General features: G+C 39.8%; 10 protein-coding genes across 12 annotated transcripts; 4 read left to right on the top strand and 6 right to left on the bottom strand.

The window, feature by feature from the left end:
* The first annotated feature begins 8463 nt into the window (after positions 1-8463).
* unm_sa1261 (un-named sa1261) lies at positions 8464-16554 on the top strand. Its single transcript, XM_061090836.1, has 3 exons — positions 8464-8635; positions 13886-14088; positions 15736-16554. Exons 1-3 carry the CDS (start codon positions 8464-8466, stop codon positions 16552-16554), a joined length of 1194 nt encoding a protein of 397 aa, XP_060946819.1.
* Positions 16555-22991: 6437 nt separating this feature from the next.
* LOC133022907 (uncharacterized) lies at positions 22992-38552 on the bottom strand. Its single transcript, XM_061089812.1, has 17 exons — positions 38372-38552; positions 33994-34263; positions 33598-33888; positions 32692-32964; positions 32194-32469; positions 30917-31189; positions 30536-30808; positions 29654-30064; positions 28888-29139; positions 27983-28228; positions 26919-27164; positions 25855-26100; positions 25410-25517; positions 25284-25299; positions 25100-25191; positions 24412-24474; positions 22992-24174 (listed from the first exon to the last, which is right to left on the bottom strand). Exons 1-17 carry the CDS (start codon positions 38550-38552, stop codon positions 24164-24166), a joined length of 3528 nt encoding a protein of 1175 aa, XP_060945795.1. The 3' UTR covers positions 22992-24163.
* A 2063-nt stretch (positions 38553-40615) lies between these two features.
* si:ch211-165g14.1 (transcription factor 20) lies at positions 40616-48481 on the bottom strand. Its single transcript, XM_061090066.1, has 6 exons — positions 48185-48481; positions 45253-47246; positions 44795-44888; positions 43681-43730; positions 43086-43153; positions 40616-42700 (listed from the first exon to the last, which is right to left on the bottom strand). Exons 2-5 carry the CDS (start codon positions 47242-47244, stop codon positions 43112-43114), a joined length of 2178 nt encoding a protein of 725 aa, XP_060946049.1. The 5' UTR covers positions 47245-47246; positions 48185-48481; the 3' UTR covers positions 40616-42700; positions 43086-43111.
* A 1591-nt stretch (positions 48482-50072) lies between these two features.
* Positions 50073-70584, bottom strand: LOC133022551 (myosin phosphatase Rho-interacting protein-like). 2 transcript variants are annotated; one of them, XM_061089371.1, is made up of 22 exons: positions 70381-70584; positions 68819-68896; positions 68640-68705; positions 68083-68234; positions 67885-67969; positions 67068-67218; positions 65695-65854; positions 63745-63859; positions 59497-59595; positions 58368-58424; positions 58212-58280; positions 58029-58118; positions 57814-57923; positions 57157-57679; positions 56021-56119; positions 53673-55919; positions 53299-53446; positions 52805-52922; positions 52562-52721; positions 51664-51765; positions 51165-51251; positions 50073-50663 (listed from the first exon to the last, which is right to left on the bottom strand). In XM_061089371.1, exons 1-22 carry the CDS (start codon positions 70579-70581, stop codon positions 50523-50525), a joined length of 5058 nt encoding a protein of 1685 aa, XP_060945354.1. In that variant the 5' UTR covers positions 70582-70584; the 3' UTR covers positions 50073-50522. The 2 variants fall into 2 exon arrangements, with proteins under 2 accessions (XP_060945354.1, XP_060945355.1); XM_061089372.1 differs by having other exon boundaries at positions 63745-63856.
* A 3080-nt stretch (positions 70585-73664) lies between these two features.
* LOC133023432 (splicing factor U2AF 65 kDa subunit-like) lies at positions 73665-84493 on the bottom strand. Of its 2 annotated transcripts, none has more exons than XM_061090459.1 (11): positions 84439-84493; positions 82595-82769; positions 80773-80876; positions 79866-80017; positions 79649-79765; positions 78970-79108; positions 78780-78859; positions 75019-75141; positions 74849-74935; positions 74271-74513; positions 73665-73796 (listed from the first exon to the last, which is right to left on the bottom strand). In XM_061090459.1, the coding sequence occupies exons 1-11, from the start codon at positions 84491-84493 to the stop codon at positions 73665-73667; spliced, it is 1407 nt and encodes a 468-aa protein (XP_060946442.1). The 2 variants fall into 2 exon arrangements, with proteins under 2 accessions (XP_060946442.1, XP_060946443.1); XM_061090460.1 differs by having other exon boundaries at positions 84445-84493.
* Positions 84494-87640: 3147 nt separating this feature from the next.
* On the top strand, positions 87641-91254 carry dhrs7ca (dehydrogenase/reductase (SDR family) member 7Ca). Its single transcript, XM_061090727.1, has 7 exons — positions 87641-87694; positions 88305-88482; positions 88586-88698; positions 89161-89371; positions 89799-89891; positions 90310-90465; positions 91049-91254. Exons 1-7 carry the CDS (start codon positions 87641-87643, stop codon positions 91252-91254), a joined length of 1011 nt encoding a protein of 336 aa, XP_060946710.1.
* A 1252-nt stretch (positions 91255-92506) lies between these two features.
* LOC133023110 (protein NATD1-like) lies at positions 92507-95050 on the top strand. Its single transcript, XM_061090057.1, has 3 exons — positions 92507-92699; positions 93710-93828; positions 94428-95050. The coding sequence occupies exons 1-3, from the start codon at positions 92558-92560 to the stop codon at positions 94542-94544; spliced, it is 378 nt and encodes a 125-aa protein (XP_060946040.1). The 5' UTR covers positions 92507-92557; the 3' UTR covers positions 94545-95050.
* Positions 95051-97429: 2379 nt separating this feature from the next.
* Positions 97430-105283, bottom strand: LOC133022906 (germ cell-specific gene 1-like protein). The gene is made up of 5 exons (XM_061089811.1): positions 104980-105283; positions 103851-103898; positions 102061-102213; positions 98305-98416; positions 97430-97724 (listed from the first exon to the last, which is right to left on the bottom strand). The coding sequence occupies exons 1-5, from the start codon at positions 105281-105283 to the stop codon at positions 97430-97432; spliced, it is 912 nt and encodes a 303-aa protein (XP_060945794.1).
* A 6930-nt stretch (positions 105284-112213) lies between these two features.
* On the top strand, positions 112214-114297 carry rcvrna (recoverin a). The gene is made up of 3 exons (XM_061090431.1): positions 112214-112594; positions 113958-114069; positions 114179-114297. Exons 1-3 carry the CDS (start codon positions 112214-112216, stop codon positions 114295-114297), a joined length of 612 nt encoding a protein of 203 aa, XP_060946414.1.
* A 5606-nt stretch (positions 114298-119903) lies between these two features.
* gas7a (growth arrest-specific 7a) lies at positions 119904-141786 on the bottom strand. The gene is made up of 10 exons (XM_061090841.1): positions 141658-141786; positions 134861-134950; positions 132772-132887; positions 129797-129871; positions 128581-128659; positions 127269-127400; positions 125792-125915; positions 123844-123923; positions 123354-123452; positions 119904-120017 (listed from the first exon to the last, which is right to left on the bottom strand). Exons 1-10 carry the CDS (start codon positions 141784-141786, stop codon positions 119904-119906), a joined length of 1038 nt encoding a protein of 345 aa, XP_060946824.1.
* Between the last annotated feature and the right edge of the window lie 1319 nt (positions 141787-143105).

The following is a 143105-nucleotide window of genomic DNA, read 5'->3' as shown; positions in this document are numbered from 1 at the left end:
ACCAAAACCATTTACCATATACAGTATATTGAGTATTTTTCTGTCAGCTGACGAGTCATTTCAGCGCTATAAGCCTTCAATTTCCAGTCAAGCATAGAAAAGATCCACTGTGTCTACGAAGCCGTCTCTTCCTATTAAAGCAAAAAACAAATGTCTCAGGTGAAAGAAAATCAGGTGATTAAAACAAACCTGCCCGACTGGCAAAGCTCAAAATCCACTTCTGTCGAATCAGCGACTCTTACCTGCCCCTGATTTTATGCTGAAGCAACAATAACTAACAACCAGTTTATTGTTAAAGATCAAAGAATGTTGCTTTTCTGTTGGAAAACGAGCAGCTCAGCATCAGGATTACTCCTCAGATCACATTCAGCTCTGCAGCAGAGACTCTGACAGAGGAGACGACAGATCTTCATTTGATTCCGAGCTGCCTGCACCATCAGAGTGTATGAGTCAAGCAGCTCAGATTTCATTTCCTTTGTCCCATCGTTGTTTTGTGGACTCGGTGAAACAGATGTGATCCTTCCTCCTCTGGTGTTTTTTCCATTCTCATTTTCATGTGGTCGCACCTGATGATGCATGACTGGTTTCACAGGCATTAGTCTGTTCCATTAAAATAACCTCTTTGGGTCGTTGGCTTTTAATGTTTTATATAACATAGAACAAAGTGGAGGTGGAGGTGACGCTTTGGACACAAGAACCAGCTCTTAATATCATACGGTGGACATGATGCTCCTGACCACCAGACGGTCAGTGTAATTAATGACATGTACAAAATGTTGGTCAGTCAGGCTCTTACACTTTAAGGCATAGCATAGCCACAAGTCTGTTCAGCAAACTCGTCAGCACCTTTTATTTTCTCACTGCGCCTGCGTGAAATGTAAAAACGGTGAAAGTGAAACCAGGACATGACGACACAATGCGTCATATGGACAGAAAACATGGAGGCCAGGCACGTCGAGCTGTGGCCAGAGTTCATCTGCTCGTGTCGGCACACAAGAACAGCACAAATGGTCAAGGCAGAGTGTTTTCCACTTGTTAGCATCCTGAAAGGAAAAGGGTGACTTGTACCTCCAGTGTGACCAGTCGGGTCGTGGTTTGACGATTGAACTGTACAGTAGGAGCACATCAAATCCAAAGCGTTGGTTATCCAGTTGGTCTAGCAGTATTTTATAAAAACAAGTTCATAAACTTAATGACCTCTGTCAGAGAGTCTGGCAACTTCGATCACTTAGTCGATGTTGAGGAAATATTTTAAAGATTTTCGTCTTTTTCTTGTAAACGGCCGATCTTCATTCTGGAACAATTTCTTTTAGATAATTGTATGTTTACATATTAATCTCATTACGCTCTTTAATCTTGTTTCTACTTTATATGTTTATTTTGCTTTGTCTTTTTTTTTACTACTTGTGTTGTTGTGTTCCTGCTGTGCAGCTTTTCTTTAACTGTCATATAAGTTGCTGGATGCTCAAATTTTCCTGTTGGGATCTAGAAAGTATCTTAAGAAGAAAACGTGCCACATGCTTATCATGATTGTGTTAATCACTAAAGCCCATTTTCCACTGATAAAAATATAAACTGGCTTTTGTCAGCACTCTGACACATGCTTTTAACTCCTCTCCTGGTAATGGTAAAGGAACCATTTAGACATTTAAAAGACCTGCATGCACCTGCTAATTTTAAAAGAGGTGTAGGTAGGGATTTGATGCAGAGGCTGTCAGGTTTTCAGGTCTTTGTTCAGATTGTCTTTGTTTTATGACAACTACGATTTCCAAAGTTGTAAAATTCAACCTGAGGGTGGATTCCACATCAATCCATGTGGTGGTTATTGAGATATTCCAGTGGGGGTTCGACCAGCAGACTGTCCACAGAACCTCCTTGAATTTAATTTAACAAGTAATGATGAATAGATTTTTGTCCTCCTCTCTCTGGAACCCTTTGCAGCACTGAAATACTTTAATGGAGCCACATATTGTTTAAGACGGGAGCACTTCTTCATTGAGTGTTTTTCAGTTGGGCGACATATTGATTAAACATTACAAATGATTAATTGGGTGCTGATCTTTTTTACAAGTCGATGTTGGCTCGGGCACAAATGAGGTGGCAGAAGCAGTTTTTTTTGTACCTGCAGTGCTTAATGCACAATCAGAGGGAGACGGTTACGCAGCACTTTTATCAGGTTTGTCATGTTGATTGTCCGTCACATGTTGTTTTAATGGCAACTGAATCAACTGATGTTCTCCAAAACATGAAGAAAGCAGCTTCTTAGATTTCTGCTTGATTTTGGGTCTGAGATTTTGCTTGAGCGAGCAGCACAATGTCTGTGCATCTGAGTCACCAGGTTCATACTGTATCTTGGCAGCATATCAGCGATGGTCCGAGGCCATGAATAGATTTGTAAACACGTGCCACGATCTTAAAATCTATCCAACACTAACTGAAAAACTGCAGGGACTTTAGAACAGGAACAATCCGATCTATGCTTTTTGTTCCAGTCAAAACTCTGGCAGCATCATTCTCTACGAGCTGCCATTGATTTACTGACTTTTTGGGATACCTGAGTGCATTGCAGTGCAGGAGCTGAAGTCTGCACCAAATACAAACCTGCACAAGCTCCTTTGTGAGAAGAGGTAAAATAAATCTTCTGACCTCTATAGTTATTTCCATGTTCTGTGACTAGAAAATGTTCGTTCTTTATTTACAGGCTTTTAGGAGTGCCACAGCCATAGTCTGGTTGTAGACTCCAGGTCAGGAAAGTGATGCCAATGCAGATTTACCTGAAACTCTCTCAAATGACAAGTAGAGGATGACTTAACTGGTTATTTAAAGAAGTCAGTTCCTATAGAAGTTGATTTAAAGATGATTTATATTGCAGTTAATATTTTCCTCAGGAGTTATGCTGTCTCTAGTTTCAAGTGTCCTTCAATACAACATGATGTTCAGTTTTTAAATGATGGTGCTGTTTAGAGTCCAAGTGTTGATAAAACACGGTATGCATCGAGGTGTGGATACTGTTTGATTGGCAGTTAATAACATCCAATGGGTGCGGGTCACAGATGTAGGTGGGCGTGCAGCGTCCTAGAGCTCTCAGTCAGGATCCCCTCTTTCAAATATGGTTACTTTTAAAAAAACAAAATGGCGCTGGACAAAATGCCAAACTAGAGTCTTCAAAACGGCAGCTCACAAACGAATGACTTACACTGAGTTGATACTAATTTTATGAGTCATACTATATATGTTCTTGGAAAGTTTAAATTTGAAATATAATTTAAATTCACAATAGTTTGAATGTAATGGATTTCTGTAGATATGTGTCTTGTTTTGGTCTTAAATTGGACTTTTGGAAATATGTTTCCCACAATGCTTTGGGATAGAATATAATATAATAAGTGTGAATTCAGTAGCTAAAACTGTAACTTAAACATAGATTTGTTTACACAGTTGCAAATTAAATTCAAAATACACATAAACAAATACTGTTAAGTTTCTTTCGGCATTATCTTCATGGATGTACAGACAATGATCACTGGCTTCTCTGATTCTGAATGCAACAACATACCATGTGTTGATTATGTAGTTATGAAAAGCATAATTGATATGTTCTAGACATATTTATGGATGTATGCTCATGACAGTCATTTGTGATAATGATATACTTGGGAAGTGTAAATCATACTCAATCTAAAAATATATTTCTAGCTCTATCCTGGTGCGTCAGGAAGAAGTTCTTTTTTTATTGAAACATGAAGCTGCAATATGATAGAGAGGGCAGCTCTACCTGAGAGGCTTGCAAATAATCCAACCAGTCATAGCCTGATCAATACTGGATTTGTGAGGTAGATTTACGTACACAATACATATTATGAGTGTAATGTATACATAAAGAACTAGAATACTTAACTTAATTTTAGATTGATCCTTAAGGTTTTTAGCAACATACAAGGTACAATGTATGATTTCTCATTATTTTTTAAACAAATAAATAAAAGTCCAAATTCTAATTTATCTTTGTTAATTTTTATCTTTAATAAAATAACATTTTTACCATGTCTTTTATTTTCTTAATGAAGTTTCTATCAAATTTTATCATAAATTTCAACCAGATTCCCTGAAAATAGCCAAAAGAAAATGAAATTGAATGTGCATCTCCACTCCATATGCCGATCATATATGTTGAGGTTGAGGTTGACAAATTTAGAAATTGAGAGAAATTGTGCATATTTCAGACGTACATGTCAAATTAAAATGAGTTAGTGAAATCACATATACAGCTGACTGAAAATGAGAGCACCAAGAATTGAACCTTGTGGTACTCCAAATGAAAATATCTTCTTTAATAAAATATTTGTCCATGAACACAATTAATATAGAAACTTCTTACCTTTTCCTTGTATTTCCTTAAGATGTGTGACCAAAATACAAAGTAATTGGACTATTTTACAATTGGAAAATCAACAGTTGAAGTTCAACAAGTGTTAAGATTCTAACATTAATAGGAAGCGTAGTCTAGAAGGAACTGTTGCAAAGTTACAGATCATCCAGTAGTTATGGCAGGAATGACATTGTCATGTTGTTGATGTAAAAAGATATGATGAAGTTCTTTAACACTCCTAGCTCCTGGACCTCCATTTGCAGTCAAACTGAACCACCACCTCCCCTCCTGTATGGAGGTGCAGACGTGGAGACGGGCGGCAATGACGCAAGGCTGAGTTCCAGCTGTGCTTTGATTACTGATGAGCATTTCACTGAAAAGAGACAGCAGGCGGTTCTTGTCCCCTCTTGTCGGGAGGCAAACAGGGCTTGGCGTTCCTTGAGGGCCTCTAGGAAGCAGCCGTGGCACGGTTACGCCGAGCAGGAGCTCCTGGGAGCTGCAGCGCACCGAAGATGCTTCTAATTAGTGCTGCTCGTGGCTTCTTTCATCCCGAAGTCCTTTGATATGACGGTAGCGTGAGAGCACATATGGGCGTATACTTTAGCTCAGCATCTTATCGGCTGAGAGAGAGAAATACATTTGAGCCTGTACATAATACATGCATACATGTCAAGGCTGCCATGCTTAAATGAAGCCAAAAATAAAACAAGGCACTGGCAGCAGTAAACATGTTGTCCTGCTGAGATGTTGGAACTTTCAACAAAATTGGTTTTCTTTGCTTTAGTTGTAGCAGCTACATTTATGAGGAACTAAGTGATTCAAATGAAGTTTTCACAATATCCAAGATGCTTCACATGAGGCTTTCCTTGTTAGGTTGAATAATAATAAACAAACAAAGAAGATATATTGTTGATTTGGATCAACTAGGGCCTATTCTAGGTGCCTGGTTGTCATGTGTTAATGCTACAGAGCTACTTCTTGTCATTAGTGAGTCCTCCTCAAACAGTTCTACAATATACTGTTACTTTTTTATTGTTTGTATGCTGGACTTTGTGTGCAGAGCTTTTTATAAACGGACTACGGTGCTGAGTGAAGTTATAAAACTTTGTGTTCATCCTACCTGGTTTATCTGCAATGACGATTTCAGAATCAATGTATCTCATAAAATGAAACAGAATTTGCTTCATAAGTGTTCCTGTGTGTGGTTTAGGTAGGAGTTTGACTGATTTACATCCATTGCATTTCGGCCATTTCAGATGTCATATCATGTCTGTTAAGCATTTGACATGATGTTCAGACCCAAGTTCTTAACTTTTCAAATGGAAAGCTCTTTAATTCATCTCCATAAAAGCATTGCAACAACAAAATGAATGTTGTTCTTTGACTTTTTTGATAAATGGACAAGCACCTGCAAAACCTGTGAATGTTGCAAATGAAACCACTGCAGATGAAGAAGGTGCAGTGAGATGGAAATATGTGTTGCGTTCCACTGTACTTTGTTACATTTACCCATTTACATCAATACATGATCTCTTCCACCCCTGCCAAGTGTTTACTTTTATGTATCCTCCATTTTTCCTTGAATTTCCAGTGTTTCTGCCCAGTGACCTTGTCTCAACTGAATTTAAGAGGCACATAAAAACAGGTGTATGGATTCATACTTCTTATTATTAAAATGATTAACATCTGAAGAGCTTTAATTGCATAACCGGGCCTGGTTACATCGCACCGATAAAAACATTTGCAGAGTAACCATTCTGCTCCTTTTTGAAAAGAGTATGCTGTGGTTAATGGAATAGCTGGATCAAAGAGCTGTGTAAAGACAAACAGTCAAAGAAATGAGCCCCTCCTGGAGCTGCCAGCATCTCATTAGAAAATGCTGAATGCTGAGGTGAGATACACCGCTCTTCAAGCGCTTTTCAAATCCAATCAGAGCTGTATGAGCAGCAGCAAAACCCACTTGAATATATCGTGTTGATAATGTGGAGACTGTGATGCAAAGCTGTGAAGATAAACTGTGCAAAACAGTCACAGTTTATTACAGAGTTTGAATTTTAATTGGACCGTTCTAATCATGAAACCCGACTGTAAAATGAAGAGACATGTGTTTGCAGCTAGAAACCCTGTCTGCCGCATCCATTTGTGTTTTATTGACCTTGTCAGACAGATGCTGAGCGCACCAGCGACTGACTGCTTCTCCTGCATCAAGCTGACTCCTCATTTTTACCTGCTTGTTCTACTTTCACACTCAGCACATCCAGTTTGTGTTTACGGCAACACAACTCAGTTTCCGTTGTAAGTTAAAAGATTTTGTGAAGTAAACTCTATGTTCTCAAATTCCCACGGAGCGTTAGAGCGATATATTGACCTTTAAGTTGTAATCCCTGACATTTCATCCTGAGGGTGGTGTCCCTTGTGGTCTTCCTTGTGATACAACAGCAAGTTCAGTCTAATCCTAAAGCAGATACAAAAAATGAGATGCAGATACACTAGTTGTTCTGAAGAGCCACTTGTGTGTCTGCATCTCATTTTTAATTATCACAGTTGGCTATGACCTCAGTGACATTACAGGGCATTTTCTGTTTCATAACATGAGCCAAATATGCTTTTTATAAATGGATATTTAAAACATTACACATGTCTTACTATACTATGTCTTTCTTCATGTTTTTATGCCTACTATTTACTATGACTTTTTGGTTATGTTTTTGATGCCCAACTATACTACGACCTTTTATGAGGTTTTTGATAACTTACTATAGTATTACTTTTTGATACCTTACATTATTATGACTCAAGATACAGTGACATTTCTATTTATGTCCTGACACACTACAATGTTCTTATGTATTTCTCTACCCTGACATTTTTATGACTTACTTTGCTGAGACATAAAAAATGTCTCACTCTGCTCTGACATTTGCACGACTGTATTTAACTAGTACAAAGACAATGTTTTCATGAGGAGCCGCGGTTTTCTTAGTTTATGATCCGTTTAATTTGAAGGAAATGTGCCCGCAGTTTTTATCAGTGAAACGTACTGTATATATTTGTTTGGTTTCTTTGTTTTCACACATTCTACTTGGACATTGTCAGCACATCCCTGCGCATGGTCCCTCTGCAGACAAGGGCTGTCTTATAGAGGGCCCAGATGGGCCTGATGCACCGGACGTGGCTCGAGTCCCGTCTCATTTGACACATTGTCATCCCTGTTACTGAGAGATGGTGCAGTTCTGCTGCACCATCAGGGCTGCGAAAGTTTTGCCAGTTTTTCAGACATGTAGGTCACCACGGGTTAATGGACAGCAGAGGATAGAGCAGATTGGTGTGGTTTGGCTTCCTCTCTCAGTAGCAGTAGGAGAAAGGGGAGGAGGAAGAGGAGACGGATTTGCTGAGAATGGAGTGCAGCAGGCGACTGAGTGGAATCATATTTGGTCAGAAGGAGTAGGATCTTTAGAATGTATTTATTTTTTTACAAAAAATATTGTATTAGGAGTCAATAAGTTTCCATCAGTCAAACGTTATACCCACGTCTTTTTTTAAGGCGAACTAGATTCTACGCTTTTCAAAAATTTGAATTGTTGAGCTTTTATCTTGAGAAGGTTTGACCTGGGGTTTGAAGATAGTTTTGATTACTTAACAGCCCCCTAAAGACCCATCAAATACTCTTGTTTATTCAAATTTAGTACAGCCTAACAAACCTAGGCTTGTTGTAGTTTAATTATTCTTGTTTGTGGCAGAAAAGCCACAAAATCAAAGTGCAAACGAACACTATTGACACCTCATTTTTCATTTTTGTAAATTCTTTGTACTGGATCCCTGTGGTCTCAGGGAAAACAAATCTAACAAGTTATATAACAACTAATTTGGTGTGCACACAAAGCCTTTTCATTTCCCTGTGATGGTGATAACAATACGTGTGTGTGCGTGTGCGTGTGCGTGTGTGTGTGCGTGTGCGTGTGCGTGTGCGCGTGTGCGTGCGCGTGCGTGCGCGCGTGTGCCACGTTTTGAACCCTGCTTTCCTTCCTGCTCCTCCTGTTCTACAGGAACCTCTCCAGACCAGCCCTCAGCCCCCGGCCCATCCCACTGCAAGAATGAGCTCCTTGCCCCATGGCTCCCGCGCCTCCATCGACATCCTGGAGGAACTCCAGCTGATTGCAGCGCAGAACCTGGAAAAACTAGACATCAACAAATACTATGAAGTCGTCCATGAACTGGGCAAGGGCACGTACGGGAAAGTGGACCTGGTTGTCCACAAAATCAGAGGTAATGCGGTGCTGCAACTAATCATTTATTTATTTAATAAAAGATTTACATCATTTAATAGTTTTTTTCTTTGTTGAACCCCACAAAGTTTGCCATCACTGAAATCTAGAAAACTATCCCATAGGAATATTTGAGAAGCTCAAAAGTTGAATTTTTTGCAAAAAAAGAGTCAGTTTCTGGGAACCTGAGGAAGTAATGATGGGGAGTGTCAATAGTGCTGCCGGAAGGTTAATCAGTCCTCTATCTGAAAGCCATTGTTTAAAAAAAAAAAAAACAATTCTAAACTTCTACTTGGGTATTCAAACAATAATAATAATCTTTATTTATAAAGCACTATTTATGCAATAACATGCAACACAAAGTGCTTCACATAAAGCAACATTTATGAACAGTGTGTGCTTGCTACTTTTACTTAAAATAAATAACAATTAATGATTACCTGAAGACTTCCTGTGTTTGATGATCCAATATTTAGTCCATCTTTCTTTGGACGGAGCAAGAGACATGATTACATTTCTAAGCTCCAGCACATTCTCTCCTGTGGGTGGACAAAACCCACTGCCCTCCAGAAATGAATTCAGAATTTTCAGTTGGACAAAATAGGATATTTTTCAATTTTATGGATCTAAACTTTGAGATTCAGAGCAGGAGGATGGAGGCGTTTTACGTACAGAGCGTTCAGAGTGCAGCTTTAAAAGGCTCCATTTCACTTTGGTATCACAGCAACATTATCTACTGAGATAAAAGTGTTTTTCTGTTTCCTCTTAAACATGTGATCATTGCTCTTGTTCAGCATTTCCTTTTAGAAACAAACTCTGTAAGCCAACTCTGCAGGTGATGTACGATGCTTTTTGAGAAAGGGAGTTTATGAAAGATCAGAATCACGACCTCCTGAATTCGCTACTTTACCGACAGAAATCGAGTATAACCTTGACACAGTAAAAGCCAAAATGTTGACCATCTGCTCAGAACCTCATGATTTGATATGAGGCACACAAGGCCGACGCAACGCTGCCTGTTTAAAGTCTCCTTTAGTCGCAGAGATTTTCTAAAGGCCCTTAAACGTGTTGTTTTCTGGGTGCATGAAAAACCTTGTGAACCTGCGGTTTCATTAACGTTGAGTGTCATGGAAATCTTCTCCGAATCAGTCTGCTCTCAAACGCCTCATGAATAAATGTCTCAGTATAAATGTCCAGCCAACAGTGCAGACACAGTAAATAGACTGAAGGAAAAATCGGTTCTGACCCTTGATTCTTTGCAACCTGAGGCTAAATCTGAAGAATTTTAATGTATTATGCATTATGTGATTTATGCAATGGGAACTAGTGCATCATTAATGGGCCTAAAAGTCAACATATTTCAATGAACTATATTATAGCAGCACAGCACTGCTATAGGAAGATATATACAATTGTATTATTGTTAAGGTTCTTACATTGAATATAATTAGGTTCATAAATAAAGTTATTATTTTGTGTGCAGTAGCGTAGTGTTTTATTTTCTACCTTTTTTCTTTAAAGAAGTGACTGAAACCACTTATTGATTATGAAAATAGTTGCAGATTATTTTCATGAGCTACTGATCTATTAAGAGACTTATCTTATTTTCCAAGAACCATTATAAATATTCTCTGGTTCCTCAAATGAGAGAATTTAGTTCTGAATTGAAAGATGTTTGGTTTTGCTGTGTTGTGTGAGACCAAACACTGAGGCACACTATACAAAACATAACAGCACATGAGGAATGTGCTTAGTTACCATGGAGACATTTTGTAGTTTCATTTCCTGAATTCACATTAAAGTGAAAATCTGCCCATTCTAAAGTTTTGTTGATGTCATCCTGTGCTGCTATTTTTAATTTTTTTAAATAATCAATTTGTAAGAGAAAAAATCAGCAGATATATTGATAGTGAAAATAGGAGGAGGATGTGATTTTATTACTATGATCAATAGAGGTTTGTTTAGTTCATTGTTTCACTGTTTGTAAAGAGGGTGACTTTCTTATTCAAGGGCACTTTAACAGGACAATTGTTTTTAAACAGCTGCCTGATTGTTATGACCCGGCTCGCTAGGGAAGAGGAGGTCACATTAAACCAGATGATTTGGGTTATAAAAAGAAACTCGGTTTTAGGATTAAATCACAACACAGGCAGTGAACTAGTGAACAAGCCGGTCGGTGCTATTTTGAATCAAAGAAATAAATACAACAAAAAGAGGACTCTTAACAAGAGCTGCACAAACAACCTAATCCAAACCAAAACGATAATAAATCCTCACTAATAAGACAACTGGTTCAAATCAAAAGACAAACGAAAATAGCACCCTGCTCCTAATGTCTCTAGAAGACAGCTCTCAAACAATTCTGGGTAAATGAGGTAAATTGGCAAGCTGTTGACACACAAATACAAATACAAATATAGCCACCATGACCAGCTGAACAGAATTTAAACCGCCAGCCTTAAGTGATTCGTCATGATTGGAGACTTGGGGTTGATGCCGCTCCAATCCGGATCCTCGTCTCCACCACCAGCCAGGAAGGAGGAGGGGAATCTGTCAGGACTCCACAGGATACAGACACACATAGAGACACCACACACTAACATGGACAGGGGACGGTTACGGCTGTAACACTGATTAAAAGACAACAATTTACCGTACACACACATTCATACAGTGCATTTAAGTGCCAAAATTACTGTCAGGAGATGGGGGGAGGCTTGGATTGAACCAACGACCTGCCGGTTAATGGACGACCCTCTATATCTCCTGAACCGCTGCTGCCCCTTATTTAATGCAGGGAAATATACAAATCAAAATAGCATATAAATAATATATAGTGTTAATAGAATATGTACAGAGAGAGCAGAATATAAACAGTAAAACAGACGGCACAAGAGCCATTGATTTGAACACAGAAGTACACAGTTAATTCCCCTCATTAAAAATATGTTGGCTTCATTTTCAAAGTGCCGAATGCGGATGGTTGATTGACTAATTTGTGTTGGCTCAAAACAGTGTTGTTCAGTGTGGAGTTTCAGCTAATTATGAAACAATTGGATGGAAAAGAGATAAAAAACCTTTGACAGTAACATTGTGGGTCAGTAGAGTTTTAAATCTGGGTTAATTTAAAACTTCTGTTTCTGCCCAATAAACACTGGGAGCTGTGGCTTCACAGGCGGCAGCTAAGTTCCACTGAACAGATGGTGTTTATCTTTGCATATTAGCAACAGGCCCACTTAACAAAGACCCATTTTACATGAAAACACTAAACTACTGCAACACAAGCCGACACTTTCTCACTCCTGAAGGAATCACATGTGTTCACAGCGTCTTGGACAGGACTGTGGGTATTTACTCAACAGTGGTACTGCAGAGAAACAAACTGGGGTCATCACACTTTGTTTCATATGTTTTGGAAGTGAACACATAAATGTTGCTACATGTGCATATTCATTTTACGTGTTGCTAAGAAACCTGAAAGTAGCTTCATCTCACAGTAATGTTAACATGTTGGTCTTGAGGATTCAGCTGTATACAGAAGTGTATGCAAACATATACATCCTGGGAGAAACCGCAATGAGTTTAATGCCTGTAATTCTGCTTAGAAATCATAGAAAGAATATCAGTTTTAACTGAGGAGGTTGTTTACATGTGTTTGTTAGTTATTTAGCAAGATTACACACAACAAATACTTAACCGACTTCCATGAAATGTTGTTGAGGGGTGGTTGGCCACTCTTATATCTCAAAGAACAACTCATGGATCTTGATGAATCTGATAGCACTAAGTCTCCAAACTTAAAAATCTGGTATACACTCTACTAAGTGACATTTTAGTTGTAACTGAGGAGCTTGCCTGAGAATTGTTATGTTTTTAAGTTTCTTCTATGACAAATAAATACAGAGATATTTTTCTGCAAAAACGGAACTGATAATGGTACCAGTTTGACAAAAGATGTATATTTAGGCAAAAGCTGGTGGACTCATGGTGTAGCCCACAGCTAACTCACCGAATCCATAGCAACATTGTATAATATTATAATTAATACAGTATCAAAATGAAGTGCATGAGTGAAGTTCAACTATTTATTTCTAAATGTCCTGTCAACAGGGGGGGATTTAAGATGGAGAATTAGGGCCATATTGAAGAAAGAGATTTTGAGGATAATATCTTAATATTAAGAGAGTAAAGTCAGAATTGGGAATAAAGTCACAATTAAGAGAATAAAGACGAAAATGATTTCGTGAATAAGCAGCAGGGAGAACCTGCTCTTGTAGGACTTCCATTCTCCCTGGATCCAAAAAAAATCACAAAGCCCATTTGAATAGATGCATGCAACAACAACCTCCTCAACTAAAGAGGCCATTTCCCTCCAAGACTGTGTGGGTCTTTCTTCAGAAAAGACAATCTTTTCAAAGTCCTGATACTTAAATTAATGTGGTTCCGATGTGACAAAGTATTATTTTGTAATTGCATCGTAGGAATTACTTGTGTCACGGCTTAAAAAACGAACTGTAAGCTCCCCTCCTCCAATTGACCTTTCCTAAAATGGCTGTAAAACGCACACAGCACTTTGCAGAGCTGAGGCGGTGGTATTGGAGAAGTGTCCCCTCTCGTCTCCGCTGACACGGAGAGGCAGACGTGGCAGCTCTCCAGCTTTATTGTCTGGGTTTTTTCTGCCAGCCCTCGGATTAGTCCTGGTAATTTCTCTCTCCTCTTGTTCTGGGGCAGTGAGAGGCTGTTGAGGTGAGTCAAGCCTCTGAAGCACGTCCTCCTTCTGTCTGTGCTCCCTCCACATGTCTGTGGGTTTGTGCAGCCCTTACACTATTATAGAGAGTGAAATGATTCACTTCAGGCTAGGGTGAGGCTCTCTTCTTCTTTTCGGATTTCTAATCTTGTTACAGACTCTCTTTGAGGACATGTTTGCAGCAGTAAACATCGCTTTACCGCAAAATCCCCGACATGAAAGCAGATCAGCAACATCCTGGTCGCTGTGGGAACATCCAGCAGAGGATTTGAAATACTTACAGAATAAATCTGCTAGGCCCAAAAAAAAGCAGCTATCAGGGTTTAACTGTGACACTGGAGACGTTAATTATTCATGAAATTTGAAGTGATTCTAATTAAGTTCCTCGCATGCAGTTTGGGGGCTGTGAAATAAATCATCACACGCTTTTATCATGTTGAACAGATTAAGAAGTGAGAGATGTGATTGGAAGTTACACAACCGTTCGCTGTCCGTGTTTTTCAGGCACGAAAATGGCCCTGAAGTTTTTGAGGAAGAAGACCACCAAGCTGAAGAGCTTCCTGAGAGAGTACAGCATCTCCCTCTACCTGTCGCCCTGCCCCTTCATCATCAACATGTACGGCATTGCCTTCGAGACAGACGAGTACTACATCTTCGCTCAGGAGTACGCTCTGGCCGGAGATCTGTTCGACATTATCCCTCCACAGGTGAGACAGGCAAAGAGGTTGGGTTGTAGGGTGGACGTAAGCATATCGAAATTAGGTATCGGGTTATAGCAGAAGAGAAATGTTTGCATTATGACTTTTCCAAATATGTCGCAAATAAAAAGTGTTGTCACCTGATCCAAGTACCAAATTGATCAAGCTTTTTTAATGACGTCATCTTGCTTTACACTCTTCTTCTGCACTGGTTTAAATCAGTATGTGTCTCAATACAGAGGCTTTGTTCCTCGGAGGTTGCGGTCTACCTGTCCCACAAAGACCACCTCTTCCTGGGCACCGTAGACTGCCAAGGCCGAACCAAAATTACACGGTCGGGTCTACAGACTATTTTCATGATCGCTGTCACCAGCTATTTCCACCCTTATTGCTGTTACAGAGCAACAGAGCTGAAGTTGGACACGACAAGAACGTTTTGATGCCCATTTGTATTTATGCCTCCACTCCAGCAGCATCCAGTTGTCCATCCGTTTCCTTCTCGTGGACCGGATACCTCAAGAATTCCTTGAGTAAATTTCTTCAAATTAGTTACAAATATTCACTTGGACTTAAGGATGATCTGATTCGATTTTGGCGGTCAAAGGTCATACTGACCTCACACATATACCTAAAGACTTGTCGGGGGAACTTGGACTGAGAGACAAAGTCATTATATTTCAGTGCTCAAAGGTCACAGTGACTTCATATGAATCTGAATAGAAAAAATTGCAAATGCAGCCTCTGAAGGATGCAGCCCCTGAATTGAGAGTCAGCTGTTAGTCTTAAGATTAAGATTAAGATACATTTATTTGTCCCAAACACATGCACAGACATGCACAAGCACACTCATGCAAGGAGGGAAATTTAACCTCTGCTTTTAACCCATCTGGTGCAGGACACACAGAGCAGTGGGCAGCCATGTACGGCGCCCGGGTAGCAGATGTTGGGGGAGTAAGGTGCCTTGCTCAGGGGCACTAGACAGGGTAGGGAGAATCCTCTTGGATTTTTGGACAGATCCATCCAGGTTCGTCTTTTTGTTGTTTCTCCGTGGAGTCGAACCAGAGACGAACCAGAGACCTTTTCTGCCCATAGTCCAAGTATATAAAGATGGACGACATCACTGCTCCTCATTAGTGAAGCCAAAGCATCTGTGGAACTTCCTGGTGGCTGACTTCAATATATGACTTAAACCGCGCCTTCTCCATGTGAATGGATGAGACATTGCCGACACCAAATAATCAAAGAGGATTGTATTGTGTTGTGATTTTGAGAATGTTTAAATATACAGTTTATAAATGCAGTAAGGGGAACTCAAAGTACAGTCTTACCAGACATTATTGTGCGTTTTAGTTTTCGTGTAGTAAGCTTGCTATCAAGTTTGATAATGTTGCTAGCTTGATAGCCAGATATTGAAACAACAAAACTCTGATAGATACAGCTCTAAAGCGCTGCTAGTGGTCAAAAGCTGCACAGGGAACCTTTAAAGACTAATGACCCAGTCTAGAAATCTGGTTTGCTAATTATGTGTGGTGACTAACAGGGGAAACTACAGGACCACACAGCATCACCATTGGATGGAGAGAGTGACTGTAATTGTATAACCTGTACATGCGTTTGTGGCTATGGTTTCACTTAGAGTCTGCTCTCTGTGTTCAGGTGGGACTCCCTGAGACGGTGGCTAAGCGCTGTGTCCACCAGGTGGCGATCGCCCTGGATTACCTGCACTGTAAGAAGCTGGTCCACAGGGACATCAAGCCAGAGAACATCCTCATCTTTGACAAAGAGTGCAGAAAGGTTAAGCTGTCAGACTTTGGCATGACACGGCGTGCTGGCTCTCCGGTGAAGCGCGTGAGCGGTACGATCCCGTACACGGCGCCCGAGCTGTGTGATACCTCGCGACACGAGGGTTTCTGTGTGGACTACAGCACTGACGTTTGGGCGTTTGGCGTGCTGCTCTTCTGCATGCTGACAGGAAACTTCCCCTGGGAGAAGGCCATGCCGAACGACGGCTTCTATGAGGAGTTTGTGCGCTGGCAGCGTCGCCGGACGGGCACGGTGCCCTCACAGTGGCGCCGATTCACCGATCATGCTCTGCGAATGTTTCGTAGGCTCCTCTCCATCGAGCAGGAGCGCCGCTGCTCCGTCAAAGAAGTCTTCAGCTACTTCAACCAGTGCTGGATGTTGGACACGCAGAACGGAAACAGCAACAGCAACGGAGGTTTAGCGAGCAGCGCTCCTCCACTGGACATCAGCTCGTCCTCATCTGAAGAAGACGTGTTGGTGGACAGACTGAAGCAACAGAGCTTGTCACCTGCCTGCGTGGCAGCAAAGGGAAGCAACATGATGGACACCCATTACTCCTCTATGTCCACCAACAGCTCACCGTCCTCCACCGGCAGCTATGAACGGGCCAACAGGGAAAACAACGAAAGGGGACGCATCCTGGTGGCCACACCCTTCGAGATCTGCGTGTAGAGGCTGCTGATGCTGCTGTACAGGCAACATGCTCACGTGTGAGGCCGGTGTGAGCTGAAGTCGGCGATTTCTCCGAGTGTTAGGAGGAGAAAAAATGTTTGGCGTGACAGGTGCTTCGTGCAGAAGAAACTATCAAGAGTCTGATGTACACGTTGTTGTAGCTTGAATAATTTCTGATGACGACAGACTCTGAGGAAATGACCAGAGAGGCAATTACACCCTGTGGCCTCCTGTGCTCTTTACTTACGCTACTGAAATAAAACAAGATGTGAATCTCACTGGAATAAAAGAAAATTGAAGGGAAAAAATTTTTCCAGAAGCAATATGTTCAAACGTTTGGATTTAACTAGTCTGTGAAGAAAAAAGAGAAGAATATGATCAGCCAATACTGATGGTACTAATGTGTGTTTATTGTCGTGCACCATTGTCATGTTTGGTAGAAATGTTTCTGTGAAGTCTGTGTCTTTCTATTTTATTTAAGGCTAAATTATTTATTTATGTCCACTGCATATATTTATGATTTGATTCACTGAGTGGCTGCAGACATCTGAAGCTGCCTTTTTATTTCATCTCTGAGAAATCAAAAGGAAAGTTTTAATTTCTTACAAAACAACAAATCTCAGCTTGTACTTAAAAAATAGTCATCATCATATTGTTGTGGTCCCTCATGAACGTAGATGTATGTGTCATTTACCATTGTTTTCCTACAAAATGTACTTTTGGAGTTTACCTGTGATGCCTTAACCCACTGTACAGTAGCAATCAACAATACAAACACTTGTGGTCAATAGCAAAATGTGTTAATCAGGTTTCTTCTTCTTTTTTTTAACCAGTCCACAGATTAATTCCAATAACCATATACCTGAGAACCTGACAATTAGATAAAAACATACCTTTAATAATCTGAAATATTCCCACTTGCATGGTGAATGAAGTAGTCAATTAACCTTCACATAATTACTCAAGAGATATTTTTTTCCTGAAAAATAAAGAATAAGCCTAGAAATATTCTTAAAATGAAACATGCCAACAGAACTGTCTTTTGGCAGGAGTAGGATAACGTTTAAATTCAGTGTTTGGGGGAAACTACCTGATGTTTTACTGCTCTCTTAACCTTTTATTCTAGTCTGTTCACAGTATAATTCATTAGAAAGCTACAGCGGGTCGTGATGGACGAATGTAGAAAACATAAAAGTATTTTTGTTTTAGGAATTTAAATGTTTCAGAACTCTCTTTTTTCAAAAGTATTGCATGAACATTACTGTGTTTAATCTGTTGAAATAAACAACACAGTTGGAAAAGGACGCGTCTTTGTATTTTTTTTCTTTCAAAGAAAGAAATCATGAAAGAAGTTGGTTCTTTCTGACAAATAATAAATTGTGGTTTTCAAAAGGGTAACTATGGCAACTACTGGTCTTCAACTGCAAAATATCCCAGAGAGACACAAAACCACAAAGAAAAGAAATTACCACAAATACATCAAGTGTATCATGCAGGAGTGTTTTCTACGTGTCCAGTCTGGAAAGACAAAAACAGATGCAGAGCAAATGTAAAACGATACAAAACGATTACAAAGAGACAAAAACAACAACTGCAACAAAAAAAATGCAGACACATAACTATAAAGACATGCAACAACTGACAAATGACAGAAGCAATAACAAAGATGAAATACAACTAAATACAGATACACAGACACACACAAAATGACACTAATTCAAAATTATTAAAGAGACACAAAAGAAAGAAGACAAAAAGAGAAAAAGAGACCAAATGATGCAAATCCAACACAAAAATGCAAAGTGTCCACAAAAAGGGACAAACAACCACAGAGAGGAAAAATAACCACAAACTGGTGAAAAAAGATAACACACACTTATACAAAACAACTACAAAGGGATGAAAAATTGCCACAAAGAGGCAAACCCCAATGCAAAAAGACTCAGAATGGCAAGAGACACAGAACTACAAAGACGCACAACAACTGTCAAATGACAGAAACAATCACAAACAGACAGACACACAAAATGGCACAGATTTCATATGATTGAAGAGACAAAAAACTAGAAACAAAATGATGTAAATCCAAAACAAGGATGCAAGGAGCCCTGAAAAAGATATGAAACAAACACAAACCACAAACCTGCAGAGTTTGTGAGTGAAGACAGTACCAGTAGATTAAATCCTCAAATGCAGATCCAGTGTAAGTTTTTTGTTATATCATTATTGGCATGGTGGATTAATAATCAGGCTGGTTTAAAATCAGTTGATCGAATTCTATTGAAATAGCAAAACAATGGTAGAAATAAAGTAGTTATTGTGAAATAAGGAAGACGACATCTAGCTCTTCATAAGGAGGCAAACAAGATTTATTTTCCAAGATGTAAACAACGTCTGTCATTCTGGAAAATATGCAGATTGCTCTTGTTTCATTTAGTGTTGTGTGTGCTGTTGTCTAGAGACAGAAAACAGTGTTGCTTGTTTTTGTTCCACCGGGACATCAGGCCCCTCAAAGCTTTATCTCAGTTCGTTAAAAATTAAATCAGAAATTGGGATGAATTGACAGCGACTTATCAACTTGTAAGAATGAAGAACATTTTCATGCAAAACTCAAAAAAAATCCAGATTACAATCAAGCTTTGCTCTATATGGTCACACAATTATGCCCCAGTAAACTCACAATGCCCCTGGAAACTGTAAAACCACTGAGGCGTGTTTTTAACTCGACTGCAGTGAGCACAGCTGCCTCCACAACTTATCCGAAAGATAGGACTTAATCTTATTTAACATTAAATTAAAACGAGTAGATCAACCGAAACCTTCCTTTTTATGCAGCGTTTTTACAGACTGATAAGAAAGTGAAGGATGAAATTCATCTTCACAATGTCAGTCCAAGAAAACAAACCCAGCCTGCTTCAATGGGAAGAATCCAAAGAGAAAAGAAACACAGCCGAGTGCAGCCGAGCTGGAGAGCAAACCATCAAGTCACCCTGCATGTTCAGCATAGCAATTACAGCCGAGCCCTGCTCTCACTGATCTCAGTGTTTCTCCCACCAACATGTTTACATATTCATCACAAGCAAAGAAGCAGAGCAGAGAGTTTGGTTCTGTGCATGATAAATGGAGGATGGAGAGGGTAAGGTCACTCCATGTTACCACTGCTTTTCTTTTCATTTTTTCATAAAAAGCTCATTCAGGTGTGAGAATAAAGTCTGAAGTGAGAGCTGAAAGGAGTTTCATCTTGTTGATTGACTCAAGGACAAAGTTTTTCAGCAGCAGTATGAGCTCTGTTGGTCGAGGCTGAAAAATCTCCAGAATGATTTGATGGATTGCAATGAAAGTTTCTGCCGACGTGCATGTTTCACAGAGGACAAATCCTTTGGGGATCATTAGACATTTCCTCCAGCGCCACCATGAGGTTGACACTTCTGATTTAAAAAGATATATCAAAACTTCTGGATGGATTGCCATGAATATTGGTTTGTTTTACGTCATGTCCCCTTCAAGTTAACAATTAACTTTGACGATTTATTTATAATGTGCAACGACCAAGTCAAACCTTCTGCTGCTTGACCTAAAAAGGAGCCAGTTGAGGTGGCTTGGGCATCTTGTCAGGATGCCTTCAGATTAGCTTCATTGGACATCTACCAGGTTCACTATAGAATTCCATGGAAGGACTACATATCAGACCTGGACATGCCTGGGAATCCTCCAGGAAGAGCTGGAAAAATGTGCCTGGGATGGAGGATATCTTGAAAACCCTACTTGGCTGGCTAATTACGTGCCCCAAGCCTGGATAAGCGGAGAATGAATAAATTAATGGTTGGGTGGATGAAACATGTATTCATGCAATTCTTAATAACCTTATGCAGCAGCTCTGTTTCTCACAAGCAAGAATCCATCTTGAGACTCTGAGGTAAGTAGATGATATTTAGAACCCTAGACTATCAATAAAGACGAATGACACGTCTCCACTTCCTCTCATTGTACAAAAATTAAGCTTAAATAGCCAGAATACAGATCCAGCCACGTTGCCAATTTGAAATAATTTGGAGCCAGAGTCTGAATGGTCATGATCATGGGGCGGAGCCAGGTTATTGAACTAGAGAGCTCAACCAATTGCAGGTCAGTCTCAGCTTTCACGTTTCGTCTCGTTTTTATAGCATCAAAAATATTTAATTAAAACTAAACATATCATAAACATGAACAGTTAAAACAAACAGCGTGATAAGAACTACCTACAATACAGAAACCATCTTTAACATAAATGTATTTAACATGTACTTTGATCTTTTTTTGTTTGGCCCAGGTCCCATTTGCTAACATGGAGGAGGCGCTGCAGCCAGACAAAAGGGGGCGATCAAAACAATTTGGCTTAACTTTTAGGAAGCTGTACCAGCAGCACTTTAAGCTTCAACAACATTTTACGACCTGTGCAGCAGAAGGACTCCGAGACGTTTTGTAAGCTTACAAACATGGTTCACAGTTTTATCGACAGCGTGTACTTAATGTTCCCCGCTCGCTCATATTTCTGTATTCTAAGCTCTAAGACGATTTTGTTTTTTAAATATTATGTTACAGGACGGAGCTCAGAGAAAAACCTGCAGGTTCATTTGCATGTTTGTCTCGTGTCAGTTTCAGCAGCAGCGTTTTTGCACCGAACCTCCTGCAAAAGCAGCAGAGCTGTGCTGCAGAGATAGGGGAGGATTGTGATCGCAGGAGCGTGTCTGTCCCAGAAGCAGAGATAAGTCTGCAGCCTGAGCGAGGGATGACGAAGGCAAAGAACCGAATATAAGTGAGATAAGGAGAATGGCGAGTGTAGGCGAACAATAAAAGAAGGAAGAGGGCAATAAAAGAGGAGCAGGAGAGAGGCTCCAGGTGCAGCTGCAGGCATAAACACTGTAATGGGATGACGTTATGGGAGCGTGTTCCCTCTTTCACAGCAGAATAAACCCAGATAGTCATTTTGACGTCAGAACCGGGAATGAATCACAGCCCTGAGAGTGGCCTTGTATTAACAACACAGAGCATCCACAGCAGCAGCTCTGAGGCTACGCATCAGTGTGGTCCCCATCTTTTGGTCCACTCACAATCAGACATGGAAATGGGCCTTCTGTTGATTGCCCATTTCTTTTCTTTAGCCTTTTTAAAGCAATTATAAAAACTACACTATCCTCTCTCTCTTTCATTAGCCCATGTTGTATTTGCTCCTCGTGCAATGATCTTGTGTTCATGATAAGCTTTTCTTTATTCATCCGATGGGAAACATTTCAAACTCCAAATGTGGTTTTCATCCGATTTGGAAAGAGTGATATCAAGTCCTTCATCAGAGATGCTTTTATTGATACTGATGAGCTGCACAATGCTCAACCTCTGCACGTTTCCAAATCCACTCCGTCTCTTTGACTGGTCTTGCTCTTGCATCATTTTTTACTCTGAAATTTTTGTTCCAGTTTATTATTTCTAATGTAACAAAATCGAATTTCTAACTGTGGATCGAATTTGGCTCAAACCTTACAGCATCACTTTGCTTGTGTTTGTAAATTTGGACAAAGTTCATCCAGATCCCTTTAAGCGTCTGGGGTCAGAGGTCATCTCGGCTGTCTCCCACCTCTTCTTATGCAGTAAAGACATTTTGTAAATGGTTGAGAGGGAAGAAAGTGAAAAGTCACAGTAGGTCCTGAGGATGTCTGAAGAAAGTTATGTGAAGTGAATATTAAGTGAGGGGCGGCCGTGGCTGAGGGGTAGAGTGGTCCGGCCGACAAAATCTTGAATGTGTGCCTAGGTGCTTGCTGCTGGCTCGAGAGAGAGACATTTACAAGAGGTGCATGTTTATAGCATGATCCAGGTCGGAGAGAGAGAGACTGTGGAAATTTGAGAGAGAGAGAGAGAGACTGTGGCAATTTGAAAGAGAGCGAGAGAGAGAGACATTTATAAAAGGTGCATGTTTATAGCATGACCGAGGTCGGAGAGAGAGAGACTGGCAATTTAACAGAGAGCAGAACAGCAGAACATATTCATTCATGTTCTATATATTTGCCAGCATTTGTGTTTTATTGTCATTAATAGCCTTTTATGATAAAGTTTTTGGTTAAACGACCCAATTCGATTTCTTTTCATCTGGGTTTAATGAGATTATTGCAAAAGATAATTCATAGATTAAATCAAAAGCTGCAGCACCACCGTGTGGCTGATGATGTAGACCTGCAGGTGGGAGAAAAGTATTCCCACTGAGACAAAGGTTTAAATGTACAACAGAAGAGTTTCCTGCCACAATAAAACACAAACCTTCTTGTCTTCACTTGAAAGCCGGAGTCATCGGTCAGAACAGAGACGTCATGTGGAGGAAAAATCCATCAGCTGGACAGGAAGTCAAACAGACGACACATAAGGTGAGGGATTTCAAAATAAAACAGGACATATCGACAGGGTCCAGCTGCGATTTTACAGTTTAATAAAGATAAAAGAAAGAACACATTCAATTATGTATTTGAATTATAATCTGTTACAGTTCATCACATTTCAAAACAAAAAGCTAAACTGTCTGCAGTGTATTCATCAAACAGAGAATGACGAGCCATGGAAATAATCACACCTAACCACAGACTGTATATGGAACATAACACACAGCCAGACGATGTCTTTCTTGACATCGTCCTTCATTGAGTCATTGGTGAATAATAGCTGAGACATATATTTACGTATGAATGGAAAACATCACAGGTTGCATTCAAACTTTTGTTGCATGACTCTGGCAAAAATATACAGAATAAGCTTTTTTTAGGGGCTGTGATGGAAATCTGGAAATACAAGAGGCTGGAACACAATATTTGTCCTTGTGCATTTAGTAAGGGGCTTTCTGCAGAAAGGATCAACACAGAGAAACCACAAGGATCTCAGAGTGAAGATGCAGGACAGTCAAATACAATGATCTTATATAGGAGGACTAGGGCTGTCTCTCTGAACCAATCCAAACTGGTTCTGTAAGCTCAGGATGGGAGAGGGATCTGAACAATGACAAATGATTCACTTATGCACAGTTTTCAGGTCATACACAGTTCAGACCATAAAACAGTCCAGGCCATAAAGTATTTAGACAGGTCTGCAAAAATTTACTTGCCAACTACAACATAGGTTTCACACATAGTTAGTTAATTTTTCCATTACAGGGCCAATGCCGATACCGTTATCAAGGAGTAAAAAAACATCACTTGTGTATAAAATTGGCAATAAAGTTTAAGTATAACAATTTTTTTCAAAGAAATAAAGATAAATTGAAAGAAAACACAAATATGAGAATATATAGAACTTGAATTAAGACAAAAAAATGTTCAATGTAAAATATAATCATAATGCACATTGTTTATCCTGTAAAATGAAGCTTTTCATATTAGTATATATCCTAAAAGGCCCATATCAGCCAATTGAAATATTGAACATAAACACAAAAGCAAATATCACAGCATTTATTTTTTAATTTATACTGAAATTCCAACCAGATCATGTCGTTCTTTTCAATGAGCTGTTACAAAACTGGTGAGTCTAATATGTGAAGGTGTTTAGGATGAATGTTGATTTTCATGTTCTGTTTTTCTGGAGGATGCACCATTCATCTTGATCCTGAAACAAAGCGACAATAACGGCAAATTTCTAAAGTACACACTTGATGCTTCAACCCTACAACATGATCAAGGCCGTTCATAGTTTTACAGAAAGGATTTGAAATTTGAGACACCAATTGAACTGCATACTTATCGTACAATAACTATTTAATAATGATATGATGGAGTTTCAGTTGAGGTTTATTTCAAATGGAGATTAGCCAGTAGATTAACAGCCAGTTGTTAATATTTGTACCTGAAGCTGAATGTGGATTTTCATTAACGTAGTCAGACGTCTCCTCTGGATCACCTCGGGTTCCTGTAAAGACCAAACAGAAAACAACTTGAGAAGGTTGAGAACCACTGTTTTATTCATTTAGTTGATTTCGTTGCCACTCTAATATCTCTATCACAACCAGCATCACCAGCTTCAGGTACTCCACACGTGTTCCAATGCAAATGAACGTCCTTGTTGTTCAAATATTATATGGGCGGAGCAAAACCGATCCCTGGTTCAGTTTGATCTGGGTCTGACTACATTCTGGTGCATTGGTCTGGAGCCGAGTCTGAGGCACCTTTCCACCTGTAACTCTGCTTCAGACTCAACTGAAAAGTCCAAATGTCTGTCTCTGGACCATGTGACTAAAATGAGATATTGGAAAACCACGCGTGTGTATTGATGTCATGACATCGCGTTGGACATTTCTGTACTCATCTGCCCGTCCACCTGAAATCAGAAAGTTTTAGATTTAGAACTTCTCTGCGGGAGGCACATTTTATACCGTGTCTCCTCTGATTGATTCATAGATGCACTCGTCACCTACGAGTCAATAAAAAATCAAATCAACATGAAATGTAATTGGAAACTTTGTCACTAGGTTCTTCTGAAAAGCAACAACATCGAAATAGCTTTGAAGGCATTCGGTAGGAGAAGGAAGGCTGACCGTGGAGAAGAGACGAGTACACTTGCAGCTGGATTTCATCGTGGTGAACAGTTGGGTCTGAGCTCTGATTGGTTCTCTGAGACTGGCTGTGCCTGAAACAATCAAATAATAGGAAGTGAATGAAAAACAAAAAGTAAAGTATTGCTGTTTTGTTAAAGATGAAACAAGAGAGAGTGGAACCAACCTGTCACAATACAGATCTGTGAAAAAGACAATAATGATCACGTTACAAGACCTCTGCTCCATGAATATCTGGACAATAGTATGGAATAAGTTTGATTTAAATGAAATGAACAAGAGCAGCTCTCACTCTTTGAATTCCTGCACCAACACAACAGCAGCAGCGAGAGGAAGAGAATCAGTGTGATGCCACCAACCAGCCCAACAACCAGCGGCACAGGAGACGGACAGGGAGGTGCTGCAGGAATAAGTGGATCAGACGAGGCGCAGTGAGGAGCAAAGGCAGATCCATTAGGTGGAAAAATATAGAACCAACACTTCAGCAGACATATTGACGTGAAAAACAACAGCTTTGTGGATAAGTTTTGTGCTTGAAGAAATATTTGTGCAAAAAAGGTTTGTAGTTGTAGAAATACTTTGTATATGTGGAAAAATATGTGGAAAAGTTTTTTAAGTGTATTGACCAAGTGGATCTGGTGTTCAGAAGCCGTCTCAGTGAAAATACTGAGTAGAAAAGTTTTAATCTACTTCTCAACCTGGAGACTCCTTTTCTTCCTCATATTGATCACACTCACATTTTACTGACATCCAACTCTCCGGTGAGAAGACTCCTGAATGTTCACACTTGTAGAAACCTTCATCTGATATTGACACAGCTGAGATTTCCAGTTTCCCTCTGACATCACTTTGGAGGAGTTCACCATTTTTGTAGAACGAGAAGCTGGAATTGAGGTTTCTTCCGAACCATGAGCAGCCGAGAGTAACGGACTGTCCCTCAGTCACAGGATGGACAGGGCTCTCCAGGATAACAATATCTGAATCTGTAAACAGTTCAAAAACCATCAACAATGTGAACAACCTGATAATTCAGCTCGTATATAAACAGCATAGGTCTAAATATAAGATGTTAAAGTGGAGCCAAAGTCATTCAGTAAACTTTTTGTCAAATTCTGCTCCTCACGTCCATGAGCTGTATGTTGTGTGCGCTGGAAAAACATCTGGTTTCAATACACAGCCCTGGTTTCAAGAGCAGGGCATCTGAGCTCAAGCAGGGTAGAGTTGAGTGTGAGTGCAGGGTTTTGAGTGAGAGTATCACAAAATCTGAATGTGACATCAATAAGTCCTGCTCTCAAACCAAAAAAGTTTGGAATAAGTTTGATTTAAATGAAATGAACAAGAGCAGCTCTCACTCTTTGAATTCCTGCACCAACACAACAACAGCAGCGAGAGGAAGAGAATCAGTGTGATGCCACCAACCAGCCCATAGCCAGTGGCACAGGAGACACAGAGGGAGGTGCTGCAGGATTAACAATCAGATGAGGAGCAGTGAGGAGCAAAGGCAGATCCATGACGTGGAAAAATATAGAACCATCACTTCCGCAGACATTTTGACGTGAAAAAAAAACAACTTTGTGAATAAGTCATGTACTTGAAGAAATATTTTAATATGTGCAAAAAAGGTTTGTAGTTGTAGAAATACTTTGTACATGTGGAAAATATGTGGAAAAGTTATATAGGTGAATTGACCAAGTGGACCTGGTGTTTAGAAGCCGTCTTGGTGAAAGTACTGAGTAGAAAAGTTTTGAATCTACTTCTCAACCTGGAGACTCCTTTTCTACCTCATATTGATAACACTCACATTTTACTGACATCCAACTCTCCGGTGAGAGGACTCCTGAATGTTCACACTTGTAGAAACCTTCATCTGACTTTGACACAGCGGAGATTTCCAGTTTCGAACTGACATCTCTTTGGAGGAGTTCACCATTTTTGTAGAAAGAGAAGCTGAAATCGAGGCTTCTTCTAAACCATGTGCAGCCAAGAGTAACGGACTGTCCCCCAGTCACAGGATGGACAGGGCTCTCCAGGATAACAATATCTGAATCTGTAAACAGTTCAAAAACCATCAACAATGTGAACAACCTGATAATTCAGCTCGTATATAAACAGCATAGGTCTAAATATAAGATGTTAAAGTGGAGCCAAAGTCATTCAGTAAACTTTTTGTCAAATTCTGCTCCTCACGTCCATGAGCTGTATGTTGTGTGCGCTGGAAAAACATCTGGTTTCAATACACAGCCCTGGTTTCAAGAGCAGGGCATCTGAGCTCAAGCAGGGTAGAGTTGAGTGTGAGTGCAGGGTTTTGAGTGAGAGTATCACAAAATCTGAATGTGACATCAATAAGTCCTGCTCTCAAACCAAAAAAGTTTGGAATAAGTTTGATTTAAATGAAATGAACAAGAGCAGCTCTCACTCTTTGAATTCCTGCACCAACACAACAACAGCAGCGAGAGGAAGAGAATCAGTGTGATGCCACCAACCAGCCCATAGCCAGTGGCACAGGAGACACAGAGGGAGGTGCTGCAGGATTAACAATCAGATGAGGAGCAGTGAGGAGCAAAGGCAGATCCATGACGTGGAAAAATATAGAACCATCACTTCCGCAGACATTTTGACGTGAAAAAAAAACAACTTTGTGAATAAGTCATGTACTTGAAGAAATATTTTAATATGTGCAAAAAAGGTTTGTAGTTGTAGAAATACTTTGTACATGTGGAAAATATGTGGAAAAGTTATATAGGTGAATTGACCAAGTGGACCTGGTGTTTAGAAGCCGTCTTGGTGAAAGTACTGAGTAGAAAAGTTTTGAATCTACTTCTCAACCTGGAGACTCCTTTTCTACCTCATATTGATAACACTCACATTTTACTGACATCCAACTCTCCGGTGAGAGGACTCCTGAATGTTCACACTTGTAGAAACCTTCATCTGACTTTGACACAGCGGAGATTTCCAGTTTCGAACTGACATCTCTTTGGAGGAGTTCACCATTTTTGTAGAAAGAGAAGCTGAAATCGAGGCTTCTTCTAAACCATGTGCAGCCAAGAGTAACGGACTGTCCCCCAGTCACAGGATGGACAGGGCTCTCCAGGATAACAATATCTGAATCTGTAAACAGTTAAAAAACCATCAACAATGTGAACAACCTGATAATTCAGCTCGTATATAAACAGCATAAGTCTAAATATTAGATGTTAAAGTGGAGCCAAAGTCATTCAATGGACTTTTTGTAAAATTCTGCTCCTCACGTCCATGAGCTGTACGTTGTGTGTGCGCTGGAAAAACATCTGGTTTCAATACACAGCCCTGGCTTCAAGAGCAGGACATCTGAGCTCAAGCAGGGTAGAGTTGAGTGTCAGTGCAGGGTTTGAGTGAGAGCATCACAATCTGAATGTGACATCAATAAGTCCTGCTCTCAAACCAAAAGACCTCCCTCTTGAGTAAAGAGAGGGAAACAGCCTCTGGGTGGCGCTGTGGGCTGTGGCGTCAACACATTTATGTGATGTCTGCTTGTTTAACGGCAGACGGACACACTCTCGCAGCTGATTCTGGTCGTTGAATGTGTGGTTTGTGTAAATAAAGAGGGTGAATTTCATCCAGAGATCATGTTTGATGTGATGCACCTCGGTAATGTGGGGGGTGTGCAGTTCCTGAAGGAGAAGTGAAGGGAGGCAGTGCTCCCAAATTTCAGTGACTCTACCTTAAAATCACATTATGGGATGTTGGTAACATGCACAGTGTGAATAGATTCAATGAAAATCTACAACCTGTAGTGATGTTGACTGCGTTGCTGAGCTCTGATCCAGATCCACACCAGACAACTCCAGAAGAAAGATCTCCCAAGGACCATGTGGAGCTTGGGATTGTGTCCTGAGATTTGCACTCTAACAATCTGTCTACAGTAAACAGCCACAATATCCACTTATCAGAGTTTCCCTCGCAGGTCAGATGGATCTTGTCATGTCTGAAGTGCTGCACTGTGTCCGGCCTCACTGTGAGAGACACTGACGAATTGGAATCTGAAAAACGTGACATGAAGTGTGAAACAGCAACTAATGGTTTAAATTTGTCAAGTTTTAAAAACGTGAAGCCATCAGCAGACACTCCATCTCAGTCACATCTTGTTTTGGGGAATAAGGTCATAATATTACGAGAATACATCTGAATGTTTCCAGACTAAAGGTGTCATTTTAGGCTTTACAGGGGAAACGTCAGAAGGAAGACATCGTTTGTTGACATCACAGTGACATCATGATGATGTCAGTCCGAGCATATGATCATGAATAATATCAACTTCAGGTCAGACCTATGGGATGCACACAAAAAATAATTTCATGTGACATTAGATTTTGGGGAATAATTCTATGATCAATATAAGCTTTAGATTGTCCCTCTAACCCTGTATTTGTCTTGACCTTTGACCCATCACCTCTAAAAGTGAATCACCTGGAAGTACCAGCCAAAGTAATGTTCCCCAAGTAACTGACCGAATGAAGCGATAACATCTGCTTCAAGAGAAAGAAACAAACTCACCTCCATGCCAGACCCACTTTGTATCACTGTACTCAGTGTAAAACACGGGGTCTCCTCTTCCAGCTCGACATGCATAACCTGCTGACTCCGTCAGGCCTTGGATGACGGAGTAGTTTTGTTCAGTCCCTCCGTTGCTTCCTGGGAGCAGCTCATAACTGTACTGAGGAATGTCCCTTAATATCGTACTGCGTGGAGGATAAACCCTATCTATTGTAACCGGTCTATCCTGAATTTGAAATTTATGTTGAGGTCTGCAGACTGGATACGAACAAGTTGGGTCAGCTCTGTATCTGTACCAGTAAAACCTCCATCCTGCAGTCGGATGTGGAACCCCCCCACAGGTGAGAGTAACTGAGGCTCCAGGAGTCAGCCATGACGGAGACACAGTGACGACAGGTCGTGGTGCAGCCGCTGAAACGGAACAAAAACATGTCTTCATGTTTGTCTAGAGATTTTGGAACCAATGCAATTCCTGGATGCTTCACATTCTGCCATCGACATGATTGCCCCCAAAAGCGAAGCCAAATTATAACAATCGCCCCCTGGTGGCTGCCTGCAGTACATGTCAAGCATGGTTTCTTTCATTTCAGTTTGTTCACGTGTTCATGTTTCTGATCAGTTTGGTTTTAATTAGTTATTTGATGCAGCTAACTCTGACTCGCGATTGGTCGAGCACACGTATCGGCAGGACCTCAATGCCCCAGCTCCACACCTCTTTCATGATTTCACAGACTCTGGCTCTAAATGACCTGAAAAGTCCCAGATGGCTGGTATCCGGCATATCTTGGCTTCTCATTTGTACATGAGCATTGAACACATATAAACATTGTAATATATAAACTTAAACACCTTTATTTTAAGTCTAAAAATGACTTGACTCACCGTTAGACAGGTCCAACGTGAGGGGAACACTCCATCCTGTTGAGTTCTGCCATGCACCTTTCAGTCGGCCCTGACACCAGTAGCTGTAGCTCAGATGTGACCCCAGACTGATCCTGAATTCCTTTGTGTTGGGAGGTGCATGTGAGCTGGTTGCTGTCCATTCATACTCCCACTCAGAGTCTCCTCCCTGAATCTCACACCTCAGTGTGACGGTTTCTCCTATGTATCTGTTCGGCCAGTTGGGTTGAAGAGTCACAGCAGCTCTGTTGTGGACTATTCACATTCACCAGTAAAGATAGAATAACAGCTTGTATCAGCATCCACCTTCACGTAATCTCAACAAACAGAAATGGACACAGAATGGATTTTCTCCACACTCACCAATTGCATGAATCCTGACTGAGTTACTGTACTGGGTGTAGTAAACTGGATCTCCTCTTCCTCCTCTGCACCAGTACAGTCCTTCACGTGAGGCACTAGCACTTTGTCCATTTGACTTGAAATCCTCATCCTTCAGGGGCTCCAAGGTTTTCTCACCTCTGTACCAATAATAATTCCAGCCAGGTGATGCTGGGCCCACGGAGCAGGTCAGGAGCACACTGCCCCCTACTGGAAAGGCTGTGTGGTCGGCGCTCAGGTTAGCTGCTGGTCTTTCTGTTAATGTTAAAAACACTTTGGCAGTTAGTCCATTTCATGTGAGTTGAATGAAATGACTAGAACATGTATCTCCTTTGGTCTTCTGCAGTCGTACAAACCAAAACAGCAGTAAAAGCAAAAATGCAGAGAAAAGCAAAATGTTTTGTCCCAGATTATACCACCTGTTTCCCATATCAGAGCCACAAGTTAGCCACAGCCGTACCGTACATTAACCAAAGGTGCCCAACGTGGCCAAGATTCGTTTTGATCTATATGGGCCACATTCACCACATGGACCACTTTAGGTTCACATCCAGATCACACTTTGCAGAGAGCACCGCATGTTTACCATAAAGACCGAGGTTTGTTTTGGGATAGTTGGGCCACATTAGCTCTTTAACAAGTGGACAAGTTTAGGCTCGGATACATTCTGTCCACAGGAAAGCTAGAGGAGCCGCATCACTGCCTGAAGGGGCCCATATACATCTGGTCTAAAGGTGCTGAGAATAGACGTATATAAAGATGGACGACATCACAGCTCCACAACAGTGAATTCGCCCCCTGGTGGCTGGCTGCAGTATAGGTCAAGTTATCTCAGGAAGAAAGGAAGTTCTTGTACCTCTGATGTACTGTATGTTCAAGTTTTGGGTTGAACTGAATTACTTTTGACGTTATAAAAACAGTGTGAAACATCTTGAGTGACAGCTGACTCACGATTGGTCGTGTATCAGCAGGACCTTGGTCCCAGACCGTTTGCATCCAGGATATTTTGGCTTCTGGATTCTGAACAGCAATTGTTTTGCTTGTTTCCTACCAGATAAGAATAACATCTAAACATCGGTGAACGTTATCTTACTCGCCAGAAGGCTGATCGCAACAACGAGATAAATATCGCTAAGATGTTCAGCTTTTGAATCGATGCATCCCTCGTTACTTTTTTGTTGTATACATTTCTTATCAGCGCATATGAACATAAATTGAAGGAGACATTTGCCAGTTTCTCAAAACTCAGTCTTTCTCACCAGAAACTGTTAGTGTGATGTCATCGCTCCACTCGGTTGTGGAATTCAAGTTCTTCTTGTCTTTAGCCAAACACCTGTAGCTTCCACTGTCGGACGAGAACGCATTGACAATCCTGTATTCATTGTGTGTTGGAACCGTATTGGAGTTGGGTATGGTCCATTCATACTCCCACTCAGTCAGTACATCTGCAGGGACCTCACACCGGACAGTGATCGTCTCACCTCTGAAGACCAGAGACCAGTCAGGTTGCAGGGCCACAGACACCTTGTGGGAAACTGATCACAAATAGAAACAGAGAACAGAAGAAAGTAGAAAGCACTCAGTAAGCTCATACAGCCACCAAACTTTACAGATACCAGTCCTCTCATCTTTTCATCAGGGAAAAGAATCAAGAAAGAATCACACAATCTAACAAATAAAGTAAGAAACGTACAGGGAAAAAATATAACCTCCACAGCGGAGGTAACTAGTCTTTGGATTTCTAAACCGACTCTTACCTCTGTTCTCTACTGTGACTAGGTTGCTGTCCTCTGTGAGGTAAGTATTGTCTCCTCTCCGTCCTCTGCAGTTGTAGATGCCTTCCTCTGAGATGCTGATTTCATCATCTGTTTCATTATATCTTAGGATCTGAGCTGCAGAGGAGGCTGAGGTTCTTTTGAACCAGTCGTATCTCCACTCAGCCGCGTTATCCACAGAGCAGGTCAGTGCTACGCTTCCCTTTCCTGTGATGGTTGTGTTATGGGCAGTCAGCCTGGGCCTGGGTTTATTGGCTTTCAAAGTGCGTGAGAGAAAAGGAAAGACAAATTAAATGGAGAAAAAAGTTTAAGCGTATGAAGCAGAATTTCACTCAGTAGAGGACAAAGTTCTGATTGTAAAATATATTAGACAAAAAAGGTCCAATGATGACTCAACATGTAAAAGGTTCAATAACCCCTAATAGCTAAATGCTTTTGGCCTGGATGTGGCCCACACTGTCCCACTGGCATCAAGCCCACACACCTCATGGAGTGATGGCACTTAGGCAGTCCACTGCTGTTTGCCAGAGCCGGGCCACAGATAAGCCGTATCAATACCATTTGTCAACCAAAAGGGCCAAAAGTCCGATGTGTTATGTGCTGTTTGAGCCATGTTCACCATTCATGGACCACTTGAGGTCCACATCCAGATCACACTTTGCCTACAGCACCTGATGTGTGCCAAAAAGACCCAGATTTGTTTTAAGGTATTTGGGCCACATTAGCTGTTTTACATGTGGACCAGTTTAGGTCAACACCCAGATGCTATCTGGGGATTGGGCGGAAATCGGTTAAGTAGTTTTTAAGTAATTCTGCCAAGAAAAACAAATAGAAAGAGGTGAAGACGTAACGTCCTAGGTGGAGGTTATGAAAGAGGATTGGACGTACGTGTTACTCTAAGCTGGAAGGCATCACTCCACTCTGTTGAGGAATACAAGTTCGCTCTGGCCTTACACCAGTACTTTCCACTGTGGAAAACAGAGGCAGTGCCCAGCCTGTATTCACTGTGTGTGGGAGCTGTGTTTGGACTAGTGACTGGTTGGTGGGAGCTTGTTGTCCTCCATTCATATTCCCACTGGGTGTCTCCTCCTCCCTGGATCTCACACCCGACAGAGATCGTCTCACCACTGAATATCTGAGTCCAGTTGTGTTGCAGCACGACAAAGCTTCTGTTAGACACTGAACATTCAAACACAAATATAAAACCAACAGAGAGAACTGGTTAATATTGCTACTGATTGGTTCTGTTTTCATCATAGCCATTCATGAAATCATGCTACTCACAGGTTTTGTCGATGTGATGCACGTGACTCTTCTCTGAGAAGAAATCTGAGTGAGTCCTTCTTCCCCTGCACCAGTAGCTGCCTCCCTGTGAGATGTTGAGAGAGTTATGCTCACGATGTGTTGCGATGGCGGTTTCATCACCGTCTGGGGAACGTGTGAACCAGTCGTAGCTCCAACCCGCAGACTCCTCAACAGAACAGGTCAGAGTCAGAGTGCCAGCCACTGGTATCGACCTCCTGGATGCTCTCACTGTAGCTCTGGGTCTGTGTGCTGCTTGGGAAAGAATATTTACATCATGAATTAGGAATCCTTCCTTAATACTTTGTGACACTCAGTATATGTAGAAGACTCTATTAAATTAGCAAAAAATGATATCTTCATCATTAATTAAGAGACAATTCATTATTAATATTTACATCTGTAGTGCTATACATTTATTAAAGAAAATTTAAAATATATATATTTTCAATGTTGATTAGGAATCAATTCATCATTATTTTATAATTCTCTATATGTAGTATAAATGCATTAATATAGCAAAAATCGATATTTTCATAGTAAATTAGAGATCAATTAATTATTTTATTTTTTATGTTCAGTAAGTTGTATACATCCATTAAAATAACAACTAATAATATCTATATATTTAATTAGAAATCATTCATGATTATTTTATAAGTTAGTACATGTAGTATAAAATTTACATTTTCATCAAATATTATTGAGTAAACACAGTCTGCATCAGTTGTTCTCTGCTCCTCCAATGTTTTTATAAGTGAATAAATGATTGACTTTCTGTCCGTGCACAAGATCGACACCTGACACAGAAAGAGTGGCCTTGTTGCTCCGTTTGTTCTCTTCAGAGCTGTTATGGTGAGCAATGCACTGATAATCCCCGTTCCTGTCGGGCGTTAGCTCTGAAATCCTGAGGACTTTAGTGGAAGTGATGGGGACCAGTGGTTTGTCGTTCCACTTGAATTCATAATACCATTCACTGACATTTGTTTCTCTCATGTGACACGCGAAATTAACGTGCTCCCCAGAATATAGAGTGTTTGAGTTGGGTTCAAAGTTCAGCTCAGCATCTACCCCCCCGCACAAACAGAACATAGTTAGAGGAAATACCAACCAGAGTTTTGTTCTATAAGTTTGCAGTCCATTCATATACTCACTAATCTTAGTAACAACATACACTAAGAAAAAAGGAATGAAGTATACATATTAATAAAGATAGAGAGCAATAAAGAAAAGAGTTGACTCACATTCAGTGCGTCCACAGGAGAGGAGTGTATTCAGCACTGTAAGAAACATTGGTATCTCATCAGAAATTATTAAACCTGGTAAATAATCAAACACAGTACAGACTCTAGTAATAAGTCTGTTAGTAAGTACTGTTATATTGTAGAAGCGAGTATGAGCAGTAGTATTAAAACTACCCATTGAAAAATTGTACAAAAGTATGAAATGGCTTGAGAATCAATAACTCAATGAATAATAGAAGTTAAAATATCAGTATTCTACTGTGTTTGATCCATTTATTTGAATTCATGTGGATCAGATTATTGTTTCTCTGATAATCATCGGGACAATATTCCCAGCCTGTAGCTTTAAAGTCTATAATTCCCATTAGAACATCACAATGTTTGATACTTAAATCAAATTATCTTTGGCGAATAAATCAATGAATCAGGTATAAAATGTGTCTTTTTTCATGTGTGTCGGGCATCAAGTAATACATTTTAAGAAAATATAAATTCCACTTTCTAACGGTTCTCCAACAATCACAATTTAGTCTGAAATAAAAGTTATTTAAGTGCATGTAAAAGAATACATGCGTCTGGTTACCTCTGCAAATAGATAAAAACATTTCAGTTTCAGCGGCTGTTGCTGCGGGCGGACAAACATCTACTAAACACTTTGCATTCGTAGAATAAAAATTACTGATGTACTCACAGAATAATGACAGCACACCGAGCAAAGAGTTCCCCATGGTCACATCCAGCAACGCCACTCAAACACACTTCAAGACAGGTAGAGAATCAGTGGAACACATCTCTTATCAATATGAGAGAGGGAGGTGTTCGTGCACTTTCTGGGTCAGTTTCCTTCTTCACAGGAACCTCACACCCCAACTCTGAGGTTGCTTGTACTTTAATACGTTTATGTTGCTAGATAGAAATCAACACACGTCCCTGCATGAGACAGAACTGTTGTCCTTATAGTTACTGGACATTTAGAATTATAATATAATATCTGAAATAACTGGAATAGCAATGATGAGGAAAATTTAATTCAGTAAAAAGGAAAAGTAGTATTGCCTCAAATATGTCTTCAATCAATCAATCAATCAGTTGAATTTTATTTGTATAGCCCATATTCACAAATCACAATTTGTCTCACAGGGCTTTGACATGGTGTGACATCCTCTGTCCTTACCCCTCAACAAGAGTAAGGAAAAACTACTAAAAAACATTTTAACAGGGTAAAAATACGTAGAAACCTCAGAGAGAGCCACATGTGAGGGATCTCTCTCCAAGGACGGACAGAAGTGCAATAGATGTCAAGTGTAGAGGAGAACATCATCAGGATAAAGGTTTTAGCAGCATTGATAAGTTTAAACATTTTTGAAGGATAACTGAAGTTAATGAATTGATGGATTATTGTCAGCAATGGTTAAGTATCCGAGGAGAAATACTACGTATCAAGCACTCAGCCGCGTTATCCACAGAGCAGATCAGTGCAACGCTTCCCTTTTCTGTGATGGTTGTGTTATCGGCAGTCAGCCTTGGCCTGGGTTTATTGGCTTTCAAAGTGCGTCAGAGAAAATGAAAGACAAATTAAATGGGAGAAAAAGATCAAAGCATTTGAAGAAGAATTTTACTAAGTAGAGCACAAACTTCTGATTGAAAAATATATATAAGACAAAAAAGGTCTAATGATGAATCTCAACATGTAAAAGGTTCATTGAAAGTATATTGTGGCAAATAAATCAATGAATCAGGTATAAAATTGGTATTTTTCAGGTGTCAGGCAAAAATAATAAATTTAAAGAAAATATAATTTCCACTTTCTAACGGTTCTCTAACAATCACAATTTAGTCTCAAATAAAAGTTATTTAAGTGCATGTAACAGAATACATGTGGCTGGTTACCTCTGCAAATAGATGAAGACATTTCAGTTTCAACGGCACTTGCTGTGGTTGGACAAACATCAAATAAACACTTTGCAGTCACAGAATAAGTAGCCTTGAAATACCTGGAAAATTAACCGTATGATGAAATGCTGACTCATTCTTAATCACAGCAGAATCTAGTTTTAAGAAGTTGAGGTGACTCTGAGTCTCAATAAGATAATGAAATTCAGCTCCACTTCCCCCTCAATGCACAAACACCTGATCGTATCTTTCTACAGCAACAAACTACATCCAGGAGAGCTTCGTATATGCCATTCAAATGTGCAGCTATAAGTAAAAATTCACATCAGTAGATGTCGTGGAAATAAAGACAGTATTTCTGGTGGTGTCTGTTTCGTAAAAAGTAAAAGGTCTGTCAGAAAACATATCAACACCATTTGAACAAGCTTCACACGGAAAGGCTTCAACGTGTTTTATAGATAGATATGTCAAAGTTAAACCTGTCATTTGTATTTTATTATATTCAAGTAAATGTTTTTCAATGAAATACAATTTAATTTAGGAAGAACAAAATTGGCTTAATGAATGGCCTAAATGTTTATGGCAGTGGCGGCTCCTGCCAAATTCCTTTATTGTACTTTTATTATTCATTCATATATCAATGTGTAGAGTTGAGCTCTGACTGTGTCATCCCACTGAACTGAAACACAACAGATGTGGAACACCGCTTAGTTCAGACGCCACATGTCGTTAGAAATCTGACAGAGGGACACGATTCAGAATCCGGACTGTTCAGGTCGGATCAGATCCAACTGTAGCCTGAAGGAATCCACAGGTTCTGAATCAGGCCTGAGAGGATCGGAAAGATTCAGACTTGCATTACTGTGGTCGGATCAGGGTCAAGTCTGAATGGACCAGGTTCTGGCTGAATCAAGTGTGTCGGTATCAAGCCCCATTAAATGTGACTGGGTGGTTCTCGTGTTAATGTGCTGGAATGGACTGGTCTGCATTGGGCTCAGGCCTGAAGGTTCAGACTTTGCCAAAGACAGATCAGACTGAATATCCCTCAGACCAGCGGTAAAGTAGCCGGGGCCGTAGTCAAGCTGGATTGGATCGGGTCCTGAATCAACTGGAACTAGGAACAACGTTCAGGCCGTTCTCTACAACATGTTAGCACAGGGAGGTTTAAGGTTCTCTATAGAACCAGGGCAAAGCCTTTCTAACTGTAGAAACATTGGTTTGACTGGACATGCACACAAACAGCTCCACTGTGGTGCTGTCTCGAGGGCCGTTCTTCCAAAGCCTCTTGCACTGGGATCTCCCAGCATCAGACAGCTTCAGGTTGGAGATCCTTAAGCAGAGGTTTCCACTTTTCAGTTCTTTCCAGATGAAGCTCGTCCTGCTGTCAAAGTCCGATGTTTTCATCTCGTGAGTCAACAGAACCACGACAGAGACCACACGTTTAAGAGACGTGTGTGGAGCAATAACCAGAAGAGATCAACACTGTAACTGTGTTTATTTCACCACAATATTTCTAACAATCAGATTTCAAGTTTTCAATCAACATTTGAATGTAATTAAAATACATGAAACAAAAGACAACACACAGATGTTGCATGATCTAAGAACTGAGCAGGAAAAACACAGAGCTTTCTTCTAAAAGGAAGGACAAACCACTTCAACATCATCCAGTGATAATAAATATGCATCACATGCACTCACATGCAAACAGTCACTGAAGCGCAGTGAGCTGCCTCACACATCAACAGAGAGGAACCAGTCTGAGAGGAACACAACAGAGCGCCCTCCAGTGGCCGAAAATACAAATGTGCAGGGAAGATAAAACCATCAGTGTGAAAACTAACAGCTGGATGCAAAAGGAACTTTCACACTAGATATATATGTCTATATATTTATATCTATATCTATATAGATATATGTATATATGAAAAGTCCTGGTCTGAACTCATTGCAACAGTCTACACAGTTCAGTAAAGATCTCTTTAAAGCAACACTATGTACCTGTTACTGAAGAACAACGCCCCCTGCAGCCACATGTAATGATTAGCTCTTTTTGACATGTTTACACTCAAACATCAGACTCACTTTAATCAAGCTGCTGCTTTAAGTTAAAGAAAATTGCATAATGCTGCTTTAACAACAGATGAGAAACAACTCTCCCTGGTCTCAAGCCATGGCAACAGCATCACCATGCTCACACCATCTCTGGCTGCCAGGTTATTTCCGTATGTGAGAACAGCGAGTCTATTTTGACGAGGTGAGAGGTGAGAAACATCTTCCTCGTGCTGCTAAAGGTTCACAAGCTGAGTGAGAATGACAGAGAGAAACTGTAAAGTGTCTCCAGAGATAGACATTATTACTACGATGTATTTCCAATAATGTGGTGTTGTGACTCAAAAGAAGCTCTCGGTGTGAAAGTCTGAAAATATCCAGGCACTAACTGATGCAGCGCACAGCTGCAAACGGCAAACAGCTTTAGGGAGCATTACGTCACCTTTAGGTGATTGTAAAAACATGGGGAAAATCTATTTTTTAAGCCAATGGCTGCTTTAATTGATTCGTTTTTTATAATTTAATGACGTTTCAAGGATTCAAAATTCATGATACATTCCTAGTGTTTATCTGAACTGACCCCAAGTTAAAACCTTCTCAAATAATTTTACCCCCCCCCCCTGTTTAACATAAACAGAGCAAAAAGGGAGGGACTGCTTAACTTACAATCATATGGTGGAAACAAACTTTACTCCAAATGAATGATAGTTACTTTGTAACCACACTATTGAATGTGCAATTGAACACATTAAAATTGAATATTTGTCAATGTTGTGTTTACAGGATTATGCTGCCCCCAGGTGGCCAAAATGTTAAATTGAAGCGTGCACAGAGAAAAACTCAATAGATGGTTGTCCTTTTTACTCTTCAGGGTTTGTGCAGATTCAAAATGGAGCCATATCATGTTAATGAGGTTAAGATGTGGTGGTGGATAATACAGATTAAGAGTCTAATATTTCCCTCAAGTGGACATAAAAACAGGCAGAGTAGAGATCTAGATGTAGAAATCCACTAAAAGGATTCAGCTCACAGTCTGTTTGATCTGTAGGTCGGAAAATCCTCAGCTCGAAACCTGCTCCTCAAGAGACTGTATCTTTGAGGAGCCATTTCAATCAGTACTGCTTACTTAAGCATTACACATTGTCATATTTTGTCACAAGTTTAAAGATGGAAACTATATGGATATTATTACCAAACATGGCAGGTATTTCCCCTTGTTTAGTGACAGACATGTCTCGAGTTTGAAAACAAATCCCTTCAAATGTTTCATGATTTGCCAAAACCCACACAAACTCTCATCCTAGCAGTGAAAAAAACATGGTGTACCAGAATAATTTCTGCACAAACAAGATAAATGAAGCTTTGAAAAGCAAACACTGTTAGCATTTCAAATTGTAGTTCAAGACAAAGACAGCTCAATTTCAATGACTTTTATTAAATAATAACTCCTCAAACAATATAAAGTGCAGGCATGAAAAAAACAATTTACTTAACATCTTTCTTTTTTGAAACGGTTAGTGTCTGTTTATCATCTGTCATGTCTGTCTAGTCATGATTCATGAAAACTGAGATACAACAGATCATACAGAGGATGGACAGTTGAAGCTACATTCTGTGACTTCCGATCCACATGGCAACAAAAGGTTAGAAATATATTAAAGAGCCAATTCACGCATTTCACAAATCCATATTTTTCAACTTACTCCAGTTTTACATGACCAGGTTGTGTAATTCATCATCATAGACTCTAAATAAAGATGGACAATGCATCTCCACTTCATCCCACTAAACAGAAATTAAGCCAATATATCCCAGATATGGTGGCTGCCATCATTTGGAGACAGAGCCTGCAGAGTAGCTATCAGGGAATGAAGATGTGGTCATGGTACCTTGGAGTCACATGCACTGGACCAATCACAAGTCAGTCCCAACGGTCAATCATAACGTTATCACCCTCGCTCTATCATTATTTTTGGGCGGCATCACGTCGTCCATCTTTAAATACAGTTCATGTTAGCCATAGTTTTATTTGCTGAGGATCATCCAGTGTAGCATATTCAACCTAAAGAAAATCACATGTTTGTTTTAGCCTGAATAGCACTTGCCACAGTAAATTTTATAAGCATCCACGAAGCTGCATAGGAATCATAGAAAATAATATTTCAAGCAGATTTATTTTTGGTCACGTTTCTTCGCTATCCAATAAATTCTATGACAGTTTTCTGTACGTCTACTGGTACTTAAGTATAACCGTAAAGTAGCTAAATGACAAATTGTTATCAAATACAGGATAAAGACCACAGCTATATTACACTTTCTGTGTATTACGGGAACCTGAAAGCTAAAGTTGTAATTTGTGACTGGTGATGATAAGATATCTGCAATGAAACCAACATGGCTTAAACATTACAGGTGAATAACGTCGGTTTTCATTTTCTCAATTTAGTCTAAAACAATTTAAATATTAAATTTACAATAATTGCTAATCAGAGAAAATGAGCTTGACTTTAGTTTTGTCAATAAAAGGAAACATAATCTGAATCAGATTACTTATGTAGGTGTTTTTGGGGATTTGGTTGAAATTAACTTTACATCATGAAACTTAAAACTCTCAAACATTACATGAGAGAAAACTTCAGCAGCTCTGCCACAAAACAGGCAGTTTGTTGGTTTTAAGTTTCCACGTCTTGTTCGCTGAGGAGAACCTGAAACCTTACACCAAAAATAAATCAGCTTGGAAATGTTGAATTAACAGTTTGTGGTCTCAGTTAGTGATTGGACTGTTTTCTTTTGCAGCCCTACTTTGTGGTTTAGACAGAAATCTAAAATTATTATATATAAATCTTGCTTAGTTCAGCTTTCTGTTTAATTTAAATAATTATAGTAGAAAAGGAAGAGCAAAGTCAACAAATAAAAAGTAAAAAAAAGTAAAATCATACTTTAAAGTGCTTGTAGCAAACATCAACTGTGCATGCATCTCCATGACTATCAATGATGTTATGTTTATGTGATGACTGGCGCACTAACAGCGATAGAAAAGTTGTACAAAAACTGTAGAAAGCAAAGAAGTGGCCTTATATAAAGATATTATACTCTATACGACAAATTAATAAAGTTAATTTAAACTCTAATATCATTATTATGGTCAAATAATACACATCATTTGTGACATGTTAGTCCAAGAGTGGATCATCGAGAATAAATACACACACACCCACACACACATTAACTCCCACACACGCACACACACACACGATCTAGGCTCAGTCCAGTTGGTTAAACTGCCTGATTTAAAGACCTATGAACGAACAGAACAAGACAAAGACACTTCTCATGAAAACACTCAGGTGGCCCCTGGTTTGATCCGTCTGTCATGATGAGTTGACTCTTACCAGAAGGTTTTTCCTTCTGCTCGGACTCAACACTTAAATTAGTGTTAAAAAAACAGCAGAGGGGACAGTCAGGCAGCTCACGTCGCACCCTGGGGAGATCTGTGGATCCTTCAGGAAGGAAACAACACAAAACTACATGAAAAAATAGTTTGATTCTTATGCTTTATACATCTATGACCTACGAAGATGTAGAGCTGAAACTGAAAATATATATATTGTTTTCTTATACAATCATAATTTATTCAAACCAAAACGGTAACGTTAGCGCCACAAAGTTCAGATTCCCAGTGACAGGTACACAGATTTAAGAGTGAGAGACAAGTACTGCATTGCATTGCACAATTGCCACGATGAGGTCTCATTGTCTGCGTGGCTGGTAAAAATGTTATGCTTTCGTGTTTACTTGTGTATTTACACCTGATCGATTCAACGACAGAAGCTCTGAAAACGACTTTCTACAACCCCACTTGTTTAAGTGAGAGCTATCACATACCTCCAGTGCCCCGAGCGTTCCTGGCGTCATCTCCTGTGATGTCTGGTTACACTCGTGAACGTTTTGTTCTGTTGGACACAAACACATCATCTGGAGATGAATAAAATAACAAATATAATTTTCATGCTCTGATGTTAATCAGATGAATGCAGCATCAGGTCTTCTTCATGAAATCAAACTAAAACTAGACTTTGGTCACTTAACAAACCTGAAACAATTTCCCCTTTAACTAAATCCGTTTAGTTTTGAACAAATAAAGAATTTACCGTTTTCCCTTTTAAGATGAGATGATTATCAAGACCCTGAAAAATAACCTCAGATCATATGTGTTTATTTCCTCCTTTTGTTATCTATTCTGTAAAAACTTGTCATTGTTCTTTTTCTTTCTTTGTTAATTTTAATTTTAATTCTAGCTGCTAGCAGCTAATACATCTTACTGTTGTCTTTTACACACAACTTAATGTGCGTGGATGATGGCAAAGCAACAAAAATCATCAGCCTAAAAGCCCCCCCCCCCCAGAGGCCTTGAAGCTCCTCACACAAACAGACTTATAAAAAGCCTGTTTCTGACTAACAAGGTTAAAGATCCAGTTACCTTGTGCTCTGTACATCTCAAAGAAAAGTTCTCTTCATTGAGGACGCAGCCTAAAACACAAAGGAGGACACTTTAATAATTCAATTTGTTCATGCCGGCCTTCATTTCGCCTGAAAACACACAAACACAAATTAAAGTAATGTGAAATGTTTGGCTTTTGGAGCTGGACCTTCCTACGCCCATAAAAAAGTGACTCAAGCTTTCAGCACTTTAAATATTTTAACAGCCTCAGTTGATGCAGGTGGGCAAAGAAACTTAACAACATAAAAAGCAATAGAAAAATATACGTGTGAAATTCTCAATGTTGAGTTAAGACAGACCAAAATATAAGCTGGTAACCGTGTTTGACCACAAAGAGAATGAAAAGAGACCTGGGAGGGGGATGGAGTTTTTGGCAAGGCAGATTTTATGCAGAGAATTGCATCGACTGTTTTTTTCAGCCAGGAAGACAATGACATGAAATTCTATTTGTGAATAGTCTCCTAGGGCTTAACAAGGTGCGACACACACTCCTGCAGACAGAAGATAAGTTCCACCAGCAGATTATGACGCAACGCTGTGTTTTAACCTCATTGCTGCAGAAGAAGCAACGCCCCATTTATCCAGGAACATAAATATGAATGCATCAGGTTTTTACAAAGATCAGTTATGTGTGAGTGTTAACACAAGACTATTAACCTTTAGTCTTTCTCACAGACAAGCAGAGTAAACCGAGATCTATTAAGAAAACAGTTTCACGTTGGTCTCTTCCTGTCAATATCTGTATGCATCTGTATAAATGTTTTAAACAATTTGTAATATTTAAGTATACACAGGACTTTTAACGGCTTCAGTTTCAGATTATTGAATTTCAGACATTTTAAGACCTCACAGAAACCCTGACATTATTATGAGCAGCAGCAGTTCAGCGAGGAAGCCATCATGTCGGATAACCAGTTAAGTGTGTTGAATTTAAGAACAGAGCAGAACTGAAGTTTGACATTTTGGATTTTTCGGTTCCCAAAAATAATTCTGACACAAACTTTGTCATCAGACTTTCCCTGAAAAGATCACTTGCTCTTAATGGCCTATCCTTGTATGAATAAAAGTTTGTTTGAAGGAATGAATGCTGTACCTGACTGAATGGCACATCTGTAGTGATAGTTTCTGGGACAGCCTTTCTGGAAACAGCCCATTATTGCACCGGTTTGTTGGCAGGTTGAACAAACCTGAGATAGAGAAAAGACCAAGTGAGAAATAAAACAAACACAGCAGTCTGTTCTATACGATTTATTTTTCCAGTGTTGGGTCAGTGAAACTATTTTGAATCCTTATAAAGACTCTAGATTCAAACTTTAAATTATTATAATATTTTTCATTTGTACTTAAGCACTGTAAATAATGTAACTATGATTATTTCATTTAAAAAAGGTGATGGCAGTAACATTTACTTACTTAAAACAAATATTTGGGCAGAAATTGCCAATATTACTGATTCCAGAAACTTAAATGCCAATATTTTATGATGTTCCCCATTTTCTTGCAGACTAAATTGACCATGAAAACAAACAAAAGTTTGCTTGTGTAACTCACTGCTTCCTGTGCGAGCCGGGCCGCCTCCTCTAACCCGTAGAGCTTTCCTCTGACGAGGAAGACGCTGGCGGACCAGATGCCGCAGTCCTCGTGGATCCAGCACTCGTCCATATGAGGAGGCAACTTTGGGAGCGAGTCATGGTCCCTGTCGAGCGAACATTTAACGGCAGGAGAGCGGTTGTGACCATCACAACCACCGTCTGAGGAATTTACTGAATGGCTATTAGCGAGTCCATGCGAGTCGTCTTCCTCTCTCTGCTCAGTCCTGCAGCTCTGGCCATTCAGAGACGAAGTGGCGGAATGGTACGGGCCGTGAAGGTCCCCGAGCCCCATGGCGTTGGCCGTCTGACCACACAGGCTGCATAACAGCGTGGCCTGACACCTGCTCTCGGAGCCGACCCGACCCAGCTGGAAACAGGAAGTGCTGGGAACAAATCCAGACAAAGACATGGCGGCTGTCCGCTGCTGTCCCCCTCGGCTGCTCAGCACAGTCGCCTCCTCTTCTTGATAGTTGACCACCGTGCACGTCCTGTGCGCCATGTGAACGAAGGGACAAAACCTGTCCGATTTCTTGTCCTTTTTCTCCCCTTTGACTTTTGCATATTTAAGCATGATTTCTGGCTCTCTGGGAGAAAACAGAGCAGAGGGTCCAGTCTGAGTTTGTCTTTTTCTCTTTCGTCTGGTGACAGGTTTTTTGTTTCCTGACACGCTCCTGCAGGATGAGCTCTTTTGGTCCTGCTGTGGAGAGATTCTGAGTTTTTGTTTCGGTTTTGTTCTACTTAAAGTTTTTGTTTTGGAAATGGGGGATGGCTTCTTTTGCTTAATGCATTTTTTTGACGAAGCTTTAAGGCGAGGCTGCGGCGCCCTAGGAGGTGATTTCCTCTCTGTCCGAGCTTCAACATCAGACTCGTCTGAATTACTGCTCAGTCTTTGGGAAACATTTGGCTGTGACACCGACTCGTCTGCCTCTGGGCTTGACGACCTCACCGCGAACTCCATCATATCATCTGAATAACAATTTTCATTGTAAATACCCACTGCGTCGTTTTTGGCCTGTCTCCTTAAACTGTGCCGAGACACACCATAAGTGAACTGTGGCGAGTCAGACATAGACTTTCTGATCCTGTTGCTACGTCGTACTTCTTTAGGAGTCTTTTCCTCCTCACTCTGAGGTGGAGTTGGTCTCATCGCGCTTTTCTTACAAGAGAGGTTTTTCGTGTAAGGAAAGTTGCGGCTTCTTTTCTCGTCATTAGTGACTGTAACTTCGATAACATCGCTGTCCTCACTAGTAATATCAACAGGCGATTCCGCAGGGTTGCCGTAGACGGCACTGAGGTCTGACAGGAGGACGACGGGCCTGGTGTGATGAACAGGAATGTCGACTGAGCTGTCTGAGGAGTCTTCTGAGTACGAGCTGTCAGGACTGGGCGAACTCAAAGGCTGAGGTAGGTGATAGCAACCTCTCTCTTCATCCAATGAGGACACAGCCGGCGACAGAGGCTCCACGATGTGCCTCACACCATCTTGGATGAAGGGACTGCATAAGAGTGGCTCTTTCGCAGAGGAGATAAGGAAAATAACATCAGAGCCGCTGTCGCTCTCCTCCCCGCCACTGCTTTCAGGAACTGGGCCGCCGCTCTGGCTGGGCTCGTAAAAACCCGGATGCCACAGGTTGCCGTGAACTCTGTCGTGGTACAGATCGAGTCCTGGAGCGAGGGTGGAATTCATGTAGTTACCTAAAGCCTCAGCTCCCTGCTCCATGTCTATGCAGTGGACGGGTGCTCCTGGCTGCGTGGAGAGAGGATTGAAGGAGGACGCAGCTCTGGATCTGTATGAGGAGGTGATGTCTGCGCTGCAGCTCGGCGGCCGGCGGTGGTACCACTCCGGCTTCTTCGCCAGGTCCATGGCTTCAGTGCGGCTGCGGGTCAGGGGCTTGTAGCTCTTTGACAGGTCCATTGCCATGAGAGATGGATCCTGTGAGGACACTTCCATCACTGCAAAACACAAATATGAACATTATTGTGATGTACCATTTCATGATGCTTTCTTATAGATGGGTTATGAGAGATTAGGTCCCTGGAGATTATTTGTCCACTAAATGATAGATTCTATAAATCACGGATCATTTTACCTTTTAAAGATGTCACCCCGACAGCAACATCTTTCCTAGAGCTGCAAGGATTTGTAGATGGACAAAATCTACTTTGGTTTTGTTGAGTCAGTTAAATTTGCTGCTTTACTTTTTGATGATAGGAGTACAAATAATTGAGTTTCAGACTCTTGATTGGACAATAATGTATTTGAATGAATGGCCTTGAATAACTTGCCTTATGCAATTTGAATGAGTTGTTTTATTCATTATTGCAACATTAATATTTAAATTTTTAGAATTTACACATCCCTATGAATGTTTACCTTACGATAGTGCTAACATAACTATAAAATCTATATCTTGAGTCCGAATAAATTAATTGATAAATAATTTGACAGAAAAACGACACATTAATATATTGATAAGTGTCTTTCATTTTTTTGCAAGAATTTTTGACAGTTTCTGATTAATTGTCCCTCAAATTTATTTTGTTATTATTGTAAAAACAGTGCAAAACATACAATTTATATAAAACATTACAATACACCAAAATATTAAAAAATAATATAAATATAGAAAAATATTTAAACTTGTTAAAAATAACAATTCAAATCTGATAACACACAATAATAAAGAGAATAAAAAGTAATACCGTCAGTTGGGCTTTGATCTAAACACTTTGTCATCAATCAACAAATCGATTAGGTGCACATCAAACAGGTAGGCCCGCCTATCTTTCCCTCCATGAGTGATGTCAACGGTTATAAAATACCATGAATGCCAAAACCCGGAGCAGCTCATGTAACCTGGAACAAAAAGTGGTTCAAAGTGGAGCCTTACCCCTCTGGTGACTGCGGTTCGGATGGTCGACCCCCGCGCTGCAGGATGTCCCCGTGCCTCTGGAACAGCTCTGGTGGACGGGCTAGCTAACACACCTCTCCGGGCCCATCGTCACCAGCACTGGATGTAAACAAAGGCAGCGGCGGCCCGGGTTCATGCTAGCAGGCTAGTTAGTCGCAGTCCGGCTGAAGCTCATTCGGGTCGGGGACGAAACGCGACCCGACACCGAGCGAGGAGCTTTTTAAAATCCGCCCCGCATGTAAACAGGCTCCAGGTTAGTGTTGGTATTTTAAAGTTGTCATCATGGACACCGTCTTCCTGCACTGTCAAGTCACAACGAAAAACATAGAAGGCACCGGAAGAGAACCACGTGCCTTCAAAGTAAAAGCTCGACGTCTTCTTGTCTTACAACAACAACTACCTAACTACTTCTTCCACTACCACTAATACCACCTCTAGTACTACTGCTACTACTGCTAATATATTCTGTTTACAATGTGCATAATATTATTGTTTGAATTGTATCTTTACTTATGTATCACTTTTATCGCTGACTGTGTGATGTATTTTTTACGTTGTCACTTTACGTTTTGTAAAAATTATGATTTCTTCTTCTACTTCTTCTTCTTCATAATAATAATAATAATAATAAATGCTGTTGCATGTGCTACTGTGTACTATACCCTACTGTTTTTAGAGAGAAACATGATTAAACCTGAAAAAAAATTGCACATTTTGCCAATAGAGGTGATTCTGATTCCTTCTCCATTGCAGAATGTTCCAAAAAACAAAGTAGATTTTTATCCGTCGAAGCTGTGAGATCTTTTCTTTCATGTTCTCTTTGACAATAAAGAACAACATGTGCCAACTCCTCTCTTCTTCTCTTCTTTATGTTTTCCAAATGTGACTAATGTGCTGCTGAGTCCTGTTTGATCAGATCTGACTCTGGTTGTATTTACTGTTGAGTCTTTGCCAAGTTCACTGTCACATCAGAATGCTTCTTTTTTGTGGTTTGCTTTGCTCCTGATCTTCTGCTAATTAATTTCTTTTGATTCAGACATGTGCTGGTGTCTGGAATCACTCTCCATCTCTTTTGTCACAGTCTAGTTGGTCTGGTCTGAGAGTGACTATGCTTTTAAAAGGCTAATGATGAACCTGAACTTAATCAGAACTAACGACTAAGAGCATTTTCTTCTTTTTCTTCTCACAATATAGAACCACTGTTACATTACTCTACCAGTGGGTGCAACCACCAAATACTCTTTACATCTTCTACTAATGTACGTTTCCACTATGCTTTAAGGATCTTATGCTGCTACCAATATAATAATGATTACTATGTGTGTATTTTCTGCCAATTTAAATCATAAAACATTATTTTGGACGATAATTACAAGGTTTTGACAATTTTAAAGTAAAACTTGAGCTCGTTGAGTCTGTCTTTAAAACAGCACTTGTATCATTATATATTAGATCAACTTTGATTAAATAACATTCATATAAAATACCACTGGGTCAAAATAAACTTTGAAACTCAGTGCTTTTAAGTTTTAAGTTACTCAACATATGTAGGTCGTGAATAATGTATGTTTAACTTTAACTTTACCTACAATATGTGCCTTATACGGCCTATGGCATTTTTTACACATTTCTTTAAATTAATTTCTTAATTTGTTTTCATTCTAAATATTTTATTCCATTCAGTATTTTTGTACATTGCAATGGAACATGTTACCTGACACTGATAACCCTAATTAACCTGAGGAGTAGCATGATGACAAACAACAACACAAAGAAACTTATTGGTTTAATCTGCCAAATTCAATTAATAAACATTTCAAATTAATTACGTTGAAGTGTAGAAATATAAATTACAGTTTGTGTTTGATGGATGAAGTTACCTGCAGGAAACAGGTTTAATTTAAATTATTTAATTATTGAAAAAGAAATATACAGCAGTGACGAGAGGCTGGAAAACAACTTCTAAACATGCAACTGTGCAAATTATTTTTAAATATAAAAAACCTGGTTGTACGGATATAATACTATACATACAGCAAATGGTGATATTTGGTCAAAGACAAAACAAAAAAGAGATTTAAATATATACGTTTGACAATATAATTAAAGGAAGAACTTAGCTAAATCACAAACAGTGTTAAATACATGGTCATGAAGTGACTGATAATCTTTCATCTAAAAAAACAGTGTGGGTTTGAGGATAAGACTTCCGGGTTTTATAAAATACATATATTTTTTGTTTTGTTTTGAGAATAATACTGAGGGTAAAGTATTTTTAATGTCGCAGTGAAGATAAATGTTGTGAAAATGGATAAATTCAAGGTGAAGTCTGGTCCAGAGCGTGATGAGCCAGCTTCAGGTTCTCTCTCAGCTCGTCCACCTCTCTGTCGGATTTGGCTCTGACGATGCTCAGCTCTGTGAACATGTCCTTGTACTTCTTTGTGGCGTTCCTCTTGTCCTGAAAAGTCACATAAATATGGGAAATATATAATATAAAATATATATAAATAATGCAAAAAACCTTAAACCGATATACACCTCAGACAGAGCCTGGGAAAAGCTCATTCTATTATGGTGTGGATGCAGATTTTTTTTTAACTTTCTTTAACTTTGTGTCCTCATCAAAGGACTTGCTCGCTATTCCACAAACTAGTCTGAGAAACAAGGGTAACCAGGCCTTTTCTGTTAAAATAGAACAAACTCCCTGCAGAGATCAGACTGGCCAACTCCTTATTCTCTTTTAAATGGCTATTAAAACAATTTTTTTATAAATGTCTTTATACGTGGCTGTGGTATGAACTCAATTTCATTTCAAATAAGTCACTATATAACACATGTATACAATGGCTTACAATCTAAATTTCTGATTAGCTAATTAGTATCTGAGCATATAGGCGATCAATATACAGTATATATTATCAATATGTCTAACAGTTCCTTGGTGTTTATTGATTCTCACCCTTTGTGCTGACTGCAGTTCATCCTTCAGAGATGTGATCTCCTGCTTCAGACACTGAACCTCAGACTCCTTCACTCGCAGGGTTATCTGAAATAACAAAAAACTACCTTCAGCTAATCATCTTTATATATATATAGTTATATTCTGTATATATGGCAGGCTATGTAGTGTATAAGTTTCATATCGTCAGATAAAGCTGAAGTACAGAACCAAACATTCTTCACACTCAAATGGCATTTTAATTTTTTGAGACGTAATCTTGTTTAGGCAGTTAAAAAAAAATCACATAATCTTAAACTAGCCGCAGACTCAGCTTAATTTAAACCATCTACATTGAGTTTAAATCAAACCAACTACAAAACCAGTTTTAATTAACCAGCTGCAGATCATGGTTGAGGTTTAATATGTGTTGCTCTGCTCACTTTACCAGGTGTGCGGCCAGCCCTCTGTAATTCAAAGTTTAACCGGTTTCGTCCTCTCTGGCTCAGATGAGACTTACCTCCATCTCGTAGATGTCCATTCCCTGACTGAACGGCAGCTCGTCCTGCTTGGCGAGCGAACACAGTCTGGTTATCTCTGCTGCGAGGTGACTGCTCAACTCCTGCACGAGACAGAACACTCAGACCTCTCACTTAACAACACTGAACAGCTCTTAAAAACAGAATCATCAGGTTAATATGTCTTCTTAAGTATCAGATGAATCCAGTGATGTAACAACAATATTCCTAATATACACTGTATATAAAGATGGATGACGTGTCTCCACTTCCTCTCACAATCCAGAAATAAGGGCAAAATATCCGGGATACAAACACTGCCATCTTGCACATTTGAAGCCAGAGTCTGTGCAGTCGTGATCTGGGGACGGATCCTCAGTATTGATGTTCCACTGATGCATGCTATCGAGCAATCTTGACTCAGTCTCAGCTGTCAATCATGACATCTCAGTCTGTTTTGATTGCATCAAATAACTAATAACAAAAAAACTTCTTCAAAATCACAAAGCTGACCACTTGAAAAACATCAGTGTGTTAAGAACAACCTAAAATGACCCAAAACCTCTGAGGTGTTTTGGATTATTTTCGGGGAACTGTCGTGACGTCCATCAATATATACAGTCTACAATTTCTAACAATAGAATACAGTATACGTGAATGGAATGTATTCATATCCACTGGGATTTGCCAGTTTAACTATAAAAATAAATTTTTACAAGAATGTGACATATACTGAGATCGATCACACATATATACAAGGCTTTGTTAAGGAGATTCCAAAGTCTTGCCACATGGAGCAGAATATTAATGAAACGAAATTACAGAAGATTTATGGTTTGCTTTTACACAATGGATCTCTTGTATGAAATGTGATCAGATGGGTTTAAGAGTCTGTGTCACCTGGTTTCTGGTCCTCAGGTCCTGGTTTTCCTGCTGGCACTGGCACAAGGCCCTCCGCTCTGCATCCAGAGCCTGCACCAGGTGTCCGTTCTCTAGACACTTCAGACAAAACTGCTGGGACAAAACCTCGAGCTCCCGCTGGTAGGAAGCCAGTTCCTCGCTTTAACAGACACATTGATAAACACAGATATTAAACACACATACTTCCCAGGAGAATGAATGGGAAACCATTACTCTATGTACCTGTGTTGTCTCTGCATGATCTCCAGGATGTTGTTTTCATTGCTGTTTTCTGACTGACATCTTCTCTGCACCTCGCGCTCCAGCTCCAGACGGTGAGCGTTCTTAATCGCTTCGATTGCTTCAGAAAAAAGACAAAAACAAAAAAAAATATCGAAATATAACTATATGAAACACTGTGTTTGAGTAAGATAGCAGAAACTGACAGTTAAAAAAAAGTGGTAGTGTTGTAGAATATATCAGAATAAATCGCGACAGAGGTGACTTTAGAAAATGTACAAATGTTGTAACTATTCTACTTTATCACTAATCTGTATCAACAGCAAAGTGAAAACATTGATATGAAAAAATTTGTATTTTTGTGCTGGTACAGAGGCTCTAATAAAAACAGAACATCGGATCATATTGTTTCCTCTGCATCAATAAAAAATGGAGAAAGGTGAGCTCTAAGTTTCCAAAATAAAAAACAGGTTGGAGTAAAATCAGACTCCTCTCACCAGTCGCAGTTGCAGAGCTCTCTTCCTCCAGCAGCTGGTCTCTCTCGACCAGGAGGCGCTCCACCTCCTGCTGGTGTCGGCGCTGCAGCTCCTCCAGGACCTTCAGATGGGACTGCTCCATGGAGAGGAACCCTCTCTGACATGTGGCCTGGGGGTGGGAACACATGAAAACCTCTTTGTATCAGTAAAAACCCCTATTACCTATTTTTATGTGAGCAGTTATGTGAACGACAAAAACATTTGCACACAAATTCTAATGTTTCTGTTTAATTGTATCTAGCGTCAGGATTATCTCCAAATGAGTGTGTGGTATGTACAGCTTTATTCATATAACACTGGCTTTAAGAAGAAATCTAACATTTATCACTTCCTACCTTGAGCTTCTCCGTCTCCTTCTCATGTTGCATCTGAACACAAATCATTTTGCCCTCAAACTCTTGGCTCATCTCATCCACAGTGACAGACAGCAGCTCCTCCAGCTCCTTCACTCTTCTTCTCAGCACTAAAACTTGCTCAATCTCCGTGTTTGGATCTGATTCCTGCTGAGATTCAACACTGTCCTCTGAGTTTTCTTTCGACACCTCCTGTGTTCCCAGAAGTGGGACGTCCGTACAGTTCAGTGACGACTCGACCATTTCCTCTTCCCCAATTTGATCAACAATACCTGCCTGTGTTATCTGCAGCTCCATGCCTGTGTCCTGTGGGGAAATCTCATCTGTCTGACAGCACATGTTCCTCGTATCTCCACATGTGGACGCCTGCTGCTCTTCTAGATTTGACAGTCTTGCTTTTAGCTCCCTGTTCTCCCCGATCAGTTTGACACAGCTGCTGCAGTTGAGAAGTTTCCATTTAGATTCTTCAAGCTGTTTCTCACATTTTGACTGCAGCCGCTTTAGATGGAAGCAGTAGAGTGCCTCGGTGGCTGCGGAGTGAATTAAACCAAACCAGTGATGCTCTGAAACATGAAAATCACGACAACTTTCTGCAATCAGCTGCAGCTTATCAGGGGCGGAGGCGACGCAGTTTAGCAAAGACATTTTCATTTGCGTTGTTGCTTTGAAATGTTCAATGTGGCACAGCTGGTTAATAGAATCAAACACCCTGGTTTCAGCTGTCTTTTGGGTTTCTGTCGCTGTCACACTTGCGGTATTCCAAATAACATCCAGATCTTTCACACCTTCCCTTCCCTCATCTGTGCATGAATCGATCCCAGAAAGTAAATAATGACCTAGAAGCAGCATCTGCCTCTCTACAACCATGTGCTCTGCCACCTCTCTGAGAAGCGCTTCTACACATTTCTCCTCATTCGATTGGGAAGTGCCGGCACGGAATTCGTTGAAAAGCAAACTCCAGAAGTCTTCCTCCCACTTCAGCTGACTCAGCATTGCAGGCATCGTCTCCTCATCCTCTCTTTCTTTCCCATAATCCAACTTGCCAATTGCCTCCAAAAGTTTCTCCAAAGCGTCCAACCTCACGACCATCCCCTCTATCACTTGTAGGATCCTTTCTTCACCAGAAACACTTTTCTTCTCATGCCTGAACCTCTCCACCTCTAACTCCTGATTCAGCCTCCTGATGTCGGCCTCCGCCTCCGCAGCTCTCTGGTGGTAAAATCTCTCAGCCTCTTTCAGCTCAGCGTTTTGCACCTGCAGCTCCTCACAGTTGGTTTCTGATCGGTTGAGATGCCTCTCCAGCTCTGTTATCTTAGCTTCAGTAGCCTCAAAACACCGCAGCAGATAACCCTCTGATTTCGGGTCATTTTTCTCCCCTCCTGCTTCTTCCTCCTCGACGTTCAGCTGGAGCATTGCCTCTGTCCCCCTCAAAATGTCTGTCAGAGACGTGATGAGCGTCTGGGCCTCCAGGAGCTCCTGGTTCCTCAGGCTCAGCTCCCTCTCCAGATCTTCTGCTCTCATGTTCCCCTGTTGCTCCACCTCTGGAAGGTGATGGGGTTCGGTGTACCTGCTGCTCAGCTCTGCTTTCAGCCTCTCTATCTCCCGGTCTGCCTCGGTCAGCTGGTTAAGCATCTCCTGGTTGCGTTGGTTGAGAGCCTCGTTCTGGCTGGTGAGCAGCTCCACCTCTTGGGAAAGCCTCCTCACCATCGCCTGGTCCGGAGGGATGTGCTGCTCTATGAGGCAGTTGACTGGGCTGTCGTCTCCCTCTGACGGCTTCCCTAAAATGCTTGGAATTGAGTTGTATTCACTGTTATTTATTTGTGTTGCTGTGGTGGGAAACGGCATACTGTCTTCTCTGTCCAGCTGACTCTGGTGGTCGGCTGTTGTGTCTTCAGAGTTTAGTTCGAACAGTCGTCCATCACTGTGAGACAGAATGTCTGATGTAGGTGAAAATAAAGGAGTGGCTACACCCTCAGGAACGAATTCTCCCAGCTCTTGGAAGTTTCCTTCTGTATCATGCAGCCAGATGCTCGGCGTCTGCTGAGGTGTGGACGAAAGTGATTTGAGGCTGAGCTGCTCCGTCACGTCCTGTGCGATAATGATCTGCTGCTGTGACACCTCTCTGGTGTCTTCCAATGCTTCTTTCAGGCTCAGTATTTGGCAGTTTGACAAATCTTCATTTGTGTCCAATGGACAAAAATCTTCTTCAGGACCCAGAGGAGGCTCCATCTTAGGAAAAAAAAGAGGAGGATTAGAAACCACATGTTTGAGCACAGATACGAAATGTAAGCAAACAGACTTGAGGCTGAAAATAGGATTTATTTCTTTACCAGTGTGACCTGCTGATGATCCCCCACTGGACTCAGCTGAGCCTCCAGCTCCAGCCTGTGGCGCTCCGACTCTGCCAGCTGAAGCTTCAGATCCTCAACCTTCAACAACGCAGAGGCAACAACTCAGATCCAGCAACATTCATTACACAAAGCTGCATTAAAAGCTGCAGCACATAGAGTCTGGAGGACAGTATGTAATCAGCTCTGTGGTAAAGGGCAACTCTCCTGAAACACCTCATCTGTAGCCTGCATCATTGTGACTTTACAATTCCTCACATATGCATAATGCATGCCTATAGCGGCTTGTCGGGCACGCCCCCGAACAATGAAATTGCATGGTAATGTAAGAGCAGAGACATTTCCTACACACAAGTCTGACATAAGCAAAGATACTGACATGTCTGTGTGAAGCTAATCTATAATTCCAGATATGTCTGTGTGTCTGTCTGTGAATCGTTCAACTTATTGGCACTTATTGAGTCAAATTTGGTGAGATAAGGTCATGCGATGCCTTCAATATTTATAAAAGTTGTCTGTGTAATGACAACAATACTCATCACTTAGTCATCAAAGTAAAGCACAACATATGTTTTTTTGCTGAAATGGTTTGAACCAAGCTAATTTCCAGGGCATTTATTTTGAAAAGTTGTGAACTTGGGTCGGAAGATTCTGTAGATTGTTACCAAACCTCTGAAATAGCCGAAATGCAATGAATTAAAAAAAATGACACCAGTTGAATTGATCATTCCTACTAACATATACACCACACACAAGTGAATAGCAACAAAGCAAATTCAGTTTCACTTCTTGAATGCACTGACTATAAATTCTTCATTGCAGATAATCCAGGTAGGATGAACAGAAACTTCCCTCTGCACAATAGACTGATCACAAAAAGCTCTGCACACAACGTCCAGCACATACACGAAAAAGTGACAGTATGTTGTAGAACTGTTTGAGGAGGACTCACTAATGACAAGGAATAATTCTGAAGTAGCTCCAGGGCTTTAGAACAGGACAAGAGACCAGCCCATTTTAAACAGTCAGGTTTAGAACAGGCACTGCATTTGTGTAGTTAATGGGTAAGGCTCAAGTTTATCTCTACTCAGAGATGAAGTCAGATATATCGCACTCACCCCGTTCCTGTAGCCGTTCAGCATGTTCTCCATCTCCACAGTATCTTCGGCTTCAGTAAACAGTGGGACAGTCCTATCCAGTCTGAACACAGTCTTCTCCACCTGCATCCAGCACTCCTCTATCTCTTCCTCCACTCTCTGCTGGGATTCTGGACTCAATGCTCTGACGCCACCATTGTCCGTCTTACCGCCAGCCTTGTCCCAACTCAGAGAGGAGCCCAGCATGTTCTCGTACCTCTTCCTCCTCTCTTCCCGCCTCCTCTTTCTGTCCAGTTCGACCAGCTCCATAGAGCAGGGAGATTTATCTCTCTGATGATCAGACTCCAGTGTCGACTTGCTCTGAGGTCTGAACTCAGCCCAGTCGTAGGTTTTGTAGCGTCCTTCCCGCCGCCTTTCCACCACACTCCTGGGTTTGTGGTGAGGGTCTCTCTCTGTGGGGACGTCAGTGGAGCGAGAATCCTGAGTCACATCTGGTTTGGGGAGGGCTTCAGGTGCACTGCGGGGAGCGTGGTGGCCAGGTAAACTGTGTATGAAAAATTCAGAAATCATTTCAATAATCTCTTTCTTTGTTTACCTTTGGGTTTTCTAGGAAATAGTGATTTCCCTATTTAATTAAGCTACAAAAACGTAGTAGTATTTTGACTTATACTAATATACCTTGTTACATCAGGAGTGTTAGCTGGATTAACATTTTTCATCAGAGACTGGATCCAGTTCCTGCGTATTCCTGCAGTCATGGCTGACAATGTGTAGACGGCCATCAGGGTCTGTTACACATTAAAACAAAGGATTAAAGAAATATGAGTTGTTGGCCACGCAGGAGGTAGAATTTCAGCTCTTCAGTTTTGGAACTGTTGAGGTAAACATCTTACATGGATTTGAAAGCCGTAGTTCCTCTGCACATGATACTCAGACACATTATAACATCGAGCCAGGTCGATTTCTCCTTCCAGATCCGACGCCTGAGAAAAAGAAACAAAAAATATGTCTTTGTTGAAGGAAAAACAATATATAAAAAAAGTTTTTACTAAGTAAGACATCAAATAGTACGGTACCTCCTCAGTCATCGAGTCCCTGTAGAACCTCAGACTGTCAATCGACAGCACAAACCAGTATTTCTTCCACTAGAGGGGAGCAAAGGATGAATAAAAGCAGCAGAAATAAAATCTTAAGTACGACAAACATTTGGTTTAGGAATCTAAAAAGCTCACCTGGTCATTTTCATCCAACTTCACCATCCAGCCTTTTTTAAAGTTTAATAGATCCGGCTGTAAAGACAATACGATGTAAAAATATTTGATGTTGTTAAAAGAAAAAACAAAAAGTTAAAAGTAAAGAACAGAAGAAATTGATTGTCAGTAATCAAACCTGTGAAAAAAGAGTTTCAAGGGTTTTGTTATACCAGTGCCAATCAGAAATTGCATTGACTTGCTTTTTCTTTTACAGATTTGTAAAGAATTCGGTGAAAGTTTTGTGAGTCAATGAGAGAAGCTCAACTTTGCAAATGCATCAAGGTTAGATTTTTTTCAACACAAACAGTCCAGGAGCTTTAAAATACATTTTTATCAGAATTAAAAAAAACATGATTGAAGTGAATGAAGTGTGAACCTAACTGAAGGGATGTACACTGGAAATAAACACACCCAGATAAACACACCTGGTTTGTTTGACCTCACAGCGATCAGGACAACACAAGGTGTGCTATATGACCAAGTGGTAACCCACAGTGACATAATCCTGTTGTTTTCAGCCTCAAGTTTGACATTTTGAGCAGCACCATCTGAGATGTTTGAAACCAAGGTCAGCATATTTGGAGGATCAGGGGACAGGACTCGCTTTCAGTCATTATACGGCGCTTTATGGTCTATTTGACTCTAAAAGGGGAAATAATTTACTAAATGATTATGCTGTGCTGAAGAAGACTTGAAACTAGAGATTGAGAAAAACAAACTCCTTAGGAAAAAGTTTACTGATGGTATAAATCAAAAGAGAATGACTTCTATAGAAACAACTACTGGAGTAGCCCACTGCTGGTCATTCAAGAAAATACAGGTTTCAGGCACTACCATATTGGCTTCAAAATCTGGATTCTATGTCCATTGTCATATACAGTCTATGGATTTAAATCAAGAAGTCTCAACTGCCACCTACTCAGTTTGGTCAGCACCTTTAGTCTATGGTCAGCACTCATGGTCACATGCATGGGGATCAAGAGCAGTTTCACCTCTAGGGGGCGGTATTGGGACTTCCATACATTTAATCTACACTGTGGGTCAAAAGGTCAGGGGTTCGGTTTACATTTTATTTTTATTTGTTGAAAAAGTTCTACAGATTACTCACCGTCATGACAGTGTCTGACGTCCTGCGGTCCAGAGACTTGGCTCGTCTCTGAGGAGGGGGTGCGCTCAGCTGGGTTAAGTCTCCGCATGAGTGTAGCTTCTGTGGAAGACAAAAAATAAATAAAAAAATCAAGGAACAGATGAAATCACAAAACTCAGAACCATACACAGGTTTTCAGTGATGCGGGGATGTGCAGTGTTTCCTCAATGAGGTCGGCAGCAGATTTGCAGTCTGCATTCCTTCAACTGGAGTAACCGATCCTTGGCAGGGCCGTCAGATGTGAGGATTAGGCCTGCTGTAGAGCACCGCAGGGAGCCCAGCAGGCTTTTCTCCACCGTCTGTTAAACTCTTATTCGCATCACCAGTGCACTGCACATGGATGACTGCGTTTCGGCCGTGGAATGCTTGAAAAGGTTTTAGAGGCAGCACAATCGCGATGATGCAGAGACTCCTGCAGGCCAACAGAGCTGCTTTGACGGCTCCCATCAGAGTCTGTATTACACAGCGTAAAATGAAACAAGGTTTTTTGTTTACTTGATCCACTGCTTTTCAAAAGATTCATTCTTCCCTCTTACATAACCACTTTAATGGGGGGGGAAATTTACCACTTTAATCGTTACAGAACATTCTTTGTATTTTTTCAGTTTTTTTCTCGTTTACATTGAAAACTATCAAAGGACACAACATATGCATCAACACGGTGCTCCGGCTGCAAAGGGAAGTTCTTTTTATTCGCCCTTAAACAATCGCTGAAGACAGAGCCTGTCCCGTGTCTTGGCAATCTCAGCTCCCTGTCCAGAGTTCATTCAGGCCTCCTCATTCAGGCTTCCTGAATGAACTCTGGACAGGCTGGTCCGGCCTCCTCCTGGCTGGTTAAACAAACCTACAAATCACCAAATCATCTCATGGGATAAAAAAGTGCTGGCGGTGTATTTAAGAGGCAAATCCTCTGGAATGAGCCTGTGTGTTTAATCAAAGATTGACACTGATGCCCATCTGGGTTGCACCAGTGTGATCACACCTTTACAACGTTTCCAACAACAGCTCTATAGTGGACAATTTATTCTGAAAATGTGCTTGTGTGGAACACGCAGCTGATGTGCGTGAAGTCTGGTTTATTCTATGAGTCTGAAGCACTGATCAATTCACTGTGAAGAGAAAATGAACATGTCAGGACAAAGCCGATATTTTTGCAGCCAGCAGCACCTTCCTCAACAACTTATGACAAGATCATCTACCTCAGTCTTTTTTTCTACCAGAAACTTTTCTAATTTTTATAAGATCACATCGAGATATCAAGACATAACAATTTTCTGCTACTGTCTGTTATCTTATCACAGCGCTGTCACAGCAGTTACTGACCGTCACTGACTGCAAATACACAAGTAGCCTAACTAGAATGTCAATATTAGTTTTTTTTCCAATCCAGATCCATGCTGTATTCTCTGAGAAATCCATGAAAATGTTGAAAAATGCCCTGTGAAAATAAATTCCTCAATCAACCTCCTAATTCAGATCCACAACAGATCCTGCATTCCTCAGGTTCCCCTTGAGGTCATGTCCCTAACGGTCAACAAAATATCATGGTTGGGTAGTTTTTGAGCAATCCAGCTAACCAACTAACAATCAAAGATGAAAGCATAACCTCTGGGCCTGGATTCTCTTCTGGTTTTCCATACTGTAGTATAATATGATGTGCCAACTGTTCAGCAGCTGGACGACACCTTGAGATCACACCGCCTTCACAGAGCCGACGACCTTCTGAAGGAAGCAACTCACTGGGACCACAGGGCCGAGTGAGGGTATGTATGTGCAACAACATCTGCAAATGTCTGTTAATATCGTGCAATGATATTTCTTAATTTTGGTTTAATGTACTATAGCTCTTTTCTTCTTCATTATTCATAACAACAGCAACAACAACAGCAGCAGCAACAACAACAACAATACTAATATGGAAGAGAGAACATTTTGTAGTATGATAATAAATAACAAAATAACCCCAAAATATAACCTATCATCAATCCAAATACTAATCATGTTGTATTCTTTGAAGGTCACGGAAAACATCAGAGGTCAAACCTCCGCCAAAGCCTAATAATCTCAAGAAATTCAATGAAGTTGCAACAAATTACATACACTCAGATATCTCACAGATATCTATTTACTGGGAATCCGGTGAAAATGCAAAATAAAAAAATAACGGCGGATATCTGTTCAGTAGTTTATGCAGAATCCAGCTGACAAACAAACAAACAAACTAACTAACTAACTAACTAACTAACTAACTAACTAACTAACTAACTAACTAACTGAAGGGGGGGGTGCAAAACCTAATTTTTGGAAATACTAAACCTGACTCACAGCTGAAAACCTGGTTTAACTTTAACAGTTTTATTTGACAGTGTGTTGACAGGTTATCTCCATGTTTTTTGCATTTTGTTGACACTGTCACACACAGACACGCGCTCAGCTCTGTAATCACCAGTCCGACAACACATAGTATCGCTCCCTCACTGATGTGCACACCGAGGAGCTCCTCACTTCCTCACAGTCCATCGAGCTCAGCAAACACAGGCGTGGTCACGTGGTTCTGCAGAAATTCTCGTAAAGAGTCTAAAGGCTCCCAATGATAAGACTTGTTCAAGTTTGCAGGAATCCCTGGAAAGAAGTCTGAAAGGAAAAATGCCTGCTCCCAGATTACGACACACAGGAGCGGGTGGACTGAACAACCTCAGGGCATCGAAACCAGTTCTGAGTTCAAACATGCTGCAGCTCGGAGTGAATCACAGACTCTGTCCCACCTGCTGACACATGAACCCTCAAATGCTGTCAGACACGCACGCCTTGACACGGCAGGATCAACTCGTCCACACGTTTCATGCCAAACTCTCATCACCTGCTTTTTAGCGCTTGCCATCGACTGAATGATGGTTCAAGAAGAGAACGTCCTAAATGGAAGCGGATCAATTGTGTTTGCACCCTGACTGTCACAGAGGAGAATTTAAGAGGAGTCTTAGAGCTCAAGGTTTTGGATCAGCTCAAAAGCTTCGTCGTAAAAGTGACGTCGCTGTTTCTCTGTAGAACACCTGGTTGTGTGAGTCATGTTCAAACCAGTCCAGCCCAGTGGCAGCTCCAGACCAGTCATGACAAACCCACGCTGAGATTAATCAGCATCACGTATCACAGTGTAGTAAACGTCCACAGTGACGAGGACATGTGCTTTCAATCGTTACAGGACCTGACATCTCATTTTTCTTTTCATGTTCCTTCTGTGAAGTTTGCTGACCTACATGAACAATATGGCATTTGTGTTTACTGGTTAAAAGAATGGATTTTCTGTCTCCTTGAGCATGAACAACTACGTAAAAGCAAAACTGTTACCTAGTCTTTTCTCTTAGTTTTTCTTCTATGCTCCTTCTTCTGAAACAGGTTTTTAAAAATCAGAGTTTAAGAAAATCTGTGCTGGGTTTCGCGTGGTGTGAACTTGAAGCTGTGGCAACAATTTTGAAACCACATTTCATGACCTTTCTGTCGAGCATCTACTGATATGAGTGAAAGCTGTTGAGAATCTCAAACTACAATTGTTTCATTTTTAGCATTTCTTAGCATTGTTCAAACACAGAGTGCTTAACAATCCACAATGTGGTTACAAACCGATATAAGTATTTTAGTTGTATTTGTCAACAAACACAACTTCTCCTCTGGAAACATTAGCTGCTGTTCACTACATTACATTTATTAAATATCTGTTGAGAGTTTCCATCCATCCAACCATTTCTTCTGCTAATCCGAGGTTGGGCCATGGAGTCACTCAGCCTAACAGGGTTTTCCAGTTTTCCCGCCCTCTCCCCACCCAAGCTATATCCAGCTCTTCCTGATGGATCCCAAGGTGTTCCCTGACCTTATGAGATATAAAGTCTCTCTAGTGAGTTCTGGATCTACCCCTATGGCATTGACTGGTAAACCTCCAATGGAAGGAGCAGCGGTTCTACCCTATCTCTTAGACTCATCCAAGGCATCTGCCGGAGACAACTTTGGTCACCTGTATTCACAATCTCCTTCTTTCGGCCACTACGCAGAGCTCATCACCACGTATGAGGGTCGGACTGTAGGTCGACTAGTGAATTGAAAGCTTTGCCTTGGGGATCAGCTCCTTCCTCACCTCTCGATAGAGATTTCATCAAGGCTAAATAAGTGGAAGCACAATTTAATAAAAGATGAAGAGATGATTTATATTTCATTTACCTCTCGCTTGCTGTTGCGAGCCTCACTCCTGCCCCTGCTGGAAACGGCTGCCCCCCCTTCTTGCTCTTTATTGGTGACGTCCAATCCCACAATCCTCTTTCCTGTACCGCCACTGCTAGAAGAAACAAAGACAACTTATTTGTTTTAAACTTTACACTGAATCCACACATTGAATTTCTGTCTTTTAAAGCTGGACTGACGACCCACCTGTTCTCTCAGGCTTTTAACTGCCCCTGACTCAGTTATATTTTCTTATTTATATACTTACTGGTTTTTGGCATGTTTAGTGTATTTGTTTGACAAAATGTTTGAATTATTGTCATTCTAAGCTTACTGGGTGGCTTTAACTTTTCTATGACTTTGTTTTTATCTTCTCTCATTCTATTTCTATTTTATTACTATTCTTTGATCTTGTTTTTTTAATTCTATTTTTAGTTTTTATTGTACAGCATTGTGGTCAACCCCAGTCAGTGTAATAGTGCTTAAAACATAAACTTGATTTGATTTGATTTTAAATTTACATCAACGAGCTTAGAAAAAGGCTAATTAGTTGCAGATGATTATTAAAGTTTAGTTTGGCTTTTGACAATTTGACATTTTTGTGGACAGTTTTTGGTCATTGTTTACATGGTGAATAATAAAAAGTGGTCTCACTGACACCGCGTTACTGTATAACAAGGAGTCTCAGTTTTCATTAACATAAGGTGAATGTCACGTCAACCTAATTTAAAGCTGTTTACAGAAACGACTATCCAGACAAATAGGTCTGGACATTTGTCTTTCGCATATGAAGAACGCAGCGTGGACGAAACTTTATGAACACACAGGCTCACAAAGATACTTTCCAGACATTTACAAGGGATTGGTCAAAACAAGTTACACAACATATCCACAGCAACTGACTCAGACATTCTCACATACAGGCCTTCTAGAAAATTTCAGGAAAATGTCTTGAAGTCTGAATGCAGCTATACACAATATTAATCACACATATGATATAAAAGGTGTCAAATTTACAATCCTTGGTAGGTTGATGTTAAATTAACAAACAACACTTAAAAAGCAGACAAAATATATTGTACTTCTGACTTTGATATATTTTCAAAACCACATCAGATGTCTTTTCTGTCTTCTCGTCTTTTTTTGGACCAGATGGGCTCTGTGTCTGTTTTGCCGTCCCTCTGAATCTTTCAGAACATCATAAGCAGAAGAGAATTTGACGGTGATGCAGGTTTACCTCCACATATTTGAGAAATTTCTGTGATTTTCTTCCTGAGCAGTGAACGTTAGAGTTGCCTCTATGGGTGCAGACAGTCCTCTGCCCTCAGACTGAGCTTTTAGCAGAATCCTACTCTCCCTGACAGGCAGGCAGACAGTCTGCGAGAAAGGTCCTGAGAAACAATGCCTCAGATATCTAATTACAACAGTGTTTTGGAATTTCTGGCCTTATTTGGATGATGGTAGTGGGGGGCAGTGGTGGGGGTGGGGGGCAGTGGTGGGGGGGGGGGGGATGGGTGGGGGGTAAGTATTTTGTGTTTTTTGTTTCCCAAAAAGGGAACGAGTGAAGGGCCGAGACGTTTTCTCCTCACGTGACCCGTTTACATGCTCAAACTGGGAGGGTTTCTTTAAGCTAAATATAAAAATGCAGCAGTGGGATCTAATGGAGGGTTAGAGCGTGAGGCTTTGATCCGGTATTTAGCGGAGTGCTATGGCTGTTTCGGCTTTACGCTGGGGGGAAGCTGAGAGGCATTGGATGTCCTTTGTGCTAATTGCTAGCACATGGACCCCCTTTCCCTTTGCCAGGGCACTTTAAAGGGCTATTACCCACAGACTACATGCACAGAAAATAAACTCCAGATCGCTGCCAAACACGATCTACAGAAAAGTTATTTACATGCTTTCATCAGAATTGGCTGGAAATTGCTAATTGGCTGCTGATTCTCTTCTAACCTTCTGTCCTGGCTTTGGTTGTTGCTGTTTGTTGACGCTTGGACCGGCTGGGTGATGTTGCCGTTGGCCACCAAATCCAAAACTGGGTTCCCGAAACTGCCATTGCCATCCAAGGTCAGAGGGTCTCTGGACACCGGGCGCTGGAAGGCTGATGCGTTGTCTGGATATAGAAAGCAAAAAAAAAATGTGTTTTTAGACTGGAGTTCAACAAAATGTTTGACGTTGCTGGTTTGAGAAAGTACTTGAGCTCTTTTCAGAGATTTGAACATCCATCCATTCCCTAAATCATCATCCTTTGAGGGTAGCAGGGGGTCAACATATAGTATGTGAGGGAAAAACCCAGGACCAACCCAGGACCAACATGATCCAATGGACAGAGCATTTCAGAGAGACAAATCTTCCAGTGTCCTCAGACACCTTACAACAATAGATCCCCTTGAGCAGAAGGGGATAAAAACGCTTCATATCACTAAGTTTCAAACAATAAGAGCTCTAAATTGAAAATATGAATGGAAAATTCAGTTGAAATGAATAGTTAAATATAGTCAATGTAAAGCTTATTATTGTAATATGACAAGAGGTGTAAACACAGCTTCCTTGGTGGAGATGCAGAGGAACAACAAGCAGATCAATCCCTCAGAATTTTTGAAAATGTTTGTGGAAACTGGCTTGGATTTCTCACACACACCTCCCTTCTTCATTGATTGATTAATACATTAAAAGAAATACACAATCAGACTAAACAAGAGTTAGTTTTCAAAACCCCACCATGTGATTTGTCTGGGTACTCCTGCCCCTGCCAGTAAAACACTTTAAAAAATTCAATGACTAGAGCAAAAACCCTGACGGAGGATGAGTCATTAGACAGGGACCTTCTAATGAAGCAGCTTGCAGGCACAGTCAGCAGGAGTCGGTCCGGGCCTTTATTACACAACCTCTCCGGACCCTGCAATAATCCTGACGCCAGCCAGGCACTGGTGTCCACTGTCACAACACTCCAAGGACGAATACCTGTCCTGTGCTACTCCACAAGCCTATTAGGACGTGTTTAAGAGCTCTTTTATGGATCAGGTTTGGTTTTAATGATGTCTGAAGGTTAGAAATACCCGTTTGTTTTGTGTTTGTGTCTGTCAGGCCGAGTGATTTCCTGTTAGGTCAGAGACTCCCCCAGCTGGTTCCCACGAACACAAATCAGTGCTCAGTGTGCGTGTCTGCTGTAGCCGGGGTTCAATGAACTGTTTGAATAAAAAGCTCTAAAGTGTGTGAACATCTGCGCGAGGTTAGGACGATGCAAGGGGACAGGAAATGGCTGTGATTGGCTGATAAACTCAAAAGCCTGTTTGTGTGTGTCTGTGTTTTGCACTCTGTGGCACCTGCAGGGGTCTGCTCCGGGCCCGGGGCCTCAGTGTCTGTGACAGTCCAGATGGGGGTCACATCCGGGCCCCTGCCCTGCTGCTCTTCCTGCCACCGACCACAGCTGGACTGGACCGGATCTGTTGCAGCCATCTTTGCTGGACTGGGTTCCTGATGTTTTGTGTGAAAAACAAAAAGGTAAATAAATAAATAACCAAACTTTTGCCATGTTTTTTGTGTTTTGAGTACAACCAAAGAAAAAGGGGTCCCTAAATAAATGGCGAACTGCCAGTGGTTTTATTTACATAACTATTTTGAATCATTAGCTTCAATATTATAGAAACTGTGAAGGGTTCATCCTCTGGAGAACATGAACATGTGCTTGGGAACCTTCATGACAATTTGCTTAGTTGATTATTATAATTCAAGTCAAGATTTCAGCCTCGCCTGGGGATAGCCAATCAGTCCAATGAATTCAGATTAAATTTTCAATTACATTCACAGTCTCCAGAAGATCAATGCTTTTATGTCTGAAGATTCTCTCCATTGCCACCCTGATGTTCATATTGTGGTTTTGGTCTCATACTGACTGAGGATGACACATCAGAACTAACAAAAACAAGGACAGGATCCACCCATTTGGGACCATGAAAAATGCAAAATCACACATATGCTTTGTTTTGATGCTTGACAGTGAGACCTGCACCCATTGGACGGTACCAGCAAGTCACTTCTGCATTGGCTTAACTTTCCAGACCCTGCGTCTACGTCCATTTTTATATAAACACTATGGCTAAAATGCGTACACAATCACTGATTGGACATTTGCTTTGCTACCTGTGTGGCGACAGGCTCCACTTTGCGTTTTTTCTTCTGATATTGTTTGTTGGTCCGTAGATACACCGAAAGCTGTTCGCTCCACCTGGTTGAAAAAGATAGAAACATTAGAATCTAGACATTATACTGGAGAACGTGCAAAATCTAACCTCTGAATGCTAATGTATTTAATTATTTTTTTTACAGATTTATACCAACCCATTGATGATCTCTTTATTGTCACCACGGATGAATATTTCCTGCTCTGACGTGACGATGCAGAGCGCATTCCTCTGACCCGTCCGGGGCTCGGCGTCTGCGATCTCTGTGCACAGATTCAAGTTCACCGTCCCCTGTGGCAAAGTGCTGGGCTGTGGCAAAATCAGAGATCAGACATCAGGTTAGCTTGTGTAGGGGTCGGAGTCGGGGGGGTAACTATAGTGAAATTGCTTCACGAGGACCGGTCACACAGAGTGCAGAAGAATGACAGCTAAACAGATAGCAGTTTGCGGTGTTGGAATGAAAAGAGACGAGGGAATGAGATTTGAGGGCATCACAGAGGGAGGGAGGGGGGGATGTGAGCATTAGAGGACAGGCTAAGCCCAAATCATCTGCTGCGGTTCAGCTCACAACATCTGGCCTAAAGATGCATGCGTGATCCCAACACACTGTAAATTCAGATGCACACACAGAGTGGGGCTTACTGTACACTGCTTCCCTGTTTATGCTCTTTGTTATCACTCGCTTGTGTTTTTTTTCTCGGAGCAGTTTCTCACCAGTTCATCGAGGGCGAATCTCAGGCTGCCGTGTTCGTACAGGATAAAGAAACGCCGCTGCCATTTCTGACAAACACAGAAAGGAAATCAGAATATCACCAAATGTAACAGACTGAGGTGGCGATGCAGAAGAGGATGAATCTGTGCTGTAGTTTTGTATCTGTTTCACTGTGTCCTACCCTGGACCTCTGCATCGGGTTGTCAAAGTCTGTCCCCTCAGGAGCCAGACATAGCCAGCCGCCATAGATGGGCTTTGCCTGAACAGAAAGAAAGAGAACTGGTTGTTTCAGTTTGAGCAAAAGGTTGTGATGACCTCATTAAAGTGAGTAAGCAATAAATCCAAAACTGTTCATACATATCTATATAATTTGTTAATTTAATTCAGATATGTCTATTGAGATTCTGTTGACCGTGTAACTGATCTTCATACACACAAAATCTTCACATTTTACAACAATATAAACACAACGTTTATGGCAAAACACAGCTTTTGTCCTTTGTGTCAGACTAATACCATGTGTAGTGTTTGCAGGTTGAGCAACACGGTTGAAATTACAGGGCACAGTGGAACCAGGCAGTAATAACATATTTCAACAACGTGAGGCATGTAGGAAGCCGTCATGACCGTCTCTTGACATCCCCTCCAACTGATAGACCTGCAGGAATGAGGTTTCCACAGGCCATGGAACACTCCGTGCTTTTTTAAAAAAGACCAAAATAAATAAAGAGTCTGTGTTGATGATGTTTGGTTTTAGTCATCAATCAGTGCTATTGGTGATATATCCAGTAGAAATCTATCTTTAACTGAATTCCCAATCTAAAATTTAAATAAATTAATTCAATAACAAGGGTTTTTGGACATGAAGTATAATTTAATTTAAACAAGGTTTTGTCTTGATTTGATATATTTTTTATTTTATATATTAAAATCTAAATTAATTTGATTGATTATATGAAAATATAACTCAATGCTAATCTTGCAATACAGCTGAAAAAATACATTAACCGTGACTTTAGTAGTAAATTAATCAATTGGTCAGTGGACAGAGATGTATCTTTTACAGGTAAACTTATATATCTGTCAAATATTTATAAACTAAATGTTATATTAATTGACAAATTTGTTATATGGAAAAACAATCCCAATGCTTCATTGCAATACAGCTGAATAAACATATTAAAGAAAGCTAGCAGCAGTGAAGGTTGTAATGAAATAAAGGTGGAACCATCAGCCAATTCATTGATGGGACAGAAAGTTACAATTGATGACTAAAGCATTATATTTTGCTTTCTTCTAAAATGAGACCATCAGATGTGTTTGTCAGTAAACTCTTAGTCAAGAGATAATCCGCATATAAAACTACTTAATAATGAAAAACCTGTATATGAAGTTAAACTGTGTCCATTATGTTGTCATATTTCAATCAAAACCTAGTAATTTACTTTTAATCAAAGCTACTAGTAGTCAATTAATCGATTAGTCAGAAATAGATGGACAGAAACTGATTATTGATGAACAAATAATATTTTAGATAATCAAAAGAAATATTTCATGTCTAATATTTCATGTTTGTTTGCTTCGATTGTATGTTTTTCCTCTTAAAGTTAGATCAGGAGACAAAATAAACAAAATGACTGATCGAATAATCTAAGAAATATTTGGCACAATACTTAGCTTCCACATATAGGTTTTCAGATTGAAAGTTGACAGTGATTACAAAGGTGATGAGTTGATCGTTACCTGCTCCTTGTCGTGGTCGCTCATCAGATGCAGTTCCCGGGACTTGAAGCAGTTCTGACACTTACTCTTGTTAAAGATGTTCGCCTGGAACTTCTTGCAGGGATTCGACGCCTTTTCCCCGGACATGTTGCCGGTCATGGAGCGCTGCTCGGCGGGTAACTCTCCGAACACAGACCGCTCCCCTCCGCGTCCCCTCCGCATTGAGCGAGGAGCCTTGTCCCGGACAAACATCTGTCAAACACGGCCTGTTCCCTGCTCACGTCACGGTCCTCCGTCATGTGTGGTGACGTAATACAAGGGCACAACATCCGGTCCCAACCTACAAAATAAAACCGCCTCTCACAAAAAGCCTCTTTTTCTTTCGATTTTCAAAACATATTTTTATGATTTACACATTAAGTATATATTTAAATATATATATACTAATGATATAATCCAAAAATAATGACAATAAGACCTTGATAAAAACATGCTTACATCGAATCACTGTGAGCATCTGGTCGCAACCTACAAATTAAAACCGCTCCAGAAATAAAGTATTTTTTTTCTTTCCCTTTTTTAAAATCAACTTTCATGAAATGGATATAGATACCATACAGATTGAAATAAAATGATAATATATAATACAAAGTATGTTGATGTAGCGTCACTTTATAACATCCAGTTACAACCTACAAAATAAAAGTTTGTTAGTCATCATTTTATATAACAGTTAATGTATCTGTTATGTAAATGTTTAGGTGGTATAAGATAACAGTAAAAGCACATGAAGCCAACAGATCGTCATGGTCACGTCAGAGGTTATTTAGGAGGTGGGAATTATGACTGAGACGATTAAAAACATGAATACTTACATGTACTGCATTTCTTTCTGATCTGAATGCATAATTAGAAACACAAAAACAAAAGATACTCAGCTAAAGAAATATTGTAACTGTTTCTCCTATGACATTTTTATCGTAAATCTGGTTGATAGTCACTGTGCTAACACATTCATTTCCAAAAAGAAGCAACAGTTAGGCTACAATTAGTTTATCCTAATGTCATGAGGAATAAAGTAATAATCTTTATTATGTCGAATTTTATGAAGGTGCACTTATTCACTGTGACCACTGGATGGAAGTGAATACTCATATGCGTTAAAATAAAGCTACATGATCATTTACTTTATTTACTCTACTTTAATTAATTCTGTCCACCACTAACAGAAAAACAAACCAACATTTTTTTTTATTAAAAAATTTAACAAACAGGTTTAACAGTTAACTTCCCCCACCTCAACACACAAACAAAACCACAAACAAACAAACTGCCCTGTGTCATATATTTAATCCAACAGAACGTCTCATTAAAAACAAAAGAGCATTCATGGGGTAGAAGAACATTTTTGCCTAAAATGCACTATATTGTGACCAAGTTTGTCTTGTTTTAACATCATTTTGTTTTATTTAGACAAAACAATGCTAAATAAAAAAAAAAAAATTGCAAGAACCATAACGAATACATTTCACCACTTCTAACTAATTTAATGTCAAAGGTAAAACAAAACGAGCTAGAATAATATGACACAAACAGGCTGACAGTGGATGCACACATTTATTCAAGGCAGTGGCAGTGGCAGGGATCGTACAAACAAAAAGGATTTAAAATTTCTGGTCATCCAAAAATGTATAAAATACTGACGTTTTTTATTATATTTTGATAGGATCTGTTAATTACATTAAACATAGTTTACTTTAAAACAGAGCAGATAGGTTGCTGTAAACCAAGTCATCATGTATTTGTATGGATAGTGTATTGTATTAAGAGGACTAATATTTCATAATAAATGATGGTTTAAATTAATCTATTTTCTTCAACAGGTGCAAAACCACACATAAAGACTAAAGCTTAAAAATGTTTTTCAATATGCTATCTACAAAGTTTAAAGGTGCATTATTATATGCATATATATTGTATTGTTGAAATGAGGCCATGAAAACAAATTTGTTATTTCATTTTGACAACAAACTGACTATTGCTGGTTCAAGAGACACTATCAAATCTTTTTAACCCCCACACCCTTACTTTTTCTTTGAGAGTTCAACTTTTCGGTCTCACTTCGAAGCACCACACCCCCTTATATACTATGATAATGTGGCAGATTCACAGTTTAAATTATCTGCTTGCAGAGGCTCATTGATTTCAGACAGACATGGACAAAAGCAGCAAATAATTATTCAGCCAGTTTATTTTGGTTGAAACTGTGACTGTCAGACTTTTTCAGCAGCAGCTAGCAAACAAGTTAAGCTAACATCAACACTGCTTCATGAATTGATTGAAAAACGACTACCCACTGTGATTAGTTAAGCACCCAGGACAAGTTACCATACAGTGGTTCGAAAAGGAAACAGCTGATTCTTTGTGACGTAAAAGCTACAGCACAAATGACTGTAGTGAGTTAGAATAAAACATGTACTTAGTACTTATATAGCCTTCGCATATTGTTATGGTAGGTAAGTTGTGATTGGACAATCACTGTTTGGGGGAGGGGTTTAAAAACAGTCAACAGTGATAGATAAAGTCTTTTCAAATATTACGATTCATATTTTATTAGTATAGTTTTCTAACTGAAATAGCTTCCAGTGTGCAAAGTTATATATATTATTTATTATGTATAGATATTAATGCTCTATATATACAAAATGACCCTTGAGGCTGTTTCTTCTCACTTTGGACAAGTCGACACTTGGTGTATGTAAGTATGTGAGCACAGGTAACAGCAACATATATGTTTAAGGAACATTGATATGTCATGTAAAGAGGAAAATAATGAATTTGGAAAAAATGAATAAATAATTTAAAAAAAATTCATAGCCTCACAAATAACATTAGGATGACTTCTCAAGTCTGGCTCAAAAAGAGAAATAAATGTTTGTGCTCAGGGGGGAATTTTTTCCTTCTCATATAGTGCATACTTGATAGACAGTGACTGTGGCATTGTCTGGCAGTATTAGTTCAGGTTTACATGTCATACATGTCACATTCATTCTACTGCAAATGTAATGTAGACGATTTGATTTTTTTGAATTCAGGATGAGTTCAGTTCACTGCAGGGCTAATAGTCTAAAGCTGGAAATTAAATATTCAGGACTGAAGAACCACACTGCAGTTTGTTGAGTAGAAGATGTAATAAAATGTATTTTCAAGGTCCATTCTCTATGGAAACATTCACAACCTTAAGAGTAAAGGAACCGATTTTATTGAAAGGTGGATGGATATGCTCGGTCAGCCTCGCCTGTGCTTTAAAACTCGTGTCTGTGATACATGTCATGGTCGTAGTATTTGGTGACAACCACTCTGTTGGCAAACTTGCGGCCGGTGAGGGCTTGCATGGCTTTCTGACAGTCGGCAGCAGAGACGTACTCCACAAAGACCTGAAATAAAAATCAACAGGTACGAGGATTAGAGCACGACTTCAGATGTATGAAGTAACTAGAATGTCACTTAGTAGAACAGTCTCATGAAAATCCAATGAAATTCACACATTCATAGATGTCAGTCGCCTAAATCTCCCTGGTTTTTTAAATCAAAGACCATGAATTATTCTGTGGGAAATCCGGGAAAATGTCAAAGAAAAGGTTTTTTCTTGTCCCATGTCCCATCATTCCAGCAAGTTTCATGGAAACCCGTTCAGTTGTTTTACGTAATCCAAACAGACAAAATGACAGGGATCGAAAACATAACCTCCTTGGCAGAGGTAATTAATACTAATTATGAGCTTCCTGACGAACTTCAAGTATGGGCAAAATAAGGTTGAAAAAAACATGCCAGAAAAATTATCCACATGTCCTGGAAATGGCAAAGTCTTAACTAAAAATGTAAAATATTTGTACTAACACAGGTCTGACCTTTCCGCAGCCGGGGACTTCCACACCGTCGACAGGTCGGGGAATCTCGATGGAGCGGACGCTGCCGTACTTGCAGCACTCCTCGCGAATGTCTTCCAGGATCTCCTCGTAGTCTTCGTCCTCCACCAGCTCCTCGGGCATCACCATGTTGAGAAGGCACAGCACCTCCGTGGGCATCCCAGAGTTCTGCAGCCTCTGGAGCCCCGGGACCTGCAGCGTCACTGGGGTCTCTATGATGGAGGTCTGCGGGTGAAGGAGGAGAAATACACATATTCAGCTCAGACGAATAACAGCATTATAGGCCGAACTCGGTTTAATACTGAATTAATTTCCCCCCAGAAAACACTGAATCTTTAGTGGAGTGAATGAACATTAATATAGTAGAAGTAGTAATTTCTCCTTTGACCTTTCACTTTCGGTACCTGCGATTGTGACATTACTGTCTGTAAGATACATAGTGGAGGCAGCAAATCCAATAACAGACAAGCTTTCTTTACTTTGTTCAATAGAGGACATTTTGAATAGTCACAGACAAAAAAGCTAATGTGTGAACAACTTAATATATATAGATCACTCACAAGGTTGGCGTTTTTAGCCCCGACACTCGCCCTTTGGACGATCAGCTTTTTGTCTCCCAGCTGCATTCCATTGAGCCCAGCGACAGCCTGATGGAGAACACACAGAGGCTTCTGGGCAGCAGCTCAACTTCACAGTCAATGAGCTCAGTCAAGCCCCACACCCTCGTTACCTGATCCGTGGCGCTGATGTCGACATATTCACAAAAGGCGTAACCTTTTGACAGCGACGTGGCACTGTCCTTCACGAGATTGAACGCTTTGAGGGGCCCGAATGAAGTCAAGAGCTCCTTCACCTGCACAAATAGAGTCAGACGGCATGATATATATTAGACTGATAGGTCAAACTGACAGTAATATTTTATTTTACAGAATAAATTCTAAATGTCCATCTGATACTCAAAATGAAATAATAGGGAATGGACTGAAAACATAAGCTGCACTGTGTAAAATGTATGTGATTAAATACAAGATTACATTTATTAGATTTTGCATCATAAGGCTAATTTCTAAAAAGAACCAGAGGAATAAAAGGGTGTATAATTGTCTTTCGAGGTCTGAGTTTAACAGATCAAACAGCTCCTGACGACAAAAATGAAGTTGCAACTAATGACTTTTTTTAATTATCAACCAGCAGATTTGTTAGTTTTCCTTGATTATTCATTGTGTTGTCTGTATTTAAATGGTGCCCCTTACAACCGCAATTCAAATTTCTTATAATGTCGAAGCGATGGTCTGACACTCAAAGATCCACAATTTACTATGTTTATTAAGAAACCAATAAACATCAAATCTGAGAAGTTGGAATCAGTCAAATTTGCTTGTAAAAAGACTTACATTTTTTTTTTTTTAAATCAATTATAAGAATTGTTGTCAGTTAAAGCAACACTATGTAACTTTTACTGAGCAACATCACCCCCATGTGGGAATTTAGCTTCTTTTTATGAATCTTATCCTCTGGGCCTCGATGTCAACCACATGCAGAACACATTTAAAGTCACTAAGACTGAGATTTTTAATTGCAGATTTCCAAAAACAGTTTCTGTGTATTCATGTGAATATGTAAAACAGAGCATAGCGGTTTTATAGCGGTTTCTCAACGTTTGGTTAGCAGTGATCGGGGTTCTTCTCTGGTATTTGACGTATCATTGATGTGGACTTTATTGCCACTTACTTGCAAAGCATACTTGTTTGAGCGTTTAGTTGTTTTTTTGTTCTCTTCTGGATGGAGATATTTTGTAAAACAATGGTCAAGCGGATGGATTTTTTTTTTTATTATTCTATGAGGCTCTTTGTCTTAGCAATGAAATGGTTTTCATGAATTCTATCAATGTGTTGAGTGGAGCATTGACTACATAGTTCCATTCACCGAATGAGTAACAACTGGATGGTGGATATTACCAATGACCCCGGGCTTACTGGAGCAGAAACCAAACTCTGTGTTTATTTCTTCACATTTGAAAAGCTTCCTCACTGAATATTGGGGATAAATGCTGTTTTTTTATTATGGCTGGACCTGATTCTGACATGTGAGGCTGAGACTATCACAGGAGATTGTACCCATTCACCAGAGTTACATAGAAAAAAGACATTCAGGATGAGGAGTGGGAATGAAAGAGAAAACATTCTCTCTATTTCATGTCAGTGAACCATGGAACTCCTTGTGATCAAGCTGCTGGTTTAAGATAAAAAAAGTTGCATAGTGTTGCTTTAATTTTACCTTGACTGACTTTTTCGTTAACTTACTCATTGTTTCAGCTCTAATTTATTCCAAGTTTTACACATAAATAGAATAAACAGATAATCGTCTCATAGTCAGATATTCAATATATGAGAACAAAGTGAGAAGTTTAATGTTGAAAAAAGAAACTCAACACAAGTAGTTTAAAAACTGACTTTTTGACTGCACCAGATCAGTCATACAGTCTTACCTTTACATTTAAAAATGAATACACCCCCACCCATTCAAAAGTAACCACCACCAACAACTACATCCCCGGGTCCTAAACGCGCTCCAAAAGCATGATGGGAGAAAACAAGTAGCCAGTAAGGGAGCCTGCTGGCTCGAAGTGTATCCGTGTGAGGACCAGAATGTCTTACTTGCCTTGTGTTACATGTTGGCATGGCAGCAGTAGATGAGTACTACTGAACAAATTATGAGCGCAGACTTAACGATCTTACAGGCCCCTAGCTGGGGACAAAGTGGGGGGAACAAAAATGAAAGAGCTGTGAGTATCAACGCAGTGGAAGTGACTGCAAGTATTCAAAAAATAATAATAAGTTAGTGAAAATATACATCAGGCAACATGTGCTCTGTAAACTAATTAAGAGTTAATGAGACAGAAGGGACAGTTAGAATTCAATTCACTGTGTAATACACGATGAAGCTCGACTGTCAAACTGATTCTTCTGCAGAAGTCTTTTAACTTGTCAGCAAATATTCACTGTAAATGTTCATATTCTCAAATGAAAAAGTCCAACGTCAAGTTCTCTTGTACGTTTAATTTCGATCAATTTCCAAAGTACACTGTATTTATGGATTTGTTTGATAACATTATGTTGCATCCCCTTTCTCTCACACTGCCTGTGACCCTGTGACCCATAATGCATTTCAATAACCACCACTGACAGAGACTATGCTTGTTCAAAGTAGGTGCACAATAGCCTATAATTTAGTAGATGAGGATTTTTTAGGCTAAAACTGATATTATATTGTCAATAGCATAAACTGTATATAAAGATGGACGACATGAGAGCTTCCAAAAATTAAGCCAAAACATAACCTGGGGGCTAGCTGCAGTTTAGGTCATAAACAGAGCCTCCCCCATGTTAGCAGATTGGATGTGGACTAAATTAAAAGTCATAGAACGCATTTTATATTTTTATCTTAAGGAGGGTTAGATTTGGATGAATTATTTGGTGAAATAAAAGTGCTGAGACGTGATTGACAGTTGATACTGGTTGGTTGACTGCGATACTAAGCAGGCTTCACTCCACGAACAAGACCGCGACACCTGTATCAAGGATATTTTGGCCTCATTTTTCTACAATGTGTCGTCCATCTTAATTTACGGTCTATAGTGAATAGTCCTTTTTCTTCATAGATTAAAATCTAGACTGAAAACTTCACTTTTTTATAATTGGATGTATTGATTCAAACATTTTACATTCAGAAAATCTACTTGTCGGCCCCCTCTGCTGGATAAGTAAAGCTGTACAGGGGCAATTAGCTGACATGGACTAATTGATCAAACTGGTGGTTTTATTGGTCTGACTCCAGCTACCTTAGTGATGGATAATCAAGAGTTTTATGCTGATAAACTTATTATAATTTTTTTGCTTCAATAACATTTTCGCTTAATACAATTAAGAAATCCAACTATACCCCTATTAAGACATTTTAAAGAGGATTTCTTTAAGGTGGACTTTTTCTTTGACAATGAAACATTCAGGCCTAAATACCACACAGAAATATTGACCTCTCATGTGAATTTACTGGACTTTTCATACATTTAATAAATGAGTAGCTTAAAAAGAGGCAGGTTTACTCAGATAATCAAGTCACAGAAAGCCTTATTTTAATATTCATGTAAGATCTGATCTGTGTTATTGAGATTTATTTTGAAATATACCTTGTTTATCTGGAGAAGTCGTCCATTGTGAGTATTTTACACTATAGGAAACATATTCACATAAACAAGTAATTTAATAGTAAGCCCTATCTGTTTCCCTTATTCTATGTTAAATTATTATGTTTTTGCATTAATGATATTTTTTTGATTCAATAATCTGGCTTGTTTTGCGTGTTTGCTTGTAACCACAACATGGTTTTGGTTTTTCAGGTCATAAAGAAATTTAAAAAAAACAAGCAAGTGAGAGAAAATGAAAAGAGGAAACATGAGTTCACCAGTTCTGTAAGTTTTGAGTTCAATACCTGGTCGTCATTTAGATAGTTGGGCAGGCCTCCAATAAACAGTTTATGGGGGGAATCAGGAACGACAGTGGAGACCACACCTAAACAGAGGGAAGATGGTCAAGGTTAAAACTCCAATTAAAGTTCTCTACATCCCATAACAAAACTTGTTATTACTGCAGGCCGGGAAAAAAAGCCATCGGGAACAAACCTGGGACATGGAATGCTGGCTGCTCTGAGATACCTGGCAAAGGTCGATAGTCGTGAGGTCGTCTTATCTTCAGAGACTGACCCTGGAAAATGATTCCATCGAAGGCCATAGCCTGCGTCGTCTCGTCTACTGACCGGAACTAGAAAACAAACAAAAAAAACAATGCTTTGAGACTTCTGCTGCAAAGGTTCCTCACAGTGACACGATGCAAACTTGTAACATCGTGTGAAAGAGGCAGGAAAGAGAAGAACTTTCTGTAGCATCAGCAAGTCTCAGTTACTGTCAAACATTTATTTAAGAGATGAATCCACTTTGTATGCATGTGTGTGTTTGTTAGTTTAGATGTGTAGACCATTGATCTAACATATGGTTTTGACTAGTGTTAAATAGATGAAATGTATTATCCCCCCCATCATGGAGGTTATGTTTTTTGCCCCTGTCTGTTAGTTTGTATGTTTGTGTGTGAGCAAGAGGTGAAGTACACAACAATACATAAGCGGCACACAAAAACAATCTTTACTCATAGAGAAAATAATTGGAATAATTGAAATTGATAATTAAACAACAGTGGAACAAAGTCAGCTTATAGATTTGTTATTGTTTTTCATGGGATTTCTATGACAGTCATAAAAATATGGAGTTCTCCATTCTTGTTTTCTTTTGTGTCAGAAACATGTACCTCAAGGAAAGCAAAGTTTTTATCCTGATTAATCTGCACAGCGAGTACAGGGTTACTTGGAGCTTGTGAAAGGCCTGCGAGCCGCATCTGAGCATTAAAGAACTCGGCCATGGACTCCTGCGAAGAAAGACATAAGCGACAGGAAGATATCTGTACTGGGTAAAAACATCACAGTCATTGGAACTAACAGTAGAAGAAGAGTAACTGGATACTTTACCTCAGTCATCCCAAAGGGAATATTTCCAACATAGAGGCGTCTGGCTTGTCTTGTCATCTGACTCCCAACTATGGGCACTTGTGTCGGTCCTGCAGCCACTCCAGTGGTGGTGGATGTTGCCAGCAGAGCAATTGTCGGTATCTGCCCGGCCACTGAGGAAACCAATCAAACAGAGAGCAAAACTGTTACCTTCTACAACCTTTAACCCCTTTTAGTTTATAGTATTATTTATTTTCATTGTTTTAACAGTTTTCTGTGGTGACTAGTGACTAGATGATACATATAAAATGCGACGATAATAATGTAGAGATCGTACTGATAACATTGTAGCAAGGTCAGCAATAACATTGTAGCCATAGCACATAACATTATAGCAATAGTAGTGATAACATTGTAATGATAGTAGCAATTACATTGTAGCGATATTAGCCATACAATTATAGCAATTAAACCTTTTTTTCATTGATTTCTAAGTGGATTAATTCACTTGTATTCATGATGGACAGTGGATATAATAATATCTTGAGTGAGTTTAAGTCAAAATGTTTTGTTCTGACTTAAGTTATTACTGTCAGATCGTATATTAAGTTTGACACAAATTCAAGACTTTTGCACAACAATTACATCCAGCTGTCGCTGGCAATGAAATTCTTAGGTCGCAGGCTCCCTAGCCATGCTCCAAAATATGTAGAAAGAAACCCCCACAAGCAAAAAATAAAAAATAAATTAAAATTAAATACAATATATGAAACTTTCCCCGTTTAGAGTCAAGACTGGAGCATTGTTCAGCTATTCCCACAAGCTTATATTAACATTAATGTATGCAAGCCCCTTAGAGAAGTGCTGGTAGGTGTAGCTCTGAAGACATCTGACTCAACTGAACAAGCAAAGAGAACATGTGAAGTACCTTGCATAGCTTTATATTGCATTGGTGTGATTTTTTCAAAGCCAGGAGGAGGAACGTCCCAGTATTTGCTAGTCTTTTTCTTCCTTGTTCGCCTTGGAGAGTGACTAGACACAAAAGAGACAAAGTTTTTAATCAATTTATGTGCATTTGTCCCTGAAGAAAAGTAATACATAATATCCAAATTACCAATCCAAATACATTTGCAATGTATTTGACATCCATTACTGTTTATCTGTTTTAAACATGATAAGAATAATTTTTGAAGAATAATTAACGAAGGCTGAATTTCATAGCTCCTTCAGTTTCAGAATCCCAGTATGGATTTACTGTTTTGGTTTACTCTTAAGGCTCCATTATGCTTCTACGTATCCGTTTCTCGGAGAGCGTTGCACGGAGAGCGGAGAGTTTTTTTGATTTTTACATCTCCGACGACTGTACGTTGAAAACAATTCACCGCCAAACCCATAGGTGGTGCAACGGAAGACGAGCTCAGAGAAGCCTACCCCATTTATGGGAAGAAGAAGTCCACGTGTGTCTGTTTACCTCTGTCAGCTAGCCTCCCACACACTGAACCATGGCAACTAACAGAACTAAATAAAGTGACACCCAGCGGGTCAAAATGCTGATGTTATCGTTTCTTAGCGCAGCGGTTCCCCGGTCTTGTTTCCGAACTCTGTTGCTAATTCCACAGCTTAAAGCTCCGTGTAGCTTGAAGCTAGACGGAGCTAGCTAGCTCCCCTCCCAGCTTCCACACACAGTCAGCAGGGACTCCCGGCACTAACTACTACCCAGTGTTTGCTTCTAACCTGACGGTATTATAGAAACAGTGTCATGATAGAAGTGGAAATAAAGTTGTGACGGCGGGTTTTTGCACTGTTACCACCGCAGTTAGCATGGTGGCTAGCCCGCTAGCCTAGCACGCTAGCGCTGTTATGAAAGCTCGTTATAACCGTATGTGACCGTGCACACATGCCGTCAGTGCTCTAACGAGCTACCGTCAGCCGGACAACTCCGCTGGCTTAACACACACGTCACATTAATCGTAGAATCATAGTTGTGTTTGGGTTTATTGTCAAGCAGGAAGTTTGAGGTGACGTGTGTAGGGAAATTATGTCGTTCGCGGACCAATCACAGCCAAGAGCTGTCCGTGGGGTCTCCGAAATAAAGACGGACAGTTAGAAAAATCAGAGGTGTACGAAAAGCTCTCCGAGGCGCTCGGAGAGGGCGTTCCACGACGGATAGGGCGGTCTTATCTATCCGTTTTATAAAAGACGGACAAGCATAAATTGGCCTTTAAAGCTCTCATGGTTCAGTTTAAAGTCCAGTGTGTGCTACCGGTGAAGCTGCAAACAGGAGAAAGACACAGAGTTCTGGAGCATTTAGCAGCTCAAGATGTTTCCCTCAGGCAGTGGTAAGGACCAAACATAGCAATATAACAGAGGGAGGAACTGTAAATAAAGAAAAAGTGCTGAAAAGGTGATACTAGTGTTGAATAGGTTGTGTTTCTGCACCCCCCAAGTGATCAAAAACTATTGAGCAGTTTCACCTGTGGTCTCCTTTCTATGAGGTCTTCTATAAGTCTGCAGTGACAAAGGTTTAATAAAACCTACTTTTACTGAGGAACATAGTACATGGACTTATAGTACACAGTATGGTACACACACAGTATTTGAGTCTCAGTAAATAATAGATGGACCCAGTGTGTGATTCATGTTGAGACAGGTGTATTTTCCCCATTAAAATCCTGCCTGGTGAGTCTGCAACTCTGTGATTCTGCTGCTGCTGCTGTATGGGCGGCATGAGGCAGCTTTCAGCCGCTGACCTGTGCTTCTTGTGGTCCCGGGACGAGCTCCTTCGGTCCCGGCTCTTCCTGTCCCTGCTCCGGCTTTGTTTCTCTCGGCTGCGGCTCCCTCTGTCTTTGCTCCGGCTGCCGTGTTTGTCACCTCGGACTGGAGATCCACTGCGACTCCTCTTTTTGTGTCTATCTCTTTCTCGCTCTGTGTGATCGTTAAAAGACAGCAGCAAGCAATATTTACTAGTCTGTAGGTCAGCTTTTAATTTATGTAGATTTTTCTGGTGAGTACTACTGTATAAAGAATGCTGGGCTGAAAATATTCAAGTCAGGGGATGAACATTTTCATTTATATAGTTATCACTCATGTGTCTTGAGTTGGGTTTGAAAACACTTAAACATTACTCTAAAGCCAAATACTATTCCACATCTTTATTATAAGATAGAGAAGCTCTGACACCCTTCAGGCTCCTCTGTGTTGAGCTGCTTCATATTTCTTTGAGAAACTTGACAGTTTAACGTGGCCTCCCTTCTTGGCAAAAGCAAATTTCAGAGAGAACAAGATGTGAGACCTTTTATCGAATCAATAAGAGGTACTCTGTATTTTGTTATAGATCGGATCCGTGCACCTGGAAGCTCTGCTTGGATTAAATGTCGAGTTGTAAACAAGTGTTTGGTTGTTTTTTTTCTGACTGGTTAGCTTCTATGTGTTGTGTGTTCCCTTATCATCTGTTGCCTTACTATCAATTGCTTGTACTTTAAAATATCAGCAGAGGACTAAAAATGCCTAGCACATTTCACGAAAGCCCAGTAAGACTTTTTTCATAGAACTGACAGCCCGAGTTATAAAAATATAACATTTTCATCACATGTAACTAAATAAATGATAACAAAGTTGTCAAATAAAACATAAGAATATTATTTTTGCTTTAACCCACAGAATTATAATGTGTATTTATCTGTCATCTGCTCAGTGTTTTCATGTGAAGCATATGACTCATATAACATATAAATCTGCACCCATAAAGAGAACATTATTACTACTAATTGTGTACAATAATAATAACCAATGTAATAATGAGAAGCTTTGATACCCTGTGCATGCGTCTGTATTTTAATCTTTTCTTTTCTGTTGTGCCGCAACTGTACTTTGTGTTAAAAACAGAAAAAAATAAATCTATAAATAAAGTTACTGTTATTATTAACAGTAGACTTCGTTGCTCATCTGTTTTATTATCTTTTTTTCAAATCTTTTGGCAATCTTTTTGGCAATCTGACTATTTGAGATAGTTGGTCTTAATACAAATCCTACTATTCATAATAGCAACAATAATAATAATGTTTCCCCATCAACATCATCAACTTTGTTATAAGTGCAGTCTAATGTGACCTAATATTTTGTAATGCTTCACAAGAACAAGGAAACACTGAGCAGATGACAGAGAAGTGCAATTAATTTGAAAATTAACCTTTAGTTATGGATGCTGAGTTAATAGCTACATGAAATAGATTCATACATTGTCATCGGGTCCTTTTTAGCAACGTGAATATCCTTGTCTGAGAGCACCATATTATAAGAAGGTGCAAACATGTAAATAGAGTTTCGTATCTTGTCGTCTCGCGCAGGAGGATGCGCAGTAAATCCACACCGGTACCGGACAGCGTTTGAAATAGTGCGTAAAAAGAAGCCAGCGGCTGGATGGAGGCAGTGATGGTGAAGGTGAGACCGTGAATTAATGCTGACATTAAAAAAGGAAAGGAGCTGAGTCACAGCCACTGTCAGGTCCCGTTATTCCTTCATTCAAGGACCAGCACATCTGCACTTCATCGCCAACCAGCAGCGTCACAAAACGTTTCCAGTCAGTGGTCCCAACTCTCACCTTGTCGATTCTGGCTCAGCTGCTTCTCAAATTCCTCGAAATCTGACATTGCTCCGGATGTTTTGATGCGTGGAGAGACGGAGCAGGTCCGGCTCGTCCGAGGAGGCAGCGGTAAACCGAGCAGCTCCGAGGACAGAGCCGCAAGAACCCGCTGACATCTGCCGGAGCCCAGACACACACGCGCGCACACACGCACACACACACACACAGTAAACACACTGCATCCGGCGATCCTTCAAAATAACACCGTGACCCGAGATCACCTCCACCAGGGTTCAGATCAAACATGAATACAAAATACGATGTCGTGCAATACATCATATCACCGTGCACGATTTTACCAACTTTAATAGGTGTGTATATAATCTGTTAACATCAATGCTCTCATTACTTTTTTTCTATATGAAAAATCTTGCTTCTTGTCTATTTTGATGTATTCAAAATCGTAGAACTTGTTTATTTTTTAAATATTAATATTGTCATCACTTGAGTGTGTTTTTAAATATAAATAATCATATTATTTTTTGTATCAATGATCTTATTGCTTTCTATCCCGGGTTATACTTGGGTTTAAAGGCGAAAATTGGATTTATATTAGTATAACAGCAGCAAAAAAACATAATAAAGTTCCTGCTACAGCGGAACATGTCTCCAGGACCACATTTTGTGATGATAACACAATAACACAAAAACACTCAAACCAGGTTGAAATGATAAATGACCTTCAAATAAACTGCAGAACCTATCGCTATAGTCCATATTGACAATATGGTATTGTGATGAGGACAACATCCGGTTTAGATATTTTTCTTTTTAAAACTTTATTGTAAGAATTGTCGTGCCTTTAATTTATTGACACACATTCACACACACACACAAACACACACACACACACACACACACACACACACACACACACACACACACACACACACACACACACACACACACATGGAAAACATATCTCCAATACAAAAGCAGTATTAAAAGGACACCAAAGTTTACATATGCAGTGTTGTAGGGTTTAAACATTAAAAGCAAACAAAAAAAACAATGGCCAACATTTCTCAAATTGACAATAACATTGATAAAAACAATATAAACAAAGGGAAAATAGTGGTGTGTCCCTGTATGAGCTAAACATGAACAAATAAGATATGAAACATCTCACTATTTGCAATTACTTTGTATCAGTGGTGTGCACAAACAAACCAGGAGTTCAACTACCAACAAGCCCCAGGTTTACTGCATGTATGTCTCTAGGTGATTTGATAAATTGCAAATTTGCTGGAAACTTTTTGTGCTGATGTTTAATATCAGCTCAGACGGGTCAATCGTTTTAAGATCTGAATTTTTTCCTGAGCTCAGTTTTTTTTAGATGCTGTTTTTATTTTTCAGGAAAGAAGTTTAAATCCATCAGAGAACTACAAGCACAGATAAACCTTTTCTTCAAAAATCGATTGATCACTTAGGAAATATCAGAAGTGAGAAATTCCTCAATATTCTCTATAGAGTGTGCTTCTGATGTCAAGAACCAGTCAAAACTGTTTGGGAAAAAGAGATTAAAATAAAAGCTTTGAAATAGATGCTTTTAAAAATGCCTTATTTTTCTTTATTTTGTTTAAGTCAATTCATTAATCAACAGTTCCTGTTACTTAAAATAATGAAGCTCTCTTAAAGGTTAGACCTATGTGCAAAATTGTAGCCTATAAGTGTAGGAAATAGCGCCAAGAAATGTTGTGTTCAAAATTGTATTCAACAGCATTTTGGTCAAACACAATCCAACCCACAATCCACTGCATGACTCTGGTCAAACTTGTTTCTGTTCACAAATTGAAAATTCACAATACAACATGTGTATAATTATCATTAATTCCACCTATAGGAAGCTGCACAGCAGCCCATGGGAACTCCCCCTACCCCTGACTCCTCTGTAATTCTACATGGTGACAACATGCATGGAAAATAACTGACTCAGCTGTGCTGCTATTAAAAGACCTCAAATCCCAAAGTATTGCTGTGGCCAGGCGGCTGTCATGTCCGAGGCACTCTGTGACTGAGCTTCTGAGTTGAGCTGCTCCAGCTCCTCAGGAGAGGAATCAAACGACGCCAGCAGAGGCCTGAGACTCAGTAAGTGCTGGTTTTGTTTCTTGTAATATTGATGTCAGATGGCTCTGTTACTAACAAACTGCTCTTCATGTGCCAAGTGTCAAGATACTGTGAAAGGATTTTTCTGAGAGTGATGCTATGTTTTAATATTTAATTGTGTGCCGGAAAAGCTGCAGCAAGAATTGAAAAGGGCTCTTGTTTTCTTTTGTGTTTGTGGATATCTTGACCTTGTTGTGAAATAACTGTGACGAGTACCCTGTGACACTGAACCTTTGTGAGACATACAGTATCTATTTCCAGGGCACTTTATATTTAGAAGTCTCTTCTTGGACAAGCAGCTGGTGCTCTGCACGGTAAACCTAAACCAAGTTTATCTCCACACTCCGGGCACACATAGAACATGTGAGTGTTGGTTTCAATAATCTGAGGAAAACTGCAAAGCGGAGTAACATAGAATGATTTAAACGATAGACAGTTTGATAATGTGAAATAATCTGCAGCTCAAACACAATGAGGAGGAAAGCAAAAGAGAGAGATATTCCTAACAACTACAAAACAATTTGGTTGCATTTTGTCTCTCTTTGTTGTTTTGCATTTTCTGATTGGGAGGGTGTTTAAAAATGACTTTGCATCCTTTAGTTGTCTTTTTATCTCTTTGTGATCAAGTTACATGTCTCTGTTTGTTTGTCATTTTGCATCTTCTTAAAATTTAGGTGTTGTCATTTTGTCTTTTGTGATTATGCATCTCTTATTATGCAGAAGTCATTTTGTGTCCTCTTATAGTCATTTTGCATCTTTGTGTACTAATTTGTAAAAAAAATGTTGTCATTGTGGTTGTTTTTCATCTTTTTTGTCAAGTTCAAAATAATAATAATAAAATAATAAAATCTTAGTATCAGTTTCATGGATTGTGAATGTGATTTTACCTTGTGTACTTTTGTAGGAATGTATTCGATGTATCTGTATTCCCAAGTGTACTGCATGTTATATAAAGACATTTACAATGTTTTCATCTTTTTATGTATACGACACAATATATATTATCTGTTTTCGTTTCAGAGTTATAAGAATAAATCTAGATTTAAATATGGTTGTAAAGAGAGAGATGGATCCCAATGTAACAGAGCCGGAGAGCCTCTGGGTAGGAAACGTTCCTTTTTCCTTTAAGTCACGTTCATTAGATCCTAAAACATTCTCCGACATCTCATCTCATCTCATCTTCTTCACCAGAGAAAAATAATTTTCCATCTACAAAGTACGTTCACATCTTTAAATTGCTCTAACAACATAAAACTGACTGAATAAAATAGATGGAAGGCTAGCCTGCCGTATTACAAAGCCATCCAAACCTGCCTATACTAGCATTTCTAAAGCTAATTTATTACCATAAATTCTTCTTTAATTTGAACAAAAACTAAAATATAAAACTAGAATGGCAAAGAAATTGTCAAGAATGAATTGTCTCTATGAAGTGTTAATTCATTTTCAAGACATTTGCTTCTATACAAGTGATCTGTCAACAAGATTGCCAGTAGGAGCCAGGCTAGATGTTTCCCTCTGTGTCCTTATGCTAAGCTAAACTAACCATCTGTTAGCTGTACCTTCATAGACAGGTGTGAAGTATTGGTATTAGAAAGTGAGCATTTCCTTAATTAATGAACTTTCACTTTGTATTGTGTGTGCACATTAACAAAGATACATAAATATTTCCAATTTTGCACATTTATTGTCCAAAACAATTTTTTCCCCAGCATGTTCTCCAAGAAATGGACCCAACATGGATAAACACTGTTCTCCTAGTTCCCTGTGTTGTCGTGCTGACAGCTGGATTTTTCTACCTCTACGGTTGGATTGTTGGTCTGTTGACCAAAACGTCCGTACGCAATAAGGTGGTGGTTGTATCTGACGCCTTATCTGGGCTCGGAAAAGGTAACAAAAGGCATCCTTAATATTAACCCAGAATCTATGATCGAAATCTAATTTCACACTTGTTCTGTCTTGTTTTTAACTCACTTTGACTTTCGTATTGAAGAATGCTCAGGTGTGTTCCACAAAGGAGGAGCCAGGTTGATCCTCTGTGGGAAAAACTGGGAGAAGCTTGAAGAATTTGCTGATGCTTTGGCGAACGCCTCAGACCCCACAGTAGTAAGTGCACCAGAACTGAAACTTAATCAATTTCGACTGACGGTCAGGTTGGTTGAACATTCAATTGATCACATTAACTTCACAGACCAACAGTGGTAGAGTCATTAGATCTTTCACGTACAGCTCATAGAAACGTATTTCTTAATATACAGGGATAGTAACTAGGTAACGACGTAACTAAGTGCTTTTACTCAGACACATTTTGAGGAACTTTTACGCTACTCTACATTTCAGATTGTACAATTTTTGATGCTTATTTTATGTTTTTAAGTCTAAAATGTTATTCTAAAAAGCAATGACAACTGTTCATATAATGGAGTAAAAATCTCTGAGATGAAACAAGCAGCATTCAATGTAAACATTCAAGGAAGAGACCGAAAACACAAGTAGGATTTGTAGAAATTACTTTCCATCACTGCAGATATTCTTACCAATGCTGATAATTCAACATCTCCTCCTCAGACGTTTCCTCCTAAACTGGTGCTGCTGGATTTTGGGGATATGGCGAGTATGCATGACGCCATCGAAGAGATCATGGACTGTTACGGTTGCCTGGATGTTCTCATGCTAAACAACAGCATGAAGGTCAAAGCACCTGCACACAGTCTGTCGCTGGAGATGGACAAGCTCCTGATGGACAACAACTACTTTGGACCAGTCACACTGGCTAAAGGTAGAGGATAGAAACCACTGTCTTTGAATAAGGATGGAACGACACATCTCCACCTTCTCCTATTATTCAAAAATAATACACAAAAAACAAAAATACTGATCAATATCATAACGGTTCAAAATCAAACTCATCATACACGCTTATCAGTGTCTAGCTCGATCAACCATTGATAGAAAAAACGCATAAGTACTGTTATGAGTACTTTTTAGTTTGGACCATGTCCAATCTGCTAACATGGAGGAGGAAGGGTTTATGACCTTTACTGCAGCCAGCCACCAGGTGGCGAACAGGATGTTTTGGCTCAAATGTATGGGAGCTGTCTTGTCATCCAACTTTACATTGAGTCTATGATAGAAACTTATGGGTTAAGATTTCAGGCTGTAGAGTAGTGCTAACACATTTCTTTGGTTGTGTTTTTGTTCTGCAGGTGTGCTACCGTCCATGATCTCCAGAAGAACTGGTCACCTGCTCCTCATCAACAGTATCCAAGGGAAACTCGCTGTTCCGTTTCGATCTACATGTGAGTCTTCCATTCTCTATTTAAGTGAAATGTTTGGAACTAATTAATGAACTTAACTGAATGATTTCCTTTAAATATATGACACAAATGGCTTTGTAGCTATTAGTGCTGCAGTGTTTTAGTGCTGTTCTTAGTTGGATATTCAAGCTGCCCTCTGTAATGAACTGTAGGACAATCTGTAATAATGTTGATGATCCTCAGACTTTTCTTCAAGGGCCTTACCCTCAGGTTAAGATGACCAATATTTTGGTTTATGACCAAATACCTGATGAATTAAAAACATTCCAAGTACCGTCAAGTGCTAATCAGCAGTTTACTACTATTAACTTAGTGGTTGTTTTACATCTCTGTTTGCTTTCCAGATTTGAAATGTGTGACCTGTAAGTAGTTGGGGCATTAAGATGAGCTACCTTTTCAGATGCAGCCTCCAAACATGCAGTTCAGGCCTTCTTTGACTGCCTGAGAGCTGAGGTGGAAGAGTATGGCATCTCCGTCAGCACCATCAACCACACCTTCATCAGCAGCACCTCAGCTGTAAACACAGAGGCAGCCTCCTCCAAATCCTTCTGGTCGTGTGAGTAAAATCAAATGAAACAAGGCAGACATATGATCAAACACATTATTTATCAACAAGTGTCTTTGCAATTTCAGGTCGGACTACCATGGAAAATTATTTAATTGTCCCTGGAGGATGAAAAAATATGTCTACCAATTTTCATAGGTCCCTGCTGATTTTCTTTGCAAACCAGCTCAAATCAGTATACTGTATATGAGTCAACCACCTCCGGAGATACTAAGGGTCGCTTCTGACTTATTTGGGGGGATCAGGAGAGTTTAGGAACCCCTGATTATTGTATAACATGGATTTTTTACAAACTGGTCATATTTTTGGAAGAATAGCCTTTTCAACTTACTACAGCATTTAAATAAATAAAGCGCGGTAAAACATAGTGACATAAAATCTCAAATACTTCAGAAAGAAGTTTCCATCACTGTGGTATCGCTATACAGTATTGCAAACACACTGTATAAATATGACAAAGAAAAAATTGACATTTATGAAACAAATGTTTTCAGAAGTCTTTAAGAACTACAAGCTGTATTATTTGCCTGATTGAGCTTTTTCTATCTTAATCATCCTGGCTCTGTCTCTGCAGTGCTGTACACTAAGAGACCCCTCGGCGTTTCCCCGGACGAAGCAGCTGCTGAGATCGTCAAGACCTTAAACAACAAGAAGAAAGAGGTGATAATTGCTCCCTCCCTCCCCAAGGTGGCCGTCTACGCCAGATCCTTCTTCCCTAACGTGTTCTTTGCTGTGATGGCTGCGGGAGTGAAGAACTCTGGTACCTTTGAGGAGATGTAGTGTAGTGGTGTGTGCTGTTTACATGGAGACTAAGGCCTGTGGGTTTCTGGTGAAGGCGGAACAAATCAATGGAAATTATAGAAAAAAGTACTGTATAGAATGTATTGTTGGTCTTAAACAGACTTATGTGCAAAATCATGATTTAAAAATATGTAGCCTTTATTAAGAAAAGAAGTTCCGGTTGTAATAATATAATGTACAATTACACATATCAGAAAGTTTTCTGTATATTTTATTGCTTCACATACTTTACATGATCATGGAAGAGAGGAATTTGCTTAGAAAATAGTGAATTATGGAGAAAATGTTGCAACTGTGCTTGTGTTTGAATGATAATGATTATGAGTATCAATAAAAGTATTTATGTGTATTATATGCATGTATCCAACTTATTGCTGTCACCAAGATTACATATGCTGGAAGAAAAACTGGCAACGCTTTATTTTATATGTCTGGCAATCCCAATTTATCATTAATATATATTATTATATAATTTACAAAGACCTTTATTGCCAAAAATCAAATATGGTCTAATTAAGATTAAGATAGATTAAGATACAGATTAAGATACATTTATTTGTCCCAAACACATGCACAGACATGCACAAGCACACTCATGCAAGGAGGGAAATTTAACCTCTGCTTTTAACCCATCTGGTGCAGGACACACAGAGCAGTCGGCAGCCATGTACGGCGCCCGGGGAGCAGATGTTGGGGGAGTAAGGTGCCTTGCTCAGGGGCACTAGACAGGGTAGGGAGAATCCTCTTGGATTTTTGGACGGATCAATCCAGGTTCGTCTTTTTGTTGTTTCTCCGTGGAGTCGAACGAGAGACGAACCGGAGACCTTTTCTGCCCATAGTCCAAGTTTCTGCCACTAGATATTATATATTATATATATATATTTAAAGGGATATATTTAAAGGGAATTCATCTGCAAGTCAATATTTAACTCTCATTGTTTCCATTGATTAGATACTTTAATTTAAATTAATAAATTTTAAATAAAATGTGTACGTTTTCTGAGATTTTTCCTGGAGCCATAATGTAATTTAATTGACACCAATTACAAACCTAGATTTATATTTCATTCATTATAATGTATCGGTCGAATGGACTTGTTAAATGTTTTGGCTGATCAAGTATTTTAATTCGGGACATACTTGTAACAAAGTACAGTATTTGTATTCTTGATTCTTAATATTCCTCATGTGAGCATGTAGCGCCCTCTGGTGTCGCCTCTGTGCTTCTACAACAACATGCTGTCAGCAGTGGGCTCCTGTTCCTGTGCCTTCGACCTTTAACATGTTGTCCAGACTCTCCGCGCTGCGGCTCCGGCTCCGCTCGGCTCCGGTCCGGTTCGTCGCTTCGGGCTCCAGCTGCAGGGCGACGGTGGAACATGACCGAGCGAGGCAGCGCTTCTCCGTCTCTCCGGGCAACGGGGCCGGTAAGGTCGCTTCCACCCGGGGCTGGCGCTCCCTGTGGCGGGAGATCTTGTACGAGAGGCCGGCGTCCACCCGCGGCCCCGTGGAGCACGTTTCTTCTTCATTGATCATTCATCTGTAGAAATTACTCACATCCCTGGTTTGTTTGTTTGGACTTGATCCACATTATTAACTTCCGAGCAGGGGTGCAGCTAATTCAGCAAAACTTCCTTTAAAAATCTGAGGATTTAAAGTTTCTTTGATCGCGGCAAACCGTTGGAGCAGCTGATGCCAATGACACGTGTTTTTAACGATTTGATTTTAGTCGCTTACGTGTTCGGTGTCAGTATTATCAACGACACTTACACATTTCTAGCCACATTTCAGTACATTTCTGCCTAACTGTCCACAGTATCACAGGAATGGTAGAAACTGGTGGTGTTCTGAATAAAGATATTTCTGCTGGGGGCTTAATCTCTCCCCAGAGAAACCAGTTATATTTTAGTGGAGAGGATATGATTAAAAGAAAGAATAATCATAATCATAATAATCATTGTTATTGTCTACTAGTGAAGAAGTATTTATTTTTCAAATGACTGAGGTCCAAAATGGTGACATTTTATAAAGAAAATATATACAACGTATATAATCATAGTAATTATTGTATTATTATTATATAATAACTACACAATAATGTGAGTCATCATAACAATGATGATGATGATGATGACCATTCTTCTTAATATTACTATTATTAAGAATGTTACATGTTTTTGTATATAAAATGTTACCACTTTGGACCTCAGTTATTCAAATAAAAATATTTGTGTAGTAGAGAGTAAATATCTCTTCACTAACAAATATTTTGGGAATAAGTACTTGCACTTTTCTTGGGTAAAGTCTAAGTAGGTCCCAACTGTATTTGAGTAGTATACTTGAGCGTACTTAGTTTCTACTGCTGGTCAGTTCATTCAGCTGCTGCAGATCTGTACAACCCCCCAGTATCATACACCTTTGTGTCTTTAATCCACAGAGGCCCATGAATGTGCAGTTCTGAGCTACAGATTCACCGGAGAGAAGGAGGTGGATCTAATTTCGACCTTTGTACCAGAGACGTTCAGGGGCCAAGGTGTCGCTGCTCTGCTGTCACAGGTAAAAATGTGAGGACACACGTGAAAGTCTGAACCAAGCTCTGTGTGTTTTTTTGTTACATTGTTGACATTTGATCTGGTTATTTTTGGATTCACATTGTGATTTAGGGAGCGCACTAAAGAATGTTGTGTACATATACCTCCTGTCATCATTACCTACATGGGTTTCATTTACCTGTACTTGATATTGATTGGTTTGTAGATGGACACTCATCTGGTGTATTTTCAACTACAACTGTTTAATTTAGTTCCTTATGGTTTTACTACCAGCGTCACCAGCTTCAGGCTCAGAGATCCAGCATGTGAATGAATGTCCTTGTTGTTAAAAGATAATAAAGTTGGAGGTGAAGACTACTTCCACTTATTTTCTTTCATCAATTGTCGAATGCTGTCTCAACTTCCTGCAATTGTTCTGAAAGTCAGAATGAATCAAAAAAGTATTGCTCAGTTTGATCCGGACTGAGTGTGTTGGTCCGGGCGGATATTTTGGTGCAGAATAAACTGAAATGTCAGAAGGTCCAGACCAGTACAAACAATGTAGGGGTTAATACTGGAGATTAAATGCTTTTTTAATTAAAGTATTTAACGTTTTATTTACAGGCTGCCATGGACTTTCTGGTTGAAGAAAACCTCAAGGCTCGTGTCTCCTGCTGGTACATAAAGAAATACATTGAGGAGCACCCGGTGCAGCAGATTAAAGACCTGGTCGTCCCCTGACTGCTGCTGATGTGACCCCCACTGCTACCTCAAATCAACTATATAACCTCCTTTTACAACACTACAGAGGCCAAATGGAGGCATTTTAATTGTATGAGTATTTGTTTTTCTCTGGGATTGTATGAAATTTCATACGATCAAGATCCCTGTTCACACCCATCAAACTGAGGCACAGAATAATTGACATTATTTTTGAAGAACCATACATTTGATATGAGTGAAGTTCAGATGAAAGTTGCCGCTTTATAATAATTTTATTTTGATGTGTTTTTGATAATCTGAAACTATCAAATTGATTTCTCTTTTCAATCATGCATCCTTAATGTATTATTTGCAATTTTTGTTGATTCTTAATTGTGGGGAAAAAACATTGAAGTATCAGGTATAATGAGTAGATATTTATGATGTTGGGTTATTTTTATAGTAATAGAAAGTGTTTAGAAGTGAACATGAACCTGATTATCAACTTGTTAACCATTGAAAATAAAATGATGATTTTGACAACATCTTATATTCAATCCAATACTTGACTGGGAGGCAAAGCAGGGATGCATGTGTGATTTGAAGTCTTCGTGGTACCAGTTAGCGGTGTGACGGCAGCATCCTCCCTTAGCTATGAATGAGACGGGGACGACTGGCTGATGCGCAAATAAAGGCCCCAAATAATTCTTTATACCCTGGATGGAGAAAGAGAAACCAAACAAGCCCATGTTAATCTTACTGTCGGTCAACTGAAGCAGCTGAGCAACAGCGCCCTCTTCAGCCAGAGGAACAATGACATCCTGAGGGAAACATGAATATGTCACATTTTATAAAAAGACGCTTTACACAAAACCAGAAAATGTTAACTCCATACTGTCTCAAGTGGGTGAGTCGGGATCATGGAAGTTGTTTTCAATGCATTGTGATTATATTTACTGAATGTCACAACAATGCACCCTGTAGTATTTATTATATTTAATCTCAACCAAAGCATTGCACTAACCGACCAACATATTGACCAAAAGAGCTGCGCTGCTAGTGTGGTTAAAAACACACGTAGGCTACTGACTATAGGAACTATGAGATAGCTATGCAGGCGGTTTAGTTGTTAACCTAAATGTTCACCAATTGCGAACCTTTTTAACGATTTAACAGGCCACTAAATGGTTAATAGGAATTCTGCGAAACTCGTGCCAGCAGTTGCTGATTCGATGCAGATTATATCACAACTGCAAGGAACGAGCTGCAAAAATGTCATAAGAAACTGTTATTTTCTCTCCTAGCTACGATTTCACCATGAGCCTCGAATCTCAGATGAAATCCGCACATGCTGGGCGAGAACAGTATATCTTGGCTCCTCGCCACCAAATGAGATTACTTGTGCCGCCACAGCAGCAGAAGTTACGGCACGACCGTGTTGGACCGAAGCGCAGCAGCGTCAGGTCATCTGCAGGGGAGCGAGTCCAAGGATGTGACATGAGGCTCGGACGTGACTGAGCTTGAGTTTCAGGTTTTAATTGGATTTGTGTGTTTCTCTCACATTTTATTATGCATCGTCACGACAACTTCAGCGACAGTCATACTTGGACACTACAGAAATACATTTCTGTGTTGAGCTAGAAATTCAAACATGTCCATCATTTGTGCAGAATTTTGATTCCTACAAATTTCGGTCTCCATTAAAGACATTTCCCTTCAGTCCTCTTTGGGCCCAGTGCTTTCAGTGTTTGATTTTTTATCCATTACACCAAGAAGAATCCATCATAAAAACACAGGATGAGTCAGTGGAGCTGTGACCATCAAACACAGCAGCTGCGAAGACACATAAAGAGCAAACTTGTGATGTAAATATGACTGAGAAGTAAATTTCGTCCGACAACATTTTAAACGTGGATAAAAATTAGGAAATTAAACTGTGCATTAGAGAAGTAACATCCATCCTCACAGATCATTCCCAGTGAGCACCATCAGAAATGTAAAACTTTTTGACTCATATTTGCAGAATAAGACAAACAACCATTAACACTCATATACACACCTTCGACCAGTTTAGAGTCTCCAATTATCCCCAGTCTACGTGTCTTTGAAATGTGGGAGGAAGCCGGAGAAAACCCAAACCATCACGGGGAGATCAGGCAAACTCCACACAGAAAGACCTAGGCCAGGCTGGGTTTTGAACCGGGAACCTTCTTACAGTGAGGCAATGGGGCAAACACTGTATAATACTGATTTATCATCATATCTGCATATGAGGTGCATGATTAAACGGGTCTGTTCCTAAAAAAAACAGTTGTGATTAACGGTGTTGCTCTAAAGATACATAAAAAAAGTCTATTGACAAATGTAATCTCTTTACAGATTACTGTTAATGGGAGGGGCCTTGCACCCAAACATGTAAAATGCCCCCGCCCCCCCACCCATAATACATACAAACCTTGCATGTTAAATGTTTTTGTCGTTTTTTTAATCTCTCTGTTGTTGTTCATGGTTGATTGACTTTTCAATCAGATTTCTATATTAACCCCCCAAGCATCAGGGGGCCCAGAGGCCCCCTGATGCTTGGAGCCCCCCTGACCCTGTAATCCACCCATGATAGTGTAGCACAGTAACATTTCCACTGAGATTATGGTATCTCGCTTAAACTATTGGCGACACTTTCCCCCATGATTTCAGATTGTACTGGTCCATCTCATAGTTGGAGGGTTTCGGAAAACGTGCACAAATACTGACAAAATCTACCCAGAGCACAGACACAAGGCTTCTGACAGAAAAAGATTCAGTCTTTGGTTTCCCAGTAACACATTTGTTGTGTGGCGACTGGCGAAAAAAAAACCCATTAGAGATTCTTTGTCCAGAAAGTCAGCCCTTTTCCAATGAGGCACAGGGACTGAGTCAATCAATTCTCAGCAATATGCTTCTCCGTGTACACTGTCCACTTCCATCACATACGTTGTTCCTGTCGGGGGCTTCAGGCCGTTGATTGGCAGTTGTAGCGGTACCTCAGTGTCAGCGGGCACAGCAGTCAGATACATGTCCCACATCTGCTCGGGGAGGTCGAGCTCCATCATCTTCTTCTTGATCATCATGCTCTTCTCGATGTTCCGCCGCTTGTATTTAAACTCTACGATGGTCTTCGTGTACCTGTTCAGTGCCGTCACTGCAGAGCCCATGCAGGTGCCGAAAGAGCCCCACGCTAAGCTGCGAAGAGGTTTGAGAAAATAATTAGATTGAAGTTACTCTGATGCAAATATTTTTCTGCTAACTTTGGGTCCAAATGACAGTAGAAGTGCAAGATGGCGGCATCCGTATCAGAGATATTTTAGCTTAATTTTTGGGCAGTGGAAGGAGCTGGAGATGCATCAGCCATCTTTCTTTACAGTCTTTGGACAAAACTATAGAAAGTCTATTACTTCAGGAGGAATTAGTGAATACGTAGGTGGTTTTGGACTCTCCCCTAGTCTCTCCTGTATTTTGGTTAGTGGTCTCTCTTTAATGGCTCCACATGTGGTAAATAACCAGACAGTGAAAACTTAAAGTAACAGGTACAGCTATAACCTCAGCACTCATGCAGTACACAAATTAACATACACAGAAACATAGAGTGCTTAAACAACATCACCCCTGATCTGTCTACCTGTCTGCTAGTGTAATTATCAACTATTTAGGGCCCGCCTCCCAAATATTGGACCAATCAAATTAAACTACAGCATCACAATCATCAGATGGAACCAAAAGCTCTAGAGTTAAACATTTTAGGTAGATGTAAAAAAGTGCTTACACATAAGACCAGCTGTAGTCCCAGGTCTTGGGCCTCCAGTCCTCTGGCCCCATAGCGACAGCCAACTGGAATATAGTGGTAAACATCATGTGGGCCACCATCCCACAAAGGCCTGAGAAAGAGAGCGGATCAGTGACTATTCTGCAGGAAAATGTAACTGAAAATCTAAAACCTATTTTACTTAGTACTTATAGGTTCAGTGTGTACAGTACAATGTAGTGAAAAAAACATGGCGGCCAGATATAATGTAAAGAACTAATTCTAGGGTAAATAAATCAACATCAATTTGTGCAATTTAGTCTAAGATTATTTTGTATTAAATTTCTGCCAATAGATCCCTTTCACCTAAATCGTACACACTGGATCTTTACTACAGTCTCATTTAAAACATAAAACACATACCAAGAATGACTTTGTGATTTTACTTAAAATTGGAAAATTTTAAATTTTCACTTAAGTGTACTTGAATTCATACGTTTCTGAAATTATTTTGCAGAGAATAACAACAACCATGCCAATAATCCTGCGTGCAGTAACATCCCATCCAGCACAGCCAATGGCACATGCTGATTATGATTACTTGAATCAAGCAAGAAAAATATTGCATGTTACATCCTTATTGTAACATATGTTACCAACAGCATTGTAAAACAATCCAGAATATTTAAAATACAATTCCTAATGGCAAAAGGTGTCTCTGCCATTATGTGGAAGGAAAAAAAGATTAAACACATTTTTACTACAGCATTTTTGGTCCTCTTGATTTTTAACATAGTGGAAAGTGCAACAGACAAATCAGAGACTGAGCGGCAATACTTTTCTTTTTTATGAAAGCAAAATGAAGTGCAGGGTTTTCCTGCAAATAAGCAGAATGAGAGATGTGTAAGAAAGAAATGTTTACTTTAACCGGCAATGGGTTGTGAGCACATCATCATATAATACACCTTAGGGCACAGTAACATACACAAATGTGAAACGAATGGATCAAAGGAAAATAATCAGGCTCTTAAGCTGAGAAATGCTTCACTCTGTTAAGCCTCTGTTAAAGTGTCTTTTAGCTGGTTGGTGGTATTAGCAGGTAGAGCACAGCTTTTTCCCTGAAAACAGCTGCCTGCAGCATCTGGAAACAGATTTTAAAATAGATGTGACTGAACTCAAACAGTACAGTTGCAAGTTGTATCCAAAACAATGCGCTGAAAGAACCTGAACCACCGCTCAGCTGTGAGGAGCCACAGATTCAGGTGATAGTGTGTTTTTGTTTGGTCTTTTGATTAAACTTCACCCAGTCTACAAATAAAGATGGACGACATGAAGGCTCCCCAAGAGTGAAGCCACGGGGTGTCAATTGCCCCCTGGTGGCTGGCTGCAGCATAGGTCTTAAACCATGCCTCTTCCTTGTAAGTGGAAGGGACATGGACCAAACTTAAATGACATAGCATATTATGAAAAACATTATTCCCAAAGATTTGGCATGTTTGAAGTTTGATGTTATTTAAGTTAGTTCTTCTCTCACTCATGTATGTTCAAGTGTTTATGTTTCTGGTAAGTTTGGTTTTAACTGGTTATCTGATGCTGTAAAAATTGGTTGAAACGACATGATTGACAGCTGAGAATGACTTGTGATTGGTTAAACACGTATATGTGCAGGCTCCAAATGTTCATTTGTAGATGGTGGGAGGCAATATAGAAGCTTAGTCCATCTATATTTACAATGTATGATTTCCCCACAATCAATTATGTTTTTTTACAGTGTAGACCTTAGACTGTTAAGTGCACCGTGTTACTAATCAAAAATGAAATGAAGGAAATTCACTATTGTAGTTTTTTTACAAAACATATATATAAACAGAAACTAACATCTTTTAGGAGCAAATATTCATTTATAGCTTTATATGCATATTTACTGACAGGCTCCTACATTTATCCACAGGCCCTAAACAGAAGCTGTGATGTGTGGTATCCACACAGCCTCTGGATGAAGAGATCTCAGCTCTGTCTCTTTGTTATCATTCCTCTGCATCCTGGCTCTCTCTCATGTAGCAGTCTGCTCCTCTACAGCTGGTTTTCTTGGGATTAACTCGTAACAACAGGGTGGGGGGTGGTAGTCAAGGGATGGGGGAATAGAGGGGGGCTGGAGGGAGTGAGAGGGGACTTCTATGGGCAGGTCTTGGCACGACCCAAAACCGCTGCCCCCACTCCAATCCGATTAGTCCACAAACCAGCAAATCCTCTACGGCGGTGAGTGGACGCAGTGCAGTTAACCGCTCTGCTTCCACTGATCCAACTGAGCTTCACCTCCTCCAGTCGCCCTGACCTGCTGCCCGGCTCCTTTACCCTTTTACAGCCAAGTTATCTTCACATAAAACACATCTATTGTTCACTGCAGATATTCTTAGATTCTCTAAGAGAGTTAGTGGTAATGATGAAATTATAGCAAAATTTCTCTTTGGGAGGGAAATCATCTATCAAAGATTATGCCTCACAGTATTATAACCACAGCTGAAGCAGGAAAAATAACAACACGTTATTACAAAATGTAGATACTATAATTATTCTTGATTTTTATATACAGCTTTGATATATATTTAACCAATTAAACTGATCATCAGCTGCTTGTTGGGTCATTCTGATGTGTGATTGTGCAACTAGATTGTAGGTATATAAACACTGTGCGCAGTGAAACAACAGAGAAATTAGATTTTCCGTGGGCAGCTGTGGCTCAGGAAGTAGAGCCAGTTGTTCCCTAAGTGGAAGGTCAGCGGTTCATTTCCTAGGTATCGAAGTGTCCTTGGCCAAGACATTGAATGGCTGTATGAATGTGTTTGTGAACGAATGAGAGAATATTAACTGATTTGAAGTACTTTGGGTATTTGCTATAGACATTATGCTCAGGAGGGGGTGGAGACCAAAAAAGGAGATACAGGAGAAAAAATACTCTCATGTTACAAGGGGTGTAAATAATGAACAGTTAGCGAACAAGTTCACCAAACCAACTTAAATGAGACTTATTTCCTCTACAAACCACAACATGGAATCTTGAGCAAGAAGTAGTTTTTTTGTTTTAGTTTCTTTTTTGTAAATGCCCATACAAAGACTTAGATTAACAATGATCTTTTCATAAACATAACCATATTTATTTATAATATCAACAGTTTATCTGTGCTGCTGTATGGGTCATGTCAGAGAGACCCCAGCATGTTCAACTAGTTGATTTGATTGGTAATGATACACATCTATATTCACCAAAAAAAAAGTACATCCATAGTTAAATACAAACCACATAAAATCTAAATATATTCAGTGGCAACTTTAATAGCCGCTGCAGCAGATTCCGACAGTGAACTATGTTAACTTACAACTGGACATTTAGTTAAAATTCAAAATTGATATTGCATAGACAATATTTAGTTTAATGAGATGAAAATATCAGCAGATATAAGTAATATCTAGATTTTATAAAGACTATTACAACTAATACATATTTTTCATTTCTTTCTTGATCCTGTTTAATGCGAGTGGAGATACTACAGGTCTGTGGCCACACCCACTGGCTCAGAGCGATATTTGTGTAACTGTAACTCTAATCACACTCGCCACAAGATTTCTGTGTCGCCGGTTTATCACAGCAGGACGAGGTCGACATCAGCTGCTAACATTCAGAAACATTTGGAAACACCAACTCAAGCATCGCACAGCACCCCTGCTGTCCACATGATTTGACGACATTGTGACAAACAGAAAGCACCAGGACTTTACCTGACAGGGCGGTGCACAAAGCGGCAAAGGCACTGAGCTTCAGTTTGTTCATGATGCTGAAGCAGGGGCACTGCTCCAGTGTCAACAGAGCGCCCCCTGTGAAGAGCAGGGTGAGGTACAGAGTCTCAGCCACAATACACAACCACAAGACCCCTGTGAACACAGACAGCAGAGGGAGGGAGGGGGAGACAAAAATCACTCGTGTTATCCTCGTAGCACCAGGCCGCTGATGAATAATCCCGCTTGTCTGAAGGCAGACATGCATGAGGGTACGGACAGGTCTGCTCCTGTTAAGGTTTGGAGCTCTGAATATGACCATCTGTCTTGATGGATTTATAAAATCAGGGAAGCAGCTAAAGCTGGTTCACCAATGGGCCAAAGGAGCCAAACACCCCCAGGGACCCAAGACCCCCAAAGGTTTACTTTATATCAAAGGGTTGTGCGTTTTACAAACTTGATTCTATAAAGGGATGGTTTACCAAAAATGTAAATTCACTCATTATCTACTCAACACTATGCCGATGGAGGGATGGGTCAAGAGTTTGAGACTCAAGGGTAGAGAATGTTGCAGCAAAATCTAGTACAACTTGTAATAAGTAGGCCTTCTTCAGACGTGAAAAACACCAGAAAAAACATAACATGCCTCCATTCTGCTCGTTTGGTGAAATCCAGATGTATGGAACCCCCGACATTCATAAAGCACTTGAAACGGTGTAATTTACAACATATTTCTAGCCTAAATGTCCTCTGATATCTTCGCGTTGGGTAAGCGTTCACATCACTATGTCCGCTAGCATCGCTTCTTTCTTAAGTGGACTATTAGGCTTAAAACATGTGTAAAAGACATTGTTTCGAGTCAAAAGAATCGTGGGGCTTGAGGACACTTGGATGACAGCACACGAGCAGTATCGAGGCATCTTGTGTTTTTTTCTGTTGTTTTGTTAAGTCTGAAGAAAACGTCACTTTGGCTGCAATGCTGTTTACCCCTGAGACTACAAATGTGTTTTATGGACTCAAACACTTCACCCACCATGCATCAGCGTAGTGGTGAGTAGTTTGAATTTGAAGAGGAGAGGCGGAGGGTGTCCCCGTTTTTTTTTATTTACTTATGTAGTTATATATGTTTTATAGTGTAATTGTATATACTGCAATGTTTTATCAAATCAAATCATACTGACACCGTTTTTTTCCCCCTTTAAGTTGCCAATTAACTCAACTAATCATACCAGGTCTGAAGGACTGTGTCTGGTGAAACTGTTTCCGTAAACAGGGATACTGGTGACATAGTTTTGCACTGAGGCCACAAAGAAGTAGGAGGCGGAGCCTGCCTTACAACAGCTACTAATGAAAATGTCACAATAAATAATATTTTAGTAACAAGTACCTAAATTTTGCACTTTCATGCACTTTGCCGATTGGAGCAGTGCAGGAAGAACTAAGATTGTGTTAAACTCACGTAGAGAATATACTACATTCACAAAATGCTATGTGTAAATAGCCTACACTAAATCGGAATCTAATAAATTAACTTGGATTAAAATATCAAATATTTCCCTATGAAATTCGGTGGCGTAGATATATGAAGTAGCAGACCAAAATAACTTAAGTAAAAATATCTCATTATTGTACTTATGTTCCTTACAGTACTGGAGTAAATGTGTTTGTAAATGTATAATGTAATAACTTCCTATCACCAATTAAATAGTATGCGAAAATAACACAGTAATAAGTGACATTATGTTTGTGTAAGTAAACTGGTGTTTGCTCACAGTGCAACAGTTTTTACGGACCTCTTTCATGTTCTGGTGCGATCTCTGCGAAGTCCCGACAGTCAAACCCTGTGATCCAAAGAGAAAATATGAATACATTATTGTTATAGAAAAAAACATTTACTGAATAATATCTAATAAAACCTCACTCCATTTTTGATATATATGCGATTCAAAAGCAATAAGATAGGGAGGACATGTGAATTTGAAAATGTGCAGCATCATCTGGGAATAAACCTGTTATAATCAGATACCTTTGAGCAGCTTTTTCAAGGGAGAGTTGTTTTATTACTTAATCAAAGTTGAAATAGTACCAGACGGACAAATGTTTTAGATTAATAGTAAAGCTGGAAATGTATAAACTTAAATTTAACGATATTTAGAGGAAATAATTAATAATATTTTAACAAAAACAACAAAATAAAATAAATTTTGAGTTGTCAGTATTTCAATAAAATGGAAGATATTTCTTTAAAAATACCTCAACAATGATTTTTTTTTCAAAATATAATGATTTTTATCAGCTCAACGTATGTTATTATTTTTCTAGAGCTAATGTTGTCTGACTACGATCTAGTTAAAGCAGTTAAAGTTTACTTGACCTGACCTGACTTCAATAAACTGCTCCTGATGGTGGAATTTTCCTTTAAACTGTGTGTAAATCCTAAATACGAAATTATTTTTCTCAGTCTTATTACCAGAGCTTATGAAACCCAAGGGGGCAGCTTGCATGCAATGCTCGGAGAAATGGTTTTAATCCAGAACTGCTGTGCTAGCAATGTAAAAAACGAAATCTAATAAAAACTTCTCTGTAGTGAGGATGCATTTTCCATTTGTTCTTTAAGGATTCAGATTATAAAAACACTTCCTGAGATAAACAAACAAGACATTCAATGTGTGTCACTCAAAATTACATTGACTTTTTGTTTGATTTTAACTTTGGCAGTTTTGAATATCAATTAATGAGACTTAAATGCCCTGAAAATATATTTTACACAAAACTGACTTGATGTGGTTCAGTCAGCAGACAGAAGCCAGTGAGTGACATATTTAACCTGCATTAAACAAGAGGTGCTTCCTCCATCATCACTTCCTGTCTTTCAACACCTCGCTGATGCCGAAGGGCATAAGCCTCAAACAGGTGCCTTACCATTCATGTCGGCGGTCTGCTCGCAGGAGAAAAATATGCCTGCATGGAATTTCCTCAGCAGGAACTTCTCTTCCCCCGTCTCGAAGATGTACTGCACCAGCCGAGTGTCGTTGATGTTGGTGCTGTTGAAGCGGATACAGAACCACTGCTTCGATTTCATCGGCGGCCCTGTGCAGAAGGGTTTGGCCACCTTCCTGGTCCCCTCGCACCAGTAGCTGGTGGTCACAGCTGATAAGGCAAAAGCAAACGCCACGAAGTTGAGGGTGAGCGCCAGAGAAGCCCGCCGCCCGTGCTCTAGCCTCATGGTCGAGGCCAGGCCGAAAGGAGATGAAATGAAAGGCCAACTAATCCTGTCTTTCGATATGTAGCCACCGTGTTTTGCCTCCCAGCAGATATATCAAATCTTCATAATCTTGTTGCCTTTGGGCCTCCTTGGGCGAGACTTGTGTACATCCGTCCGCTGGCTCTAATGACGTGGTGGCACCTCGATTAAAGGATTCATTCTCTCCCCTTCCGCAGAAACAATAGAAACCCATGGCAGTCCACTGACTCTTTGTATTTCGCTGCTTCATTTGAACTCCATCTCTCTTCACCCTCTGCTGCTCGTCCAAGAATGTCGCTCCTCCCCCTTTACAAATCTTTGCCTGCCACATTATCCATTACAAATGGCAAATTATATTCCAGACGCCCTTTGATGCATATTAATGAAAAAAAGATTACAATGTGCTTATTATAATCCAGGGCAAAGTTCTTTGGGTTTTTTCATTTTCCCAGATTCTGCTACATTACATGTCTGAGCGTTTCTCTGTGTTATTGCAGCCGCAGCCCGTAAGACCTATGACATAATGTGCACAGTCGCACATGAAAATCCATCCGTAATGTGTGTGTACATGTGGGGAGAAAGTCTTCACATCTTAATAACATGTTTATTGCACAAATGAAGACGAATTGCTGACAGAGGAGAGTGAAGGAGATGACAGATGTTTGGGGAAAACATCTGCTGCCCTCACGCTCACACATTATTCTTTTCCATCACTCAATTAAAACTCAGACTCACAGAGGCAAATATTTCACCTTTGGTTTATAGATTTCAAAAGGAAACTATATGGTAATTTCAAAAGATGGTGCATCCCAACCTTGGTACTCGGACCACATGATAAGATTAAGATACATTTATTTGTCCCAAACACATGCACACTCATGCAAGGAGGGAAATTTAACCTCTGCCTTTAACCCATCTGGTGCAGGACACACAGAGCAGTGGGCAGCCATGTACGGCGCCCGGGGAACAGATGATGGTGCCTTGACAGGGTAGGGAGAATGGATTTTTTTTGGACAGATCAATCCAGGTTCGTCTTTTTGTTGTTTCTCCGTGGAGTCGAACCAGAGACCTTTTCTGCCCATAGTCCAAGTTTCTGCCACTAGTCCACCGCCTCTCCCAATAAATGTGACAGTATGCGAGATTCACCATTTATATACCAACCTGCGGCTGAGGGGAATTAAGCTATTTAATAATTAACTTTGACAAATGATTAATTTCAACTGCTTTTAGAGAAAAATGTAAGGAACCACTAACATTAGATCACTGTATCCTCTGGGGGACATGAATGTGTGCAGCAAATTTTATGACAATTTAACATTTATTGAGATTTATTCACTCAAGATCATACATTTCAATCCAATGGTAAGGCTTCAGAAAAGATGGGGTCAAAGTCCATTAGATTCAACCTCTTGGGACCATGCATTGAGAAAAAGTGAGTTGACAGATGTTGAGATATTTCAGTCTGGATAGTTGTACGCCTGTAGGCCTCTGATTTTATACTAACTAAATGACTCGCCTCATTTCAACAGTTCAGAGCCCCTTAAAGTTTGAAAGAACCACTGCAGGTTGATCACTGGTTTGAAGGTTTGTCGGTTGGTTGGTAGATTTTTCTCGACTAACGGTTGGATTTATTCAAAAAATGTGTTCAGGCAAATAAAGGTCTCCAGAAGATGAGTGCCCCCGTGAGGTTGACATTTTTACCTCCACCAAAAAGGTTTGTTTGCGCCCCTGTCTATTTATTGGTTGGATTATTTGTTGTCGTAGGGATTATATAAAATCTACCAAAACTGATGAGACACAGGCAGAGAAAAAATGAATTCAATTTTTACATGGAATCTAACAAAAGGGGCAGATTCAAGAACCTCACCTTCTTTAACATTGCCAGATTGGATGCTCTTTAACATTATCACTGATTTCCCAGGGAATAATTTATGGATGAAAAAAGCTGTGTTTTTTATACCTTTTACAGATTGACAACATCTGGTGTAAATTTGATCTGTTACAACTTTGGTCGATTTACTTCTAGCGCCAGCTGCAGATCAAAATATGAACACACTTTAGTTTGAGACAAAATGTTGTCACATAGCTCCAAAGCTTCAGAGAGCAGCTACGGAATAATGAAATGAGATCCCAACATTTACTCATAACTTGAGGCTAAAACTTGATTCTTTGACAAATCACAGCAACCTCTTCTTGTTTTTGGAACCAAATCCAAAAATCGACATAAAAAGGTCAGACGAGCCACGCTGCAGCAAACAAATCTTGAAGAGATACAGCTCAGGGGCAATTCTGATCCAAGTCCTCCACTGCAGAACCAAAACAATGACCATGTTAAATTTTATACACAATTTGTTTTGTATGTGACAAACGCAAACGCATGGTCCTGAAGTTTACAGCTGCGGGCCAGGATAAATCATGACCCAACAAGACAATGACAAATCTTCAAAATGAGTCATGCTGGGATTTGATTGTGTGTTATATAATAAACAGAACTGATACACTCATGCGTGTATAGCTTGAGTTGATTATAAAAAGTGAACAATGAATAAATTGTAGTAATAGAGGACTCCAAACAGGTATCCGATTAAGACCGAAAATATATTTTCTTTTTTCTTATTTTTCCAAGTTCAATTTGCTCATATGAAACTACAAAGGTAGAAATATGAATATATTAATTATTTTTTTAGACATGACAGCAGTACATCAGCCAGAGTAATTCCCCCAAAACACAAAGAGATTATTCTGGACATTAGCTTCCATGTAATAAAAATGTAAACACAGGCCAAATAGGTCGAGCATTACTTTTGATTAAGTTCTAAGCCTTTTGTACAGTGAATATTTCCCAGACTTTAATTTTTTCATGTAAGAGATACCTGCTGGGGGAGGGAAACTCATCTGAGTAAAATATCAGAACGACTGGCAAATGTCAGATTTGAGTCACTGCCATTTCTCTTGAGACAGCAATGCCTGACATTTTGTGCATTTTAAGACAAAACCCCAATGTTATGTGCTGAAATATATGATGATATCTACAGACTGAAGGAGGAGGTTTCTTATCTGATATTGCAAAGGTAAATGTATCAGGTTACAGACACTCCTCGATTTAGTTGGCAAATATCTAACTTAAAAAAAAAAGTTCCCAATCATTTTTAACACTCATGGAAAAAGACATAGTGCCTATTTCATTTCAGTGTAAGGTGTTATTGTATAGTTATAATTTAACCATCAATAAATTTCTTTATTGTTACAAATAACAACCAAATTTGGCCACAAAGAGGAAAAAGTAAAAGTATCATTGACACATTTTATAATGAAAGCAAACATTTCTGAAGGGTTTGTAAATGTGGCTGTACTTTAAGGCTACTTCCACACGAGTAAACACACCACCTCCGCTACAGATATGTCTGGCGTCCACACTACTTCAGAGTTTTAGAGACGCGAAGAAGTTTGGAAACGCTGCTGGCCCCGTTTTAGTTTGAAAACTCAGTTTAGTCTAAACAGGCAGAAACACAGATGTATGGAAATAATGAAACAGACCAAAGAACAGCTCGATGACTCTGGTCTTTTTGGTCACAACTTAGCCTTCGCTGATTCGTCAGGCTCACATCACACGACCCTCTTCCAGAATAAAACTACCAGCTTTAGCCTTAGCTACCAGGGTGAAATGCAACATGGACAATCAATTACAAACATTGGTGACCCTGTAATTGCTGTTGTGCAGTGAAAAAGTCATCTTTTCACACCAGCACACACAAAACCATTATACATGAGTGAATACATGATATGCGTTTTCTTAAAACTGATAAGTAGCCAAAATGTTTAATACAAAAGACGCAATGATCTTTAGTAGAGAGGCAGACAGGTGATCCAGCAGTAAAGTGAGAAAGAGCGGTTGGCAAGAAAAAAAATCAAAAAAATCAACAACAGTTAGTTTCAAGCAAGAACGAAAGACAGAGAGGTTGGCCGTTGTGTTTCTACCCCACAGGTGAATGATGATCTTGCAGCGTCTTGCGTGAACTGATCTTTAAGTACGACAGAGCCTCCTTGCTGTTGATTTAATGACACACACACACCTCAGGTTGAGTTTACAGGAAGCCACGCCTGCAGCAGAACAGTCAGGCGCAGATATCGAACAGGGACAGAACACACAGGCAGGAAGTTGTCCATATTCCTGACAGCTAATTGGTTTGTTTGTGATAACATCATCTAATCAGTCAAGTGTCAACAACAGCCTGCCCAGCGTAGGACACGTTTATTTAAGTGCTGTCACTTCATGAATTAAGATTTTCAAAAGTCAAAGAAAATATATTGTTGGAGCAAAACTTTGTTCCTCTCACTTTTTTTTTCTTTACAACCTCTTCACATTTCATCTATTAAAGGGACTCTCACCTTTGTTGCATTTGAGAATTACAGCACATTCAAATCATCCCGCCTTCCTCCAATGCCCCACCCCCTCGTTCCCATCCGCGGTGTTTTATTTAAGAAACTTTATTTACACAAGCAGACTTACAACCATCCCGGTGTTTTTATTTTTTTGAAGAAACTTTATTTACAAGCAGACTTACAACCAACTGCCTCCGCGCACGCACGTGAGTTTTTGTTTACCAAAGCAATGGATTCGGATTCAGAAGCACCGTTAAGTTATATACATTTACATTCACATATATATTTTTCAGTTCAATGGTTATTTGCGCCTTGATGACGCGGGCCTGAATGCGCCACAAGAAGCAGACGGGAAAAAACCTGCATGTCCATGCAGCAAACAGACAGGTCTGTCGGCCAATAAGGTCCTTCAGTCCGAAGAATTTTATTGGTTGAAGTTTTCACTAAATATTATGAGAGTGAAATAATTGTTTGTTTTTACTCCTGGTGGGTCTGTCTTGCATTTTAGAGTGTCATTACCTTATTAATACCAATTTAACCTTATCCAAAAAAAGTGTAAAAATGCAACAAAGGTGAGAGTCCCTTTAACTTCTGGTTATGTTTTATTCATTTATATGATAAAATATGAAACATGGTGTATCTATCTATAATATTTTAAATTTTAAGTATTTATAATCTAATCATAAGTGTTTGTGGCAAATATACATTTAAATATGTGATTTGAATGTGTGTGGAAAAAACAAACCCTCTGAATAACCATAATAAATCTATGTTTCCAGTTACATACAAGGAAAAACATACTCAGTTGTATTGATGGGTCAATGTAGAAGATAAGAAATAAAAACATTCACTGAGATTAAAGCAGCTTTAGTAGAATCAGGAAACGTGTCTCATTTCCTGAGCAAAAACAATTGGCGCCCCACTGATCCTCTGCAACACCTTCATCCTAAATGCATCAATGTCACCACACTACACATCTGTTATATTGTTTTCAGCTGAGCAACTCCAACACTCTGCCATTTCACAGCTTTTGTCTCACATCGCTTCTTTAATTACCTTCACTCGCTGTGGTTTTGGCACCACTGCAGCAGATGGTCTTGTAATCTGGCCAGAGACTATAACACAGGAGACATGGATAATCTCCTCCCATTGTAGAGGAGCGGGCCACCCCACGCAGGCCAGTACGATGACCCCCAGCATCCGGCCGGCCTCGTCTGAGTCCATCACTGCCTTCACTGTCTCCCTGCATTTAAATCATACAAAGAATCAATGGAGCAAACAAAAACAGTTGGAATGGGAGTGTTTTTGTGGATAGAGGATGTCATACCATAGACCAGATTTTGAAGACTTGAATTGTCATTTGCTATAATAATTGATTTTAATTTGTTTCTTTCTGGATTTATAACATTTCAAATCACTAATTTTTGAGATTTAAAGTCCGGCTGCATGTCTCAGTATTATAGATGATATAGCTGTTTGATAAACAGAACTGGACCAAGGCTGGGTCCATTGGGATCTGATCCATGGGGAAACGGAAAGCAGTTTTGTTGTTGAGTTGTTTTTTTTTGTTGATGTAAGAAATATACAAAAGTTTGGTAAACTACTAATGCCTTTTAATTCATTTTCCTTAGAAAATTAATTTAATTAAATGTATTGTCATTTATGCTTTTATAGCCCTATAGTTTAAACATTTCAAAAAATATCATCACCCCTGTCAGAGAGGCACCTTAATTATATTAGCTGATGCAGGTTAAACTCTGTTCTTGAAAATAGTGATATTGTTCATGTCCCCTTTATCAGGGTTTTCATGTTAGAGTGACATGCTATGGTCAATGATATTTGTTTGTTTGATACCTTATGTTGTGTCATCTATGATGATACATTTTACAATTTATACACTTTATTTAGATTTGCTGATAAAAAACTTCTGAAATACGTTTTGTAGATTTTGTTGAAACATAATAGTGTTTTTTCACAGCCAATTCCACAAAATATCAATATAAGTAAAAAAAAAAGCAAAAAGTGTCAAAATAAATATAATTATGAAAAGGCGAATCACAGAGAGGTGGTAAGATGAAAAGCAGGATGAAGGCAAAAATAAATGCTTGATTACATGCTTCTTCTACTACCAATCATTTTTTTGTGTATGGCATGATGTTACTAAATTTTAAAGTGAGTTATTAAGCCCAGAGATGCAGAAGGGATTGTACTTTAAGCAATAATGCTGGACAAGGCAAAAGGGTCTCACAGATGTTGACCTTTAGAAATCTATCCACCTGTTGTGTTTAATCCTCTACTTAAACCTACACTATGTAACTGTGTCTTCATAAAGTTGCCATAGTGTTGTGACGTAGTTATCCCCTTAATCTTTACGACAGCTGTCTGGACTTAGGTAGTGATGAACATAATCCCATTTTGCACCTTGAGGGGCTTCCCGGGTGAAGACAAGGCAGAGTGAATTGAACACCACAGAGTTTTCACTCCCTGCACATCATCGAGAAAAAAGTTAGTTTCCACTTTCTGCGCAGGATGGGGAACGCAAAGAGCAGTGCTTTGTCGAACAAGCTCCTGGAGGAGCTGAAATCCAACACAAAATACTCAGAGACCGAGCTCTGCACTTGGTACCAGTCCTTCCTGAAGGAGTGTCCTGGCGGGAAGATCAGCAAGCAGCAGTTTGAAGGCATCTACGCCAGCTTTTTTCCTGACGCAGACCCCACAGCGTATGCTCGGCACGTATTCAGGAGTTTCGACACCAATTCAGACGGCACTTTGGACTTTAAGGAGTACATTGTCGCCCTGCACCTCACCTCCGGGGGAAAGACTATGCAGAAGCTGGAGTGGGCCTTTGCACTGTACGACGTTGATGGGAATGGAACCATCAGCAAAAATGAAATCCAAGAGATTGTTAGGGTACTTCTACCTTCTTCGTTCACTCAGTATGGGGGTGCAGAGAACCGTGTTCTTTAAAGCTTGCTACCTATAACCTGAAGCATACTTTAGACAGTGTGTTGTTATCCCTGCAAAATTAATAACATTAGACTTCAAATCAGCTACAAACCTAAAACTTTTCACACATTGTATAAGTTAAATGTTAAAAACAACATGGCATAATGGGTTTAAGGAAAATTTCTATTTCTATATACTCCTTTATTCCCTCAAAACAAAGATTATACAATAGAATTAATAATTTTTAGTTCAATACTGTGTTACCTTTGCTTTTGTTGTGGTCTGAGATCCTTATTTTTAAATTATCTATTGATCAATCCAAAGAATAACAGCCAGGCTCTTCATTGACACATTGCCATAAATGATCAATGAATCCAATAACTATTACCTTGATATATGAAATATTTTGTTTTTGAAACTGCAGGTCAACTTTGCCAATTCCACTTTTTTTTGGATTTGTTTGTTTATTCAAACAGGCGAAACATATTAAATGTACAGAAAAGAGAAAAAACATCTAAGAACTTGAAATGTTTTTGATGAATGATGAACGGTCATTTATCAATTATTAGAATTGTCGCTGATTCATTTTCTAATAGTTTAAGTTCTAACTGAAGCCATTCTAAAATTCATACACAAAATACATATACTACTGGTCAAAAGTTTTAGAGCACTAATTTTTTCAGTTAGAATATTTATTTCATATAGACTGACACAAAGCAAATAATAAAGATAATAAGTGAACAATGACAAAGAGAAAAATTGGAATCATGAATCCTAAATTTGATCTATCTTTGACTTCAGCAGCTAAACAAACTCTTGTCGATGTTTTCTTCTGCAATGGGAATCAATCACTGTTTAAAAAGTTGGTCCCTACACTTTTGAGGACATTCCTAGGAATGTGTTGCACTTGTTGTTTTCTTTGCTATCCCTTTCTGTCGTCCTTCTATCTTCCTTTGTTACTTGTCTTTTTCCCCATCATCCAGATAGCTATATACAGCTCTATTTCTGCGGTACAGTATAGTTGCATAAATGTATCAGAGTGTACAACACAAACTGTTCTTACATTAGTCTTTTAGCTGTGTAGAGTAACAAAGAAAGTTTGGGCTCCTGAAGGAAGTTTTTGCATTAACTCTCAAAGCTTAATTTACCTCGATTGCTGCCGGATTGATGCTGCTTCATCTTGATCCCTGGAAGAAGTCAGAAGGCTGTTTTTAGGTTATTCACTGGTTTTAAAACTTTTGACCCCAAGTGTAGAAACGTTAATTATTTAAAGATATTTAAATAGTGTCTGAATGCTCAATTCATGATCTGTTTTTGTAAATTGCAGTCAATATTCAACATGATTCCTGCTGACGACCAGAAGAATCTCCCTGAGGATGAAAACACACCAGAGAAGAGGTCTGAAAAAATCTGGGAATTTTTTGGGAAGAAAGAGAACGGTAATTTATTATCAATTAACTCCCTACACCCATTAAAGCCTCTCAGATTTTTTTTTCAATACTTTTCAAATTTGCTTCTACACTATCTTCTACTTTTGCCCTTCCACAGATAAAATCTCAGAGGGAGAATTCATTCAGGGCGTGATGGACAACAAGGACATCTTGCGGTTGATACAATATGATGAACCTCAAAAAATCAAAGACAAGCTGAAAGAGAAGAAGCATTAGTTGGCCTGCGAGAAAGCTCTTCTCGTGTTTTAAAGACTGTTTTATTTCTCTGTTTACATTCTTATGTGATATGATTGCTTGAACACTTGACCCGTCCATTTTCTACTCTGTGCTAGCAGCCAGACAGTGTTATGTTTTTGTATCTGTGCACCAGAAAGCAATCAGACATTGTACTCAATTATAGAAAATATAAGTAGAGGAACTTTAGAAATTAATCCCAGAGTTTGAACGTCAGTGCTTTGTGTATCTAGTATTATTCTTCCCTACAAAGTCATAAAGCAGTACAATTTGCAAAATTTACAAAAAATTGATGCTGTGTTAGCGTAGATTACCATCAAACTACAGTTTTATACTACATTCTTTATCACGTTTTTAAACAGTGCAAACAAACTTTTTAAGAATCAACCAAACTGTGGTTAGTGCACTCCAACTTAAAGGGACTCTTACCTTTGTTGCATTTGAGAATTACAGCACATTCAAATCATCCCGCCTTCCTCCGATGGCCCACCCCCTCGTTCCCATCCGCGGTGTTTTTTTGAAGAAACTTTATTTACACTTACAACCTACTGCCTCCGCGCACGCACGTGAGTTTTTGTTTACCAAAGCAATGGATTCGGATTCAGAAGCACCGGTAAGTTATATACATTGCCTTGATGACGCGGGCCCGAATGCGCCACAAGAAGCAGACGGAAAACCTGCATGTCCATGCAGCAAACAGACAGGTCTGTCGGCCAATAAGGTCCTTCGGTCCGAAGAATTTTATTGGTTGAAGTTTTCACTAAATATTATGAGAGTGAAATAATTGTTTGTTTTTACTCCTGGTGGGTCTGTCTTGCATTTTAGAGTGTCATTACCTTATTAATACCAATTTAACCTTATCCAAAAAAAGTGTAAAAATGCAACAAAGGTAAGAGTCCCTTTAAGCCTACCTAGCTAAAGAGTCTGCTAAAGTTAAAACCTTCTCCTGTTTCCTGAAATGAGAAAATATAAATTGATGCTCTTACATCGTAGTAACTGTATTTGTTATAACAAAAGAAATTGAAAAGAACAATAAAAAGTAATACTAGATAAACTAGTTCAGAAAATGCTAATTAGCCTCACTAGCAGAGTAGCAGCCAACTTTGCAGCCTCTGAAATCATTTGATTTCATGTGGATACACAATTAAATCACATATTTGAATACATTTAAAGTTTATCATCATTTGTTAAAATGTTAACGTATCTTTATGTCTATTAGTTTTGATATTACAAACTAATATTTTAAAGACATTAAGATGTCTATATATAAAGAGTAAATTAATAGATATATGTCATAACAACTACAAAATGTAAGTAAAAATCATCAGTATTTTGTCTCATTTCCTGGAATTAATAAATCAGCTCCGACCTTAGTAACTGAGGTTTAGACCACATGAGTAAAACCAAGTCTTAAACTGGAGTTAAGAAAGAAAAACTGCATAAACTAATCCAGCTAAACCCTAATAGTGGTACAACAGACATGTCTTTGAAGGCAATTGGTTCTATGGCTCTTCTTTTAAAAGAGAATATTTTGTTCAAGTTGCTACATTATAATAAATGTATAAGTGTCATAGATAGTTATTGACTTTTAAGGCAGAATAGGCCCATATATCCTAACTTAATGTCTGTACAAATTGAAAAGTGTCATGACGCTCCACACTTTTACTTAGGGCCTGTTCACTCTCGCTAGGCAGCATTAGGTTGATAATAAGAAAGTCAGGCAGGAGAGCTCCTTATGAAAGGAATTAGGCTCGGGTTAACAATCCGCCTGTATCAGCTAATCCTATTAGGAGCTGAAGGTCAGTTGAGACAAACAGCCTCATCACTCAAAGTGTCTAGTTTGGAAAATATTAGCATTTATCAGTATAAGATAAATTGATATGCTCCTCTAAATAGTTTTATGTTTAAGGAATCATCGCCTTTTTTTTGTATCACAGTCCTTTCTAGTTCTAAATATGTTTTGGAAAATAAACCTGAACTGGTAAGAGAATGCCAGGTGTTACAAACATGGAGTAGTATGTGGAAGCATAGTAGTTCTCAGGATGTACTGCTTGAGAAGCATCTTATTTGTGAAGTCGTCCTAATATGTAATGACAACACTGTATATTTACTAAAAACTTTTGCCTTCACATAGATTAATGATTCTAATGTTAACCCTAACCCTTGAAGGCACTGTATGAGAATCTTATGTACATACATGTGTAAAGTTTGATATATATATATTATACATCAAAAAGAGACTTTTTCTTCTGCTGTTGTTTGTAAAGGTGCACTTTTCCAAATTAGGTGGTGTCTCTCAAGCTTTTTCCCAATTCAGGCATCTGCATCCTTTGGAGGCTGCATTTAAAGGTCCAGTGTGAAAGATTTAGGTGAAAGGGATCTATTGACAGAAATTGAATATAAAATAATCCAAATGATGTTTTCACGATTGTGTTTCGTCTAAATTATACACATTTTATTTGTTTTACCCTAGAATGGGCCCTTAATATTGAAATACTTTACTATATTTACATCAGTGGGGGTCCTCTCTATGGAGGCAGTTGTGTTTCTTGTAGTAGCCCAGACTGGACAAAGTAAACCCCCTATGAGTTTTTATGAAAACTGAAGGTTACCACACAGTGTCACTGCTGTAGTCCCATACCAAGGGCTCCCGGGATTTAGTTAATGCTGGGGATGAAGCTAACTTGCTAGCTATGTTGTTGGTGGCCATGCAGAATTGAATCCAGCGGCTCACAGTAGCTAATGATGCAACTGTGAGAGCAGGACAAGCTGGTGACGCAAGTATGAAATCCTCCTTACACAAGACCTACTCTATATATTCTATTAGGCCACACCTTATTAGACATCCGAGGGATGTAGCCCCTGGATTAGAATACCCCCTGAAATACATATCTCACAGTTGAAGTGGGAAAAAAACTGTTTTTACGGTCAATGTGTTGAAAGACCTGAGAGCCTTGACAAGGGCCAGATTGGTGATCGATGAGTATCTCTGAAATGGAGAGACTTGTTGGATGCTAACAACTGTCCTTGGTCTGAAGAAGGGCCAACCATGAACAAGTGACCAGTAACAATGAACCAGTGACAGGGTGTTGGGGGCTCCAATATATAACAGCTCCATCTACCTCCCTAATGGACTTCAGTTCATAACGTCTTCGTACCAGATACCCAAAGGACCCCTTCAGAGGTCTTGTCGAGTCAATACCTCGGTAGGTCTTAAGTGTTTGGGAGGTACGTGGAGGACCAACAGTATATTTGGCGGGGGTGATACTTTGGTTTTAGCACATTAGTGTACTGCTGTGCAGAATGAATAGTTGACATTACATAATCTCACTTTTGCTCAGTTCTGATTACACACTGAACACAGCGTCCATCCACCTGCCCTATCTTCCCTTTTAGTCAACCCTGGACGCGATCCAGTGTTGTATGCCGAGCACGTAAGCCGACCAAAAGGTCAGCAGCCTAAGCTGGGGGTTAGGTGCTGTGTGGGCTCAGTACAATGGTTGATAAACATGAAAACTTAACTTCCCATTTTCGAAAAATCCTAACCTCCGAGTACAGTTACATAATGAAATACCTTGATATTTAATTTCCAAAGAGGAGATTACTTTATTTTGGACACTGCATTCCACAGAACAACGTCTGGACAGAGGTCACATATGATCAAACATTCTCAAAACATCAGGAACAATGGGTTTAATGCACATTATGAAAATGTTCACCACAGAGGGGCAGTTAACTCAACCGTTACGTCATCGTGAAATTGTTGATTCTCGTCAAGAACATTTAGTTGGAACATAACTTGTTACATTTAGTGCACAATATTGACACACACTGATAAAACCTCTACAACACATATCAGCTCTTTGAAGCCTGCGCACAAAGCCGTTTGGATTGAAAGAAAAGTCTGAACAAACAGAATCCGTCTGATTCAAAATGCGACTTTGCAGGTAAGCATTTTATCTTTCATGTGCCTCGATTGAAATTTTAATTTAAATCTTTACCTCCGCCAAATAGGTTATGTTGTCTTCTACGTTGGTTTGTTAAGAGGATTATGCCAAAACTACTAAACCAATTTCCATTAAATTATGTGGAGGGTAGGGCCATGACCCAGGGGGAAAAGAACATTCTTCAACATTTTCCCTGATTTCTCAGAGAATACTTCACAGATGTTGATAGTGAAATTAAATGTGAAATTAAATGTGGTTTCATAGGGGTTTCAATGTGGTTGGACCGTGGCGGAGGTTTGTGCTCTACCTTTTGAAAAATTGAAACGAGCAGCTTTAGAAAGGTAATAAAATAAATTCAAAGCACCACAAACAATGTAAAGACAACGACAGACAGACAGACACACACTTACTTGTAAACACAGACACATAGTTTACATGCAGTATTTGATCAAATGGGATTTATCTGCATTTGTGCAACTGGGATGAGTCAGCTGGCTTTCGCTCCAATCGATTCATCCATCTAAAAGTAATCACTACCTTTATCTTCTCTGTAATTTTTTTAATTTAGCTTTCTGCTGCATTTATCGAAAACTACCATAAAGATATTCTCTGTACATTTACCAAAAATAAAACAAACAACATTGTACAGTACAAACACCTCAGCGGCCCCGAAGATCTGCGGCCCGTTAAACATTTGACAGCAAAATACATCTAGCCTGTATGTACAAATGTACACTGATGCAGATTAGAATATATCAAGGACATTCCAGGTATATAACCATTAGGCACTAAAAGGTGTTTCAGTGTAACTTGGACCACCTTTTTACTCCGGACTGATCCAAAAAAGACCCTGGCCTAAATCTAGATCAACTACCTGTCGGTACGTGTGATAAGCATAATCAAATTCACATTCCAAAACACAGATTATGTGTGTGTGTTTATGTGTGTGTGTTTGTTGAGGTTACTGGCTATTAAATATCTGTACACTTTAAGTCAATTTCTTAGTCTGAGAATTGATTCTGCCTCTTTCAAAATACAGAACACCTTGTAAATTCAATGACTATACCAAAACAACCATCCGGTTCCACAAATTGTGCAGCTGTCCATATACAGTGAAAGCAAGATATTCAAAACATGCATGTCCACCAAAACGAGCCAGCAAAATATGAAAATATATCATATTCATTCTACGATCTCCATATGTGTTAATATCTGTATCTAAAATAAAGGGAAATATCAATAATAAGACCTATTTTTGTTTGGTTTACTCAAACTGGAAAAGTGTTGATTGAAGCTAAACTAAACAATTGAAAATACATATTATTTTTTTATAGTTTCAACTTTACAACAGGTAAACAGCCGAGTATGTTAGATGGCATTCAGTAAGCTAATGTTGATTATGATAGGGTTCAAATTTAGAAGGAACATGCTGGTAGTTTGATCTGTAACTGTTTCCTGGCCTCAGACTGTGTTGTAAGTATGAACCTTTCCTCCTGATACTCCAGTCAGAGTGAGGATGAGCAGACCCCTGTGATCTGAACATGTACCGTCCGTTGACCAGTGGTGTTAGAGATGTTCTGGAACACTGTGTTGTATAATACTGAAGACAGATCGAGCGACTGATCCCAGGTCACCATGGTTTCAAATGTCCATATCCACAGGTCGAACATCGCCGGTTTTATTCTCCTTCACCCACAGCTCTCTGTCTTTGGCTGGATCCACGTTCTGCAGCAGCTTGTCGACCGGCTCCACCATCTACAAATACACAAATCGTAAAATTATCCCATCAAACATCAGCATTAGTTCATTTATTATTATTATTATTATTATTATTATTATTATTATTATTATTATTATTATTATTATTATTATTATTATTATAACCTAAGCAGATCAGAAACAGTACACAGAAGGGAGCGTGACTCTCAACATTTAGGCATCATAAACTTTGGTTTCAATATTTATGGTTTTAAGGAAATCGATTAATTGTATAAAAATAAACCAACATCTTGGGCCGATGACGTGATTTGGAGCGAAAGTCTGCTCAGTAGTAATCGTGAACATGAACAATTTATCATCAGTGTGATAAGTGATAAATCAATAGACAGAAAATTTAATTTGACGTCTACTTTGACTTTTAACTTTCCCCATCATGTCCCCTCTGCGAACATCCAGGCAGGGCTTATGATCTATACTAAAGCCTGCCACCAGGGGGCAAAGATCACTTTCAGGAAGCTGTTGTTTTGTCCATCTTTATACACAGTCTAAGGGTGAGATACATTCCACAGTAGGGAGAGTGAGCAAACACCATAATCTATGAATGTTTAGTTGCCATAAACTAATTTGAATATCAATGGTTTTAGAACATAGACTTCCAACAGGGAGGGCACATCTTCTTTTTTTACCAGATTAAACAAATGAGCTATAAATGTTATTAAAGATAGGTCGTAGGTGGATTTTTTGTTTTAACCTATTTTCAAATTGTGCTAAACTAAGCTATCAAATAACAATGTAATCCTGACCACATGTGGATGTGTTCTAGCCAATCAGATTGCATTCTGATCACAATGACTGCAACATGTGCATTTACATCTACATGATTTTGTTCAGTTTTTTTCCTATCTAGGGTTGAAGTTAGCAAACTGCTATGAAAATGCTTGAATGAAGAGCCTTTTAACGACCTTATGTCCTTTTCTCTCACTCCACTTCTAGCTCCAACAACCATAAATCACCTAATCACTAATATGTTGTTTCCGTTATCCTATTTTAGGCTGTAATGAACAGTTGGGGCTCCATTAAAAGATTAATGATAAATATTAAATCTACGTACTGATTACACAAACATCTGTCTATCTTTATGTGGAACACATATCTCGCAAACCATTCATCTAATTGATTTCACAATTGGCAGATGTATTTGAAATTGCCCAAGAAAGTGCAGTGCAGAGTTAGGTGTGATTTCGATATGTGATGCATTAATAAAACTGAATAAACAGGCAACCAGTGCTCTGTAGTGGGAAAGTGTTCCTTCAGTTTGTGGAACGAGTTAAACATGTCTTCATCTACGTCCTCAGATAAACTGCAGCAGTTGTCGGCAAGAGGCTCAAATGGGTCAAAATCGTCGTCAGTAAATTTTAATAATAGAATTAGTTTCATTTCAACATATTGGACTCAGCCACAGGTGCTGGCTACAACTCTTTATACAGTCACCTCCTCTTAAGCAAGTTGCTTTAATGCTTTATAGTGAGCTGAATAGCAGAGCTGTAAATTTGCAAAGTTGTGAACTTAAGTTTGAAGTTTGTGATGATTGCTAAACCGACCTCCGAAATAGCCAACATGCACTGTTTGAAAATATAGGCAGCTAAGTTAATCTAGCAAATTCAGTTTTGAAAACAACTTTAAAATCTTCATTGCAGATAAACCAGGTTGCAGATAAACACAACATTTTCAAACTTAACTCTGCACCATAGACTGTGTATAAAAAGCTCAGGACACAAAGAATAAAAAGTGACAGTATACTGTAGAACTTTTTTTAGGAGGACTCACTTATGAGAAGGAATCAAGCATTAACAAAGGACAAGAGCACAGAACCTTATTAAGGCAGATTTAGAACATGCACTGCACTAGCAATAATTTATTACAGGGAATTATGTCATGTTTAAACAGATATCAATATGGTTGATATATTTTCTTATTAAATAGATGACTTGTCTTTGACTTTGGATGTCAAATCCACAGTGTGCCATAATGCTGCACAAGGCTGCTTTACTTTAAAAAGCTGATAATCCACCTTAAATGATTACACTCCTCCAGCTTCCATCTGAGAGTTTGAGTGTCATATTTTGTTTTAGACTCTCTTAATACATTTCCCGCCTGATGCTGTATCCTTTCAGTTTCAAGCATCACTAAATGTCAGGGAGTATTAGAGTCATATTTTCTTTATTCGAGAGAGATATATGTACACTCTACTAGCAGATCATCCATTTATGTTGATCTGTAGTGAGCGTATCATCTCTGAGTAATCCATCTTGTCAGGCAGCACACAGAAAAGCACCCTCATGGTATCTTCTCTCAGCGCTGACACAACATGTCTGCCTAGATTTGCAGGGTTTATTCGACACCCCCGTCTCGACGAGCAGAGCGTCTGGGTTGTTTTCACTGAGGCACCGAGTGATGACAGTGAGTGTGTTGGGTGAACGACTGACAGATGATCAGCAATGGCTGAATCTGTCTCTACATCTACATCCATCAAAGTGCTGCCATGGCTAGAAAGTCCCATTACAATCAGTTCAAATCACTGGTAAACCTAATAACAGTTTGCTAATCAATTTGTGGATCAATTGATGAAATGCTGATAAAGAGGTGAGTAAATGCTGTTGTCCATGTGGGAATGAGAGAAATCTAAGAGTAAAAAAAAGTATTTTAAGGGCTATTTACCAGAGACACTCACTTCTTATTTAAGCCTGCATTTGTTTTACTTTTGCCAAATTCATGGCAATAAATTCTACCGAGTTACTTATTAGAAGCTCCTGTTTGTAGTTTAGTGAGGGATTTACAGACAGCTATCAACTGCTTCACATCCTGAAGCAGGCCACAAAATGTTAGGTATCTCAAGCATATGGTCAATCTTTTTTCTATGATTCAAGCATATTTATGGATATTCATAGAAGAAAAACATTAGAGATGATCATACCCTCAAAAAGTGCAAGTGACACTTAATCTAAAAAGATACATAAATCATTCATGTGTGTTTAATGTTGACTGAGATACGTCTGAGAAAACAAAGCAACAATGTTTTAGTTAAGGTAATTAACAGATTTGAAAGAGATCCCTCTTGTGGAAAATATTAATATATTGTTGTTACCTGAGTTTCCAAAAATAAGTATTATTATTATTATCATATAGTTATTGTATGAAAAGTAATAAGAGATTTAAGAACGTTAAATAGAGCCTTTATATTCTCCATTAAAAATAAAAATAAATTCTTAACTCATCATGTGTTTGTGTTTTTTGAGAGAAAGCCTAGCATACTTCTCTTCAGTGATTACAAAGTAAATTAACAGAAAAATGCAGGAAAACAAAGAGACTCACACTCTGATTGAACATGTCGGTTTCGTGTCGCAGAGTTGTGTACTGACGTAGATGCTGCTGAATCCACTCGATCCGTTCCACCTCCAATGTCTCCAGCTCCTAAAGCGGAAGATATAGAAACTGATCAACTTCAACTCCTCAAAAAAAACACCTCAATATTAAAAAATAATTAACTCTTTCCGACCTTATTAAAACACAGTTTGATCAAATATGATGAAGCAACAGTTCTTCCTTTAACACTAACTCTGTTTACAGGTTTAATAAAAAATGTATATTATAATAAAAAATTCAAATTATTATACAATAAAATATATTGTTATTACACCAAAAATACAAATTCACACCATCTCTATCATCAACATTTAATCATTTGAGAATTATTTCCACTTCTGAATAAACTGTAAATTAATTAATACAATAATAACCTGAAAATATCACATTTGACATGAGTTTTTATTTTTTCAATTCTTAATTTTCAAAGTTTTTTAACCATGCTGGTGGTGACCATCTCTTCAAACCATTTGCACTGGGTTTGGTTGTACAGGTCCACGCAGCGCATCAGGTCGTCTCCTGGAGAGAACAGATGAGAATGTGAGAGGTCAGAGGTCGAATCCAAGTCTGCTTGAGTCCAGCAGAGGAGAAGATCAGAGTTTACAGGGGAGGTTTCATTACATTTACAAATCACCTCATCATTCCTGAGTGTGATGCACATGGAGTAGAATCCAGAAGAGGGCGCTCACATGTTACTCATCAATGAGTTTGTGCCAAAGAAAACTTTACTGTTAAAATTATTAATATTAAGCATTTGTAATCATTTTCGCACGTTTTTGTACCAGCCTCCAATCAAGCACAGAACCTATACGTCAATAAGCACTTAGATCTTTTATAAACCAGCTCTTTAAATATAAAAACAAAATTAAGTTTAATCATAGCTTCTTATTTTAACATGATGTGTTTGAAAAGCTGAACATTTCTGGGACAAACTTGAAAACATGTCAGACCTGGTTTGACAGATACTATTTTTAAATGGCTGCTAAAATCCTGAACTGCTCACATTTTCTTGTAACTAAACATCAGATTTTTGTTTGCTGCGTTGATCCATCACAGACCAGCCGTGGTTAGATGCAGACTTCTGTTTTAGTGTCCAACATTTTATATTGTTTTTTGTTTTACTTCTGATTTACTATTTTTATTGTAAATATCCAGAGGTTAGTGGAGTTTCAACAGCTCCATTTCAACCTCTTAGAACCAAAATTAGAAACATTGTTGATTATCATTATATATTTCAATATGAAATCACCTTAACAATGTACTGTGAGTAAACACATTTACTCAACCACTGTGCTCAAGTATAATTTTCTGGTATATTTGACTTGAGTTTTACCTTATCTGCTTTATTATTCCAGGACATTTCAGAGAGAATGTCCTGGATGTCTAGTTACTTTCAGGTTAAGGTTTCTGCATTACATAGTAATATAATTGAAAGGAAACTAGTGTCTCTAAATCTTTAACCCGCCTTCCTTGTCATGTTTCAGATGACCAAGAGTGATTAGAAGTTGTTTTTTTTCAATTTTAAGAAACAGTTTGAGGACTCAAAGTGAGGGCCCCTGCAGATTTGTCTTAGGACTTTTTGAAGGGGCCCAACACAATGTTTGGTTTCTCTAAACTACTTTAATTCTATTGCTGCATTTGGAAATTATTATTTCAACTGTACTACTATCCTTATTATTATTATTATTTTATTTTATTTTAAATCTAATCTCATTTAGTTCAGTCCTCATTTCTTTATTCTCAGTGTTTTAAGTGTGAAATGTGATGGTTTCAAGGTTGGGAACCACTGGACCACTGGCTACAACTTGAGCAGTTATAACAGTAAAATCCATAAATACTTAAAAAGCATTTTACTGATATTTATTTTATATTTTCACTTTAAATTTTAACGTTAAATGCCCGACACTCGACCAAATCCAGGACATTTTAGCTCTGTTTCCTGATGAAGCAGAAGCTGCTGCTACTGCAGCTCATTTAAATTCATCCGGTGAAGGTACAAACACCTTCTCGTCTCTGGCAGCGAGCCCAGTGAGCCGTGATGACATTTGGCTCAACCTTGAGGTCACAGCGGTGATCGACGTTACAAGGCAGACATCATTTAACTGTACCTATGAGCAGCATTGATCAGTGCTGTGGGCTGTGACTAATCTACTGAGGGGAACAGAGGAGGAACCTGTTAAGAGCATTTTTTCTCAACTGGAACATTTACATCCGAGGCTCATCTTTTTCCTCTGTAAAATGTCTCAGGTAAGATTTCTGTCTTCTGTGTCCTTGTACCTTTTCACTCCTTGCAGACTGCTTACACCAGTTATTTGATGACATCTGAATAACTACACTATCCCGACTGTCTCTTAGCAACTTATATATCTGACTCTGTGACCGCTGACCTGCTTGTGTGGATTTCCGCCGGGCCTTCTTTATGTCCTCCTCTGCCTTGTTGGCGTGTTTGATCTCCAGCTGCTGGGTCTTCACCTCCAGATCCTTCTGTCTGTCTGCCAGGGCTTTACGAGACTACACACACATATACAAAGACACACACAAACAGACGTAGAAACAATGAGTCATTCACTATAATCCTCAGATTTACTGGATATACATCTAAGAGTCATTACAACCTTTTTTATGTCGGCTACTGATCTCCCCGCTCAGATCCTGCTCTCATCCTCTCATCCTTTACTTAATCCAAATCATTGAGTCTTTTCTCTTATTCTCTAAAGAGACAACTCATCAAGGTCGTACCATGACAATGTTTGATAGGTAAACATTCAGCTAATAGTCTGGCAAAAGCCAAGGCAATCTTTTCTTTTCTCCAACAGGCGGATACGGTTATTTAACTCAGGTAATTTAAATCAGATATATAAAAGAAAATTGGAAACCAAGCCAAACTAGATGTTACATTTTCAGAAAAAATGGATTCATGTCTCATGATAAATTAGTTAATTGTGTAAATCGGTTTAAAATAAAGAGTACTGATGACCCATATTTTGAAAAGATGAAGCAGTAGAGTCCCATTTTGTTATTGATAAAATAACTACTTGGAACACATAGTATTTTGGGTAATTTGATTCACTTAAATTATCATGCAAATGTATGTTTCTTATGGAGTTGTGTAGTTTACAATGTAAATTATATATTTCAGTAAATGAGAATATCAATGAGCCCTCTAATTAGTATTGGATTTCTATATTTTTATGTGGAACATTTAAATTGCTGCAGCATGTCGTCTTGCCAAGCAGCTGGTTGGTTCCTACCTTTTGTTGTTTCACGTATAGACAGATATGAGTGTAACAGAGAAGTCGAGAGGCCTGATGGGAATATCGAGAGTTTTGACATGTTTATTAAATGAAGACGTGTTTATTACCCACAGCCCGGCGGGAACTGGAGAACGCTGCCAACCAAGAAATTAAGTTTACACTATCGTCTTTTTTATAGAAAATATCACTTTATATGCTCACAAGCAAAATATCTTTAAAGTTAAACTGACATGTGATGGGGTTTTTTTATTGCCTAAAACCTCCACAACACAAGCATTAAATTCTTGTTGTTTTTCATTATTATTATTTCTCCTGATCTTAATCTGATGTGTATTGAATACAAAATAAAATGTTATGCGTATTAATTCATTTCTTATGATTTTATATTTCAAACAAAAAAGAAAAGCATCCATGAAATGATTTAACTGGTGGGTAGCAACAATACGGTTCTGTAATCAGATGCGTGTGTCACTAAAGCTCTCTCATCATGTAACCTTGGTAGAGCTTCACTTTTGGATATAAAATACTTGCCTGCACGTACAGAAGAGAAACGAGCCGAAATGCAGCCCAACTCAAGGAATAAATCTTTGTGGGGTAAATCTCTCAGTACCTTCTCCACGCTGGCGTAGCGACTGGCCAGCTGCTTCCTGAGGTCAGCGATGTGATGGTCGTATTTCTTCAGGTCCTTCTTGAAGTTGTCGGCTCTGAACGTCAGCAAAGGTTTCTCTACCTCAGAGTGGAGCTGTGATAACAGAAAAGAACAGAGTAGCAGGGGGCTCTGTTTAAAGAAACTGCTGAAAATGATTTTAACACATTCTCAAAAATGTCTTATGACACATTTTCACTTTGTCTTAAAGCATTGTGGAGTATATCGGTGGAATTTCTTTTATCAAGAATAAAATTACATCTACTCTCTGCTTGATTCCCAGGAAACTCTTGCAGGTACTGCACTTAATTTCACAACAATTTTGGTATAGTTTATTATAATCTGCACTTTGAGAGATTGTTAAATGAGACATGTTTCCAGGATTTTATCGTTAAATTACAGGACCAGTAAAACAAAGCGTGGAGTGACCTGGTGGAACATGGAGGAGCCTGTATGCTCGTGGGAGGGGGGTCGTCAAAAAACGTAACTAATTAATTAGACAACGAGGAGTAGTGAGAAGCTCAGGGGCTGCGTCTGAGGCAAGTGTGTGGTTTCTGCATCGCTGATAATTACAACGGGGGACAGGTCATCTTCATCGGTCATCACGGTTGAGGGAAAACTAGCCCCATCACCTCGGGATGTGGATCAGACCAAATTAGTGCAGCTGATTGAAAACATGAAACACAAACCTGGAAATTTACTTGTGTCCAATGCACATTGTTACAGCTTTGTTTTTGATGGTGGCACACCTTTATGTAATCTCCTGTACTTCTGTCTCCCTTTTTTTAACTAACATGTCACTCAGTAGACTTCATACCTCCACCAGTGCCCAACAGTCTCCTCCAGAAAACACATTTAAATTCACTTAATCTGGATTTTTATTTGGAAATGACCAAATAGCCAAATTACATACACTCATAGACATTGGCTACCGGACATGACTGAATTCTTTCATCGAGATCCATGAATGATTATCTGAGAAATCAAGGACAAATTGTTGAACAATCTCACAATGGTTAAGAAAGTAAAAATCAAATTCCTGGATTTGCTAACAATGCCCATTATAATTTCCCTGGGTCAAAGCTGGCACCTTCTATATGTTTGTTGTATCTTAGTGTCAAGCAGAAACACAAGATTATTCAAATTACTTTCAGAAACGTCACATTCCAGAAGATGAATTGGCAATTTTATCAGTTATCAAAATAGTTGCTCCAAGAAGCTAATCATCTTCAGTTCTGGATGAGTTTTCACAATAAAAGCCCACATGAGCAGTTACCTTGTTGGAGAACTTGAGGTGAACCTCTGCCTCGTCGTGGAGACTCTTCTTCAGCTGAGTCCAGGCTTCGCCAAGAGTCCTGAGAAAACAGCAACATGAAATAAGTCAAACACTCTGTCAATCAGCAGAAAAAGTCGTGGCATAGTTGAGTACTTTTACATTTAATATTTTAAGTACAGTTTCCTGTCTATACTTGGAATGTACATTCACTTTTACTTTTAGAAAACATTGTATTTTTACAGAGTGGTACTTTTACTGACTCCTGATTGTAGATATGATTCTGTACTTTTTGATACTATCGAAGGTAAAACTAACCGAAATTGTATATTTTCAAACACATGACATTGAACAAGTATCAAAGTATCTATATTTTTGCCCAAATATACTTTCAATTGTCTGTTATGCTACAGCCACACAAATGGATGTTCACTTGAAAATGGCGTTTTCAAACCCAAATGACCTCTGTCCACATGAGCGCTTTAGCTCTGTCCATGCTAACATGCCTGTAAATGCATATCATGTGACCACTCAAACATACTGAGTTAACAGGAAGCATTTGATTGTTAGATTGCTTAAATAATAGCTTGTCTCCTACACATTTAAAACATGTCTCCTACATGTTGTGTCATTGTCAGATGCAGAATTGAACAGCAGCTGTTAGCAAAGGGTCAGCAACACTTGTAATCGATGAATGTTAACGTTCTACACTGGAGTCTAATGCTGGGTGTTTATATGAGGAAGGGGGGGGGGGTCATGTAATAAGAGGCTGATGAATCAGCAAAGGCTTCGTAGTAATCGAAAAGACCGAAACATCTCAGTTTCTGCAGTTTTCAAACTAGAACAGAGCCAGTTGATCATGTGTTGATGTGTTTTCAAACCGAAACATTGTAGTGTGGATGTCGCCTGAGTTTCATTCTAATTGATGAAAATAAACATCAAAATTTCAGATCTTAAAAGATTCCTCGAGACAAATCTCATCACACTGATTTTGAGTTCTTCACAGACATTTCTCTTTTATTTTGGCAAAAGGCCGACACCACATCCACCCTTTCATGAGGTTTCTTTCTTTGAATGGTGCATCAGACTCAGACTGCAGAGTGGGAATGGGTCTATTTTAAAGCATCCTATCTTTAGACAGGGTTCTCTTAATTACTGCCACTATCTCTAATCAGATCAAGGCATTCTCGTCCTGCAGCGAAACGCTTGCTGCACTCACCCTTCCTCCTGCGCTGCCAGCGGGCTCAGAGAAAGCTTGGAGAGGTTCTTGGCGTATTCCTCCTCGATCTTTATCCTGAGACACAAACAGAGAAGGAGAAACATGTGAAGGCTGCCTGGCTCATGAGAGGAAAGAAAACCATGTCAGTGAAGTGATTAAATTGGAGGTTATGAATCATAATGTGATTTTAAGATTCAGATCTGAGCGTGAAGATGCAATAATCTCGATAAGGTCATACTCACAATAAGCAATAATCAAATAAAGACATGTACAGTATTCTAATGTTCATCACATAACGTAGATGAGTACACGTCTTAATCACATTATAACGGCCAATTGGAGTTTTCACAGCATTTTAGGACATCGACATAGTACGTACAGACGGTTACCAACTGCTTGATGATACATGGACGACTGGGTGTAAACCAGTACAAGATTTTGCAAAATTTGAAAGAAATCACCTGGAGTGTAAAGTAGCATTTTATATTCATCTATTTCAGGCTGAGGTTTTAAAACTGGGGAAATAACATTGGACACAATGTTGGCATGAGTCATCATCAGGTTCTTTAACATGTAAACAGGAGTATGAATGGAATGTTCCATTAGCAACTCATGTAAACAACAGTCTTAGTCTGATCTTTATTCAGTGGTTGGAAACCTGGTGTCCATCTAAACGCAGTCACTGAAAGACTGGAGTTCATTCAGAACTGAGCTCCTGTCACATTAAACTGATTGATCCTCCTCTTAATACTTAAAGCTCGTCATTGGTTCAGGACCGAGCTTCATCACTTCCTTTTTATTTACTGCAGTGTGATCATCTGCTGCTGGTTCATCGTATGTTCAAAACAACAGCCATTTTCAGCCTTTGTTAATTAAAACCAAAAGCTATGAAACATACGACTTGTACATATGAGGGGAAACAGCATTTTTAAAAGAAAGCCTTTCATTAACTCAGACTTTCCTGATTCAGGTTTTGCTTCACACTAATAGACTGTAAATACAGATGGAAATGCAAATTCAGCTGCAGCCATTGATCACATGACAGCTGAGACTGATTCATGATTGGGCGAACATACTCTGGCTCCAAATGCACAAGATGGAAGATTTTATATACATTATATTTTGGATTAATTTCTGATCGATGAGAGAGGTTGTCCATCGCCATATGCAGTCTTCACACTTAAGCACTGCTACAATTCTTTTAATATGATGTACTTCAATTTTATACACATATTTTTCAACAGTTAAATGTTGTTTTCATTATAATTTAATTTTCATTCAGTGGGTTATGTATTCCTGCATTCCTAATCTCATTATGATTGTGAGTAAAACACCTGCAGTGATATTTTACAGAGCGTCTGTTCCATCGTCTCCATTTTAAAGATGGAAATGAGATGTGCTCATATTTGCCCTGAGGGTTTGTGCCCTTTGTGAACTTCACATCCTCCACTGGTCTCACATTTACCATCCACACGTGAGTAAATCTCTCACTTGGAGAAGGTCACGGAAACTGTTCTTTTACCTTATTTTGGGATACTTGCAGCCCATAGCAGCACAGCAACATAAAAAAAAGGTTGTCGCTGGATTTGGGACAAGGCCACCTCTTGAATCTGGAGAAACTTTGCTCATTAACTTCCCACGACTCAGAGCGGAATTTAAATGGAGCTATTGTAGAATGACACGGAGCTAATTATATAGAGGCTTTATTCTCCATGTTGCTTTTGACATTGTGGCAACTATTTCCTGTATGCTTCGTTTAATTACTGGCTTCAGGGATTAATTGCAGCCCTGAGCTGTAAAACAAAAGTCTGAGACCAGCGTCCAACAGATCCCTTTAAATAAAGAGCTTTTTCTGTGTGATGGCTGTGGACCTGAACCGGCTGTTTAAGATCTTGTCTGTGCTCTGGTTCATGCTGTGAATGTCTCCAGTGTTGATGCTCCTGAGCTGTGAACAACTCTCCCTGCTTCAGTCCACCACACTGAGTTCATGTATCTGATGATCACAACTCAGAGCAGCTTCGTCTTCCTGTGAAAACATCAGTTACCTCTGACAGAGAACTAGCTGATGTCTTCACCCCTGTCTCTTTGTTTGTTGCCACAGTTCTGCAAACAGGTACAAGACAGATCAGCGGAAATAAGTGGTATGCCTGGGTCAGTGAAGAGCCCATTCAATTCTAGAGCAGACCCGGATCAGAGATTTCTATTCACTTCCTCCAACATTTGACATCTTTGAGTTTCTCAAGAAATAACTCAGGAACCTTTATGAAACCTATCAGGTATATGAAGAGTGTCACTATCCTAGAGCAGGTCACATTTAGTGTAGAGCTGGATAATCTTCCTGATTTTGTGAATCAAGTTAAGTTTTTTTATACTTCTTTATGCAGTTTCAGTACAATAACAAATAGTCATTTTAGAAAATGCTGAAAATAGTCCCCAAAAAATGTTCTGTTTCCCTTTGTGTAAGAGCTGAATAAACAGCCCATTTCTTTGGGATTATTTTCAGTGACAAATTAATCCACATTTGGTGCTTAGTGTGTATTTCTGGCAGCAGGATATGTTGGACTTAGTTTGGACTTTTCATGATCACGCCGTCCATTGATTTGTTTAATAAGTTTTTCCCAAGTGAAGAATAAGATGCGTCAGGACTTTAGATAAACAGATACTTGAGCAATTAATTGATGGTTTGGGTCTTTTTATTGGATTTTCTGACAATGATATAAAGCCTAGGCCATAAAGACTTCACTGAAATATAAAGCAGCTGCTGTACCTTCTAAGTTCAAACGTTTGTTGTGTTTGGTGAGCTTATTTCATGTAACTAACGTCTATAGTATCTAACATGGTAAAATGGGATCATTTCTGCCTCAAGGTCTGTGTCTGACGCTTTCTTTCTTAATGAATTAATACAAAATAAAATAAACAAAGTAATTTAGTTTCTGGTGCTATAATCCAGTCTCCTCTGCCAGTGAAGCTGTTACCTCTCATGGACAAACTCAGCCATCTCTTTCTGCATCTGTTTGCCCTTCAGCTGCTTCTGCAGAGGGACCTCGAAGCCCGCCACAGAGGTGGTCCCCTGGGGGTCTTTCTTGTCGGTCTGAGGAAGAGGAGAGGATCAGTCAAAGATGGAGAAGGACTGCAGCTACGAACAGCATGGTCAGAACGTCCAGCAGCGTCTCTGCTCTGTGTTGTTTACATTCGAGAGCATGTGGGTTTGTGAGGATGAGTCAGAAAATATCAGCATGAATGTGTGAGTCACACTTGCAAGTCGAGGAGGGCATGCGTTGGTGTGCGTGCGTCAATCACTGAGGGTGGATGGCTATTATGTGTGTTTTCAAACAAAGAAATGTCAAGCAGGAGTCGCTGAGTGATGTGCGTCCCCGAGTGGAACCGAGGTGCAGAGTAATGCCTTAGAAGCACAAACCACCAAGAGAAACACAACATTACCGTCCAAGAACAAGAAGAAAAACGGTTGGAGGAAAAAGGCATCGGATATCAGTCGATAATGCAGCCTGAGGGGTTTTCAACAAAAATCTAATTTAGGATGGAAACGTATGGAAAGTGAAAATTACAAAAGCCACTAGGTAGACATTGGAAAAAGGAAATTCAGTGTGTTTGCAGAGATGCTGGATGATCAGTCGTCCACCTGTGATCCTCCAACATGAAAACAAAACTCATCTTATGGTAAATTAGAGCAAAGTGTTGGATCCATGTATAAAAAAGTATCATGTATACCATGTATATCGACTGATTCTGCCGTGTTGCTTCACATAATTCAGTCAAGTTGAATTCTTTAGCTCTCAGCGGTATGGAGCAGTTACCAGCATGAATATGTTGTAAAGGTCAAAAAAACATTTTGACAGGGACCTTCTGGAGCGATGCCGTGAGCGGTCAGCCGACAAAGAACACAAACTGTGTAGGAACAGGGCAAAGGGGAAATTCTTTGGTTTAATCATAGACTGTGAATAAAGATGGACGACACGTCAGCCACAGGACGGTGTGTGGACCTCAATGCCACGGCTCGCTGGTGACTGTATTATTGGTTTGATGAGAATAAACAATGGACTTCAGTTGATATGAGGTGTTCCTATTAAAAGCACACTATGTTTGTATAGCTGCTTTCACACTCCGAAGATTCTCTGCACTTTCCCTGTAGGGGGTGCATGAGTGAACGCAAATATCCGAGTGAGAGCCTTCACATTATATCATAATATAAAGTCCACAGAAAGTTCGGGAGAATCCGAAGTGAGAACACGGCGAAGGGATCCCCCGGGGGGGCATACGCAGAGCCATACACGTAGCAGACACCAAGAGGATGTCTAGAGAGTTTGTTTGTCTGTGTGTTGTCAAGAAAATGATGATCTCCTCTGTGGTTTTAATGCTGCAACACCCCGCTCCGAATAATGTGGATGATTTGTTGCTGTTGTGAACGCGTCTGTGCAGAGAACGTCGGGTAAAGATCGGACCCAATTCTCCAGACTTCGCAGGTCTTGTCTGAAAATGGCTTAGTTTCTCCGGACATTTTGCAGAACTTCTCCTGTCAGCCCTATAGTAAAATGTCTGATTAAGTCCATTTGAAAATACAGCAGGAAAATGTCTGGAAGATGTATAGCTAGCGAGTTTTGATTAAAAAAAAAAACCCTGAAATACCCAAGTATCTCTGGATGAAAAACGAGGAACCATACTAACAGATTTCAGAGCTTTTGGCGATAAGGGCTGACACATGTGTTGATGTGCTGTAAACAAAACCACTGACACTTGACATGCAGAGGAATTGCCCCCTGTGTGCTCCAACCAGACACCACCCCTGGCCTTGATGTTCTGTATACTCTCCTGTTGTTGTCAATGTATCCGGCTCAAACAATCTCCTGCTGCATTCTTTTGTGTAAAAGGAAAACTCCTGCAAATGTCTGTACCCAATTTTTTGGACATTTTCTGGAGTTCATGTGTGAAAACAGCTACATTTAAATACATCTGAGCTCTGAAAAAAGTTTCTAACATGTAATTACCACTTGATGATTGCTGTTTCTCACTTGTTTTATTGTGTTGCAATATTTTCTACAGACTCACCCAGAAGTTGTCGCAGTAGCTCCATTCGCTTGGTTTGAGCAGCTGCTGCTCCGGACCTTCACCAGGCAGAGGAAACGTCACACAGTTGATCTGAAGCAAAGGGAAGATAAAACAAAAATCACATGAGACAAGGATGAAGAACAGTGACAAGGAAGAGCTGCTAAAGGCTGAGAGCCAAACGCAGATAGGAAGCTGAAATATAGCTATGATAAAATGAGATAACAGGCCTGTGTTTCATTTAGGTCATGCAGATGAGAGGGAAAAAGGTCAGACACGAGTAAATATGTGAATGTTGGTCGTGCAGAAGGTGACCCATGAGCCTTCAGGGGCCAGAGAGGGAAAAACAGAGACATGAGCTGAAACCTTCTCTCCTGCATCCCTCGATTTGAACTGATGAACTTTACTCACTTGGAAATCCGTGGTGTACCAGATAAACACAGCCAATACGCAGCCTGAATACAGACTCCACAGTTCACAGAATCGTCAATTACTCTTGGGGCTTCAATTATGTAATGTTCACCGTCTGTGAGCCCTCCCTCCTGTAACCCTGTGTGCCATGTCAACCGTTGCTGCAAACTGCACGGGCGTCCAAATAAGGATGCCTCAGAAAACACACTCTGTGTTACAGGGTGTTACAGCCCGAGTTTCCCGCTGTACTGCCGTTACGCCAACTGAAGGAGACACACGCTGCGTTTACCAGCTCGGTCAGGCGAACTTTCCTGTATTTGAGTCGACTTCAAAATAAAGGCAGGATAGTCATGTTTGCCAGCTCAAGTCAGCTGTGTCACAAAGAACACCAAAGGGAGGCAAGAGGCTGAACAAAAGACAGCGATCAACAGGATTTTGGCCTATAAACATTCCCATGATACTGGAGTCCAGCGTCCTGAAGGAGAAGATTGTTGACTGCATGTTAATAAATACTTAAAATGGTCTTATCGCTGCTTACCACTTTATTGCACAGTCGACCAAAATATATCTTTAATGTTAATACTAGAGCTGCCAAACGATTAAAATATTTAATCGCGATTAATCGCATTTATGTCATAGTTAACTCGCGATTAATCGCAATTAATCGCAAATTTTTATCTATTCTAAATGTCCCTTCATTTATTTTTTTTCCATAATTTTACTTTCGTTTTAATCCTCTTATCAACATGGAAAAGCGGATTGGCTTGCTTTATGCAAATGTTTTATTTTATTGAAAAACAACAGGGCGGTACAAAATAAAATTATAAAGTGCACATTTCAGGTAAACAAGGACTCAGCCTATAGTGCAGTTAAACCATGGCTTAATATTTTCTTTTTTTCAAGTTTGCTGTGAACATAGCAGTCAGGCCTCTTATTTCAGAAACAATGAACCATAGTTAGGACAGTTAGGTTACCAATAAAAGGTAAGCCTACTACTTCTTTGCTTTCAGCCAGCTACTCAAACAGACAAGCAACAAAATAACAAACAAACAAAATACACAGGCAAGTGTCGGCCTACTTACTAACCCTAACCCTAACCCTTCCCTTATTTGTGGAAAATGTATGAAATAAGAAGTACCCTATTTTGAAATAAATAAAAACATATAGCTGCAGCCTAATAGTGTAACGGACTGGGTTTATGTTTATGTTTGGTTTTGACGTATGTTCAGTGAAACACTGTGTTGAAGGAGCGCTCTGATATCCTGAGGGTCAGTGAAGGGGTCTGGGTGGGACATGTGACTGTTTGGACCAATAGGATGGGGTTGTTTCGGGATCGGGGATCAATGAGGAAGTGCAGTGTTGTTGATGTGTGCGAGTGACGGAGTAAGAGCGAGAAGTGCACATGTTCGTGTAGAGGAAAATACAAGTTACTAAACCACGAAGAAGTTCTGTGTCCTTGGTAAGCGGGGACGCTACGATAGCTTCAAAATATATATTTTAGTTGGCGAAATATTAAAACAAAAAGCGAGAGCAGGTCAGACTGGATCCGAATACAAATACTGAAGCTGCAACTGCAGCTCTGCTTTAACTCGCGTAAAAAAAATTGACGGCGTTAAAATGGGTTTGCGTTAACGCCATTAATAACGCGTTAAACTGACAGCCCTAGTTAATACACTATGCTGCTTATAATTGCTAACAGGCGCAACCATGCATCCGATATCTATATATTTTGTGCAAACCTGTGTGGGGATAGCTGGAGCCAAGCTGTCAGTGGGCGAGAGGCGGTGTGCACCATGGACAGCTCGCCAAGCCTATTGCCGGAAACCGGAGCAAATCCTTCTGGAGAACAAACCAACTCCACAAGACTAAGCTGGGATTTTGAACCATTTTGCTGTGAGGCAACAGTACTACCCACTGCACCACTGTGCTGCCGGACAGGGGCACATGAAGAAGAAACAGCTCAGAGACGCGCTGACTATTCGGGTGACAATAAACTGACAATAAAACCCTACTTCAGTACATGTATTATTGTCATTAAGCCCTTAACAGACGCCCTCATTTTTGTGCAGAGGCCTGACAAATTGCCTGATTTTAATTATAGTCGTGACTCTGGTTTCCTTTAAGCTTTACAACCTTGGGTCAATACGTTTTAGAGCCACTGCGGCAAAGTTACAGAGGCACTTCTTTTCATCGCATTAACAAGGGAATATCAGGAACATAAGGCCTGTGAAGTCTCAACCAATTCTGTGTCAGCAGCTGTTGCAGTGACGTGAGGATCCTTAAATAATTTATATAGATAAAACCAAGAGACTTTCAAACAGCATAAAGTCCAGTACAGAACAAATGACATAGAAAGTAGCACTAATAATTACCTACACCTCAGAGGTTGTGTTTCCATCAACGGTTCTTTGTCTGTCGGCAGGAACCACTCAACTGTTTAATTAACACTTGTTGGAAGGTTGGAACCCAATGAAGAAAACATTACATTTTGGAGCATGTTCAATTAAAGGGGGGGGGGGGGGCTTTTGAAGTATACCCTCTGCCAGAGAGTTTATATTTCCATCTGTTAGTTAGTAAAATTACACAAAAACTATGGACGGCTTTCCATGAAACTTAGTGGAAGGGTGTAGGTCAGGGGAGGACACATTATCCAAATCCAGGGATTCTCTTCTTCACTTTCTAAAACATTGTGAAGCATTTTTCTACATTTTCACTGATTCCTCAGGGAATTATTCATGGTTCTGGATGAACATTTTTTTTAAGGGGACTGTGGAGTTTGGTGCTGATCCAAATGAAAATGATATTTGGTTTAATAAGGAGACGGTCAGGCCTTGGCTGCTGAGTGTCGTCCTAGTTGTATTGGTAAAATAATCTTTCTCACTTTGTGTCTGTTTGGTGCTGGATAGGTGTTTTGCTGACGGCTGTCTTTATTTCCACACGTCTGGTTAAATGAAAGACTCACACCTGCAGTATGTGCAGCCAGAGAGGACCAGTGTCGAGCTCCAGATCATTTTACTTTTTTTCTCACATCACACCAATACATCTGACTTATTTAAATTTAAGTAACATATACATAAAATGCTACTTTCATGTGTAACATCTCTTTCAGGGGAATTTGGACGTTTTCGTACTGAAAGTCTGAACCAAGCCTCACGTCATTTTTCTTTACATTTGGTTTGGTTAGTTTTGTTTTCCCATTGTAATGTAGGGACCAGACTAAAGACTGTTTTATGACATACGTATGTCCTGTCGTCATCCTTTACTTGACATTGATTGGTTTGTGGACCTGCATGTGTCTGACGTCAGGCTGTTGTTAGTTCAGCAGGAAATTATCTTTCTGTTTCAATGGAACAAATGAATGAACTGGCTAATTTGGTTCATTTCATAGCCACTGAAATTTCATTGAGGTTTTACTACCAGCAAACAGAACGTTTTCCTTGTTCAAACAATATATCGCCGAAGGTGAAGGCTGCAAGATATCAAGCGAGCCTCAACCCGCAAAATTAATTATCCAAATGTTTCCAAATTACAAACCAACCGAACCATGGTTTAGCTTGATTCTGATCACCTCTTTTGGTCGGACTTAAGTTTGGTCCATTGTTTTGGACTGAAGTCTGAGGAACCTTTTATTCCTTTAGTTCGACTTAGCTGAAAGGTCTGAAGGTCCTGACCTAACAATCTAGGTGTAAAAGACCCTCAGTCTCTTTTCTCTCTTACTGTCGTTAAAATTCATCAGGGTTTTTACAAATGAACACTGGACACTGACCTCCTCATTCTTTACTCTGCCCCTGCAGCACTTCCTTTCCAGTAAACAACTTCAACAACATATGAGTAATACTCTTTCTCTGTTATATAATCACCAACATCCCGAGGAACTACTGATATGGCTTTGTGACAAACATGCACGCCGATACGACAGAGAACAAGTGAAACACGAGCAGCGATATATGCATAAACAAGAGACACAGTAACCGGCTGTAATCTGAAGGAGCAGCGGTGTGATTTACTCCTCGTCCCGACCAGTCACTTTGTTCATTTTCTGCCTCAGAGATCATACTGATTGTCACAGGCACCAGATTTTCCATTACGCTGGCGGCACATCTATCATGGCTGTTGTTTATCAGCCTCTCACACTCTGCAGAAAATGAGACCATTCATCTACAGGGAGGCTGTCTACTGAACTTCTCCTTTACGGCCGCTCAGCGAGGTACTCCGGGGCTGGGAATAAAATATTAATACAGATTACATTCATGACACGGCGTGTGATAAATCCTTGTGGTGATGTTTGAAGTCCAGCCGCTGGAATGTGGGATGCTGCGACATGCTGTGTTGCAATGTTTCGCAGAAAGCAAAGCTGCGAGCAACATACAACTGTGAAGATTTGTTGAGTGAACTGGGACATTTTGTTCTCACCCAAAATTCATAAACATCAGCATCATTAGGGATGCACATCCTGCCTACAGGCTGTGGGTATTTCATTGCACATTTTTCTTGGAGGAAAGAAAAATCATGACACAGTCGAGGAATAAATGGCTCACAAGAGACTTAAAAAAAATAATGGGTTGGCCGTCAAATAACTTCAACGCTTCCCTTCTATCTACCTCCAACATCAGAAGCAGATTATTTCAGCAAATGAGACTGTAGGATACTCTGCCACTGTTGCTAAGCAACAAATTACTTTTGCTGGAGAAGACCCCTCTATCCTCCTCATCCTACCCCCCCCCCAACCTCTACACATACGCACACCTTCCCATTACAAAGCAATCTCAGATTTCCTCATTCCTCCCTTCTCTTACTCCCTGACCAATTGAAACGCTGCGTCCCAGTCTCGCCATCCCCCTCTAACGGGCGGCGTGTACGGCAACAAGTCAAGCTGAATGAATGTTTAATGAGCTGAAAAACATCCGAGGGTGAAACAGAAGAATCTGGTCTGATTGGCCGAACCACAGTAAAGGTGAAGACAAGGTGACAGAGCTGGAGAGGCTCCTTGATTCTCCGTGACGTGCAACACCTCAGCATCCCGCGGGGGTCCATTTTGATGTGTGCGTCTCCATGACAACTGTGGAGGGGTTGTGTAATGTGAGGTGCATCGTGGCAAACAAAAAGACACATTTATGGCCTGACGTCATCCAGACACAACTGTAGATTACATCTCTATAACCTGTATTATTTTTTTTATTTATCTTTCTCCATTTGCTGCAGCAAGAAAGTGAATTGTGCAAGACAACACGGCTGCACATTTACACACGTCGACACTAATATATGAAAGAAAACTACTGCTCTCATGTAAATTCAAGCCATTCAGAGATGCTTTGAAATGAATGTGGAGGATTTCTTTTTTTTATTTCAAACTGAATGTCTTCACTGAATATCTGAATGGCTCTATAGCTCCTCCACCACCACCACCCCCAGCTACTATGCCAGTTTTTTCCATTTCAACACCCATTAATCAGTGCTATTGCTTTTGTCACCATGGAAACTGCACTTGCTGCATCCCTCGCAGGGTCTGGTTGGGGTTTTTCACAATAGCCACACTGACAGCTCCCGCGGCTGCAGCAGGTCTGGAAAGCCCACCGGGCGCAAAATCAACACCTGCGAGACGCGTAAACCACGTCTGCCTGCCTTCATTCACCATCACCAACAATACCACAACTGCCACCTCCAACCTCATCCTCAGTTCTCCCCCCTCCATCATTATGGCATTACGGGCTAAACGATTACATAACCACAGCTACTGTCTGGGCATCTTGAAACAAAGATGCTGTTCACTTAACAGATTGTATCCTGGTGGAGGGAACATTTCATTTGTCCTCATCACAGACAGATACTGAGGAGTTTGCAGCATCAATTCTACCCATTCTACGCAAATACTGCATCTGGATGAAAAGCAGCAGCAGCAGCAGCATCTCTGTGTGACCTGTCGGAGGAAAATAGGGGAAATACAATCCCACAACTCAGTGACAACACTCAGAGATCACTCCTGCATCTGGCAGGCAGAGGACTGTTTAAAACACAAACATCAGTGTACAGGTTACCAGATCTGCTCGGTTCTTTACACACACTTCAGGAATGTTTCAGCAGGACAGAGATGTGTTTGAGCCTCTCGACAGGAGAAATTCCCTTTTGTGACAGGCATGAAATCCATCTTATAGATTGAGAGCAGTCAAGTCAGGGAGACACTGCTGCTTCTCCTCCATTTACACCGATGTCCAACACGCAGGGAAGCTCCATGTTGCTCCACAAGCACCAAAGATTCACAGCAAACAATGTCAACAGATGAGGAAAGAGAAGATGAGGCATGAACTTGTGTGATGGACACAGGGATGAAGATGGAGAGACAGCGGAGAAGAGGAGGAGAAGAGAGGAGGATTAAGTTTGGAGGTACTCACCGTGATCTTGGTCTCCTTGACCTCCTTGATCTGCCTCTTGGCTGGGGAGACGGAGCCGAGGTGCTGGGGGGCGAGACAGGAGGGATCGTCAAAACTCTCCTCAGTGTCAAAGCTGGCTTCCATCATCATCCCTCTCTGCCTCCTCCTGCTTATCTATTCTAGGAAAGCCGCTCTCTCTCTCTCTCTCTCTCTCTCCCTTTCTCTCTCTCTCTCTCCTTTCTTTTCTTTCTCTTTCTGCCACCACGCACCGAGGCTGCCTTCAGTCTCCCAAGCTTCAGAGAGAGTGGAGGGGAGTCGCTTTGCAGGGGGAGGGGAGATGAGGGGGAGTGGGGAGTTGTATCGGTGGGAAGGTAGCGTTAGGGGTGAGGAGCAGGAGGAGGAGGATCAGGAGGAGGTCTAGGGAAGCGTGACGAAGTCTAGCCTCCGGTTAAGCTGCTGCCACATGAGCTCTCAGGTTGAAGGCTGCAAGGAGGTGAGGGGGCTCTGCATATTCACCTGCAACCCCCCCCCCCCCCACCTCCCACACACACACACACACACACTCCCTCCCTCGCCCTCCCTCCTCCACCTCCTCACCAAACACTGAGTCGTGGTTGATGGAGATGCAAGGATGTGAAGGAGAAAAGGGCATGAAAAAAAGAGATGGAAAAAGAGGGTTAAGAGAGTCAGAATAGGATAAGGAGGATTTATTGACATGATCCTTGCCACACCTCCCTCCCCAGAGAGTGGAGGAGGAGGGAGCAGCAGCAGAGGAGGGGGTGGTGGCATTGGCGGTGGGGGTGGCGGCCGGTTTGATGGAAATGGCTAAATAATGATCTAAAACAGACTAATTACGATTGGGAGGGAAACGGGAGGAGGGGGAGGAGAGCTGGAGCAGTAGGGAAAACAGGCAGCCAATTAGATGCAGCGTTTTGGAGTGTGTGGGAAATGTGTTTGCGTGTGTGTGTGTGTGTGTGTGTGTGTGTGTGTGTGTGTGTGTGTGTGTGTGTGTGTGTGTGTGTGTGTGTGTGTGTGTGAGTGAGAGAGAGACTGAAGGGGTTAAATAGGTGTGCTGAGGAGGCAAATTCGGAGACAGGACGTCAAGATACAACAGAAATATTTACAGATATTTTGTGTGTTTATGGAATGAGTGTACCAGACAGCTACATCGTTATCATCTTTCTCATATGACAGCGTTTCACCCGAGGCATCAAATCAACACCAGCCGTGTGCACAGCCAAGCAGCTTGGATCACGCACATGATCAGAGCTGGCCCAACAAAACCATCGCAGCCTCAACAAACCCGACATCCACTCACACTCTCACCTTCTCTGTACAGAACATGGCGGAGGGCAGCTCTGATGACCACAGTCCCAGTCCAGGTTTGTTTTTTTGGGGGGGGGGGGTTTGGGGGTAGGGGGTTGATCCGGGGCCCCAGTGCTCCCAGCTTGAGCGTTGACAGTCTTGGC

The sequence above is a fragment of the Limanda limanda genome, chromosome 17 (genome assembly GCF_963576545.1).
Source record: "Limanda limanda chromosome 17, fLimLim1.1, whole genome shotgun sequence".
Classification (NCBI taxonomy): Eukaryota; Metazoa; Chordata; class Actinopteri; order Pleuronectiformes; family Pleuronectidae; genus Limanda; species Limanda limanda.
This window is presented reverse-complemented; position numbering and strand designations above follow the sequence as displayed.

Coding starts and splice junctions, on each gene's coding strand:
- rcvrna (XM_061090431.1), top strand. CDS start 112,214: ATGGGGAACGCAAAGAGCAGTGCTTTGTCGAACAAGCTCCTGGAGGAG. Junction 112,595..113,957: donor AAATCCAAGAGATTGTTAGG/GTACTTCTACCT, acceptor TGTAAATTGCAG/TCAATATTCAACATGATTCC. Junction 114,070..114,178: donor TTTTGGGAAGAAAGAGAACG/GTAATTTATTAT, acceptor GCCCTTCCACAG/ATAAAATCTCAGAGGGAGAA.
- si:ch211-165g14.1 (XM_061090066.1), bottom strand. CDS start 47,244: ATGGAAGTGTCCTCACAGGATCCATCTCTCATGGCAATGGACCTGTCA. Junction 44,889..45,252: donor CCCGGCTCGCACAGGAAGCA/GTGAGTTACACA, acceptor TCTCTATCTCAG/GTTTGTTCAACCTGCCAACA. Junction 43,154..43,680: donor TGAGATGTACAGAGCACAAG/GTAACTGGATCT, acceptor TGTGTCCAACAG/AACAAAACGTTCACGAGTGT.
- LOC133022551 (XM_061089371.1), bottom strand. CDS start 70,581: ATGCGGAGGGGACGCGGAGGGGAGCGGTCTGTGTTCGGAGAGTTACCC. Junction 53,447..53,672: donor AGGAGACGGAGAAGCTCAAG/GTAGGAAGTGAT, acceptor TCCCACCCCCAG/GCCACATGTCAGAGAGGGTT. Junction 51,766..52,561: donor ACCTGAGGACCAGAAACCAG/GTGACACAGACT, acceptor TGTCTCGTGCAG/GAGTTGAGCAGTCACCTCGC.
- LOC133022907 (XM_061089812.1), bottom strand. CDS start 38,552: ATGAAAACATCGGACTTTGACAGCAGGACGAGCTTCATCTGGAAAGAA. Junction 33,889..33,993: donor GCATCACATCGACAAAACCT/GTGAGTAGCATG, acceptor TTGAATGTTCAG/TGTCTAACAGAAGCTTTGTC. Junction 30,065..30,535: donor CACGTTGGACCTGTCTAACG/GTGAGTCAAGTC, acceptor GTTCCGTTTCAG/CGGCTGCACCACGACCTGTC.
- gas7a (XM_061090841.1), bottom strand. CDS start 141,786: ATGATGATGGAAGCCAGCTTTGACACTGAGGAGAGTTTTGACGATCCC. Junction 129,872..132,771: donor GCTGAGTTTGTCCATGAGAG/GTAACAGCTTCA, acceptor TTTGTGTCTCAG/GATAAAGATCGAGGAGGAAT. Junction 125,916..127,268: donor GCTACGCCAGCGTGGAGAAG/GTACTGAGAGAT, acceptor ATGTGTGTGTAG/TCTCGTAAAGCCCTGGCAGA.
- LOC133022906 (XM_061089811.1), bottom strand. CDS start 105,283: ATGAGGCTAGAGCACGGGCGGCGGGCTTCTCTGGCGCTCACCCTCAAC. Junction 103,899..104,979: donor GCAGACCGCCGACATGAATG/GTAAGGCACCTG, acceptor TTTGGATCACAG/GGTTTGACTGTCGGGACTTC. Junction 102,214..103,850: donor CGCACCAGAACATGAAAGAG/GTCCGTAAAAAC, acceptor CTGTGTTCACAG/GGGTCTTGTGGTTGTGTATT.
- LOC133023110 (XM_061090057.1), top strand. CDS start 92,558: ATGTTGTCCAGACTCTCCGCGCTGCGGCTCCGGCTCCGCTCGGCTCCG. Junction 92,700..93,709: donor CTCTCCGGGCAACGGGGCCG/GTAAGGTCGCTT, acceptor TTTAATCCACAG/AGGCCCATGAATGTGCAGTT. Junction 93,829..94,427: donor TCGCTGCTCTGCTGTCACAG/GTAAAAATGTGA, acceptor TTTTATTTACAG/GCTGCCATGGACTTTCTGGT.
- LOC133023432 (XM_061090459.1), bottom strand. CDS start 84,493: ATGTCAGATTTCGAGGAATTTGAGAAGCAGCTGAGCCAGAATCGACAA. Junction 80,018..80,772: donor GCAATATAAAGCTATGCAAG/GTACTTCACATG, acceptor TGGTTTCCTCAG/TGGCCGGGCAGATACCGACA. Junction 78,860..78,969: donor GCCAGCATTCCATGTCCCAG/GTTTGTTCCCGA, acceptor CCCTCTGTTTAG/GTGTGGTCTCCACTGTCGTT.
- dhrs7ca (XM_061090727.1), top strand. CDS start 87,641: ATGGTTGTAAAGAGAGAGATGGATCCCAATGTAACAGAGCCGGAGAGC. Junction 87,695..88,304: donor CAGAGCCGGAGAGCCTCTGG/GTAGGAAACGTT, acceptor TTTTTTCCCCAG/CATGTTCTCCAAGAAATGGA. Junction 88,699..89,160: donor ACGCCTCAGACCCCACAGTA/GTAAGTGCACCA, acceptor TCTCCTCCTCAG/ACGTTTCCTCCTAAACTGGT.
- unm_sa1261 (XM_061090836.1), top strand. CDS start 8,464: ATGAGCTCCTTGCCCCATGGCTCCCGCGCCTCCATCGACATCCTGGAG. Junction 8,636..13,885: donor GGTTGTCCACAAAATCAGAG/GTAATGCGGTGC, acceptor CGTGTTTTTCAG/GCACGAAAATGGCCCTGAAG. Junction 14,089..15,735: donor TCGACATTATCCCTCCACAG/GTGAGACAGGCA, acceptor CTCTGTGTTCAG/GTGGGACTCCCTGAGACGGT.